The sequence below is a fragment of the Phalacrocorax carbo genome, chromosome 9 (genome assembly GCF_963921805.1).
Source record: "Phalacrocorax carbo chromosome 9, bPhaCar2.1, whole genome shotgun sequence".
Taxonomy (NCBI): domain Eukaryota; kingdom Metazoa; phylum Chordata; class Aves; order Suliformes; family Phalacrocoracidae; genus Phalacrocorax; species Phalacrocorax carbo.
Window position 1 is genome coordinate 18422637 of NC_087521.1, and position 121896 is coordinate 18544532.

General features: G+C 39.6%; 2 protein-coding genes across 4 annotated transcripts; one reads left to right on the top strand and one right to left on the bottom strand.

Annotated features, from left to right (window-relative positions):
* Positions 1 to 65233: 65233 nt before the first annotated feature.
* On the bottom strand, positions 65234 to 107144 carry GALC (galactosylceramidase). 2 transcript variants are annotated; one of them, XM_064460522.1, is made up of 17 exons: positions 106908 to 107144; positions 106289 to 106357; positions 104352 to 104415; positions 102207 to 102320; positions 100614 to 100753; positions 98312 to 98350; positions 86761 to 86891; positions 81178 to 81333; positions 78964 to 79088; positions 77626 to 77753; positions 77062 to 77151; positions 75629 to 75718; positions 75144 to 75288; positions 74495 to 74675; positions 71523 to 71686; positions 69732 to 69808; positions 65234 to 67951 (listed from the first exon to the last, which is right to left on the bottom strand). In XM_064460522.1, the coding sequence occupies exons 1-17, from the start codon at positions 107073 to 107075 to the stop codon at positions 67808 to 67810; spliced, it is 2025 nt and encodes a 674-aa protein (XP_064316592.1). In that variant the 5' UTR covers positions 107076 to 107144; the 3' UTR covers positions 65234 to 67807. The 2 variants fall into 2 exon arrangements, with proteins under 2 accessions (XP_064316592.1, XP_064316593.1); XM_064460523.1 differs by lacking the exon at positions 86761 to 86891 and adding an exon at positions 92004 to 92131 and having other exon boundaries at positions 106908 to 107143.
* A 3568-nt stretch (positions 107145 to 110712) lies between these two features.
* GPR65 (G protein-coupled receptor 65) lies at positions 110713 to 120133 on the top strand. Of its 2 annotated transcripts, none has more exons than XM_064460525.1 (3): positions 110713 to 110771; positions 112786 to 112881; positions 116826 to 120133. In XM_064460525.1, the coding sequence occupies exon 3, from the start codon at positions 116950 to 116952 to the stop codon at positions 117985 to 117987; it is 1038 nt and encodes a 345-aa protein (XP_064316595.1). In that variant the 5' UTR covers positions 110713 to 110771; positions 112786 to 112881; positions 116826 to 116949; the 3' UTR covers positions 117988 to 120133. The 2 variants fall into 2 exon arrangements, with proteins under 2 accessions (XP_064316595.1, XP_064316594.1); XM_064460524.1 differs by having other exon boundaries at positions 116829 to 120133.
* Positions 120134 to 121896: the final 1763 nt, after the last annotated feature.

Below are 121896 nucleotides of genomic sequence, written 5' to 3' on the forward strand. Positions count from 1 at the left end.
CAGGCAGTCATTGTTTCTGATTAAAATTGGCAGAGTGGCGAGAGTGATTAATCTAATTCTTTTAGAATTGTATTGGGAAATTAAGATGTTAATGGGGAAGATCAGAAAAAAATTGCTTCTACATTCTTTCAGAAATAAGGTACTATTGACTCATAGCTCATGTGCCAGGTCAGCCTCCCTCAATCTTTCCTATCCCACTAGGTACTTAATTATTCATTGGAATAGAGGAAAGGGAAATAAAAGTTCTGGAAACCAAAGATTAAGGTGACTAATGGAAACAATGTATCTCATTTTATCTCTTTTTGGGAAAGAATTGAGCTAGCCGAGATTTTAATAGATATTTTCCAGCTTCCAGTAACTTCTCTTTAACAGGCAGGGATTCTCTCCTAAGCCCTTCTAAACAGCACCTGCACATATTCCTGTGTGATTTGTCAGTCCTGCTCATAGGCACTTGGTTTCCCCTGTGCAATGAATTGGTATGCCAGACTTCTGAATCAAGGCTGAATATTCTGCCAGCTGATGCCATCCCAGGCTTGCATGCTAAAGTTATCTAAACCTAGGACTAGATGCAGGGAAGGGTTTAACTACTTAAAATCGAGAATCAAATACCCTCTGACAGAGACAGGAACTGAACCTGGCTTGTCCCCGTGATCCACGAGCACTATATCCTGAGCAGTTGGATTAAAGAGAGTCACCCTGTACTGAGACTTATGCCTAGTCAGGATCATGACCTTAGTCCCTGTACTCCCTCCTCCTAGGGGGTATAATGACTGTAGTTATTTGCAGGTTTAGACAGTTTCAGAGTGGAGGTTCTGCAGACTATCTTGTATTTGGGGAACTAAAATAACAGGAAGCAACATTGGGTGCTGCAGCCACCACTGTGCTTTAAATTCATTTATGAAGTTATAAAATGTGTTTTCATTGCTTTATTTCTGAAGCCCCATCCCACTTCTGCCAGGTAGTATTATCAACTCCATTTTACAGAAGCAGACCTCAGGTACGAAGAGGCCTAATGCTTTGCACCAGATCACACTGAGTGACCGGGAAAAGTTTGGAATTAATGTCAACTCTTCAGACTTTCTGTGTTCTGCATTAAGACTTTGCTCCTTACCAATACAAATGGGAGAAAAGGTAGGGGGCACTCTCATGCACATGAACTTTTGTATGTATTTTTTCACCACCAAGCCAACTGCTTGACATCTTATATGAGAGTTACCATGATTTGGAATGGGAAGGGGGGAACTTCAAAAGAAGATTCTCTACCCGCCTAACCTACTTATGGCCCCAAAAGCAACATTTCATCAGCATTGAAAGGTAGGAGTGACTGGATTTTTTCAATCATCCACACGTAAATTTTTATTTAAAAATCCTTCTTTCCTCTTAACTTCATTTTCCTCTGTGCTCATATCCTAGATATGATTTATAGAGTACCCAAACATTTCATCAAAGACTGAATGGGAAAGCAGGAGCTTTTCCATACAAACTGATTTGCTAGCAAAGGATAAATCAATGTGGCAGGCAGAAATACGGTGGAGATTATAACACAAATGGTAAATGTGGAAGGCCTCCCAAACGGGAGGGGCTGGGTGTTGTAGGGCAGAAATGAATGATTTATGCTGCAGAAAAGAGAAAATTTCCTTTGTGGTGACGTTACATTGCCTTTAAATGGAGTAGGAGGGTAGGGGAAGGAGGAAGAGAGAAGAAGGAAAAAAAAATAACTTATTTCTAAGACATACAGAATGCAAGGTGGTGCTTTTTGAACTACTTTGCCACTAAGATTTTATTCAGGAAAGCATTTTTCATGGGTCTGTATTCAGGGAGAGGAATAGTCTGGAGAATTCCCTAACTTATTTATGAATTGCTAATATGCATAAAATATGAAGGCCAGATGAAAAAAAATATATGTTAATGCAAGTTGGAATATTCACATAGTCAGACAGCTACTACTAGGCAATTAGATTAAGGAAGTCAAAGGTGCAATCCAATCCTAAATCCCCTTAAGAAAATATTCTTTGCTTAAGGCAGCCATGAGCAAGTTATTCTACATTTCCAAATAATTAGAAGTCTGCTCCAAATAATTACATTACTGCTGCTTACTGCTTAGCAATGGATTAGAGACTCCAAAATTCAGAATAGGTTGTGCCCTGCTTGCAGACCTCTGCACTACTGCAGATGGATCAGCTGTTGATTCAGGGGCATGATACCATCAAGTCTAGGTCACGCACTAAAGCCACAGGTTCTGGTGAAACTCTCACATTATGCCCAGGCTATCTGATGCTGCTTAATCTACAGCCATTGCAAGTTAATTACCCTGCTTTAATTTCATTATGTGCATGGAGTACTTAAAGAAAGTAAGGCAGTACCTCCAATACTGTCAACACAATTAAAACCATATTGTCAGCAAACACCTTTACTAGAGGGACAGTGACATTTTCAGTATTTAATTTAAATGTCTGAAGTAGCACCCTAACCTTCATACAGGCTGCACATAGGATAATCAGGGATGCTTCAGAAGGATATTCAGCTCACAGGGTAGAGAGCTCAAATGCCTAATTTGGGCATCTCCTTTAAATGCATAATCCACCTGTGTGTAATCACTACTCACAGGCTCTTTAATGCAAGCACTTTACAGGCACAATGCACAGTGAGGCGCATGAATTAGGAGGCAAATCTAATCAAATATTTTGCTTTACCACAGCAAACACAATTCACACAGGTTTATTCTGTAACAGTGGCTCTACTCAGCTGCACCAAAATTTCATTTAACTCTATATGCCACCACAATCAGATAATGGTAACAGATACCCAGAGAGTGCCTAGTGCATAACAAGCTGGTGAGAAGACAGTGGTAATCTCCTGACCTTCCATATAGGCCCCCAGGTCCACAGCGTATTATGTTGTTATGTTTTTACAGAGCAAGCTACTTCCTCTCACCAGCAGTATTCCCTTCTTTAACTCATTTCATGAGCATCTTGTGAAGTGCTGTAAAGGTGAGTGCAGCTCATCGCTCAGCAAAGGGGCTCTTAGGCAGGGCGTTGACTCTATTTGGTCTAAAAGAAAAGTTTTTTACAAGATGCTTGCCAACCCTGTGAAGTCTTAATTTTCTGAGTAGTTTTCTGACTGGGTAATAATCAGATCAAGGGAACCTCATCTGATTATTGGTTAAATATAGCCTCCTTTCTACCAAAATCATATGTTCTGTATTGAGACTATGTAGAGGTGATCCCATGATTTAAAATACATGCTCATTCATAAGAACTGTCCTATTATCACCCAGCTCACTGCATCAGGATCATCAAACAAGCATCAACATATGGCTTTCAACATTTAAAACCTCAGACTTCATTTGATTGCAAACTGAACTTAAAGTGTTCTCTGTGTCACTACCAAAGCTTCAAGTCAGTTGGTTCCCCCCAAAAAAATTTCTAAACAAAGATTCTGAAACCCCGAAAAGTACTGTTTACTCACCCCAGTAAACTTAACTGGGCAAGTCCTCAGCAGGTGCAAATAGGCACAAGCTTCACTGAAGCTGAATATTGTAAATTGATTTACAACAGTTAAAGAACTTAATCAATCTTGGACTTCACTAGTAAAAATATAATTCTTCTGAATTAAATTTGCATCTGCCTACTTTTGGGAGAACTCCTAGGATTATGTTCTTACAAAAAAATCTACTTTTAGTACAATCACAGCAAATCATCACTACAGTCTTTTGCTTTTATCAGTATCTTTTGAAATGCACTCACCATACCCATCTCAAAATGAATCATTCTTTTAATAAAAACTAACAAAGCTAGTCAAACAGATAAAATATTCATTCTAAGCTGGGGAATAAGACAAGAAAAACCAAAATCTTAAATTTCTTACCATAATGGTTCAGCAATTTTCTTCTGTGGCAAGTTAATAATTTTAGTTACCTTTGGGAAGAAATATGCCCTAGATCAAGTTCTACTGAAGTGCTGGGAAGAATACTATCAATATTTAGAGGAAGCAGTGAACAAGGATTCCTTGGTTCTCACCTTCACTGAAATAGTGGAACAGAGCCACACAACCTATTCAGGCCTCCGTTTCATTAGTTAAAAGGGGTATTTTACAGGGTTTCATGAGGCTTTATTAATCATAGGCAACTAGAGCTAATATGGACCAGATGGAGTGTGGGGTGGGGTGTCAACAAAGTATTTCCCTACTCAGAGGAGAAAATGGCCATATTACACTCTGATTCTTGGAGAAAACATGCACAAAAATGTGGTTTGTTTTTAGTATAATATGAAATAAGGATGAAAACATACACATTTTTAATTCTCTTGGTTTGCTTCAAAAAAAAAAATCTTTTCTTATGTTTCCATGTAATAAAATTATAGAACAGGAGTCAAGGTACACATATATTATTGCTAGTCTCTGACCGAGCTGATGATTAGAGGGTATCACTTACCGTCTCTGTTATGCTGCTGTAGGCCTTATAGAGAGTGGAGAGCTTCTGAATTTGTTTCTCAATCTGTTTTCTCCAGTCTCTTCATCGGTGATCTGAGAAACACAAAGGACCCCCACTGGAGGAGCTACAAAAAATCCATTCCTTTTACAACAGGCACCTTAAAAATTAACACATTACCCACTCCCCCCACTCACCACCACATACACAGACAGAGGGAAAAAGATCATATTAAATGTTAAGTTACTGATACTTACTAGGAAGAATCAACTAAAATGTGCTAGAAAATGAGTGCCAACAACTGGGGAAAAGAGATGTAATTCAAAGTTAGATTGCAAAGGAAAGAATGTATGGGAGAAGGGATGATTGAGTGCAGCAATAGAGAACTGAGACAATAACTAGAGGCTGTGTAGCTGGACACATTTAAAGCAAAAATAGAGTCATTCCCAATATGAACATAAAAGTGGGAGTGGAGGGTGTGAGAGTCCATTGCAGCAAATGTTCAATATAAATTGTATAATAAAAGCAAAGCATCTGGATTTTACAGTGCAAACATCAAACTGTAGAAGTCTGACTGGGGCAGTCCTGGATCTGAACACCAGTGTGCTTTTTCAAGAACCCTCTGTCTATATGATAATTATAAAGTCCAGAGAACATTATTTAAAGATATATGATCATAAGTGGGGAATAACTCCGATAAATATAGTCCTAGGTAAGTCCTCTCAGATTTTACACAAATAGCCCAATGAATATTGGGGCATGTTTCAAAAAGTTGCAGTTCATTATTGGAGGACACTAGGGTGAAATGAACAACTCATTATTTTCAGCAATTTCTAACTCTAACGGCAGGTTACGTTTTGATCAGTTTGAAACAGTCTTGCTAATTTGGAGCTTTTGTTGATTTCATGCATCTTTATTCTCTGAACACCTTGCATGAGTATTTGTTTACTGAAAAGGCAGCACAAGGCTTCCATACAATGCAGAGACATAATCCACACTGTACATTTCTATTTTTCTAGTGAATACATAAAACTTTCTAAAGGTAATTTCCAAGTCAAAAAGTTCAAACATGAATTTGATTTTTGCTTTCTTCAAGTATTTGTAAGAAAAAAGATCATTCTGAGAAATGCCTCCCACTAAAATTAGAGTATTTATGGAGTATAAATTCCCAGGTGGTATGAACAGAGTTGCACCATGTTTAATAAAAATCAAAACAATTAAAAGACCCACAGAAAATAAGCAGAATGATTTGTTTCCCTCTTTCAGATGTCCATGCAAGTGGACCTGGTCCTTGAAAAATGTAGAGTTCTACGTCACATACAAGCTTCTCAGAATTCCATCATTCATTCCATGTTCCTTCACCTTCTCTTTCACTAGCTTTCTCCTTGAACATTTTTTCACTTTATTTTTTCTCCTTACTACATGGTGATGGAAAAATTTCCTTTCCTTTCCTATGCCTCCTTCCACTTAGGAAAATTCCACGAACATTTCAGAGGGATCATCCCTCACAATGAAAGCCCTAGGAGCTCAAATCACCTCAAAACTTTATTACTGAAGATTTCATTATTGTCTATAAGCATCTTTGCTATCACATGATAGTCCCTGACTAGAGACGTAACCAAGCTGGAAAATTCCTGCTACAAAATGGTCATGCAACAAAACTAATCAAGCACTGGAACAGCACCAAGGGAGGTGGTAGATTCTCTAGACCAGAATATTTAAATCAAGGTCAAATAGCTGTACCTCAGCCAGTCTGTGATCCCAATGTGAGAGTTAATTGGTGGCATTCTGCTGCCTACAATATCCAGGAGGTAAGGTTAGCTGTACATGGTAGGTTCTTACAGGCTTAAAGTGTGAAAGTTTTCATTCTAATGAAGCTTCTCATCATACTCTACAAATAGGCTACCACACATGATATGAGTAATATGGGAAATAATATTTTATTTTGTTCTTTGTTACAGTATCTTTTGCTTTTAGAATCTTACAACATCAGAATCTTCTGAATTGCAGCCCATTGCATGTGCTACATGGCATCATGAGTCTGATCTAGAGGCCACTGAAGTGAGTGGTGTTCGCTCATTAACTGAGAGGGTATATGACTACAGCCTTACGACGGCTGAGGCAGCAGAACTTCGGATTTCTTATGTACAGTCTTTATAAGAGTTTTCTGAAGACTATGTATTTGTGTGTGCATACACAAATGCATGTACCAGAGTGGACTCCCAAAGTGGGATGGTATCATGGCATCTCTATCTTAGTTTTGACTGACTAGCTTAAGGGTAGATGCAGAGGGGTGTCTCCCGAAAGATGGGTGTTGCATTAATAGTAGGAGTCTGAGGAGTGGCTGGGGAGAGACCCTACCGTTGAGTCACGAGGTTCAGACAGGACCCCCTTGCTTTCTAAACTCCTCCTCCGAGAGGAGTCTAGGTGTGGCTAAGCCCAGTCTTAGTCTCAGGCTTGGTCAATGGTTTATTTACTAAGGGTTGTAGAAGTAACTACTCATTAGCGTATTTGTTGTTAGTAACAAATTTGGCAGATGCCCAGGCTGGTCACGTTCAATGAGAACGATCATGGCTAGATTAATGTATAGTACAATTTATTAAAGCAGAAGATATCCAGGTTCTTTAGATTACCGGTGATAGAATTGCTGGTTACAAGACACACATAAATGCCAAAGATGAGTACGCTGCTAGGCTACAAGTATACTAAACAAATATGAAGCAACTCTAATATGAAGCAAAACAACTCCAATACGTTAGGGATTTAAAGTGACTCTACAGAGGTTTCCAATCTTACCCAAAGGCGTCCCAGTGGGGGGGAAGAGGGGCTCAGCCTGTTGACTGGGCCCAGAAGTCAGAGTGGTATGCGATGGTATCTTCCCCAACACCCTCTTTCTCTTCACACATTTTATACTATTTTTTGTCTTTCAGGTGGAGCTTGAGTGACTGTAGTCATACATACCTTTATTATGATCGGTGTAAAAATTCCTCGCTTTACTTTTGAAAGCATAGACTAGAAGAAATTCAAAGCACATGCCCAGTGAGGGGTGGTTGCACCTCAGAGGCAGGTAACTTTTGGGACAGAGGTGTGTTTTGGTATTATAATGATATTATAATGAGCAAAGTTCACCAAAACGACAGCATTTTGGCCCAGGGTAGCAAATATGCAGGGCACCAGCTCCATGGTACCTCGAGTTCCCCATTTATCGCAGAGCCTGGCCGCGATGCCTCCACGCTGCTGCACCCTCCCGACAACTCCTCTTAGAGTCAGAGCGCCAAGTTTTCCTGGCATTGCCGACATCTCTGGTTACTAGGGAACTTCATGGAATGGATTCCTCACATAGCAGCTGCACTTCGCCCTGACAGCTTCTTCAGTGCGGTACCTTTTCTAAAAACATAAGTTTAATTTCTAAGTCACCTCCAGTGATTATTCCACAATGGGTCATTTTGAAGGCTGGATTCTTTTACAGGTGGACCAGAGTATCTGGATGAAGGATGCCAAAGCATACAGGAAAGTATCTTGAATAAGACTGAATGAGAATAAGATTAATATGCCTGATAACCTGTCCAGTTTGTTATCAGGGAACCCTGATCCTAACGGTTCCAAAATCTAGATGCATGTTATAATTCTTCATGAAGAAAAAGCAAGCAGTATGTCTTTTGCCCTTCTGAGCTATTGTAACAGGTTTTCTGAGTGTTACATTATCAACCTATCAATAACTAGTCAACACTAACTCCAGCAGAAATGTGCTAGAGAAAGATATGATCATGTCTGCCACTACAAATTTCCATTTTGAGGCATAGCTGATTATTGTAGAGTTAATAATGAAAAAGAGTATCAGGAGTATTTCCTTCTATCTTTTTTTTGCCTTCCATTAACAGGCAGTTTGGGATCATCAGGTGCTCAGATAAGCAAAAACCACATCAAAAAAAAACAAGTGTAAAAAAAATGTACCATTTTCACTGTCACCATCGCCATCAGCCTGCAGCTATTATAAATGAGTAATTTATAAGTGTGTAATTTACAGAATGTGTATGGAAGCGCATTTAATGCTGATACAAAGACAGCCTGGATGTGTAATGAGGTTTTTATAGCATATTGTGCTATGTTTAATGTAGGCATGTAGGTATAGCTTCCTCAGCAATCACTAAGGGTTGGTTGAGGATGTTTTCTTTCTTTTGATTGTAAGTCTGAAAAATGTGCATTTAAATAGGGCCTAGGTAAATTTACATAATTATTTCAAATCTGTCAATGTCTATTCTTTGGACAAGATCATTCTGTAATGTATGGAGGCTACATTAGTTATGAGAGGTTTTTTTAAACTGTCACAATGCTACCAAGATAAGAAAACTAATCCTGTGCTTAATGCATGGCTGGATCCTTCTGGAAAATTAGAGGCATCCTAGGGAGAAAGGTCTACTTACCATAAAATATATTTTCAGTATATTTCTTCCCTTTTTTAATTTTATTTTTTAAGCACATTTGCATGAAAACAGGATCTCCAGGTAAGGAAGCCCTTTCTCTCTGCATTCCTCACCACCACCACCACTCTGGTATTTTAACATCCTCTTGTGGTGACCAGGGTCCAAATCTTGTCAACACTTACACATATTCTTAATCTTTCAAACAGACCCACTGATTTCCTTGAAGCAATCTGCTATAGTACAGTGCAGCACATGCATATGTATTTGCAAGACCAGGGCCCAGATGATCATTTCCAGATGAGTGTGTGCTGTAAAGAGAGTGGTGGAACCAGCACTCCTGGAAGAAGGAAACTTCAAGGAACTGAATTCAGCCCAAGGTTATACCACCCAACTGTTTCTTTGCCTGGAAGAGCTAGAGCACAGGACCATTTTTGCCAGTGGATCTCAGAAGAAGCTAACACTACACAGCCTTAGAGGGAACCTAAGAGAGACAAGAGCAGTGGTCTCACATGCAGATCCTGAAGTGATTTCTTCCTTGGGTTGCTGCTAACCAAGATGGCAAAGCCAAGATGATTTATGTCTCTGTGCTATGAGCTGGCTCCAGTCTTTATCAAAGGGCCTTTTTTTAGCTGTATCCACAGGTTGAATTTTGGTACAATGTTCTTGCCCTCAGAGAAAGACCACTGCAGTTATTGGATCAAAACTCAGGTTTTCTGGTGCTCTTTTTTCATGATCACAGTACTGGAGAATAACGTAAGTGTAAAAAATGTTAATGATGTACATTAAAGATTTTAAGTCTGTTTCCTCTTCATTCAGAAGTTACTTTCCCTAAGGAAATCACACCTGTTTACGTTTTTCTCAAAATAAGGAGGTGGCCAGTTGTTTTCACATGCCTCTGAGCAAAAATTCTAGATATGGGGTGCATAGTCCCATGTGCTGGTGTATCTTAGCTTGGTAGTTGAAAGTCCCAGTATAGTGGCAGAAGACATCCCATCTAGGGTGGTCACAATCAGTAAGGAAGTGTTTCCCAGGTTACCAAAACCAACAGAATTTTAAGGGAAAAATAAAGGAAGAAAAAACGGGCTTACTTTGCTGGCAGGAAAAGGTGAAATTTGAAGAGGAGATAGGTGTGTTCCTCTGAGGGGTAGTTCCCATTTGCAGTTTTATCACCAGAAGGAGTAGCCATTTTTGGCCTTTGAACAAATACACAAATACTTCTGAGAGCCAGATTTTGCTCCAGGTCAGGTATAGACCTGGAGAGAATAACACAAATTTGACAGTTTCATTGCATTGCAGTGCACACAAAGCTCCAGTGCACCTTCTGATTCCCAGTCTTACCATTCAGCATCAACAGAATTCAAAACCTCAAAGTAAAATTCAGCCTACATCACTGACTTTCAACCATTTCTGGGTTTAGTTAGGGTTTTTATATAGAGTTTCCATCTCGACTCATAAGTCAGGCCATCATTTCCCAACTAAACTTTGCCCAAAGGTCCCAGAAGCTCACTGAATCTTTAAATAGACCCTGACCTGTCGTTCAGGTTTCCCATGCAATATGGAATCAGGTGAATTTTCTTTGTGCTGCTTGCTATTTTACTGAGGATCCTTCTCACAGCACTTCCTGCATGCACGTGCCTTCCTCATTTTGCTGTAGTTTGCACCATTCTAGATAAATGTCAATACATACTGAGATTATTTTATGAAAAATTAGAAACTGTCATCTTCCTTCACGCCTTTGTTTATAACTGGTGGGTAACATACAGTCTGGTTTCACACACAGTTCATTGCTGACCATTGCAAACACAACTTGCAGGAGGAACCTGTAAAATAAAGAGAAGCAAAAGTATGAAAAAGAATAGATTTTGATTGGAAACCAAGTAAACATGACATGTAATTTATCAAAAGTCTAAATACAAGCAATGCCAACATATCTTTTCCTCTAGAATGATATATTTTACTCGAGGGATATTTTAGATTTTTCTCTTTGTGCCAAGGTAAGTTTAATATCTCTCTAATCTACAACACATGCGTCTTATGACATTACTCATTATTTGCATCACCAGTAAAACAGCTCATTAATCAAACATGCCACCAAAACCTCCAACAGTATAAACTGAAAAATGTGCTTTTTTATATTTTAAGTGGAATTATTTGCTTGAAACACTCTCTTTTGGTACAATAACCATCTGTAAATTTTAACACTGGTCAAACATACTGACAATTATTCTAAGTCTTGGTTTAATTGAAGTCTTCACTAAAACAAAAAAATGCTCTGTGAATATATTTATTTTCAAAGTATCTGATGTGGTTTTGTTTACTTTTTCATCAGAGTAACCGTAAGTTTAGAAAAGGATCATTGTGCAGTAACTAATATCTGTTCCTTGTGTAATAATTTGATATTTTAGTCAAGCTTGGTCAGTCTGTAGCAAGGTCTTTAGAAATTAAAACCAAATTTGTGTACAAATAGATAATTTTCTTTTTAAAATCTTATGTACTATAATGAAGCATTTGTGTGAAGCAGGAAAATATATGCATTATTCAGAATTCTCAATTCAGCCTTTGATTTGTAATAGTGTTTGAAAACAGGCACAAAAATATTTCAGATACAGAATCTATCAGCATTTGAGCATAAAACATGTCAGTTTAAACAATAGAAATAACTTTTCTCTTAAACAAGGGATGTGATTTCTGTTTTATTACTGTTATATAAAATGGATACTTCATAATTTTGCATACATTTACATTAATCTGTCTGGCAAATGTCAGTGCCCAGATAAACATGGGTTTTGTTGGTCTCCATTCAGAAAATAAAACTTATCTCTCTATGTAGCAGATTTTATCTGCAGTATTCAAATAGTTTTTTGATTCATCAAAAAACACTTAGGCATAGGGTTGGCTTTTGGCACATTTGTTAAGTCCTGTTTAAAACAATGAGAAAGGGAGGCTATGAACAAGCATTTTCTTACTGGGAATAGTTTGCCAAATCAAAGGTATAGTTATACTCATCATATGTATTAGTTGTCAGACATAAAAGTATATCCGAAGGTACATAGCTAATAAGTATGGGAGAGGAGATTTGTGTGTAAGAATAAGTCCGTGAATAGCCATTCACACTGTCGACTCTGTTCAATATTTTCATCTTCACAACTCACATGGTCTCTTTATTTTAGACTCCTGTCTGCAAAACAAGCACAATGATACTATTCCACTTCAGGTGATGTGAGGCTAAAACATTCATGAGGCACTTTCAGAACCTACAATGAAAGGGACTATAAAATCACAGCGTTACTGCTGTTTATTAGACAGCACATCCCATTAAAACTCCCCAACACTTTCCATTTAAATTACTGTTTTGAAAACAAAACGTTGCTCTCATTAAAGAAGGCCAAGCCAGTTTCAGCTAAAATGAGAACTGAGCTTAAATTTCTTCTAGTACTCACAGGGACTGCTAAAATCTCAGAAAAAGTTCAAGAACCTATTTTTACTGATTTCAGATGAATCAGATATAGCCAAACTGAGAGCTTCCTCTGGAAATGCTTACATATGTGCTCAGGTTCAGGAGGGTTTCCAGTGATATTAGTTACTTGTATAAATTTTGGCAAGTCCATAGCTGTTTTTAGACTCAGAGTCTAAGAAATCAGGTTTTGACCATTTCCCTGAACCATTGCTCTGAACCTGTTAATGATAACAAACTCCTGCTGACTTTAAAGGAAAGAACTTATTCCCAGTAGTGTTATTAATTATTTTCCTGCTGAAAAATACTTCAAAACTCCCTAGATAATTTAATTTCATAAGAATTAATAAAAAAATATAATATTTTCCAAAACATCAGAACAAAGAGGATGTAAGACAGAAAAAGTGTGAAATTTACACTAGGTGTCTGCCAAATGTAAATTTTCATTAGGTATCATGCTATCCAATTATTGTGAAATAATAGAATATACCCAAAGAGTGCTATATTTTTTACACCTGGGTTCTGATGACACACACAAGCTATTGGAGTAATATTGTCACCAGAAACCCTTGATAAAAAAATAGTTCTATTTAGTACAGTTGGGTGCTGTTCACTCTCTCTTTCTCACTCTCTCTTTTTATTTTAAATATAATGTAGAATGTCACATGAGAGTCACTAAATTATATAACTGCTCATGCAAACCTGTACAATACCTCTAATGGCCCCTCATAAATCTGGAGTGTTTTGCTATTTCTTCCCCTTCTCAAGTATCCAGATTTGGGTTCATTTCTTTTCAAATACTTGATTTAGTTATATAGATCTTTTTCTCCACTGCTGTCAGTCAAGTTACCATTGGGGTGAAGGTTCAGTACTGGTCACTGTGCATAGCAGGAAAGGAAAACCTGCAGACAATACTTGCCATCAGCAAGAGATAGAGTTGCTCTGCCTGCTTGACAAATGCTTCTTAAACCTAAACAAGGCAAAAAGGACCAAGCACAATGTTTCAGAGAACCAGTCTGTGGTAGCTTGGATTTAAAAAGAAAGTATGGGAGGCCAGCTGTCTCAAGTGAAAACAAAGTTTTGCTATTGTTTCTGAGTAACAATAAAACACATAATAAAATCCCCAGTATATAGAAAAAAATTAAATATTTCCCACAAGAGTTGATAGCACTTTTTTGTAAAATTAATTGGGGTTTTTCCCATCAGAAAATGCCAGTGTCTCAAAAACTTCCAGAAAAACATCAATTTCCATGAACTTTGACCAAAACACAAAGAAGGTTAGAATGAGTCAAGGGAAGGTAAAGGCTGCTAACAGCTCCTTTTTCTCATTGCAAAAATGAACCATGCCATCTCTGGTTTTTTTCAAAGCAACATTTTTCTTAGAATTTCTTCTCTTCTTACTGCTCAGGTCCCCCTTAGCCAGCAGAGGACATTCATTAAGAGCTTGCTTCACCTTACCCTTGAATGGCTGCTTCATGATAAGGATCAGTCAGAGACCTCCTGTGAGCACTAAGAGAAAAGCATGGTTTCACTTCTCTGAGCTATGCAGTTCAGCCTACCAAATGTTTTGCAGTAGGGACCTGTGCTGTTCTTCAGAGATTTCATGCACTCTGGCTCCTACAGATCCTAGCAGGTGACACTGGGGCTTTGCTGAAAGGATCCAGGGGTTAACGGTTGTTGCTTCAAAGGCAGATGAGTTACATAGTGGTATACAGCTGGGTCAGAGATTTTTGTCCTAGTGCCTCCAGGCCTCTGAACATGGCCTTCTGTTCAAAGTATCTGAATGAGGTGAGTTTGGTTTTTAGTGTAGGCTCTATTTAGTCATTCTATCGCTATTCATATAGATTGTCCCTGGTCTATCCCAGGGAGTGTTCCCTGTGGAAAAAATCATTAAGAATAAAACCTTACCCCTCTCTTCTCAACTTTTTCGCTCTCTTCTTTGTCTGTTTACCTGTAACCTTGCTCCTGATATTATCCGACTGTACTTAGACATCTTTTTTAAAAATCTCTCCAGATTCTGCCCCTGTCTTGATAGAGTGCACTTAAGTTTTCTTCCAAGATACCATCAGTGAAATATCTTAAATTCAGAAATTGCATCAGTAAAGGAGGAAAAAACATCTGTAGACAGATATCTCTCTCTAATTACTGCACCACAACCTACTGCTTCCTTCATGTATTCCCAGGAATTTCATGTTCAATAAACATGCTATTTTCTTCTTCCCTATCTGTTATGTTTTCAGAGGTATTAAAAACTTGTCATACAGTATCATACAACACTGTGAAACTATTGCAGCTAACTTCATGGGTTTAGTATTGAGAATTACAAGCATATAACATCAACAAGTGATGAAAACAAGCCATCCTATCCACCGTATTGCCACCTTATCAAGATTTCGAAGCACAAGTTGCTATATTTCACCATAATCTTGTAGAACTGTACAAAATAGACATGGAAGAGCATGAAGCCATCTGATCTACCCTCCTCACATCAAGATCAACCATATCTAAACCGTCCATCACCTTTTCTTTGAGCTCCTTGAACTCCAGTTGTACAGGTTTCAAGTCAACTGAAACACATTAATAAGAAAGTGCGAGTTCACTTTCCGGTTGTTTTTCCCCTTTCTCTCTCTTGTTGTTAAAGAAAATTCACAGCTGTTTGCCCTAAGTGCAGGGATATGATACCGGTTTTAGTACTCTTAGTCAGTTGTATTAAAGTAAGGTATTTTTCTACCACACTTCAGATGACTGGCTTAAAGAGGGTTGAAGTGGAGGTTAAGAAACTGCTTTCTTGAAGACAAAAGAAAGTTAATGCCTTGGGAAGCATCCTGTTTGGCTGAAAAACTTTGCTTATCCAAAGCAATTCTCCTTTCTGCTACCACCTAGAAGAGGGAAACCTGAATTTAAACTCTGCTGTTTGAGAAGTGTGTCAGTATTTTGACCGTATTCAAAACCTACCCATAAAATATCTTGATCTCACAACCTTGATCAACATTTGATCAACACCTATTCACCACATGAAGGCAGAATGAGACTGTCTCTCATCTTTCTGTACAAAAAAATTTACATGTAACCTTATACAATTGTACTCTTTCCCAGTTCATTTTGGGCTCTATTCCAAAACTGTCCTTTGATAGTGGCATTTTTGGGGAAGGAAAGAGGGGAAGTTTAGTAATGTGCTCCATGGAGTCCTTTCAATCTGAGACACTACTGCTCTTTGCTAGTGGCCTCTTACCACTATTCTGCTCTAATAAACTCTCCCAAAATCAACCAATCTGCACCTTCCTTCATCAAAATTCCCTTCTGTTCTCAGCATCACTCTGTGATATCCTTTGTTTTCAGCAATTATCATTTGTCTTCATTTTTTTATATTTATTTGTTCAAATTATTTGCTCTGTAAGGAGGGATAGATCCCACCCATATATAAGATAAATCTGTCCCTTCTCCTTCCAGTGTATCTTATTCTGCCACCCTCATCATCCTTCTATCCAGTAACAGTAGCTGCCTGGGACCTTACAGGGAAGGTCCCCAGTGGAAAAGAAAATAGTTACAGGGAGTCTGAACAGCCTGTTTATGCACATTTGTTAAATGAGATAGTCACACAGCATATAAAGCTGCTTATAAATGTCAGCCTAGTCTACCTTCTGGGACCAAGGAAGCATTTCTTCCTCAACGCTTGGTTTTCAGTTAATTTTTTTTTTCTTGCACACCTTCTTCCTATACCTGCCTCAGCCCCAAACCTTGCTTCACTTAAGGAGCTTCATAGCTGATGGTGGAAAAGAGGTAACAATGGCAGACTTACCAGAGACAAATCTGAGACAGCCCTAGGAAGCAAGCAAGGGAGTTAATTAAAAAAAAAAAAACAAAACACAAAACACCCTGAACTAAGAAATATCATTTCAGTCATTGGACAATACAGGTTTGGTGAGCTGCTGGCTGCAGCTCTGCTTTATGCCAAAATACATATATTTCTTTCCTTGTTTGTTAGCTCTGCCTCTGGTCTTTCTGTGCCAGTTCAAGACCCATTAAGGCCATATATTTTAACAATGATGATTTTTACAATGAAATATACAATGCATGAATTCATGGTGGCCAAAAACAAATGCACTCTCAAAATGCTAACACTTAAGGAAATAATCCAGAGGGGGTTTTTGCCATAATATTTATTATAGCAATACCATATATTCTGTTCGCAAAACCACTGCTGTGTCAGCATGTTCTGGAAAAAATAATAAAAGGAACTATAAATAAAATACATAAATTTAATTAAAGATTAAATCTTTAGGCAGAAACCCCTCCTTAAAGGGACTGCAAATATGGTTTTTGTTGTTTTATCTTTGTGATGTATCTTGTTTTTCTCTCCAATTTATATTTTATTAATCTTGCTGCTTATTTATAAACATAGTAATTATTCAGAAGATGAATGGATGGGTTTACAAAATCACTGGATACAAAGCTATTCATCTAATAAGTAATCCAATCCTTGCTCTAATAATTCTACAGAAATACACCACAGAGGTTGTCAGGTCAAAAAAGCGAATCGCCTTTATTTTTTGGATGCTGCTTTGTTTTTCCTGTTTTGAAAGCAAAATAACTTGTTATGCTTGGCATAGACAAATAGTAACATTTAATAAACAAAACAGAAACTTTTAAATATATATTATTGTTTTAATATAACAGCTCATTATTTCAAAATATTCCCCCTTTCCCTGGGCTGCCTTGTTTCAGCATCAGTTTGTGTTAACAGATAATTCCATTCCTTCCTGCAGGTTCCCATGAAAGGCCTGTATTTATGCTTAGGACAGAGACACATTGCTATATATGATCAAAGCTTTCATTCCAGATATCTTTAAAACCCATTGTAGATCTTTCAAATACATGACAGAAAACTTTTAGGATACTGTCATCCAATTTGAAATGTTTGCTTTTCAGAAGACAGCCTTCACTTCAGGCAGATGGACATAGGGGATGTTTGGTGTCTCTGAAGAGCATGCTCTAGGAATCCACAGTGGCTACAGATCAGGTTTCTTACCTAAAGCAGGTGATATGTATTGCACTCCAAAGATGTCTCTCTGGGCACTAAAGGCTGTAGAGGACACAGAAGGAATCAGGGGCTGAGATATTAGCCCTAATTTTCAGTTAAAAATAAAGGACAAAACAAAAAGATACGGTAGTTTATATTCTGAAACCAGTGTCAAAAAAGCAGTCAAGAGCAGCCTAAGAGAGAGGTGTATCAGGCTGCTGTGCTGCTTATCATCTTACCCACTGTACCTGGGAACATTGTGATAACAACAATGGCCATGTGCCTGGGCTGGCAGACAGTCAGGGCATCCCTGCTGCGTCTGTGCTGCTGTACTGGAGAGGCTGGAACTCAAGTGTGAACTTGAGTCAAAGGGACCGTGACCTGTGGATGAGTCCACATGGGAGCAGGACACCACAATGCTTCTCTGGCTGTGGGTAAGCCTATGCCAGAGCAGGTATATCTCAAAGTGTCTGTGGCCATGGTTATGTCTGTGCTGTGGCAGGTATACCTCTGAAGGGATTGTGGCCCAAGGATAAGTCCATGCTGGAGAAGGTACACCTCAAAGCATCTGTGGCTGTGGATAAGTCCATGCTGCAGCAGGTACACCTTGCAGCATCATTTTCTGTGTATGAGGTCATGCTGGAGCACCTCAAAGCGTGTGGCCATGGATAAGCCCACAACAGAGCAGGTACACACCTGGAGGGACTGCAGCCATCAATAAGCCATGTTGGAGCACGTTTACTTCTGAAGGGACTGTGGCTGTGGGTAAGGCCACGCTGGAGCAGGTATATCTCTGAAGACATTGTGGCCCATGGAGAAGGCCACACTGGAACAGGTGCAATTCAAATCAGCTGCGGCTGTGGGTAAATCTATGCCACAGCAGGTATACCTCTGGAGAGACTGTGGCTCCTAGATAAAGCTCTACTTGGAGCAGGTACACCCCTAAGGGACTGCAGTGTGTGGATAAGTCTAAGCCAGAACAGGGGCAAAAGGAAGAGTTCATTGCAGTGTTAAAGTAAATGGTCCAAAGGGTCCAGGATGGAGACTGAAATGGAAATACCTTTACATTGTTGTAAGCGAGGATTTGAGTTGCATACTATGGGAATTACTATAGCAAGAACTCGATGCTGCTAGCCAGGCTAGGAGAAAAGGGAGAAGTTCCTTGCAATGTTAAACCCTATAACGTGGCCCAAAGGGGCCAGGGGTGGACATTGTAATGGAAATACCTTTAAATTGTTGTAACCCATGGTTCGAATTGCATGTTATAGGAATTACTATAGCAGGAACCACATGAACCAATGGAGGGCAAGCCTTACAAGAAGCAGTGCACATGCAGCTGTGACCCAGCCTGAACTGGCTTTGGTGCCCAATAACTCCATGCAACACACCACCCCTCCTGTCCTCAGTGACCACCATAAGAGATGGAGCCCAACGTCATGGTCTAAATGAACTCAATGGACATTTTGTAGAAATTTGTGGACATTTTAAGGACATTTTATAGGGGTGGTCCATAGATTAGGATGAGAGGAAATGGCCTCAAGATGCATCAGGGGAGGTTTAGATTGGATATTAGGAAAAATTTCTTTACTGAAAGAGTGGTCAGGCATTGGAACAGGCTGCCCAGAGAGGTGGTGGAGTCACCATCCCTGGAGGTGTTCAAAAAATATGTAGATGTGGCACTTCAGGACATGTTTTAGGAGACAGGGTAGTGTTGGGTTGACAGTTGGACTTGATGATCTTAGAGGTCTTTTTCAACCTTAATTATTCTATGATTCTATGGTTCTATGGTTCTATGATTCTATGATTAAGCGAGTGATACCTATGTATTATATCAAAGGATGGGAAGTGGCAGAGGGAGGTTGATGAGGTTGCATTAGATAGTGTGGTACCTGAGCATGACATAAATGGTATGGAATAAGGGGTGGAGAATGTGCTGGGTTTGGCTGGGATAGAGATATGTTTTAGTTGCTGGCTGGGGTTAAACCACAACACTCTGCCATGCTGAAATGGCAAGGTTATAAAGTTATAAACATGCAATGATAGAGTATCATGAGATGCCTGTACCTATTAAAGAAATAGCACAGAAATCAATAGCATAGAGGAAGAGGATCCTGGGAATTCTACAAGTGGATACGGGAAACAGGTATCTGCAGGTATGCCAACATCCTCATGTCTGTTCTGTGACAGATTGTTGGAACAATGCTAAAGTGTTCCCTTTATTGCTTTTCCTCCTATGTCTATAATATAAACATCTCTCAGGAGACCTTGTACATGTTCCACTTAAATATTTGGGTTTGCATCTATTGGAAAATATGTTTCCCACCCACTTTCTTATGCTCTTGAAGTCACTTGGTTTTCAGAACTGAGTAACATAATACCTGTTCTTCAGAAGATATAAACTCTTACACCTCAAAGTCATTGACAGTAATCAAATTCACTGGCGTACACTGGCTATTAATTACCCAGGTAGAAAAAAATACAACATGATGCATCTGAAAAAGCAAGCTTAGTTGTGGTTTATGCCTTTCTGTAAAAGAAAAATGCACTTTAAAGACTGAAGCAATGAGAAACTCTCATGGCAATTCTGTGCAGTCAGAGAGCAATAGTTCTGTGAGTAATTAGGCAGAACTTAGTTCTTAATATTTCTAAAATGCATAATAATAAAAATACCTTCTATTTTATTACTCTAAAATTGGAAAAGCCAAACAAACTTTGCATTCAGGTGATGTGGTAAAACTCTTAAATTGTATAAACTCGATTAAAAAAATAATAAATTCAAATGTTTTGCTCAACCTGGCATTTTAAAGATTTACAGTAATTTAAAATTTCAAAGGGCCATTTTGACCCAAAGCATTTAACTTCTTCATTTAAAAAATAGGACAAGAAGAGGCCTGGACCATTACAGAATTGGGTTTTTTTGGTGAGGATGGTAAATTCACAACAATGCCAGTTCCTCAAGAGCAGTTTCAGTAAAGCTAATAACTGACATTTTTCCAAAAATAAAAATTATTCTCAGTTAGCCATATTCCAGTTGTGCTTTCCTATAAGAAGCATATAAACAACCCTGAAACTCTGCCATGCACACCAAAAGAACCACACAAAGGTAATATGGGCCAATGAAGCACCTTAAGTATGACTGACTGAAAAGGAGAAAAGAGATTGGACCAGTAGAGGCCAGCCTGGTGAACAAGCACACAAATTAGATTGACTGTTAAATCCACAAAGCAGGCACCATCTGGGTTTTTTAATTCTATATTATTCTGCTGCTATGCCAAGCTTATTTATTTAAAACATTCATGTAGCTCCCCCACCTTCATGTGAACAGTTTTCAAAAAAGATCCTTACTACTGAACTATAGTAAGAATGGGAAAACCTAAGTGAAAATGTCAACCACAAGAGAGTAGTAAATATGCTTGTACCTAAAAGACTGCTATTAATTTTAATAAGATTTTCTCATGTGGAACATTTACAGGATTCAGTCCAATGGCTAAAGTGTAACATGTACCACTGTTGGTAATAATACTAAATGTGTTCTCTAATGTTGTTGTACTATAAAGTAATTAGAGCTGCATTTGATGTGGAAGTGATAGCTCTGGAGTATACTTACTTTATCCAAAGTGTGTTCAAGTCTAGCTGGCCAATTTGGCAGGTGTGGCTATCCACATCAGCTACTGGAGCTGTAGGAAGCATCCAGGATTTTGGACCCATGCAATACCTCTGCCTGAATGATACATTTAGAGTTGGGTGAACTCGGAATAAGGATGGAAATGTTACATCTGGATCACTTCAGCCATACTCCTTGTTATCTCTAATTCTTCTTTTCTGTGAACCAATATAATTTCAGACCAATTGCTTGAAGGAGAAGAATGATGAAAGAGGTTCCACATTGTTCATTGGAAAGTTGGAGAACTAACAGATTGTTCTCTTGGTGCTTTGAAATGCAGCAAACCACTAAAAGCAAAGTATTACCTGTCTGCCCTTGTCTTCTGACCCTTCAAAAAAAATAACACATAAGTGATAACCAGACAGAAAGATCCAGATCTCCTTTTGTGTAGAGGCCAAAATAGCTTCAAGGATCTACTTCAGCAGAAAGAGATTGTGTTATTACCCACGTCTGACTACCCTTTTACTTGGTAAAACCAGAGCTAAATCGTATTGCCAGATGTTGTCTAAGCGATTAAGGATCTTCTGTCAGGCCCAGAGGCATGAATTTGAATACATCTAAGTTTTCTAGTAAGTAAAACTTCTGATTCTTCTATGCATTTTCTATTTTTTTCCGTGTGACAAAATGAGCATCTTGTGAGAAGTTCATACTTACTTAACATACTTAACAGAGCATCCAGACAGGTCAAGAAACAGGTAGCTCGCAGTCTTAGGAAGCAAGGGGACTGTGCAAAGTTTGAACGCCAAGGAGGCAGAGTCCTATTAACTTCTTTTTAACTCTTCCTATTAGGAACAGAGTGAGCCGGTGGCATTGACCACTTCTAAAATCCCGGTTTTACAACCAAAACTTTGCAGAGAGTTATGCTGGATATTAGACATAGAAATAATATATTCCTGTATGCATAATGAACTTTGTTTTCTAATATTATTTGACCTGCAATGTCTGCTCACTAACATGAAGGGTTAAATGGGAAGTTATTTTTTTCACCACAGTCTGTTTAAATGTTTGAACAGGCTTAACTCACCTCTTCACTTGGTTGCACTTTCATAGCCCTTTCCCATCCACCTGTCAGCTCTCTGAAAGGTCCCTCTCAGATTGGCCAACATGAGCACAATCAAATCATATGGGGGAAAAATTAAAAACAAAAAGCTGAACAAAATAAAAGACCTTTCCATCATGCAATTGTGATTTAAATTTGTATGTATCCAAATATTTCCTTTGGTAAAGCTTTTCACAGTCCCCTGTGCAAGGCAGCAATCAGCTGTTAACAGGAGATAAATTAAAGAATGGAAAATTATAACACAAATTCCACCTGCATATTGGCTTTAACACAAACATCAATCATTTTCCAAGGTAATTAGTATTGTGCTGGCCTGCAGGGACCAGGTGAATGAAAAGGGTAAAATTTAATGCTGTATGCAACATGCATAAACACATGCACATCCACACACATGCGCGTACCCACAGCAAAGAGTTTTTTCACTGCTAAAGAACTTGCTTTAAAAGCTCCCTGTGAATGTGATGAATGTGACAAATCTCTTGAGACAAATTTAAAAACTAAAGAGCCATATACAGATCAAATTTATACAGAGGCAAACCCAGAATAACACCACTAATGTCCACACCATTTCTCAAAGCTCACACAGAAGTAAATGAAATCTGAATATGGCTTAAAGTCCTTGCCAAGTTCTCAGGCAACAATACTTTCTTGATTAAGCAACAGGCTATGAAGAACAAGGAGCTATTGTCCAAGCAGCTGGCAGCAGACTGATTAATAACAGTACTAGCAGACATCTGAGACATGCTAAAAGTTATTGAATTCATTAACTAAATTCTGCTGCAACTTGAAATCTCTAGGAGCCTTGCCGCTGATCACTGTTTAGGCCAACCTGTCATTATTTCCCATATAAAATAGGCGATAAAGCAGCAGCACCTAAAAAACATGGAAAACCAAAATTGGACAGAACCTTAGGAAACACACAAGCTGTGAAACCGCTTCATTTTAGAAGCTGAGGGTGGATAACAACTCTGATAGAAATCAGAGTGAACAGACCTATGCTACAGTTCATCAGATACCCTTAACCTAAATACACTGTTAACTAATATAGTAATACACTCATAACTGATGGGGTTTAGATTTGCAAAATATTTTTGTTTGCTTTCAGCACAAACACATGCACACAAAAGTCAGATGAACAACTCTATGATCCCACAGTCACATTAGGAGGTTCTAGTATCCTTTCTGAGTCCATGCACAAAGGAAAAATAAAACAACTTTCACTGTTGTAATTAAGCTTAAAACATTGGAAAAGGATATGCAAGCCATCTTTTGATACCACGTAAATGATTAAGAGGATGTCAGATAAATATTTTTAAGCATTCCTATGGTTTTCAGAGAATCACGGAATCACAGAATGGTGGGGGTTGAAAGGGACCTCAGAGATCATCCCATCCAGACTCCTTGCTTGAGCAGGGGGCACAGGAACGCATCTAGGCAGATTTTGAACATTTCCAGAGAAGGAGACTCCACAGTCTCCCTGGGCAGCCTGTTCCAGTGCTTTGTCACCCTCACAGGAAAGACGTTTTTCCTCATATTCAGGTATAACTTCCTGTGTTCCAGTTTGTGCCCACTGCCCCTTGTCCTGTCGCTGGGCACCACTGAAGAGAAAATAGAGCTTTGACCTGGATCACAGGCATGAATTGGCAGACTGATGGTCTCAAGACAAGAAGCTAGTGGAAAGGGATAAAACTACACAAGGATTTTGAAGCCTGGAATGGAGAAACATCACTGGGGAATGTGCAATACCAGGGTGGAGAAGGAGAGACAAGAACTGGGTGAGGAGGTAGGAAAAAAAGACAAGAGGGAAAGGCTAAGCAAGAGCCTGGTTATATAAACATCAGGGAGAATGTGAGTTATGATCACACACGTTGCTGTTCTTCCAGTATTTCCTCATGTGGAAGCCAACAGCTTTGTAATTTAAGTATCCTTTTAACCCTCTTGGAGGTCTAGTGAAAAAGAAATTCTGCACAAATGAGGTCAGCTGTGCCCTCCTTCCAGGGCTCAGACTGTTACCAGTTTATTCTTTCCCCCATGATGTGGATGACCCAGAAGAAACGACACCTACCCAAGAGCAGAAACAGTGTCTAGTCTTCACCCTTGGGCTTGGTCATCTTGCAAAAATACTGATGATAAATTCAGAGATTCTAAGAGGCATCAGACACAGAAGTATATCTATTCAGAGGCAGTATTTCTCACTTAAAAATCAGGCACAGGTGATAAGAAGACTGTGCAGAGAGTTTTTGTTTGTATTCTTCTCTTTTGCTTTCATGTTTCTGTTCTTGAAGAAATCTTTGGAAAACAGCAATTTATTCAGAGCCTGTCACACAACTGACAGTCTGCTGCTGCTATCAGGAGATACATCTTATTACTGTTAAGCTGGTTTGACAGACACTTGTAAAGTTTCTCTGCTTTATGTCTCAGCTCCAGGAGACATCCTTACACAAACAGAGCATTCTATCTATTCCACTTGAGGCTAACAGATTATTATTATATCTGTTTCTTATCCCAAACCATCAATACTTGGCAGTCTGTCTAGAGCTGCACTGCTTACATTTCTTTCTCCTGTTTGCTAGATGAGCCTTACCCTGTTATTAACTTCATTTTCCTGCACATAAAGCTGACTGGTGAGGTTCTTTGGGACATTGCTGTCAAAAAGATTTTTCAATAGAAAATACTGTTTCTGCAAAATTGAATTTTTTTGCTGGGAAAATGGAATTTTTTTGCTGGGAAAATGGAATGAGTATCCAGCACTCAACCTACCTCAAGGGCCAGGGTAACTCATGGGATATGTCACTCCAGAAATATGTATCTGTATCCTAGCTCAAGGGTCAGCCATCACTATGTGGTGCCCTGTGATAGGAGGCATTTGGGTGGGAGACAGCAAGCAGGCAAATACATGAAAACAAGAAAGACCAAGGGATGTGCAGAGTATATCTCTATGGGACTCTGCTGCATCCTCTGAACATGCAGCTTGACATGAAACCTTCATTAAGGTGAGTTTTCAGCACTTTTTAACAGATGGTTTTGTGATGAAGGAAAGGAATCTGTGATCTGACTTCAAGCTATTTGACCGTATTTAAATAGTGACAATATTGTGCCACTAAGCTATGATATATCCAAGCTGCAATAGCTCAAACTGTGTACTATGCAAGCATTGTCTTCTGGCTTTAAATCAAAGCATGGCTTTGTCTTGCTTAGTTATCCTTTGTAAAGCAAAAAACATTCACTAGTTAGATTTTTTTAACATGCTTTATGATTAAACTGAATCCTAACACTTTTTCTGCAGGGCAGAAATTATGACTTTGTATGTCTGACTTGAGTCTAAGACATATTATGATCCTGATGGTCTCACCCTCCAGGACTCTTTAAGAACTTGTCCTGTCTTCTGTGCTTCAGAGGGTCAAACGGGGTCAAGGACAACCCAGGCAAAACCCTTCACTGCAGCCTCACCTCTGTTGAATCCCCTGACAGCACTGAAAGTCACAGCAAGAAAGAGAATTACAGTCAACCTCCAGGATGTCAGTGCTCTTTTGTAATCAAGTCCTTTATTTCCACTGGTATAGCAGTGCCCAAGGAGCCTCAGTCCATCTGCATGGAGACAGGCAAACAAGAGCCCACCTACAAAGCCAGCCAAGCCCCATGAGAATGGCATGTTATTTTGTCCACAGCAGATAATCAAAGGAGATAATCCTACTTATTCCCCTCTCCTTATTTAGACTGAGAGCTTTGCATAGCAGGGAGGTATTTTGTTCATGTTGCATAAGTACAGGGTGTATTTAAGTCACTTGTCCTGTGTGTTACACCATTCCTTTCCTCCTCTAAGCTTTCATCCCTAAAGGAGGTCCTGTCAAGCTCAGGGACAAAATGCTATGTCAAGGAAGTTTGAGCAGCTGTTTCTCTTTTCTTTTCATGGGCTGTTGCTGTATTTAACTCACAGGCACTTTTTAAATAAATGATCAAAAAAATTGCAGTTATGTTTCCAAAGAATTAAAGAAAGCAATAAGTGGCTTTGGGGCTGTTATTCATCTGCTTCTGGTAAGGCATGGAAACTTATCTGATGGTGTCCTTGAGGGTATTTTCTAAGAGTGAGACACCAGAATATTCTCCTGACAGCGTCAGAGGAAGGGAAAAGAGAACAGAAACATGGCTGGAACTGCATGGCAGAACTATAGATCAAAATAGCTTCCTCAACATTACAGTATCTTGATTCTTCTCTTGGCTTGCCCTGCATGCCCAAGCAGCCAGTCACATGCAACTTCTAGTTTTAGAAGGTGCATGGCACTAGCAAAGCAATCATAGTTTTACCAAAGTCAGGTTTACTGAGGGCAGCTGCCCCTACACCCTACCACTACACCGACAGACAGACACACACCGACTCTCTCTCTCTTATGCTCCCAATGCTTCACATGAGGTAGTGACCACATGCACTATTGCGCCCAGCCTAGGCTAAACATAACAACTAAAGTGACTGCCAGAAGAAACAGCATTAACACTGAGGGAGAAGTTACCCAAAGCCACAATACCCAGATTGCAAATGCTGCTGAATCTACATTTTCCCAAAATGTAGGGTTTGCAGCAGTAGAAAGGATGAGAAAGGCTTGGTTACAGTATTGTGGTACACCCATTGCTCCCCGGCTACTACGCTTACACCAAACATAAGCCATTTTTTGCCTTTTGAACCTGAATTCAGCATTTCTCTTGGTATTACTATTGCCTTTCATGTAGTGGGTTTTTTTCTACAGGACTGTATCTATCTCATTCATTTTTCAAAAATAAATTCTAGGCATGAATAAGATCTCTGTGGGGTGTAAGAAGACTTGTCAAACTTGTGCCAGAAGCTGAGAGTGCTGTCAGGCAAGGACTGCTAGAAGAGATGTTATCTGATCTCCTTCCTAAGGCTGTTGAAATCAAGCCTGGTCTGGCAGCGTCCTTCTCTGCCCTGCCACAGATTTCCCACTCCACCCTATGAGAGATGATGAGGTATATTAGCCAACAGCTGGTCACTTGCAGTGGTCTCACCTCCTGTCCTTGAAAAAACAGGCCTTGAGTTTCTCATATCCCCCCACACATATTAACAGGTACTTTGATCACAATCTCTCTGTACCTTCACTCCACTCCACACATTCTCCTTCACTGTGAACTACTCCATCTGTGAAAAGGGGATAACAATAAGCCTTCTCATTAAAGAATTATTTAGAAATAAATTAATGATCATCTATGAAAAGGATGGTCAATCTAAAGATGGGTTGCATTAAAAAAATAAACATGAAAAATTAGTTATTCCATTGCTTAGAGAAGGACTTGAAGGAGTTTCAGGATTATGCGGAAAATGACACATACTGCTACATGACAAAGAAGAAGAAAATAAAACACTGAAAAGTACTCAACATCACCCTGCGGACTGAACGAGGCAGAGTTCCCACAGGAAAAAAGATAGATTTTCATACATTCAAAAACCATACTGTACTGCTCTTACACACAAAGGTGGCATCTGGAGTGTCCTGTTTCTGACTGTGTGATTTTAAATCAGTAGTTTTATATGGAAACTCTCTATAGCTTGCCAAAAATCAAAAGAGGGATACTGTTTCTAAAAATATTAAGAGTTTAAACATGGAGGGAAGAACATTGTTCATCATGCTACAAAATGCAACAGGACCTGGAGTTTGTGAAGAAGATGAGCCTAAGGAAAAGCTCACAAACAGCTTCACAAAAAAATCAATCTTACTTTTTCTTGCAATGATAATCCTTCAGCACATACCATACCTGAGACTTAACCCATTATCCGCATTTCAGCACTAGGATACTTTACATTGAATTCAGAAGCCCTGAAAGCAGTGTAATAAACAGAAACTGAGCAGAAGGTATTTTAGGTGAAGAAAACTTCCTGCCAACAAGATCTACCAAGACAGAAATCCTTAAAATTCTAGTGCTCCTTTGCTGAGGTTCTTGCACGAGAGTCACCCAGTCCTTATTCCACAGATCCATCATTGCCCTGTAATTTAAAAGCAAGTGAAAATCAGCACTAATCAGATCAGTATGTGCTAGTAAAAGACAAGCACAGTAAGACAATATATTTTAAATCCATTTAGTGGAGCAGACCTTCAGGATGAGCTTTCTGCTCACTTCCACAGAATATTGTGCCGACAAGAACCTTAACAATACAACTTGCAGCTAAATTATATGACAAGGATTTTGAAATAGAGTCACCAGAAATATCACTTAAACATACTTCAAACTAGTTAATTATGGACATGATGCCCTGACTATAATATTCCCTCAGATGGTCATTGTCATTCGTGGGCTGCTGTGACATTCTTTGATGTAATTTTCATGCACAGTTATCTTCTAATTCACCAATTTATAGAGTGACACACCTCTTCTATGAGAGATGGGGAGGAAGAAGAAGAAAATCCTCTCCTTCTTCAGTCATTTCATCACTATAGTTATCCATGGAAGCATGCCTTGCTTGGAAAGTTTCTGGGAAGTGAGGAAGGTGGATTTGTCTCCACACAGATTCTTTGCAGAGCTACAACATCCTAACTCCTTCTGTTTCACTTACTAAAAGGGTCCACATCAGTGTCTGAAGAGCAATCACTTCTGATTAGACTTAGAAAGCATAAATCTACTTCTCACCTTCACTCCTGTAAACTATACCAACCCTGAAGGCAAAGGGCTTTTGCCTGTGACAAAGTAGTCATTAAAATTGATAAGAGAATTAGGTCATAAATCTGGAAGTCAGCTAATCAATACACATATCAGGTGTCTTGGAATATCCAAATGGGTGGAAACAACAAATTGATGTTTCAAAATTAAAATCTATATTGTCATGACATTACAAGTCAGATTTACAGGAGAAAAAAACAGCAAGAAGGATGGAAGGGCCTTATACATATATGTGCTGGTTCTGGCTGTGATAGAGTTAATTTTCTTCACAGTAGCTGGCATGGGGCTATGTTTTGGGTTTGTGATGAAAACAGTGTTGATAATATAGGGATGTTTTCATTACTGCTGAGCAGTGCTGACACAGAGTCAAGGTCTTTTCTGCCTCTCACCCCACCCCACCAGCAAGGAGGCTGGGGAGGCACAAGAAGCTGGGAGGGGACACAGCCGGGACAGCTGACCCCAACTGACCAAAGGGATATTCCATACCATATGACATCATGCTTAGCATACAAAGCTGGGGGAAGAAGAAGGAAAGGGGGATGTTCCAAGTTATGTTGTTTTTTCTTCCCAAGTACCTGTTAATGCATGATGGAGCCCTGCTTTCTTGAAAATATCTGAACATGTGCCTGCCAATGAGTTTGCTTTCCTTGCATCTGTGGCTTTTGCTTTCCCTACTAAACTGTCTTTATCTCAACCTACGATTTTCTCACTTTCACTCTTCTGATTCTCTCCCCCATCCCACCAGGGAGGGGGAGTGAGCAGCTGTGCGGGGCTTAGTTACCGGCTGGGGCTAAACCACTTGCATTTATTTGTGAGCGTGGTCCTCAAAGCCCAAGTTTATTTTGTGAGGAAATGAAGAAGAAAGAATTTAAACAATTGGTAGGAGAGTTGTCTGTGTATCATACTCCAGAAGTAAAAAGCAGAAGGAAATATTTCCTTCTCCTTCCCAACTTGACACATATAATAGAGTCTTTTAATGCAGCTCCGTATGTGCGGCTGTGTGTAATAGAGTGAAGCTCAGTCACTGAGATGGGAACCACTGCAGATCACAACTAAAGTGGATGGCATGTCAAGATCTTAAATGTCAGAGAGAAGCCAGCAGTCAGTCATCAAAAATGACTAAAAAATTCATTGATTGAATTGCATCTTACCCAGTAAGGCTTTGTATGAATGAGGTGGGATCTTTTTAATTTAAAAAAAAAATCTCTTCCCAAAGCAATCTGACTATCGCTATCTCAGTTGGACTTGGATAACATGGTGGTATAAATACAGACACCTTCAGACCTGGTTCAACAGTTGGTCAACTGTCCTACCAAAAATATTACTACACACAGGGAGACACAAGCATTAACCCTTAATGGGTTTGCGTAGGCAGACTACAGCATCCAAATCACACTAAATTCACAGGTATGCTGACAGAAATCTGTTCTAGAAAGAAGGTTTAGTTTTTAGTAAGACCTTCAACATTTTTTGACCCACCATGCTTGGTGCATTCATATATGTATATTTCTAAGCTCTGGAACTAAGTGTTTATAGCAATTTCAGCTCTGGGAGTCCAGAAAAGGGAGACTAGGGTGGGTTGGCAACAATGTGTGGTCAAACCGAGTTCACGTACACATGTTGCATGCATCAACCCAAGAGGCCTTCTACCGCTGGCTGTATCAGTCCTGACCCCATCAAACCATGCTGTTGGTAACAGAGCTTCTTCAGCTGTGATGCTGAAATAGCTTATCAAATAATGCACCAGCATCTCCATTACTTAGTTGGTTTAAATTAAGATTATCTGTATGAATGGAAAGAAAAAGCACACTGTGGTTTAAGTGCAGGTATCAGTCTTAAGATAGTGTCATGGTTCAGCCTCACTTGGCAACTAAACACCACGCAGTCACTCACTCACTCTCCCCACCCCTGTGGGATGGAGAAGAGAATCGGAAGAGCAAAGGCAAAAAAAAAAACCCAAACATGTGGGTTGAGATAAGAACAGTTTAATAATGAAAATAGAATAATAATTATAATAATGATTATTATTATAGCAATAATAATAATGATAATATAAGAAAAAGGAAAGGGAAAAAGGGAAAAAAACAGAAACACAAACAATACAACCGCTCACCACCCGCCAACCGACGCTGCCGGTCCCCGAGCCGCAATTGCTGCTTCCCTCTCCCCGGCCAGCTCCTCAGAATGCAAGAGTTCTGACTGGGCAGGGCCAGCTCGCCTGGCAGATCCCCTAGTGTTGACTAACCACGTGGCTTTTGCTACATGTGTATCCCAGTGTTTAAATGTTCCACACACACCCCCATTGATCTCAGTGTAGTCTTCAATAGTCCATTGTATGTTTCAATTTTCCCAGAGGCTGGTGCGTGACAGGGGATGTGATACACCCACTCAATGCCATGCTCTTTGGCCCAGGTGTCTATGAGGTTGTTTCAGAAATGAGTCCCGTTGTCTGACTCAATTCTCTCTGGGGTGCCGTGTCGCCACAGGACTTGTTTCTCAAGACCCAGGATAGTGTTCCGGGCAGTGGCGTGGGGGACAGGATATGTTTCCAGCCAGCCAGTCATTGTTTCTACCATTGTAAGCACATGGCGCTTGCCTTGGCGGGTCTGTGGGAGTGTGATATAGTCAATTTGCAAGGCCTCCCCATATTTATATTTCAGCCATCGTCCCCCATACCACAGAGGCTTTACACGCTTCACTTGCTTGATTGCAGCGCATGTGTCACATTCGTGGATAGCCTGTGCAATAACATCCATGGTCAAGTCCACCCCTCGATCACAAGCCCACCTGTATGTTGCATCTCTCCTTTGATGGCCTGAGGTGCCATGGGCTCACCGAGCTAGAAATAGTTCACCCTTATGTTGCCAGTCCAGATCCACCTCAGCCACTTCAATCTTGGCAGCCTGATCCACCTGCTGGTTGTTCTAATGTTCTTCAGTGGCCCGACTCTTGGGGACATGAGCATCCACATGACGTACCTTTACAACCAGGTTCTCTACCTGGGCAGCAATATCTTGCCACAGTGTGGCAGCCCAGATGGGTTTGCCTCTGTGCTGCCAGTTGCTTTGCTTCCACTGCTGCAGCCAGCCCCACAGGGCATTTGCCACCATCCAGGAGTCAGTATAGAGATAGAGCACTGGCCACTTTTCCCATTCAGCAATGTCTAAGGCCAGCTGGATGGCCTTTGCCTCTGCAAACTGGCTCGATTCACCTTCTCCTTCAGCAGTTTCTGGGACTTGCTGTATAGGACTCCATACAGCAGCCTTCCATCTCCAGTGCTTTCCCACAAAGCGACAGGACCCATCAGTGAACAGGGCGTATTTCTTCTCATTTTCTGGCAGTTTGCTATACAGTGGGGCTCCTTCAGCACATGTCACCTCCTCCTCTGGTGATAAACCAAAATCTTTGCCTTTTGGCCAGTCCATAATCACTTCCAAGATTCCTGGGCGACTGGGCTTTCCTATTCGAGCCCACTGGGTGATCAGTGCAACCCATTTACTCCATGTAGCATCAGTTGCATGGTGTGTAGAGGGGACCCTCCCTTTGAACATCCAGCCCAGCACTGGCAGTCGGGGTGCCAGGAGCAGCTGTGCCTCAGTACCAACCACTTCTGAAGCAGCTCAAACCCCTTCATATGCCACCAATATCTCTTTTTCAGTTGGAGGATAGCGGGCTTCGGACCCTCTGTATCCCCGACTCTAAAACCCTAGGGGTCAACCTCAGGTCTCTCCTGGCACTTTCTGCCAGAGGCTCCAGGTAGGGTCATTCTCCCCAGCTGTGGTGCAGAGCACATTCTTTACATCTTGTCCTGAATGGACTGGCCCAAGGGCCACTGCATGAACTATCTCCTGTTTAATTTGTCCAAAGGCTTGTCATTGCTCAGGGCCCCATTTGAAATCATTCTTCTTCCGGGTCACTTGATAGAGGGGGCTTACGATCAGACCCACAATGCCCAAGAAAGCTTGTGTTTCCTTTTTGCTAGTTGGTGGAGACATGGCTGCTATTTTGTTGATCACATCCATTGGAATCTGATGACGACCATCTTGCCATTTGACTCCTAAGAACAGGATCTCTTGTGTGGGTCCCTTAATTTTACTTTGGTTTATGGCAAAACCAGCTTTCAGAAGGATTTGGACAATTTTCTTCCCTTTCTCAAAAGCTTCTTCTGTTGTATTGCCCCACACCATGATGTCATCAATGTATTGTAGGTGTTCGGGAGCTTCTCCCTGTTCCAGTACAGTCTGAATCAGTCCATGGCAAATGGTAGGACTGTGTTTCCACCCCTGGGGCAGTTGATTCCAGGTGTACTGGATGCCCCTCCAAGTAAAAGCAAACTGTGGCCTGCACTCTGCTGCCAAAGGGATGGAGAAAAACACATTAGCAATATCAGTTGTGGCATACCACTTGGCTGCCTTGGACTCCAGCTCATATTGAAGTTCTAGCATGTCTGGCACAGCTGAGTGACTTCATTCAGGCCACGATAGTCTACTGTTAGCCTCCACTCTCCATTAGACTTCCGCACTGGCCATATGGGACTGTTAAAGGGTGAGTGGGTCTTACTGATGACTCCTTGGCTCTCCAGTCGGTGAATGAGCTCATGGATGGGAATCAGGGAGTCTTGGTTGGTGCGATATTGCTGCCAGTGCACTGTTGTGGTGGCGATCAGCACTTTTGTTCTTTGACCCTCAGCAACCCACAACAGAAGGGTCCTTTGAGAGGCCAGGCAAGGTAGACAACTGTTTAATTCACTCCATCTCCAAGGCAGCTACACCAAAAGCCCACTTGTACCCTGAAATACCCTCTCCTGAGACAGTCTATGCCAAGGATGCACGGAGCCTCGGGGCCAGTCACGATGGGGTGCTTTTGCCACTCATTCCTGGTTAGGCTCACTTCGGCCTCCAATACAGTTAGCTCTTGGGATCCCCCTGTCACTCCAGCAATGCTGATGGGTTCTGCCCCTGTACAGCTTGATGGCATTAGGGTGCACTGTGCGCCGGTGTCCACTAGAGCTTTATACTCGTGTGGGTCAGATGTGCCAGGCCATCGGATCCACACAGTCCAGTAAACCCGGTTATCCCTTTCCTCCACCTGGCTGGAGGCAGGGCCCCTCTATTCCTGATCATAGTATTTGCTACTCACTTCTTGTAAATACGAATCACAAGTGTCTCTGTTAAGAGCAGAAAGAAAATCAGCGCTTCTGCTCCTCTGTTTGGGGAATTTCTTACTGGAAACTGGAGCAGCAGCTTTCCTGGAGGAAAACCCCCGGATGATTGTTTTTCCTTGCAGCTCACATACACGTGCCTCTAGGGTTGAGTTAGGTTTTCCATCCCACTTCTTCATGTCCTCTCTGTGGGCACGCAGGTAAAACCATAGGGTGCCCTGTCATGTATATCCTTTCTCTCACACCTGACAGGAGTGCCACCTCCAAAGGCTGAGGGCTTGTTTCCCTTTTCCAACTGCTTTGTCAATGTCCCCTTCCCCAGAAAGGGACCCCAGTTGTTTGGCTTCCTTCCCCTCTAATTCCAGGCTACTGGCCCTGTTTTCCCAGCATCGGAGCACCCAGGTGACAATGTGCTCACCTGAATGATGGCTGAAATCTTTTCACATATCTCGCAACTCACTCAAGGACAGGGATCGGGTAGTTTCTTGTAGAAGTTCTTCCTCTTCCTCCTCCTCCTCCTCTCCTCGTTATGACTCTGCTTCTTCATCATCTCTTTCTAAACAAGTTTACTTTCTCTTCCAAGATTTCTTCATGTGTATAGGGGCGACTGATATTGGCACGGGTTGGTCCTTTGATTCAGCTGCAACGCCTGTCACCGGGGTTGGAGTAGCTGCAGTGTCTGTCATGAGGGTTTGAGTGACCGCTGTGATTGTCGCTTTCCTTGTCTTTGTCTTTTTAGATCCAGAGGCCTTCTCTTCCCCTTGGCGGTACTGGATAGTGTTAAACAGGGCCTGATAGGCATGGGCCAGGCCCCAGGACATTGCAGTGATTTGTATCTCTCTGGAATTACCAGGGTGACAACATACTTCCTCCAAATATTCTAATTTTACAGGATTCTGTACTTGTTCAGGGGTGAAGTCCCACAACACTGGGGGTGCCCACCGTCTTAGTCATTTGCCCATACTATCCCACATACCCTGCCACACATAGCTATTGAGCCTTGGGGCAGATCTCTGGATGATATTCTTAAATTGCTTATTAACCTTAGACAGAACTGAAACCATCTGCCAAAGCAATACCAGCAGATGTATCTTAACTACCCAAGGATGTTCAAAATACTGAAAAGTTGTTGTAATAAAGGAGGCATTATAGAAGAGGGTAGCTAAGGTGCCATTCTGTATTTCCTCCATAATAAACCTCTCAGAGGAGGAGGTATAATTGCTAATTGTCTCCATGAGGTGGTAGCTGAAGTACAGTAGCGGCTTCCATGCAAGACCCAAATAGCTGATAACGATCAAGGCCAGTGTTTTAATAAAAAATCTCCTAGGCAAAACATCTCTAGTCACTGCAGAGCACAGCAAACTACAAAAACCAACAGCAATTTTTAACGTGTCCTTCACAATCAGCATGGTGTAGACTGGACAAACTAATATTGAGAACAGATGAATCAATGCTGTGCCCCGCAACTGTTATTGTCTCAAATCCTTCATGCCACATGTTGGGCACCAAAAAGGACTGTTGTGGTTCAGCCTCAGTCAGCCACTAAACACTGCGCTGCCGATCGCTCATTCCACCCACGCCACCCCTGTGGGATGGGAGAGAGAATCAGAAGAGCAAAAGCAAAAAAAAGAATAAAAACTTATGGGTTGACATAAGAGCAGTTTAATAATTAAAATAAATTAATAATGATAATAATAATTATTATAGCAATAAAAATAATGATAATATAATAGGAAAAGGGAAAAAGAGGAAAACCAGAAACACAAACAATACAACCACTTACCACCCACCGACCGACGCTGCCCGTCCCTGAGCTGCGATTGCTGCCTCCCTCCCCTGGCCAGCCCCTCCCAGGTAACATACTGGGCATGACGTTACATGATATGGAATATCCCTTTGGTCAGTTTGAACCCGCTCTCTCAGCTGTGCCCCCTCCCCTCCCGGCTTCTTGTGCACCCGGCAGAGCATGGGGAGCTGGAAAAGTCCTTGAGTCTAGTACAAGCACTGCCCAGCAACAACTAAAACATCGGTGTGTTACCAACATTGTTTTCATGCTAAGTCCGAAGCACAGCACTATGCCAGCTGCAGTGAAGAAAATTAACTCTATCCCAGCTAAAGCCATGACAGATAGAAATGACTAGCTAAAATTTGATGGCCTGCAATAGGTTAGATTAGATTATCATAATTAACCCTTCTGGCCTTAAAAATCTATTAATTTTTAATTTAAAAAAAAAGAATTTAAATCAAACTCTGTTTTGTCTTTTTTATGCTGCTGCATTAAGATGGATTATCAGGACCTGTTATGTAAAATATTTCAACAAAATCTTGCAGAATAACTTTTGAAGAGAATTTTATGTCTGTGGACAGGCCTAGCAATACCCTTCATTTTTAAAATTTTATTCACCTTCTAAAATCTCTCTCTCTACAGACTTAAGCCTCAAAATTCATAACTCAATACTCCTAATATTGCATTATATACTTGAAAGTGTAAATGAAAAACTAAGCTGCTATGTGAAATTTCCCAGACCACAGCTCCTATGAGATGCTTGCATCTCACTGGGCAATGTATATTATTTGTTCCTACCTGAAGATATCATAAGCAGAGAAGGGGCACTTCCTTGACTCTGAAGCCATGCAATTCTCTCACACTGTCCGTGGATTTGCTAAATGAGACAAAGTTCCCAAAATCTCTTATCTGTGAAGTCAAACAACACCATATTTTTTAAAGTAACACAAGGGCTACGTTCTGTGTCAGAGCGGAATAATAAGGCCAAAGAATTTGCAGGAGCAGTTTGTAGAGGATAGTGGAAATACCTCTTAGCATTTTGCCCTTTTCTCCACCCATCTTTCTCTATGCACAGTTGCGTCAAATTCAATTTTTTGCACTTCCTGTCCTGTCATCATTTTTCTATATCATCTGAAACTCAGATTTCCCCTCTGCTTTTTCTCATGATAACCAATCCAGGTTGAAAGAGGAAAGTGATAAATTCTGCTGTTCTGTCAGACTTTTAAACCCACAGTACTTAAGCAAATACTAAATTGGTTGACCACAGAATGGACAAAAATCCATTAATGTGTGCATAGTCCTTCTGGAAATAAGGCTTAATCTAACCTGCTTTTTAGCAACTCCAGTAGCAACCCCAATGGCAGCCATGATGATATCCACTCTGTAGTGAAAGAGCATTAACAGCATTTTATATTTATATTTTCTGCTGCAGCACCGGCATTTTTAATTTAATTTCAATTCTCATTACATAAGGTCTGATTGAAAGTAACAAACCTAAAAAGGAATGTGATCTCATTTAATTGTAGTGCTTGGTTACACTTCATTTTTAAAGGTTGCTTTCACTTTATTTTATATAACTGGTATTTTTTTTTATGACAAATAGTAACGGGGTTCATTTAAAATCCTACTCAGCAACTTGATATGCCTCACTACCAGAAAGTGCAAACAGTGAAGGAATTATGGGCTTCATTTATCTTTCCCTTTTTATCAGCCGTGTGTTACATTCAGAAACTCACTTATTCTGAGTGCTGTTGGCTCAACTTCTTTTGGAGCTGGCATATGTTACACTGCGATGATTGATCATTGTGTATTGCTGCAGTGCTATGACAAGGGGATGAATAGAGAATGAAGAAGTGTTTCTGGGAAAGGAAGGCCAAAATATACCCAGTTTAAGACTAATTACAATAGTGCTTATCACTGAAGACTTATGAAATACAGACCAAGAGCATAATGACAAGCAGCCTGGTTGTTACAGATCACACAGTACTGTCATTAACAAAAAAGACATAAACCTCAACATCCATATGAGGTGGGTAAAATTATCTTTCATTCATTTTGTAGACAATTAAAGACACAGAGATTAAATAACTCAAGTAAGGTGATGTAGCAAGTCAATGGCAGTGTCAGGAATACAACACACTCTATGCCAAGTGCTCTTGTCACTGAGACACTGGCCTAGGAATGGGCTCCAACCTGATCAGAATTAAGACATCCCATAGATTCTGCTTACAGGCAGGGTTCTGAGTGGCTTGGCATGTGCATTCCACTGCAAGAGGTGGTTCACATCAATCCCTGGCCCTGCTCCACAGCTAATGCAGGGGCCACGACCACTTCTTTCCTCTCGTTTCATTCTCCAACTTGACAGTTCTCTCTTCAGGGATTATTAAATATGATTGTACTATATATTTCAAAAGGCAAAAAGCTCATGGCTTTTTTCAGTAGGAGGGCATTGCACAGTCAAACAACAAAGATAGGATTTCTGCGTGTTACTTCTTCAACACAACTCTACTGTTATACAGCCAGTCAATGTCACTCAGCATTCCTATCTTGTAAGGCAGAATCATGTAAAAAAGAAGACTTAGTATTAGTGACCTACTAGTGGAAAAGGACAAGGATGGGCAGCAAATAGATTTAAAAACCTATATCCAATCATTTGTGAGAAGTGAGATGTAAAAATATGAGCAATAACGGATAACTGAACAGATGGGTTATTATCTCCACTGAAACACAGCATTTCCTCAGGTGAAGGGCTTTACTGGTTGACCAAGACTGGCACTTTGCTCTCAACATTGGCCATTACTAAGTCCTCAATTTAAAAAAAAAAAAAAAAAACAAAAAAACAAACAACAGGCATGATATACATAGCCATTGAGAATTCTCTTTGACATGTGATGATCGGTCATATTTTTGAGTCAAGGAAGGCACACTCTCTTGAAATTTTTCCAGTGCATTTTGGTTTGAAAACACAATCCTTCAAACAAAGATAATTTTAAGCCCAGGTTCAGATTAAAGTAATCAGCAGACTCAGAAGTCAATGCAAACAGGAGATTTTGATGTAATAAAAGCATCAAAATCTAAGCAGAGCAGATACAGAGAAAGTCTTTGAAGGTGTTGGTCCTAAACTAGTAATCCTGAAGGAAGAAATTTACCCATTGTCCCCATATATCTGCAGCATGAGTCTTCTGGAAGGATCCTCTGAAAGAAAGATATTTGCAGTCAGCTTCAGTTTTCCCTCTTGCCAGCTTAGATGAGAGAAACACAAAGTCAGGCTGTGGGAAATGGAGGCCAGGAAACAAAAATTGTTTTGATTAAAAAAAAACAATACCAAAATGGAGGAAGTCTTTTCTAAAGGTTATCTCGGTCCCAGAAACAGACTGATCCAGCTGGATGTATTTACCCTGAGATTTTTCAAGAGTTTGGATGTGGATTGAAATTTTGTGCCATGGTTCGATTTGATTTCTAACCTGACCAAGCAGTAATTTCGATCATTTCATATTTCTCCACATTGCAAAACCTTCAGTAATAATATTTGAACCAATTTTGTCCCCTTAATGATGTTTACACTGTAACAGTGTCCCAGGGCCAAACCTATCACTTCCCACTGCCTTATTAAGGGTGGAGGGGAGCGTGGGCGATGTTTCATCAAGACATCTTGTGTAACATAACAATTTTTTTCTATTAGTGTACACAGAAAGAGTCAGGTTGTGGAACTGTTAAATTGGATTTTAAATGCTTTGACAGATGTTACATTTTAAATGGGATTAACCTCTCTCTTCAACCTCCAAAGTCTGAACAAATTATTAAATATATCCTATGATGGTATCAAGAACGAACAGTTAGAATCCACCAGGTGAAAACTTCAGTGCCATAGCCTTAAGCAATGCACAGCTAGACAGGGAGCAGAGAAGAAAAATGGCATGGATAATTATGAAATATATTAATAGACTCAGCCGGAAACAGAATCTCCATGCTCCATTAAGAAGATGCAAAGGCACGTGGCAGCAAGCTCTGATGCACCAGGTATATTATGGAAAAACCAGAAGAGTGGTATTTCTTCAAGAGCAGAAGCCCCAGGGAAGAAATCATCCTCTTCTTTCATAAGCTTGTGTCAGAGTCCCAGACAGTCTGCTGGGAAATTTATCTTTCTACCCATCTAAATTTTCTCTCTTGCGGCAGCAGAATGAAACTCTGTGGAGGCAGCTTGTATTTAAGATTGATCAGAAAACAATACTTCTCTGTCAAACAGCCAAGGTTTTGAAAGAAGTTTTCATTGCACATCAAGAGAAGCTGTGGATTTTTTAATTATTTTAGATTGGAGGGGAGAGGTTGTGTTTTACGTTTTCTTGTTGCTGTTTCTTTGATGGAAAACAGTGTACCACCCCAAAACATCCAGCTGTTCATGGGATAAGGCAGCTGCATGGATTTATGAGAACTTCAGGTTTTAGGCCAATGTCCTAAGCACCAAGCTACTGGCCACACTGACAAGGGTTGGTGGTTCACTGTTTCACTGAGGTCTAACCCAAATTCCACATCAGAAATCTTCTTGAGAAAATAATTTAGTCAAAATTCATATATTTCTATGAAGAACTTCAATTTTATACTGAGTTCTCTAACAAAAGATACTTTGCTGAAAACATCCTTCTCAGTCTTCTCATGGACCAAAAATATCTTTATTTTCAATAGCCACAAGATAAATCGCTGCCCTCATCAACATCAAGGTCTCTGCCATAGCCATTTCCAGACAAATCAGGACAAAGCAGGGCAAAGGCTATCGCTGCCTTCAAAATCCCACTCCATGCCTTTCTTTCTTTCTTCCTGCTGCTGCTAGAGACAAATGATTTAAAGAGCTGTATTACTTCAAAGCAGATTGAAATTCTCATCTTCTTAAAAACAACAAAACAAAATAACCTTGAAGGGAAATAAATCCAGAACATAACCTCTGCGTCACTGCCGCTAGCATCCTGTTTTCTTCCTTTGAGCTTCTCAAGCTTTGCCCTCTCTTCCCTCCTCCTGCCTGAAAAAGGTGCTGTTCATTTAACCTCACAAGAAGGGGTCTGTGTTTTTCTCTGTTTTAAAAAAAGACAAGCAGACAGGCACCAAAAAAACCCATAAAGCCAGTATTTCTGAAAGATCCAGGCAACAAAACACAGGGCCTTTCATAGCTAGCTTTGTTAGCAACAAGTTCTCCTCCTTACGAGAAGGGTGTAGGGTAAGCTCAGCAAACAAATGCCACAGGCACAAAACCACACACACTGCCTGGCCTCGCCACTGGCTGTCTGAAGATCAAGAAGTGTCTGAGCCCTGCAGGCCTGACTGCAACCTCTACCAGGAGCCCATTAGGCAGAAAGCAGAGAAGGAAGGAGGACCTTCTGTGTCTGTGCAGAGAAGCGAAGAGTTAGAGAAGATACAGGGTTACCGTGGATGCAACAGACTGCAGGAATGGCAGGAGTCCTCTAAGCATGGGTGCATTTGTCACACCTACCTGCCTGCCTGCCATTGCCAGACCCCATCACTTCACATCTGCCCATATCCATAAACAAGTTATTCTCCAGCAACAGTAGCTCTTGGCTTAAGAGACAGCTTTGATGGGCGTGTGAAAATCAGATTAGAATTATCAATATACCGTACCTGAAGATCTAGGTCTCTGTGCATGCAAACTACACTTCCAGCCAAAAATGTGTTTCATATCTTTTTCTAGCACTCAGAAAATAAAATAACTTGTTACCAGTGAGATGATGCAGTTATTCCAGTAGCTCAAAGTGGTAGGAATGAAGCCATGCCTATGATCCACAGTGAGACAGTTACACAGGTTTTATAGAAACCAGGCAATATCAAATATTATCTGTTCAACAAAGGTAGTGAAAAATGAAAACGATTCTTTCACACTGTTTCAGGAATCTCTCATCAGAAATTCATCTGATGGTGTTCACATTCCTGTTGGCAGGCTATGACATGACAGGTGTTATGTGGAGTATACTCATATGAATGTCTGAAAAAAACAAATTCTTGACTTCAAAATTCATTTAATTGCAAAACTGAATTTGTTTCATGTTCAGGCTTCTCAGTAGTGTCTTCTGTGAAGAGTGTAGCATTAGCTATTAAAAAGCTAGGCTTTGAAGATATCTACAGTTGATATAGATACGGATGAAAGAAAATTTTCTAATGAAAGAACAAGTTCAGGTTATCTAATTTTGAAAAAATGGTATCATAGTGTAGGTGACTGACTATCCAATTTTAAGATTCAGTTCCAGTATGAGAATAAAAATTCCCAGTGAAGAGTCATAAGATATCCATGGGTAGATATTAGTTTTTACAAAAGATTTACCAAATCTTAATAGTCAAATTCATTTAAAGCAGCAGTGTTCCAGACAAAAAAATTGCAACAGGAAAAAAGTCTTCATTTGTAAAATAAATTGTTCATTGTGAATGGTTTCTCCAGATGAAATTTCCATTTTGAATAACTGATTTCATTATTTCTCGGTTTCCAATGTTCTTTTCTTCTCCCCCTGCAGAAAAGCTTTCTTCATTTTCACACAGGAAAATATATAAAGTCAAGACTGTTTATTACCTGACATGTACCAGTTTGAAAATAAAACAAAGGAATGTATTTTTAAAACAATAAATTTCCAGTATGTTTACCCCTTGTATAAACAAACAGAGCTGGAGTTTGCAAGAAATATTAAAGTTAATTTAAATTGCAAATCTGACCTTATTAAAATGACTTTTCAGAGAGCTATAAACAAACAGTGTGTGAGCTGGTAATGTAGCCAAAATAACAGAACAGATTCTCAACTAGCATTATAATTAAAGTAAAAAAATACTGTTTTCACAGTTCTAAAAATCTCAGGAAGGGAAGAGGAGTGGGGAAAATGTTTTAAGGAAAACTCAAGGTGGGGAAAAAAAGTGTTCCTGTTGGATGTCTTCTTTAAGAATTCTTGGGACATTTACTCTTTCAAACTCAAATTCTGATGAACAGCTTGAAAATGTTAATAAGCACTTACTAGTTTAATGTGTTTTGAATACTTTTCTCCTACAGCTACTACATTGCCTCTTAATGTTTGAAGAACAACCATTAAGATTTACTGCATTTTCTGTGAGAATAAAAATGGAGCAATTAAGACTGTGCTTGTATCTGCAATGGATGTGGAGAGCTAATAAATTTCAGAATTAAAAGCCAACAGATAAGCTGGGCTGGTTTCATGGTTTATAGAAAATCTATACCTGAAGGTCTATTTAAACCAGTGCTTTGTTAGCAAGCAAATTGTTTCCTTTTACTTAGAAAAATAATACAGGCTGCAGACGACCAGGGAAATTAGATGGAGCAGAGGCAAAAACTCAACAGGATACTTCTACCCCCCAAAAGTCTTACATGATTATGGCTTTTTGGTACAGCATGCATGGCTCTCAGTAAGTGTAAAGGAGTACCAGCACTCTGTGTGTAGGTGTTCTCTGATCACAAATGGATTTTTATTCATGCCCGTTTTTACTCATGTCCATGTCAGAATGGTTTGTGCATTTATTTCATTGAAGTTAGTTTAAAATACATTTATTTTAATGTAATAAAGTTAGTTACTTAACTATGTTGTCAAGGGTACATTCTCATCTGGACTCTGCATCCAAACAGAAAATGGCCAAGGACTATTTTACTGGTAGAAAAGGAGTAAACCAAATACTAACATGGACAGTGATCCTCTAAGGCTACTTCAGGCAGGGTTGTAGAGCAGAGGTTCTCTTTATTTGAATATCTATATGGGGATTGTTAGTATTTTGTAAGACTGGATTTGGTTGTCAGTTGGTTTCCCATTTTGGTGGAGCATTCAGGGAGGGAATAGCAGTGAACAGAGTCAAGGTGGTGTTTCTCATATGTAATGTTTCTTATGGCTTCACAAACACAAAACCTCCTCAGACTCTCCAGCAAGCAGAGGAAGATATTTCTCCAATGTCTAGAGCTGTGCCTGAAAAGCACCACCTAGCCTCTGATAAAAACTTCTTCAGTCCTTACTGTAGCAAAAGCAGCACAGCAATTCTTTTTGCAGGGCCTTTTTTCATGTCAGGGTGGTGCCTAGTGTGAGTATGTACAGCTACTCATCCACATCTCTGGGCTTTGAGGCAGTTTCTGGGTCTCCAGGGAGGAGGACTTGCATGAAACCTCCCTTTCACTGCCTCTGCTTGGGTTGAAAATATCAGAATCCCCTCCATTTGCAGCAGTTGGGTGCTTTCCACATCAGCACAAACTAAGTGCAAATACAAACCAAGAAAAGATGAAACAAGAAAGATAACCAAGCTATTATAAATCCTGAAAAAAGTTGTCAGACCTGGTGCAAATTCTGGATTAGGTTTTTGGTAGGTCTGTCTGTTTGCAAAGGAATTCCCAAAATTACTTTCTTTATGTGCTGCAGGAGTCTGAACAACAGTAAACAAAGTTTGCGTGGATCATTCTTTTCACAGGGTACTTATTTTGGCTAAAAGCATCCCAGCCTCAGTCATCCACTCTTTTTCCCACTGAACTAAAAAATGAACCATTTCCCTCCAAAACAAAGAGGCAAGACAGAGCAGGAAGGCAGACGTGCTAGAAATTATAAGGTTGAAAAGATATTATTTTATGTTAACTAAGTTGTTTCTTTTCCCAGAATCCTTCTGGGTTTAAGCTTCAAATCCCCCATTAGCTACGTGCAAAACCCGAAAACCTGGGTTTATAAGATTATATGGGTATGATGACCGTGTAGTTTCTTTCTCTAGGTCCTCTATACTGAACCTGAATCTACTTCGACTGAGAATTAATCCTGACATCTCAGTGTGAGGCTCCAGTTGAATTGCAAGCTGCAGAGCGCAGGCCTGTAGTCAGTACTACCCTGCAGTTCCTCTGGCCTGCTTTTCAGGCCCCTTTATCTATTCTCTCTTCTACCTCACCCATAAGTGCTCTATGAAGTGCTGGCCTAAAGACTATGGGCTATCAGGCTGCACCAAGCTTTTGGTTACTTCTGGCATAAAACCAACAGGGATCACAGTCTGACAAAATGCATCGTCGGTATAACAGTATAACAAGATCAAACAAAGTTACCAAGTGCTAACAGTGAATTCAAAAATTCAAGTACCCACCACATGACAAAGGAGCTAAGGCTCCTGCCTAGCTCCTTATGCTCTAAAGTCTGCCTGGGTCTTCCTTCTCATCTGGAAAAGTGCCTTCAGTTCCTTTTGGCATCTGAACAAATACAGCCTCCTTTTTAGATCAAGGATAAAGCAAAAGAAATGGTAATTTAGAACATACACACCCTTCCCCCCAACCCTTTCACTGAGAAAGGAGAGAGCAGCAGATGCACATCAGTGTCAGACGTGCAGGAATGTGAGCCATGTGGGGATAGATCCAGGGACAGGGATGGAGAGGAAATGTAATTGGATCTGAAGCCTCTGCCAAGGAAGTGCTACCTGCATCTGTATCATTATTATGAGAGAAATGCAGCCTAAGAGAGTATTTTCAATACTACAGAAGATGGAATGATTATTATGGAAGATCCTGTGTTTTAGGGGATGATATTACTAAAAGAAGCTACCACACATCTTTAGTTCCCTTTCATTCATACCTTTTTTTGCCATGTGTTACCAGATGAATGTGAAGTAGCCCAAGCAGGACCATTAAATACACATCCAACATTAATTCCACCTTTTTAAGTGGAAAAAAAAGAAAAGATTCAAAATCAGGACTGCAGGTATGGCACATGTGACTACATGAATCAACACATACTCTGTCACACCAAGAAGGTTCTCAGAGACTTAAACTGATATCAGTATTATCCAGGCAGGTCTGATTACAAGACTTGGAAGCTGTATGAAGTAGACATGCCTTAGTGGCGGCAATATTAATCTGCATTTACAATACACTGTAAACATGTTGAGGGCTGAGGGGAAAGGCCACCTTATTAGCTCAAATATCTGAATTCTAGTTCAGCTTCCTGATAAAGTTGATCTTATTCTAGGCTGGCTAATTTTTCACATGGGAAAAAGTAAGATAGACGTTCCTGGGCTGGTAACTTCCATTGATTGTTTCCATTTGTCAGTGTGAAAATCAGTCAAACAGCAACAAAAGATTTCCTTTTCACAGTTTTCCTGCAGCTGAAAAATTGCTCCTCCTTCCAAGCAGGATGTCCAGCAGATTAAAAAACAGTATAAAGTTTCCCTCAGTCACAGATAACATTTGTATTACTAGCAGATAGCCCAACTGCATTCTGACCTGTTACAGACCACGGAACGGGGGTACACACGTCACGATTAGGGTCATGTGAGTTAGGACATATGATGGTATTCAGTGAGGTCACGAAGAAGGAAAAAAGAAGATGCTGAAGCCAGGCTCTCAGAGGTAAGAGACTCCCAAATGGTGATTACATTTGCAGGGTCACATTTGGCCCTCTCATGTATCAGTCTCTTGCCTGATTCCCAGATCAAAGGTCCTTCCCCAGCTCTACCGCCAGGCTCCCTGCCCAAACTACACCAGATTTTTGCCCCATCTACATTTAGATCAGAGAGCTGCCCTACAGCACCACTGTCTGGAGAGTCACAGAGACTTCACAAGTGAAATCATGCTGCATAGCTCTGACTGGAGCACATTTTATGAGAATAGGAAATAGGTGACTAATCAGTCATTTGAAAGAAATACAAGGCAATGGAGAATGCTCAGAGAGATGCAGAATTTCAGCTTAAAACCATAAATACTTGTGCCCTGGGCATGGAAAATGAATTATTGCCTTCCTCTTTGCATCAGTCTTTTATACATATTAGAAGATCAAACAGCCACACATTCATTTTTTTCCTCACAACCCATGTTTCTCTAGGCTCTTGATTATTTCCATGCTCTTCCCTGCAATTACATCCACATATTTCTTTGCAAACATACAATTTACACTAATAGTCAGTAGATGGGATGACCAAACCCTCCAAACTGAAGAAAAAGAACAGCTCTCAAAAAAGACTGAATTTCCTACTTGGACTTCAAGTTTTAAGGAAGGCAATTGTTTCTACCATCCACAGGTATAACAATAAGTAGCAAACCTCTCTGGGCTTATTTCTAAAACTATTCTATACACTGATTCATCTGAAGTAGAGAGACATGGGAACTCTGAAAAGAAGGAAAAATGTGAAATATTTAACTTAGAGCAGAATAGAATAGAATAGAATAGAATAGAATAGAATAGAATAGAATAGAATAGAATAGAATAGAATAGAATAGAATAGAATAGAATAGAATAGAAATTTCAGTTGGAAAGGACCTACAAAGATCACCTTGTCCAAGTGCCTGACCACTTCAGGGCTGACCAAAAGTTAAAGCAAATTATCAAGGGCATTGTTCAAATGCCTCTTCAACACTGACAGGCTTGGGCCATTGACGACTTAAATTATGGGACCAACAGTACCCACAGTTTAGACGGATGATACAAGATCTGTCTGCAAGAAGAAATGGCCCCCTAAAACACATGATGTCTGAAAAGCCCAGTGTGTGGGATTACCGCTCTGGAAATAAGGGAGCCCATTGTCTGAACCCAAAGTGGAACAAGGCTGGCATACAGGTATCCTTGAAGATACATCTAAATCCTGTCTTCAACTTACAACATTGTTACCACCTCCCCTATTCAAAACCTTTCCCCAGAAGGCACTGACTTGCTCAGAGGCAAGATGAGTTAAACCAGCTTTGTGGTTTGCCCTGCGTACTAACCCTGCTTCTGAGATTAAAACACTGTGAGAACTTAACTATCAAAGCAGACATCTCTGCGCACCTCTAATGGCATGTGCTGTCTGTCCTACAAGCTTGTTTGTATTTGCAGAGATCTAGAGGAGTTAGGGAATTGCTGTGTTTCCTCCCCAGTGCTTCCCTCCCCTCCTTAGATTTAATAATAGTAATTCACTGTGAACACGGACAAGCACACAGGTTAGAAAGGCTCTGCATGTTAATCCCCGCAGAGAAGTGGTTTTTTGGCTGATATTATAAACTGAGCTATATGCTTTATTCTTATTAAGTTACAAATCATCTACCAACATATATTGTTCCTACTCTCCCACCTCCTTCATGCTGCCCCTACACCAGACTGATGGATACCAGAAGTGAAGGGGAAGACCAAAATCAGACTTCCAAAATGAACTCAGAATGTACACTGCATTGCTGCAAAGCACATTTTGCAAGGAGCACTGAAAGTAATTTCAAGCACAGGAAAAAAAAAAGAAAAATTCCTACATCATGGGAGTGAAATATCCATTGCCAGGATATGCCAAAAATGAGCTGAAGAATTGCACTCACAAGCAGCCACCTGCAACAGCTGACTGTTTCTCTGTTACTGCATTAGATAATTATGAGACCAGGTAAAGCATCAGGTGACACACGAAGGAGGCATTGCAACGATTACATTTCTTTGTTTTTTACTTCTTGGAGTTGTCTGAATTCAGTCAGTTATTATCCAGCAAATATAAGGTACAGTTAAAGACTAAAGGATAATATTCAGCTAGTCTATAGCCCACAATAGGTGAAAATATCAGCAGGAAGAAAACATACCTTGACCGTGAAACAGATTATCAGTTTTTAATAGAACTGGAAATACATTGAAGGTACAGTATATGTATGCTGCGTCGCAGGTAACATTTCATGCAGGTTGTTATGGAAACACATTGTCATTGTCATTGGGGTGGAAACTCTTAGAAAATTGAAGACATCACTTGCAAAAAGCAACAACAGTCATATCCTTACATCTCAAGAGGTGAGCCAGGTATGAACACCCCAAGACAACCCTTTGACACCAAAGAAAGGACGCTCACAGGTAAAAGAGAGAGAGGCACAGACTTGTATGGAGACTTGCTGTTGTCTGAGTTCCTCAGGTACCAGGACAAGAAGTCCTGATACCCTGTGAGTAGCAAAGCAAAATGTAACAGTTCAAGCATGGTTTGGGGTAAGAAAATTGCTGGAAGACTGATGGAGATTGGCTTAGACAAGTACTAAATATAAAGCAAATAGAGTTACTGTTCGATTAATAAAGCAATAGCTCAGGCCCTGGAATAAAGCCAAGCTGCCACATGCTCATTTTGTGGAGAAAAACTGACTTGGATAATAACCTCAGGTGGCTGGAGAGTTCAGTGAGTAGTAAGACGCTAGGACAGACTGACCTGAAGGGCTATCTAGAAATGAATCTACAGAGTCAGCTCAGTTTTGGTGGTCAGCGGAAGGGTGAGTAGGACTTGATGTTTCTCTTCACAAGGACTAAAAAAGAGGTTAGTACTAAGCACTGTTTTAATAGAGGGAGAGCCAACAGGTGAGGATTTGACATTTCTGAGTATAGAGCCAGGCAGAGAAGCTTCCTTTGGTAGAACCTGTGGGATTTCAGGCAATGAGAGCTAAACGTCTCACAAACCCATCAGGCAAATATTTGAAAGAATAATGACACAATAAATGTGGCATTTTATAGCCTCAGCTAATGAGTAGGCTTCAGCACCTACAGCTCTAACATAATTGAAAAGCAGAGCATTACTTAACCTATTTCTTCTCATCAGTGTAGGTGTTTCATCCTCAAGGCTCAGTTCAATCTCCTTCACTCAGTTATTCCACCAGTGATCTGCCAAGAGTATTTCCCCCTTTGCTAGGCTGGTGAATTCTGCCTTCTGTAAAAAAGCAGGACTATTAATTGGAATAATACTCTCTGGGATTATCTTGTTTTTTGTTTTGATGGGTAAGCGCTAGATCCCACTGCCTTTTTCCTCTCTCTTCTGTGGTGATATTAAACATATGCACTGCTTTTACAAGACCCAGCAGAAGTAAAAAATTGTTTTCATGCACGTTTTGCAATAGTTCTTTTTAGAATAAAAATAGAAAAATAGGTGGACTAGGCAGATTAAAGAAGAAGACAAAAGAACAAGGCATCAGTCTCATGCAATATAGTTGCTACAGCTTGATATGGACTGATTCTGAGGTGCTGTTCATCCCAAAACTCTTCCTGAGGACCTCTTGAGTTGTGGATGCTCAGCCTAGCCTTTTGATTAATCTTACAAATAGCTCATGAATCTAATTTGACCTAATTTTCCAATGCACTTAAGATTTCCCTATCACTCTGATATCACAGAGCAGCACAGAAGCTGCTGGATGCTCCATTCATGTAAAAGCAGGGTCAACAACACTCTTGAGAAAGTGTCTTGGAAGTCAAAATCCTGAAAACTAAGAAATCTTCATTAGAGAACCAGACCTACTTCTTCAATTAGGACTGTTTAAGCCCTGCTCAACCCTTCCTTAACCCTCCAAGAAATTCTTCAGCCAAAGCAGAAAACCTAATCTTAATGCTCCCAGCATTGACAGAGGTGGAAAAGAAATGTAGTGAAAATCCTTCTTTTTTTTTTTCCTGATAAAAACCTTCTGGGTTGTTTCTGCCTTCAGATAAAGATATGAAAAAGAGGAGAAATCTGATTCTCCAGGACACCCTTACAGTCCTGACTAAATAATAGGCACTAGGGTGTCAGTGACCCTCTCATAAGTTGGTTATCTGCTGACCTGCTTACAGCAAGTTGTGCCTGCATAGAACTGGTCCCACTACATGTTTACAGCTCTAAGCCCATTACAAAGGCAGAAGGGGTTTAGATGAAGGAAGAAAGGAATACATGTTTTCTGGGATTTATGTCTACAGGGGGGCGGTGGTTTAAAGAATCCTATGGTAAAGAGAAGTCAAACTCTAATCCTTTTATTTCTTGCCTCTGTAGCAGGAGTGGAAGGCTCCGCAGGCAGCAGAAATGCTTTCTTAGGAGAGGCAGGCAACAAAGCTGAGAGCCCTCAGCTGTATTTGTGCATCCCAGGCAGGGAGCTGGAGCACTCACGTAGGAGAGTCAAGGGAGTGACTAACAGATCTGCTGCTCTGGGATGGAAAGACCTAGTCCTCCTCTGCAGAAGCCTTGCTTGCAGCTGCTATGGCAACAGGATAAGAAAGATGCAGAAGAGGACATTACTTTTCTTCCTCCCATTCTAAGCCCAGCCCTGACTTAAAATTTCAGCTTGATTTTGAGCTTTTCATCTCATTTCACTTTCACTGCTAAAAGTAGTAATGATTATCCCAAGAGGAGGAGAATATTTCTTTGCCTCTCTGAGATACCATGGCCATTAACATGGGTATAACTTTTTAAGAAGCTACCAAAATGGAAGGCACTGTAGAAGTTCAAAGCAATATTATTATATGGCTTAGAAAATGATACAATATGCTGACAGAAATTATGCAGTATAGTGCTTAATAAACTTACAGCCAGCATAATAAAAATTCTGTCAGTAATAAACTCCTTTCCCAGTTGACTGCAGACCTATGTTGCCAAAAATTATCACCCCCTTGCAGATCCTATAGCACTCCACCTTCATACTCAGTAAAATGGTACCCCAATGATATTGGCAGCCATTTTATTTATTATCTACTGTAATGAAAAATACAAATAATTGACCTTAGAATTCTTGGGTTGAGTCCTAAAGAGTAATAAGACTTTATGCACACTTAGGTGGATATGTTTACATCCAAGTGAGTAAGCCATCAAGCTGTGGACCTACCTGAATCTAATATCTTAGAGGTAACCTTTATTCCCCTTTACAGTTCTCTTCCTTGCTGCCCCAGATGTTACTTATAACACTATTGTCTTATTACAGAATTTTCTGGGCAATCTGTTCTTATGTCCCTTTCTGGCCTGCAAAGCAACCAACACACATCCAGAAGCCTTAAAAATAATACAGAATGATAATAAAGCATTAGTGGTTGTTGTTCACTTCTAGCACTATGTCAGCTTTTCCTATTACTTTAATGAGTAGCCACGAATGGTGTATTTGTGCATATAAGTGATTATGGAGAATAAACATGCCACCACAAATGCCAATGCCCAGTAATGTCCATGGGACCACTTTGAAAGGCTTTTGATTTACTTCTTTTTAGGCATAAATGATCTGCTCATCGATTACCTGATCAAAACCAACATCTTGTCCACTCAGCTGTCAGCACTTTCCAAAAGAAGAACACAATTAGAGAATAATTTGTAAATAACAGAGTGAAAGCTGTTCACATAAACAGATCAATGGACAAATGCATAAAGAAAACAGGGCCTATTGACAGATTAGTCATAAAAAGAAGTTATTAGAATTCATTAAATAAGTATTACCAGTTTACCAGCTTTAACTATCACACCACAGCAGACACCAGATTTCAGAAGACATGCCCCAGTAATCTGAGCACAGCATTTTTTAAGTATTTGAATGCCCATGAACTACTGGTTTGAATACAGGCATCAGCACAACCTTCTGACCCTTTATGGGTGATAGGCCACATTTTGGGGTGTTTACTGAATGCAGATAAGACTCAGAAATCAGTCTTCCCTGCCAGGCTAATAAAAGTCACATATTAGCTTTTCATTAAAGGAAAAGAATTAGTTAATGATATCCTTGACCAGTCTTCTCAAGTCTGGCATGAGCATGTTATGCATGACTCCTATCTGTCTGTTCATTGCAAAGCCGTGGATAGTAGCTTTTTACTTTATGCATACCATATATTTCTGTTTCTGCACGGTCCCTTGCCTTCTCATACTGATCTGGAAATTTAGTGCAGACCATGAAAGCTACAGGTTCTGTCTTTTCATTTCATTTACCAGACTAGACCATAATTAGCTCCATTAATAGAGAAAGTGTTAGTTTGTCTTTCCCATGCAAACTGAAAGACAACCCATAAGCCAAATTTAGCTGAACTCTAAAATAAAGGCCACAGTCAAAACAAGGGGCACAGAGAAGTTGTGGGAAGGGAGGGGAGGAGGAGGGGGATAGGGAGGAAGAAGAGGGAAGTGGGAGAGGGGAGTCCCTAGGACCCCCTAACACCAGGAATGGGTTCTCTAGTCCCTGCAAATAATTTCCACTTCAAAGGCTGTTGAAGCTGTGTGATTTCCAGAGAGAACACAGCAGGGCATGACAATAGAGTGCTTGTCACATCCATGGGTGGGACATCTAGATTTAAGAGAAAGCTGTTGTCTGCACCATTTGATTCAAGCACAATGAGGTAGATGGTACTCATAACTAGCCAAAGCTGAGTGACAGAGTATGCCTGGTCAAACAGCTTCAGTGGGGAGCGCAATTCGTTACAGGGTACCAACTGGGCAGCTAGAAAGACACTATCACCAATGCTACACCCACAAATCTTTACCTGAATCCTACCGAAGGGCTTAAGCATCATCCTGATGAGATTATTCTCTTTGCATATGTTATGAGAGAGCACTCACAACTTGGAACAGATTCAGAGAAAAATTAGTATGTGAAATACACAAAGTTTAATACCAGACTGGTTCCTTCTTGCACTAAACATTTGCTTATGAATCCTTAAAAAAGCATTAAAAAAAGAGAGCTGAGCAAGTCATTTGGCAAAGAAAATGGTGAAGAGGGAAGTACTTTTTCAACACAATAACATCTCAAGAACAATACAGATCTATCACACTGTGGGAAACATTGAAATTCTTTTGATATATTTACAGTGCTGTTACCCTGTGTTATGTCTTCTAAGGATGTGATGACCAAATGCCACAAGGCCTTCTCAGAAACGTAGCATAGACCTAATAAATACATAAATAACCCAACATTTCTTTGACATTTATTGACTTCCCAGGGGCTCATGGCATACGAAAGGCAGCCTTCTGGAATTTTAAGCAGTGATGCCTTGTAGCTGAAAGGCAAAAGCCGTAAGGACTTTGTGTACCCATAGTCTGAGATGCAAAGTGAACACAAGAAGCCAAAGGTGGGAGGAGAGGAAGTAGCTACTGAGCACAGTCTGAAGCCAGAGATAATAGCAGTATCAGTCTCTCATCCGGAGACCCTATCAGTTAAACCTGATCTGTCAGAGTGAGCTGGGATTAGTGTTTAACATTCGTATTCTATAAAAGAAACTAGAATTTAGGGTTGAACACAGTTCAAGATGCCCTCTTATGCCACAGTGTCCCTTTGCAGAGATTTCCCCCTTTGTCCACTGCATTGGGATATGGATACTATTAGAACATTTCAGTGCATAACCAGAAAAATTAGCTCTTCCTCCTAACTACTTCCCCCGCTTCAAGCAGGTAATGGGAAACAAATTTTGTCAGTATTCTGGTACTTAGCCTTCCTACAAGAAGCTTCAAAATGTGGTTTATGAAGATACTTAGTTTGGACAAGAAGGAATGTGCTGAGGAGGATTTCATGAAGCAAAACTAGCATTACTGGTGATAGGTGGTCCAATGTTGTGAATATCTCAAAATTTGTGCTGTTAGGTTAAAATGTATTGTGGCTGTAAGCAACACTCTGAATTGCAAAACTATAAATGCAGTTAGTTTATATGTCTGTGTGCGTACATATCAGGAAAGAAGCAGAATGTAAAGACAATGGAATTGTTCAAACTCCAATTCAGCTATCGTGCTTGCAGAGCTTCATTTACTGCTTTTAATAGGTTGTCTTCTCTATGCTGGAGCTGTCTTAAGCATCATTAAATTACTAAAATTTGTTGCAAGCTAAGAATACACATATGTTTTTACAACAGCTCATCTTAAATACCATAACTCATCTGACAGCAATTGTAAACCACTGCAAGATGAGGCTGAGTCCAGAGTGAACCCTCATGTACTCCCCCAAAATAGCAAATAACCTCAACATTAGGGAAAAATGGATTGCCAGTTTAATTTTCAGGACTAAATCAGAGAGAACAAGGGTCTGAATCTTTTTATTCCAAATCTAGACCTACCAAACTGGCTGCCAGGCTGTGCATTGCTTTGAATTGTGAACTCTTCTTTCTTCTATCTGGAAAATCCTATCTGCTCTGGAATGGTAATATATCCTTTTAAAATCAGCATTAGGAATGGCTGCACAGGAAGCACCGAAGTCAAGCCTAAAGTAACTTGTTTCAATGTTTTCAACTGAATCCAAGACAAGGAGACATGCCAGATGGATCAAGTGAATTAAAGAAAGGACCATGTTGAAAAAGACTCTTCTGAAGTTCTTATGCTCCTCAAGCAACAAATACAGGAAAGTTATTAGACCTCTTATCTCACTTTTGCAATTTTTTTGTGAACATAATGGATCTAGTGTGGCCTCTCAATCTGAACTCCTCTAGAGTTAAAATCCTGATCTGGATGCAATCAATGGATGTTCAAAGAAAGAGGCCACTGAAGCTACCATTTCACCTTTTCTTATAATCACGATGAAAAATGTCACTGCCTTGATCTCCTTTCCTCTCCCATTCCAACCACGGGCACAGGTGACAGGTACCTTGTATTATGCTCATAAGAGTGCTGCAGCAATGAGATGGCTTTCAAAGTTGACCATTGGTGGGTCCTTCTCTGCTCTTGCAGAAGTAATTCTGCAACCACAAGGAATACATTGCTGTCCCTTTGCTACCCCACCAGGTACTTGTTAAACACCATCATTTATTTGTGAGAAGCTGATTCTGTTTCCCTTGGCCTCCTTATTTTTTCCAGAGATCTACCTTGACAAAAGCTAAGAAGAAATCAGAACCATGTTGTCATTGTTCTTTCCAAGTGGAATTTTTCCCCGGAGTTCTACAAGATTTTTTTCCCATATCAAAGACACCTTTTGCCACAGGATGGAAATTCCATTTTTCCAATACAGTTATAAAAAGGTGAATAAATGAAATATGAAAAAGAAGCCTTATCATTGTACTCATCCAAATGAAGTTAAATATTTAGGTATACTTTACATAACAAATGCCTCTTAGGTCTTGGCTACAATTCTCTGCCTGAAGCAGGTCCCAGTGTCCAGAGATAGGCTTAAGCCATTTTTGTATGCATAGCAACTGATATTTCATTTCGTTGTTGCACTGCCATTATCTGACTACAGTCCCAGTTTTAGTATTCCAGTTCTCCAGGATAAATTCCATTACATGATGCTGACTTCCTACAATGTGATCTATTATTTCCACAAGGGAAAAAAAAGGAATTTTAAAGGCAAGAGCTGTAATTCTTGTATTTGTTGTCTGAGTTACAATCATACTTTTTCAATTGTGATATAGAAATTTTTTTTAATAGATTTCAAGGCTAGAAGAATGGAATAATGTCACTGGCACACCATTTTACAGACAGGGAATCTCAGATACAAGAAACTCACATCAGTGGCAAAAGACTCTACAAAATCTTGACTCCAGGACTGGTGTCAAGACCAGATAATTCTTCAGTAATTTGCAAATATCCCAATTTCAGGCACATAAGAGTTTCTTTTCTCTGTTATTAGAACTCTACCAATGGGCTGACAACACTTCTGGTTTTGGCCTATCACTCTATCAGCAGTACTAAAAGCCACTAGAAGATAACAATTGTGGCATTCTGTCCCCTTGGTCTGAAGGTGAAGTCCTACCACCTAAACTTCCTCAATCATCTGAGTAGCCTTCCTGTGGTTTCACTAAGTGAGTTGTAAGGACAGGCTGCTCAAATGATGACTAACCAGCAACCTTCATGGAACTGATCTGTAGAAGGGCTAACTACCCGCAGCTCCAGCTGAAGGTCGCCAAGTTCTACTTCTTCACTTCCTCTGGGAGTTAGGTCCACTCCTCCACTTAAAACATCTTCTAAGTAGCAGAGGGTTGCTCCTCAGCCAGCTATTCCTAGGCACCCTGCCTTACACCTTTGGTCTAGAGACTGGCACAAGCCCTCTGTTTGAGGTGGCATTTTCTACATTACAGCTTTCAGGAGAAGACTGCTCTGCCGAGCATTATGTACAGCTCTCTGAGGCAGCAGATTATAGCCCAGCTCTGTTACTAGAACTTCTTATTAACTTTACTGCTCTGTGCTATGTATTATAGCACGAAGCAGCCCAAGTGCCCACCAGTGCTGCAGCACTGGGGCCAAACAGGTGGTTTGTTATTATGGACAGGGAAGCCAGAAACAGGAGCTCTTGGCAGCGACTGGCAAGCGCAGATTTACAACAGCAGCTCATCCAGGCTCTTCCTTCTCTCTTGGGAGCTAAGTGCTCTGTCTTAAATAAATTCACTCACTAAATAATCCACAAGGAACTTTTCAAAATGACTCACTAACAGTCTGCCAAGCTGCATCCCTGCGCTGACTACACAAAACACAGTTGTCCTGGTGTTATCTTGCTGGCTGAGACAGGGACATATAACTCCCCTGCTCCAAAGATACTTGTAAATAACCACTGTCCTCTACAGGCCATATGATATCTTGGGATCTCTCTTCCACTCTCCTGTATATCCTTCACTTATCCAAGCACATTCTTTGATAAGCAATTTGCCTTCAAAATACTATGGGTGAAAAGAAAAACCTATCAAGGTTTAATGATTAGATTTCAATCCCTTAGTACCTTATGGAAAGGTTTCTTCCTCACTTTTGCACAAGAAGTTAAAGTTATAGCAAGGAAAGGCAAAATTAAAATCTGAAATGTTCCTGAAGATCACGTTCTGTCAGAACAAGCTACAAGGAAAAGAGCTGTGACCCAGACAGCATAGAGCACATAAGGACCTGTAAAGACGACCAGCAACACTCGGATGAATTTAATGAAGAAAATGGACAAAAAAATACACGGACAGTACTAAGGTTATAAACCAATAAGCAAAATTTCTGTAGTTCTTCAAAGAAGACATTCCCTCTCATTAGACAGAGAGACATGACACTCCCACAGAAAACATTATCTTCCTCCTCCACAGAAACTAATATGAAATGCTGGTGATAAGAGCCACTTAAGACAAATAAACACCAAGTTCTCTGCCTTGTTCCTTCTCCCCACCACATAAATGACATATCCACCCTTTAGACAAGCAAACCCCATGGATGCCTTACATAAATGCAGGACTAAAGAACAGTTCCCACTTCAGTTTCACATGTCCTCTGGGTATTGCTATAATCTCTCCCAAAATCAGAAACATTTCTCACTTTGTTTTCCAGGAGGCAAGGCACAGCAACACATTTTCATGGCAGGATCTTGTACCTTTGTTTTAAATTCCACAAAGTCTTTCTGCTTGCCAGTCCCTACACTCATCTGTGTAGACCTTTTCTGGGGCAACGCAAAGGACACAGGAAAAAAAACCAAACAAACAAACAAAAAAACCCCTGTGAATCCATAAGTAAGGATTTCCTTGTCCGAGGTGTTACCAGAGAGGCTGACCTGCGACAATCCATGCTTATGCCCAGCATTGAGTTGCCTGGCATTGGTGGTCTGCAAGGGACAGGGAAGGACATCACTTTAGAAGTCTGGGGCTTAATCCAGAGTGAAAGCAGATAGCTGGCTATTAACCTACTGCACATAAAGCTTTTGAAAACCTGGCATGAGGGAGTGAATTGCTTTCCCAGTAATCACTGCCCATTTACCTCTCCAATATTTCTGATTATGCTGTTCTGAGACACTTGATAATGGCCAAACCCATCCTCCCTTTCTTCTTTCACACTGTTGACCCCTTTGTTTTTATAAGTTTCTCAATCACCCTAAAGTCAGCCTGTTCCAGTTTCTAACATGACCTTTATGTCCTTCCTTCACCCATGTTTACAGGGCTGCTGCCTCTCCTTGCATCTAGACCTCTTTGAGCAAAGAACTGCCTTATTCAAGGGTAAGCTGGATGACAATTCCTCTACCAGTGCAACCATGCTACTTCTTTCTCACAAAGTGTTTCTGTCCCATGCAGCTGCCCAAGCTACCGATTTGATATTTTAAAACTAAAGCAGCAAATATGAACCCCACACCTCAGGGTGATGGGACATAACAATCTTGCAGCTGTACACTCTAAAAAGCTCTTCTATGCTTTTCTCATTCACTGTCACATCTAATCTGGGGTTTTGTGCTGTGATCACATCTGTGCATGTGCACAGCCCTCCTGTACGGTGTCGGTAGAGCACATAAGGCTGCATGCAGCAGTACACATGTTTGTAGGGAGACCTCCCACTATCAGGGCTGTGGCATGTAAAACGCTTTTAGGATACAGGCTGTAGCAGCACAATTATCAGTGAAGCGCAAACTCATTGTACACTAAAAATAATCATTGCAGATCCTTTCATAGCTTGAACACATGAGTTAAAGATTACCAAGACTCACACAAAAGCTATGCCACTGGAAGCAATTGGACATTTGGAGCTTTTTCTTGTTTTAATGACTCTGATCCAGACAAACCACTGTAGGTAATAGATGCATTACAAAGCATTTGGGTTTTTATAGGTTAATCTGCTTAAAGCAGATGAAAAATTATTAAAAGATGAATTAGTATTCCTTGTAAGGGAAGTCTTGGGTTTTGTGCACAGAAGGGCGTTCGTAGTCTCAACCTTATCTTTCTTCTCAAGTAAAGCTGCCTTCACTCCTTGTTTTCATGGCTCAGAGAGGCTGGCCCCAAACCCAGCAAGACAGCTATTTTCTTAGTCATACTTCCACTGCCATCTAGTGCCTCTGGCACAGACGACAAGGTCCTCTTTACGAACTTGTCACAAAAGATAAAAGTCCTAAGGTTGATGTCAAACCTCAATTTCTCATTCGGAAACCAATCTTTGTGATACCGCTATAGATTTTTTTCTGAGTACAGATCAGACTTGCTGTAATGAGGTTTGTTTTTTAGTTGGGGTTTTTTTTGGTAGCCTGAAGTATGAGCTGCCCTTCCTGACTGTCTGGGCTGAGTGGTGGTTTCAAACACCGTGTCAGTCACACTCAGTGAACTGGAATAGCATTGCTGTTTATCTGGGTTTTGGCTAGGACAAAGAGACTTTTCACAGGGAATTAGGTCACACTAAGCAATAATGTGAACTGTGTTCATTAGCTTCAGGAATACGACATTGAGAAAAGGTGACTGCAGATATAACAAGCGAACTTGGCCTTGTTTTCCTCTCGTACCGTTCTGCTGTTTTCCTAGGTACAACTTACATCATTTTTTTCAAGGAAAAAAGGGAGAGAGCCTGGGTATGAGCATTTCTGAGGGCATATTATGGACTCACGCTTTTTATAGATGCATTAACACAACTCCTCCTACCCTTGTTAAGTCACAATAAGTACACAGGGACGGGTACAACTCCAGGGAGACACTGTGTAAGCTTTACATCACTCCCCTATGTGTTTCTATACCAAGCAAGGCCATTTCCAACCTATCCTACTCATCTTCATTCTACTGGTTCCACTAGAAGGGCAGCTCCGTGAGCACAGCATATTGTCTTACCTTCTCCAGAAGTTTTCCTTGCAGGCAGTGGCAGCTGTTGGTGGTGTGCCTATGTTTCAGCTCACTGACTCCATCATTTTTGCCCTGTTTTTTCCCCTACTGTAAGACTGTTGGACAGAGAAACCACAGGACACCAACGTACTGCTGGTACATGGAGTCAAGGGAGTACCTTCCAAAACTCTGTGAAAAGACCCACACCCATAGTGTGACTATGATTACAGGTAAAGTATCATCACTGTCCTATGCACTGTAGGTGTCTGACATGAAGAATAAAAAAGGTGGCATGTTCAGTAGCAGATTCAAAGGAAAATAAAGTCACCACTCCCAGTCCCCCACCATCATTAACACGGAGCTGACAACTGCCAAGCAGAAGCGCATCCGCAGTGGCTTGCTTTCAGAGCACTGCCATTTTCCCACTTACACTTTTGATAGGAGGTGACACTGAGCTTTTAATCAGTGCTTTTCCCTGCTAATGCTTTTAGTCTTTGTAGGAACTTAAAGCAGCAGCTCTACTCCAGATCTACTAAGCAAGAGTGCTCAGTGCCACTATATGCCTGTGTTGCATCCATTTCCTGATGAGGAAACTGAGGCATGGAGTGAACCCAGGATACCGTGTTAGGAATAAATACCCTACTAGGACATCCAAGACTTGCTTAAATCTTCAAATTGCTCATATTCATTCCGGGTTGCATAGGCTCTTTGAATAACAGTTGACGTTTTCTATCCATTTTTGCACTCCAAATCTCCATCCACCACTCAGTTAAAGCTCTGGTAAGTGTAGTGAATTTAAATGTTATAAAAAATCCAGGACTATCCAAGACTGCACACTTAAAAACAGAACAGTACATTCTGAAACGTCAATATAGCTTCATAAGTAAATTCATTATATACTGCTTTCAGAGCACTGTCCCCAACAGAGATAAATATAAAGAATCTTTAGATGATCAGAAATGCATAGCATGCACCATGCACTTCTCTTTTATGTGCAGTAGAGGGCACTGGTAATATTTACATGGTACTGAGCTGCTTGCAGGATTAAAGAAGTGGGATATGGTCCACAGTCTTTTGAAACAAGCAGGGACAGAGGAAAAAAGACTTTTCAGTTAGGCAATGCAAGGCTAATACCTCACAGGGCAGAATATAATCATCGCCATGCTTATAATCAGCACATTACATTAGCAGAAGCTAGCAACTTTTTCAGAGAAACCACCTTCTGAAATGACCTAGTATGGATAATTTGAAGCAGAAGTCTTCAAAGGCATCTGAGGATGCAGTATATGTTCATCAGGGAGATTGCTATACACAGAATTGCTGTAATTGGGTCTCGATGTAATAGAAGCAAGCCAGCACCCTTTCTGCATCAGGCTTCTTGGGGGTGGGGGGAAAGTCAAATGTGAACATATTGGTGGTACAAGGAGGAATGATAAATAGAAACATGGTGCAAAAGGAAAGAAAAAAACCCCTTCAGACTATTAACACTCCAATACCTGACTGTATAAGAAAAGTGATCAAAAACCTGCCTGACTTCTAGGAGGTTGAGTTCTACAAAGAAGGTACAGAAGATTGGCATCTACCATTCCCATTTCACCATGTAACACACAAGAAAAACACTCACCTTCAATCCTTAATACTACCGTTGAGGATGTTACCCTGGTAGCCACCCTATATGGCACTGGGGAGTGTTGGGGGGGATAAAGGTAGGGAAGAAAAAATACGGGTAAGATGACTCGTGGCTTGGCAGCTAAAACACCAGACGAAAGTTTAGATGCCTACAGGGTGCTGCTGATGCCTTGCTGGTGCCACGTTGGACACCTTCAAGAGTCGCCTGGACAGGGTGCTGGGCCATCTTGTCTAGACTGTGCTCTTCCTAGAAAGGTTGGACTAGATGATCCCTGAGGTCCCTTCCAACCTGAGATTCTGTGATATAAACTGGAGAGAGGTGGCCAGCGGGCAGGGAGCACTGCTTAGGGACTGGCTGGGCATCTGTCAGCAGATGGTAAACAGTTGCATCACTTTTTTTTTCCTAGGTTTTGTTCTTCTCTTGTTTGTTGTTTTGTTTTTTTTTCTTTTCATTGCAATTTATTATTATTTTATTTCAATTATTAAATTGTTCTTATCTCAACACATGAGTTTTCTTATTTTGCCCTTCCAATCCTCTCTCCCATCCCACCAGGAGCGAACAGCCGTATGGTGCTTGGTTGCCAAATGGGGCTAAACCGTGACACCCTCCCACTCTTTTGTCTCAGCACTCAACTAAGGCAGGCCCCAAAAATGCACAACAGGAAAAAATTCTTATTTGACAAGGAGATGGGCTGAATGATGAACAGGCTATTCTCAGTCTCCTCCTTCTGGTACAGGCTGCTTCTGCTGTGTTGAACAAATTTCCTATAATGCTAAGAAAACATATTTTTTTGAATAAAATAACAGCTGAGCAGCAAAAAAAAAAAAAAAAAAAGGAAGTTGAACTATTAAGCAGCAATCTTAGAGTGAATAGGAAACAGGCAGCTTATGCCAGAGACATTGTGCATCCCAGTGAAGCTTTATAGATCTCTGCAGCAAGACATTAGCGTGCACGTCGGCTCAGCACAAAATCTGTCTAATCTCTTGCCAGCAAACTCTACCATTCATTGCTCCCAGTACAAGAGCAATCACATCAGAAGGGAAAACGGACATCCTTAATAGGATTTGCTGCTCGTCATCACCATGTGCTCTTTCAAATGACTCAGTTAACTCTGTATAATCAGTCTAAGAGGCTACAGAGCTGCTCCTGTGCAATCTCAGGTTGGCTGATGTACATGAAACTTCCCAAAAGCTGGGAAGCAGGGTAGCAGTAACAGAAGAACATCCTCCCTTTTCTTAGAGCTCTGTTGCTATGCTAGCAGAGAAGAAACAACCTGCCACCAGCAGCAGAAATGATTCACACATCACAGACTTGCCTTTCAGCCACATAACCTGTAGTCATGTTTTCTAACCTTCTCTAGTCCTGGTGTTCTTGGAAAATGGCAGTATCTATAATTAGATAAACAACATTTGCTTTTTAGCAACAACGAAGTCTTGTATTCTCTACAGGCATTTTAATTAAATTATTGTTCTTGGAAAAGAGCAAGGAAGATGACTGCATTTCCCAGCAAGATCTGAGCAAAGGAAGTGGAGTGTTCTTTGATTTTCCCTGTAGTATTTGGGTACACATGCACAGAGGGGGTTCTGGGGGGTCTGGGGGTTTTTTGTTTTTTGTTTGCTTGTTTTGTTGCTGTTATTGTTTTTTCATTTGTTTGGTTTTGGGGGTTTTTTGTTTATAGTAATTTTGCTGTTATCTTCTCTGTCTTAGACCATCAAGGGTACCCCGACTATGGCTGCGCAACATTACCCTAGTTTACTATGTTCTGTTTTCTCTTGCAAACCCTTGAGTTAGTACTGTACTGAGCCATCCTCTACTACAGAACTGTATTTTGAAACCCATCCATAGTACAGTGAAACCAAAATCACTGTTTTCCTGCTCTAAATGAAGTTTTAACTCTCAGTCAGGTACACTTGGAACCAACAGAAAAGGCATTTAAAATAAAAAAGTCAACACACTTTTGGGTTACTCTCATCTCCACTTTCCAGAGACATGTCCAGGTTTAACCTAGGGTGTACAAAAGTAAAGGACAGGTTTAATCCACTAGTTGCAAAGTTACTTGGAGCCCCCTGACAAAACTGATGTTTGGTTTCTGTATCCATTTCTAACTTTATCAAAATATAATTCCTTGAGGAGAAAAATACCGTTCTGCAGTTGTTTGCCTGCCAAGATACTTCTGTGTGGTTTTCATAGAGGCTAAGGCAGTGAAAGCTTGGCAACACTGCTGCAACACACAATTTCCACTGCTCAATTGCTAGTGGGTCTTTTGGGGTTTCTTAAAACACAAGTTCTAGAAACACCTTTATTGTTTCAGTGACACTTGAGCATAAATGAAAGGAACGTCTCTAGGGGCAAGAGGAACTTGCTCATGCTAACTTTACATGCATTGCCAATATGGGCAGGATGATTGCTAAGGTTCCAGCCACACACAAAAAGCATTTAAACATTACCTAAGCTATCTTTGTTAAGAAAATGGATAATCATTTGTGTTTTATTTCTGTTTCAGCAAGCTCTGATATTGACTGGCATGATATTTCTTCTCATCAAGTACCAAAGTATAATTCGCTCAAAACTTTAAAATAGCTACCTGATGATTCTGCTACAAACCTAGCAAGTCCTTTAAAATTGTGTGGTTTGCGTTTGGTTTTTTTCTTTTTTTTTTTTTTTTAAACAACCTTCCTGCCCCCCTCCCCCCAACTCCCAGCCCGTGCTAGGCTTGTAAGTACCTACAAGAGATTTAAAAAACAACAAACCACCCACCCACCCACAACATCAAAATGAGGATAAGGTCTCCAAGCACTGTCCCTCTCTGACCATGTTGCTGAAATTGTCAAAGACAGGAATAGTTATGGTGGCTATTTTTGTAATTTGCACACTCCTCCAGAAAATGAACTCTGGATAGAAACTTCAGGTAAGCCAATTAAAAATGATTAAGCGAAAACAACCAACCTGCTGCTACAATGCAAGAAAACTGATTCAGTAAGGAAAAAGCAAACCAGTACCACTCCAAATCAAACCCTGAACTAGAAATTTACTTTTGATACAGTGAAAGCACAAGGTGGCTGCAAAAGGAACCAGCCTCAGTAGCCTGAAGTAACAGAGTCTCCTGTAGTTTTAAAGCAAAGTAGTCCTGATGTTTTGCAGGAATTTGAAAATCCCAAGAACTGCTCATGGTGCCTAACCTCAAAGGTGAGGTGGCAGAGAAGGGGGAGAATTTATTTTGATGCAGTGTTTGTGAGGGTGGTAGCACATTCCTGGCTATTGGAAGACAGCATTTCCCAGGTAATTTGTATCTACTGGCATGACAGCCTGGAAAACATGACTAGCTCTGTAGAATTTCTCCCTGTCCCTCCAACCCCCCCTTTAAAGCAGAACCCTTAAGTCTTGGGGGGAGGGAAACATGTTCAAAGCTAGATTCAAAAGGACATTCAAAGTAAAGAAGCCTCATTTAGACTTTAAAAGTACACCTGTACAGCACTGTTTCCATACCTAGAAAGCACCCTAGCACCCAGCAGTTTTGCATGACTGGCCCTCAAATACAATTTAACTAAATGCAAAAAGAACCCAGAAAGAAGCAAAATGTTTACTCATAGAAAAAAAAATATTGTTTTATCAACAGCACAAGTCCTAATTCATATGGATTTTGAGATATTTGTTAATGAGGACTCTTTGGTTATTCAGAGTGTCAGAAAAACTCTTCCAACCCAATTAAGCTAATGCCAAGCATATTTATCAGGACTCACAACAGAAAAACTGTCAGCTTTCTTATTGGAGAAAACCAAGACCTGTTTACAGAAGCATTCTGCACAAATAATGGGTTTTTAAGTGTTTTATTTGTCCATTTGGAATGATTAGTATTTATAATCAACAACATAAATCCACCCCTCAGTGAAAGACCTGACAGCTTGTTATTGCCAAACATATTACAGCCTGCTGAAGGGTGAAGAATTACAGACTTATAAAGATGAATAACATTATGTCACCATTAAATCACTTATTCTGTTCATATCAGTTTAATCCTCTAACATTATAAATTAAGATTAGGAAAAAAAAACCAGGACTTCCAGTGATAAAATACATTGTGTTTAGTACACAAGTAACAGTACAGTTTATTACACTAGTGCATTAAAAGGTTAAAAAAAAAAAATGGACAGCTCCTTTGGATTAACTGCATCGTTGCTGATCTCGCTCTTACACAATGCTGCTTGCAGCCACATCAGCTACCAGGAGGTCTCTAAGAGGTATCCTACTAGGAAAAATACATCACAGCTAAAATAAGTTTACTCTGAGAACTACTTTTCCTATACTTATATTACTTTAATATGAGGACGTAAAATTAGATTCCTTCACATCTGGGAGTTACCTGTGACATCCCTTCTGAAGTCAAGCAAATAATGAACAGATTTGCATTCATACTTCAGCCATCAAATGCAACTGAAGTGGAAAAGTGGCTTTCATTTTCACCCAGTTAAGGAAATAGTTACTTAATCTTTGGGAGTCTTCTACAAGAATTTTAAAGTTTAGTGGTTTGGACCATTTTTCAAGGTTGCTAGCATGTATGAAACTTGCATGAATGAATGATTTATAACAAACCAATAGCAGTATCAGTATAATAGCCAAAAGATAAAACATTTTTAACTTATTAGAGATTGAATTTTGAGATCTCTTCTCCAAAAGCTAATTTGGAAAATAACCTTTATAAAATTTTTCCAGTAATGATTCGTATTACATTAACTCTGTTAGATGACAACTTTGGAGGCTGAAGTTAACACTGACTGGAATCAGCCTTCAAAATAAAGTGGATCAGAATAATAATCTGTATAAATCCAAGTATACTGCAAATCTGTTTCTCAGGACAGGACAGTGCCTGCTACAGACAGCCTCATACAGCTACTACTGCCCTATCAAGTCTTGTGGAACTGCTTGCCAATTAAATAGGATGTGAATGCGAAAAGTAGACGGACACAGGAGTCATGTTTCACTACAGCAATAGACATCATCTTCACTCAAATTGTTCAACAGCAAGCAAGAAAAATTCAGAAGCCAACTGAATTTGGAATGTATGTGATGAAAATCCAATCCAGTACATCCTTATATTCTCAATGAATCTGTTTTTCTGTAGCACAGTAACTTCAGGAAAAAAACAAAACCAAACACCCAAAACAAAACAATGACACAACAGCAGAACGGAATCCCTCCTTTCCCAAGGATCTGAAGTTCCCCTCTGAACTTTACTCTGTGAAGCCTAGGAAAAGTTTAAAAACAGACACTATTGTGTCAGTAACACAGCCTGGCACACTAAACAATTATGTCTGCATTCTCCTGCTGTCACTTATCTACTTACCTTATTAATAGATTGCAAGCTGTCAAGGGCAAAGGCTTTTTTTTTTTTAATTTTATACCAGAATTTGATGGTATCCATATCTCCTCTGTGCTACAGTAATATAATAAGCTAAATAACACTATTACGCTTTAATTATTTTCTGCTCTAAGCTTTAGATTCATCAAAAGTGAGAGATGGTTGCCCAAATTTCTAGGAACAAAGGGCCAGTTTTTCCACATGTGATCTGACACAAAAGTAAGCACTCTCCTTGTCAGCATCCATGATGCAGTTTTTATTCTTTGCACCATGCAAAAAAAACTCCACAAAGCTATCATTAACAAGCTGCAAGTTACGGTACCTTTTCATCCATTTCAACCCTTTCATTGGAAAGAGGAGGTAGTTTAGAAGTAAGGCACTGCCTGATCAGCCATAAGGCACATTTCCATTCCACTGAAAGTATGATCTATTTTTAAGGCTGGCAATGAAAGTTGGAAGAAGTAATCAAATGCATTTGGAGTGCTGTAATGTCTAGCCTCAGACTGTAGCAGCAAAACAGACAAAACATCTTTTTTTGTACTATAGAAAAGCTAGGTACTTCATCTAAATGAAGTTTGAGAATGACATACCTACAAAAGCCACTGGCTCATACGGCTTCCTGGCATTTAATTTTTTCTTTCAGAGTGAAAAAAATGGACACAATCATGTAAGTGTTAAAAATGCAGCTTGAGATGCCTCTGTCTTCTGTTAACTTCTAAAGTTACCTTAAAAGTGAGCTGGGAAGTTAAGATGTTGTTATTAGAAGAGATTTAAATCCATTATTTTGTTTTCATCATTACCTTGAACTAAAATTTATCCCCTAAAATCAAAGGGTAAAACACCCCATAGCAACCAGGGGATAAAGTTACAGTCATGTTGATACCTACTCAAGTAAACCTTTAATAAACAATGACAGAATTCAGATCTCTTGCCAACAGATCAGTCTCAGCATAGCGTTAAGTTGCCCTCAAAGTTTGAAAGCTATTATTCAAAGTAATAGAACTGCGTTCTCCAAATGCAGAAGCAACCTCAGCTAGCTTCAACGTGAAAGTTGTCAAACTGTGCAAACTCAAACGAGCGAGTTCCAATAGCAGCCCAGCCATTACTTGGTTCAGAAATGGTGACATTCTCCCAGAGCGGGTAACCATTTAACAGCCCTGAGGCAGAAGTCCCCTGTTAAAAAAAGAAAAAAGTTAGCTTTGTAAATCCAGCGACTGTTGACACTGAGCCTACTCACATGGGAGACAAGACAGAAAGATGTCAAGTCAACTTTCAACTCCATTTCACATATTTTCCATACAGACGCGCTTCTAAATATTGCATAGAATCCTCCACTGCCTATCAGCGCTGTGAAACAGATCTAATGCCTTTACAGTGAATATATAAAAGCCTCATCTTCCCCTAATTCACAGCTTTGCAAACTCAGTGCAGAATCTGAAAGGTAAACTGAATTTCCTCTTCCACTTGTGTCAGGCTCCCTCAAACAGCCCAGCTGTCTTACAGGGATATGATATAGCTGGCACTGATTCTGCAGAATTAGGCAAAAGTGAAAAGGAGAGAGATGTGTTTTAGTCATTAAACTGACAGGAAGAGGGACAGCAGAACTTTCAAGTATCATATGTTGCCATTAAAATTAAAAACAGTTTCAGGAAAAGTTACAGTTTATCTTGCCAGTGTTCCTCTAAGCGGTATTTAGAAAAAAAGTACATAAGTTTTCTCGTATTTCTTAATCTGAAAGACAATTAAAGACACATGTAAAAGCAAAGAATGCCTTTCAAGAAGGAGTCAGCATGAGAATTCTTTAAAGAGGGTTCTGCACTTCTGTCATATCTAAGGCATATTCGGTACAAAATACTTTAACAGCACAGATGGAAGTTTGTAGCATCATCATTTTTAAATTACCACCACTGTTTCGTGTTTTAAATGATTTGTGTTCATCTTCAGCACCCCATTCAGGTTAGCAAATGTCTTGGCCCATTTTACAGACGGCAATCACTGTTGTAATTGTGGGTGTATAAAAAGCCAAAAACTAAACTACATCCGTTTCAATGAATGCCTCAGGTACAAGCATCTCTCTGTCTCCCCATGTGAATGCACAACACACAAAAATCCACCTCTATCACTCACATTTTAGGATGAGGGAAAGACTCAGTGCATAATTTTAAAAGAGAGTTTGCTTCAGCAGAAGACCTCCCCAGCTAGGATTAAAGCTTCTCCACATTTCAGGCCACATTGCAGTTGCAAAGGTTATATCAGGCAAAGGGATTAGGCATTCAGCAAAGGACCTGAAAGCTTTTTAGTTACTTGCTCCAATGTCACACCCAGTAAGTGTACAGGTATATTTAGAGTAGAGCTTGGGACTACTTTCCTCACCAAGTGACTATGGCCAAAAGGGGTGGAGCAGGGGGGAAGGAAAAAATGTGGACAGGCTTCTCATTAACTGTAGCCCATTTTTACAGCAACATTATGCCCATGCTTTTTCAGTATAGGAAGGAAAGATGACAGCTCATCTGAGTTCCCCAGTCCTTAACCAGCTCCACATACAAGGTCTTAGCCTGCAAAGGGAACTGGTGGGAGCCAGATTTGTAAAACAGGCTAGTTTAGTAGTTTACTGACAGTCTTCAGAAAGTCAGTCAGGTCGTGATCTTTTTATTAAACAAAAGATTTGCCTCCCTAACCCTCCTATCTCCAGCTTTCAACTCATCTTTCCAGCTATTTTCTATGCCCTCTCCAGTTTCTCACGATCTCTTTAAAAATATGGGCAGCTGAACTCTGTACGGTATTTTAATATTAATTTAAAATAACAGAGATATTATTTATGTTTTAGATAGGGCAAACTAATGTAAGTACACAGTCAATAGTATGCCATAATATGTATGGCATAGGTTTTTCTAAACCATTTAGGACTGGAAGTTTCATAACTGGTTTTCTAGCTTTTTGCCTGTGTCCTTACCTGAATGTTGAGAGTAAGCGTGTGCCACGCATTATCCCGGACACCAGAAAGTCCTTTCATTAATATCTCTTCTCCGGCTGCAAAACACACTTAAGGTTAGCGAAGTGTTACTTCACCCCTTTGCTGAAACTGACAAATACCAAGCCAGCAAAAGCAAGATACCTATTTTTCAGAAGTGTTCAGGACTGACATCTGGCCAATTTCAACTGGAGCACAGAAGGCTTAACACACAAACCTAGACTTCACAATATCAGTGCATTCTGCTGTTTTGCCAGGGCTATTTTTCTACCAAAACCTCCAACGCTCTTGGGAATTTGGCCTGCGATAAGGGTTCCCTCTGTTAAGAGTATGGGTTCATGAAGTGTGACAGTAGTTATTGCTCTGTTTGTTGTATAGATCTCCTTGTGCATGTACTGGAACTTTTTTAAATGAGAGGGGTTTGAGTTCCCACATCGTGATGTTGCTTAGTTCTAGTCAAAATTTAAGCTAAGGAAAAATTGGGTGTGACTGACACCTGGATGGAAGATCTGAAAAAAATTCAGTAGACAGTTTTAGCTGCAAGTTAATTTAACATTCAGGCTCCCTTCTAGAAAAATAGAAAGATCACTGAAAACAGCTGTAGAGAAAAAAATTATCATATTGTGTAACAAGTGTCTCAGCCTGAAATAATGAGGTGGTTAATCAGAATCCTCTCCTTTCATCTACGAAAAATTATTTTTGACAGCTTGAGAAACTAATTGGGTAATGCTGTTATGTCTTATTAAAATAAAAACTGGAGTCGATCCTAAACATGAGTATGTTTTTATATACAGCTGAAACTTAAGCTGTTATGAAGTTAGACATTGCAAAGTTTTCCTAGGGAGCACTGGTATGTTAAGAGAAGCTAATGTAAAGCCTTCTTTATGCTACCCATCCATGGTAAAAAAAGGAAAGAAAACAAAAAAAAAAAAACCAAACCCCACACACAAAAAGAGTAGAAATGAGAAACTACAGCTACCAAATAAAAGACAAGACTTTTTAAGGTCCAGTACAGTGTGAAACGGGCCGTTATAGGCTGTCTTCATATCAGATATACTGCAGATTTAGAAGTTGTGTACGACCCGTCAGAAACTATTGAAAATTTTGATTTATACTCATGAAGTGATAGCAGAGGCATTTAAAAAACAAAACCTGCCACTATTTCAAAGCAAATTAAAAAGAACTTTTAGCTGTTTAAGTATTATGACATAGACTCATGTGCCTGTCAAGTGCTCTATAAACACACACACAGGAATGTTAGCACTACAAGTAGAACATGCTGTCACTCCACTGAGCTAGACTAACAGTAGAATGCATAATTTGTGGAAAGATAGGCCACTCATTATCATCACCTAAGCCAGATGTATGTACATTGACTTCCACTGCTCTAAAAGACAAATCCTGCTTGAAATGCAGTGGTCTTCTTTTTAGGTGTAGTATAAGAATACAGATCAAAGCTTTCTGTAATTAATATTATATCAGAGTATTATGAAAAGGAAAATAATTTACACTTGCTAGTCTAAAATAGGTTTTGTCGGGGGGGGGGGGGGGGGGGGGGGGGGGCATCCAGAAAGCTGAGACTGAGAAGTCAACTAGCCAGTAGCCTTCAGATATTCTCTTCACTTACAAAATGCAGCCATCATTAGAGCACAATAGGTTAAATTCATAGTGATGACAACTGAATTACAAAATCTGAGTGTTAGACATTTTTAGCAAGGCTATCAAAATGACACATCCATATGCCAGCATCCACTTCAGCAAAGAGCTGCTTACCTAGGTCACCAGTGACTCTGTAAGTGCCATCTGCAAAAACCCAGAAGAAAACTCCTTTGGTACGTCGAACATATATCCCACCATTGTCAACTCTTCCTGCAATAAACACACCCCCATCACGTTGTTTTTCTATGTAGATGTCACAAGTGACTGTCATGTTTACCCTATAAAAGAAGTTTAGAGTTTTAACATGGTTTGGAATGGTTTGGGGTTTCTTTTTTTAAGCAGGCCATAGGTAGAAGAGTATTCCCTATGTAGTACAGCAACTTTTTTGAGGAAAGATTTAGCAATCCTAATAGTGACCTACAGCTGCAACATGCACAGGACCTGTCTAGACTGGTTATTTCCCACCTGAGAGTCCATCGATTTTATTAGGAAAAGCAATTCTTCTCAGAAACCAGCAACATAATGAAGTGTATTGCCAGCAACTGTCAATTAATTATTAAAAAAAAAAAGATAAAAAACCACAAACAGAAGGTTTGCATCTCCACAGAAAGGCTGTCAGGTTTGTAAAATTAAGAAGTGCTTTTAGATAATTAAATCAAATCCAAGACTCAAGGTCATAGCACCACATGTGCTAAAATTTGATCTTCACATCTCTAGGATTTTTATTACAGGCCAAATCCTAAGTAATCCAGACCTCTTGCCCAAAAGCCAAAACAGACTTCTTAAAATGTTCACATAGTTTGAAATTATTTCATTTTCCTGAAGTGATACTTCAGCTCAACAGTAAAGCACCATGGTATAACATACAGTGACATCTGTGAAGGAAAATAAAGCAAAGGAATACCATAACAATTAAATGGCACCTAGAAAATTTGCAAAACTTCCCCCACCCCAAATCTGTGCTACAAGCCTCTTAACAATAAAAGCTGAAAGCATTCTTTACCTCTATTAACATACACTCAAATTAAAAATCTACATCCCATGTCTGAAATGACTTGCAGTACGGATACAGCCACAATTATTGCATTTTTATGATTGTAGCCACAATGCATATTTAGGAAGTTTCTAACGATCTATAACTATTTACAGAACATGAAAAGACTCCCTACAACATCAGCTCAGCTGATACCTAAATCATAAAGAATATTTATTTTAGCAACTCTTCTCCCCACCTCTTACATACTAGTAAGAACAACCTGAGATTTCACTCTAATGTAATACTATTAGAAGTATCAGATTCTTGGATATATACTCACTAGGCAAACAAGATTTCTTTCTTGCCTGCCTATGTATTAAACAAGAGATCCCCACAGCTTGCTTAAGCCATTATAAGGAGATTGGAAGCAATGTAAAATGAGTTAAATATTACTATTTTTGGGTTACACCTAGGTTCAATAAAACCAGAGCAAAACACTAACAAATTCAGGAGTAGAAACAAAAAGCTTTTTCAAACACAGGATTAAAAGCCAAACTAAAACCAACTAAATAATCCTGAAATTTAATCATAATAAATTGCCACTCACTGACAACTGAAGTCAAACATTGTTCCACAGAGAAATTCAATGCAAGATTGGTTCAGTATTTCAATAGCATGCATTAATGGTTGAAAACATCTACCTAGGACAAGATGAGCCTTAAACTGAGGATGAAGCAAAGAAATCAGAGGGCCCGAAATTGTAGATTATCATTATGAAACGTTACAGATCAGTAGAACTTGAATTATCAGCTGAATATTCAGGAAGCAAGCTTGGTTCTGAGAACAAGGTGACAATTCAGAAAGAAATAGAACCAGAATGAAATAATAGGAAGTTTTTAGGAATCTCAGTACGATAATTTAAGAATACATCCTGTGTAGCAGTTATAGGAATCACTGAATATGATCTACTTAATGAGGGAAAGTTGATTATAGGGGGAATACAAGACTTTGCTTAACAGAGAGCTGCAGAAGAAAATATCTGGTAACTGAAGAACAGCTTCCAGCTACAACATGGTGGTATTCTTCCAGGCTTCAGATCAAAGTGACTCAATCACTTGTCCAGGCCAAAAATTAGAAGCATGAAGAATGTTCTGAAAAGGCATTTGGGGGATCAGTGATCCAACCAAAGTGAAAAAAAAGCTGACAGAATGGCTATTTTAAAGAACATATCAAAAGAATTTAAGCTAGACTTCCTAATAGAATAAAAAGCTTTAAGCATAAAGTTTATTATTACTTATTATTACTAAACCAATTAAGTTAACAGGCTCTTTCCCAAATACTTTTTAATTCCAAATAAACATTATGATAAAACATGCTGCCTGTTTCCAAATTACTATCATTGCAACTCCTAGAAAGAATTGCCATCATAAGCATACTCTTATCAAACCAGTAAATCTCAGTTACGTTTACCCAGAAATACAACTGTTTTAAGTAGCAGTTGAATGAAACCTACACAATTCTAGGAACTGCTCAGAAGATGGCAGTCTGCCACAGATATAACTGAATTAGCTCCCAGACTATTTCATTGATACAAGATTGATCAAATCACTAACAACCAAGCAAGACAACTCAAAATTAAGTAATTTAAAGTGAATCAATTTTTTGTCCCATTTAAAAAAATGTATTGAAAGTCAGTGCACATTCTGAATTAGAATTTTGACTTGGTCTTTCTAGTACACCAACCCAGGTCCTTTATTCTGAAAACTCAGTTTGAACAAATACGCTCAGCAGGACATTAAGAAAAAAAAATTTCCAAGACAGTGCAGCAGTGGGCCAAGCAACCAAGAGATGTGGTACACTCTCCATCCTTGGATGTTTTTAAGACTCATTTAGACAAGTTGATCTCTTAAGCATTGGCAGTAGCTCTGAGCAAGCCTCAATGACTTTTGGAACTCTCTTTAAGTCATCATTTCTACATGTTTACAGAGAGTATGAATGCAAAAGACCTCTGTCCAAGCAAAATGAGGCTTGACACAGATTAACTGATCATAACTCATGCTGGTAAGAGGGACATTTCCCCAGCTGTCACTAGAAAAGCGTATTTACATACCACTGAAAATTTCCTATGAGACTGATGGTCTGGTCTGCATCAGAAGCCCAAGTGATGGGTCTCTGAACCACCACCTGGCGGAGTGTGAACACGTGATCTCCTGGGTCAGAAGCATTTACAAAGTATTCAAATACACCTGTCTGATCTGCAAAATTTGGGGCTTCACTGAAAGGTGGATTACCTGTTCAGAAAATAAAACACATGTCAAAACCAAAACATTATTTTTCTTTTGTGTACTCCTCTTTTCAGAGGTTTCCTCTGAAAACATTCTCCAGAATTTTGCCTTACTCTATCAAAGCAGTCTCCAAAACTGAAGTTTTGGAAGTTGCAAATACATCAAAGTGAATTACCTTCTTCCCTATCTTCCTTCCAAAAATTAGTTCACTATAGTTATGTGCTATTACCTTTTTCATCAAGAACTTTAAAATTGTTAGCAACCACCCAGTGAAGACATACAATTAAATACACCTCATTGCAAGCGAAGTATAGGGGTGTAAGTTGTTGGAGAGCAGGTATGAACAAGAAGTAAAACACACATTCAGACTACTTCATGTCGCAAACATTAGAGGATTCACATAATTGTTATTGCCTTTCTATATTAAGGTTGTATCTGTGTGTAAAGTTCTTGGATAAGAGAATTCTGACTTACGAATATTGAAATCATCTTTGTAATTTGAAGGAAAGGGCTGAGGTGGTGGGGGCTCTGGGCAACCACATTTCTGCCCTGTCTTCAGTGTGGTTAAAGTGTAGACTTCATCCACGTTTAGATCTAAAGAAAAACTTCCCTTCCACACCTGGAATTAAAGAAAGCTCAAGCTGCATTAAAAAAAACAAACAAACAAACAACTAAATCACAAAATATCCAAGTTCCTGAATCAAAAGGGATCCTCTGAAGTCCTGATGTAAGAAAAAAAATCCTGTCTTCTTGCCTCAACATTTCAGATCTCCAAGCCACTTTGAAAACTTTCCCCCAGACTCTTCATTATGTCCACGCAAGCTTGTATATAGCTACTAAAACTGTAGTCAAACAGAGCTAATAAAACATGCCCTAATTATGCTGGAACCTTGAGTTCCAGCAAAGGGGGAAGAAACACCTGAAATTGCAGAGACTGTAATTAAAACTGACTGACTTACCTTTACAGGATGGAGCTGCTGGAAAAGACTAGAGTTTCCAGATTCAAAACCAAGTCTAGAATGCCACACTTGAAGTGTTTCCACCATATACTACAATGAAACACAATATATCATTAAAGCGACAACAAAAAACCCAAAACAAACAAAAGACATCAAAAAAACCCCTTGAATCTTCACCTTGAGAAATATCAGTCCTCTAAGGGTCTCTAATTTCTGTTATTCTACAGCTGTTGGTCACATTAGAGGCCACCACTCTATTCCGCTAGCCATTACACATGGCTTACATTTTTATAGATTACACGTCAATAAGCCATTGCCCTAACATGCAGTAATGTTGCTTATAAAGACAGAAAGCTTTGCAATCACACATGCAACCTTTAGCTTCTCTATTACCAGCAATGGTACCCTTTGATACAAGCGCTCTGCCTAGGAGCAACCAGGCTAAAATAAGCTACTGCTGATTTTGCTTTAATGAGACCTTCAGTTTAGTTGCTCATTCTTTGATATTCATTTTTGAGCAAAGTACTTCACTTACAGATCTCTAAACTTCTGTAATACTATGGCATATCAGCCACATTACAGATTTTAATCATATCCAGCCTCTACAATTTTTTTTAGTTACTGAGATGAACAACAAAGCAAGCAACGTAGAGTTTGGTTTGCATAAGCCATCTGATACTTCCCCCAAAGGGAGCTGTATATCAGAAGTGATGCTCAGCTACTTTTCCTAAGCAAACCTTCTTATTACCAGAAGTATTGTCCAATATATCTTCTCCTAAATAAAAGGAAATTAATGTCACCAAAAATAAAATTCAAAATTAGTAAACATTTCCAGCTTCTGAGAAGCAATCATCCAAATCTGTTAACAAAGATTTGCTCCAGTTTACACTACGAAAGTATTGTTCACATTTCAGAGGAAAATTCAGTTTAGCAAGATTTAAAAAAAAAAAAACACCAAACCAAAAAACCACCATACAACTGAGAGATTCTCAGAATATCTTTTCACAGGATAGAACATCATAACCTACAATATGCAATCAGCTGCAGTTAATCCCCTGGAAAGGAGCTGACAACTAGAAAGGTCATGGCCATACTGGCTGGTCAAACTACGTCAGCATGTCAGAGCACACAGCCCTGGAATAAATCCTAAAGAAAAAAAATCCAACTGCATTTCTGTTCTGGGGAATTTCTTTTTCAATATACAGAAGATTAGGCTGGGAGATAGTAATTCCACGCACTCATTTATGACATTACATCTCATGGTAAAAGCAGAACTAGAATGCCTAAACTTCCCAGTTGTGTAAGAGCCTCTCGTGCTGGAGGTAAAGAACTCCGATAACTCTTGCTAACCTGTGATATTGTCTTGCATGTATTTGATTATGGATAGCAATTCATTTTGCAGGACTGACAAAATGTATTCAAGATCTACTTACAAATGACCCTTTGAGGTAGAAAGTTGCTCTCTGAGGTGTCACACTGAAATGAAGCAGTGGAGGCCTGATACATTGAGAGTGATTATGAGTCTGAAGGAAAAAAAAAAATGAAACAGAAGGAACATACATTACTGGAATGCATCACATGGCAATCTTAATGAAAAATGTAAGGTATAAATTGAAATTTAAAAAGCAACATGGGATCAATTTGCAACTATTTCACTGTTATCTTAATGATAACTGCAATCATACTAGCTTAATAATTTTATTTTGAATAGTGCTAAAAAAAAGGACGTGGTTTAGTTTCCTCCCAGAGTGTCATCAGATTAAAGCTAATTTCTGATACAAAGATGACATATACATCAGTCTCCAGAAAGATTCAACTAGCCATTCAAAGTTTACATAGAAAGAAGACCTCTAGTGGTCTCAATAACAAAGATACAAGCATCAGAGAACATATTCAGATTCATTCATTCAGAGAACATATTCAAATCAAAACAGGTTCTTCATTACAAGACATTTCGTTTATCTTTTCTCGTTCATTGGAATGGCTGATCCACATACCATAGTTTCAATGATGATGGTAAGGTTTCCTAAGCCATCTGTCAGAGCTACAAAACTGCCACCTCCTTCTAAGTGTCCATCTACTTGCAAGTATGACCAGCCTGGTTGAGTAAATTGGGTTGTGTGCGCTGAGACAAAACAGAAAAAAAAAAAAAAAAAATCAGGAAAAAAAGAATTAAGTCTTAATAAAAATAATATCATCTGTAGTCTGAATTAAGTTTCTCCCTCATACATGCTTACACAGTAAAAACTTCATTACGAGAAGAAAGTAATGGAACTTCCAAAATAAATTCTGCCTACACAAAAAGAAAGATTAAAGAATTATACTAAGGCACAATTAAAAACATCAGCTCTGTGGCAGACGAAACAGTTAAAATGATAGCGATTATTTAGACAGTAAGAAAAAACTATTACACCACTATGTAAGTCAATCATGTACATGTAATATGAATACCCATCACAGTTTAGATTTTCCAAAATCTCTCTTTTTTTTTTTTTCATAAGTAAACAGTTGAGCCAGGAAAAGGATAGATGGGCATCTCCATGATGAATAACAAAGTAAGTAAGGTTTTCAGCATATAAGAGTACCAAAGAAGAATATGGCCTAGATCATTAAAATCCTGAGCAACATGGAAACTGGAACAACCGCCCAGTTGTTCTGAACTGTTTATGTGACAGTTTGGCCATTTTTTTAATGTTTTACATACACAGGTAACTAGCAGAAGAATAAAAATGAAGGCGTTTACCTTGTTCTTCCTTTATGGCATTGAATAAGCTACTTGCTACTGTCCTTTACTGAACTAGGACAAGTACAGTAAAATATTACAGGACTATGGACACATGGATTCACTGGCTACTCTGCAGACACTATGTGAAGATACTCCCTTTTCACCATGCACAAGGAACTGCTGACTTACATAAACCAGGACAAGAGTACAGCGGTTCTTTGTTTCATTTTTCTCAAATTGTGAGGTATCAAATGTCTACCTAAGGATTAAAAAAGAAGAGGGAAAGGAACTAGGAAAGCACACTAACCTTTATGGGCACTTCAGAGCAAAATATTTTAATAGTAACAGCTACAAAAAAGGCAGTAGTTTATTCATTTCCACTGTACATAATGGTCAACTATTAATATTTCCCTTGCTATTAGCTCTTTTTGCTTTCTATTGAAATCAGGGTTTTTCCTTCTTTTTTAAAGTATTCAGAAAACTTTGCACAAAACAACTTTAATTCAGTACAAAAAATAATATACATAAAAAACACTAAACAAATAAGGCTTCAGAAAATACAGTTATGCTCTGTATTAGATCACCAAACTTTTAACCACAAACTTTTTACCTGTAATCCAGATAGGAGCTTCTACTTTGTAGTGGCCACTCCATGGCTCTTGCGCTGTCATTAATCCACATCGACCAAAGGGCAACTCTTCATAATAACTAGCCACCAAGTTCCACGCAATGGTTCTGGAAGAAAAACAGGTTTGTTTCCTCCATTCATATGCATATATTAGATTAATTTAGTACAATAATGTATTCTTCTTTTTCTCTCCAGCATACAATGAAAAGAATTTTAAGGTTAACAAAAAAAAAAATCTTTCCAGACAAAGGAAAAAAAAGACACAGGAGAGGAAAATAAAACAAATCCATTTCCAGTGTTGAGAACTTCTTACATAACTGTTGACACAGTCTCTGGCTATATCACCATAAATAGTTGTACATTAAAGGAAATGTGTACTGACGGTTAAAGACTATTTGTGGGTTTCTTTCCTGTTTTGAGGTGAAAGAATTACGTTGTCAAGGTTTATAGCTTTTTGTTGGGGTGTTGGTTTATTTTTTTGGTTGGTTGGTTGTTGCTGGTAGGTTGTTTTGGGGGTAGGGGTTTGGGGGAGTGGTTAAGTACCACAAAAAAAAAAAAAAAAAAAGGTATTTCCTTTATCCTTATAAATAATAAACAGAAAACTCTAACCAGCCATCCTCCAGGAGCTGTTGCTATTTCAAGAAGTTGTCAGGATACTGACAAGGTTAATTACTTCAGATCTTTTGATTGGTCTTCATTGGAAATCTTTTGCTAGAACTTTAAACTTAAGACAGTGTGCCATAAGTATGGAATTACAGCATAATAAAGCAGTTATGTAGAAAGCAAAAGCCGGCATGCTGTTCTGCTATTGCATATAGATGAGTGCAAAGGCCATTGCCATAGATTTGTCACACTATATTTGCATTTCAGAAGATATCCTGAAATCCTATGAAAAGGTGTTTATTTTATGAGCAACTCTTGAGTTGTAAACTCAGCTTGCTCATGTTAAAACCTCTCCTGTAGAGTTTCAGACTTAGAAAAGGAATGTAGGGAACTCAAGTTCAAAGCAAATGAGCTTAGCAGAAAGATAAGCTGCCTTTCATCAGGAAGGCTCTGTTTTCAATATAAAAGCCAAGGTAATTTCAATATTGGATATATGGACTTGGAAGTATTAAACAATAATTTTGAAATACTATACATAGGTCTGGCTGTCAGGTTGCTAAACAAATGGGGCATATATAATTACAAAGGGCTTGTCAAAAAGAACAATTGGAAAATAAAGACCCCAAAGTAAGATATTAAAGCACATGAGAGTCAAGAGGCAACCAGAATGAGTATTTCCTACATTAATTCCTGACCATCTGTTAGAAAATTTCAGCTTGCAGAGAAGGAGACAGAAGATTCATGGCAACCAGGTGACTCAATAAATTTCCCTTTACAAGTATCTATCTAAGTGCTCTGTGCTGTGCTCCATTTCAAGCATTTCAGACAAAAAGGTTTATCTTTATTGTTCCAAAATGAAGTTACATAAAAACTAAAACCTTTGAAAAATTTTGCTTACATCTTGATGCCTACATTTTCTTTAATCAGACTTTTATTTTTTTACTTCTTCACTTTCAGATTAGTAGCTGTTGCACTGGAAACATCAAATTATGTTTTCTGTTTTCTTCTAAAACTGCAAGTTATGTAATTTCCCAGTAAATAGAACAGCTTTCTTCCAGATTTCAGTTTGGAAAGAAAATGTGCAGGAAACAATTAGCATATCAAAAGACTACAGCATGTTTTAGAATGGACTCTGAGAAAGAAGTTGTTTGGAAAAACTAGGTAATTACACCCATACCTACTACTTTTAACTGAAGACAAACAACGTGATAAAGACCTTAATAAAAACACAGATAAATTAGATTTATTGTTATTTTCCTCCAATGTTTTTCATGTTCTTAGTCCTTCTTAAGAACATTCACTTTTTAAGAAATATTATCAGAGTCTCAAAAGCACCTAAACTCATGCATAAAACACTAGATACTGTAGAACAGTAACTCAATAATACTTTAGAACTTGTGGGACGTCTACCCCAGAAAGAGGTAAGGACACTAGACTTCATACCTTACTACACTTGAATTCAGACTGACATTGGAGAGAGTTTCAGTTTACCTACTATCTTACCATAGCAGTGTTACAGATGTGTTATATAGTACTTTAAACAATTCTTACATATGTAAGTTGTGAAAGCAAGCAACAGTGCACAACACTTACGAGGTCATGTTTCCATTCACATAGTTTTGGTTCAGGATTCGAGCCCAGCAGCCTGCGCCTACTTCATCATTGAAGGTACTGTAATCTTCTGAGGACCACAGTTTCTTCTTAGTTAATAAGGCATTTGGCACTGTTTTTGTTCCAGGATAGTGAGCCCTGCACAATATTTTAAGAAGAAAGAGCACTTAGCACAACAAGAAATATCAAAGCCTGGAAGTACATACTGCAGCAATGCTTCACCTCCTCCAAACTGAAAATTAATAACAAACTTGCTTTGGAATAATACTAATGGAATAGAATAAAATGGAACAAGAGGGTGCTATAATATTCCATTTCTTACTGTATTTGCATCAGTAGATTATTTCTTCTGATACATACCAGCAAATAAGTAAACATAGCCTTAAATATATCATGCAATTTCTAAACCTAACCTCTCGAGCTTAAAGCAAAGCCTTATCCTGAAATTGAGCTTGAAGATTTTCGTAACTGTAGCGTTCTAAATAGAGAAAATACATGCTACCTTGTACTATCTTAAACCATAAATAATTATAAAATCAACAGTAAGATACATTACTAGGCATTATTCTAAAAAACTTAACTGCATGAATGTCTTCGGACCTAAACATGAACTTGGCTAATTTTACACACCTTTTTAATAAACTCAGGTTTCAAAAAGGCATGCTAGCTGGACTTACAAAAATCACAGAGCTGTAAACTGAAAATAGTTGAGACATAACAAAAGCTGATTTTATTTCCAAGGTCTTCCTTAGTATGAGGGGAGATGCTTTCTCCCAAATGAAGACTGCTGACTGCACTCAATCACAACATTGATTCACTGTGCCAAATTAGTCTGACAAAAATAAAACCTGTCAAATTACTTGTAGAAAACAGGGTCTGGATTTTCCCCTCATTTAGCAGACTCACTGAACACACCAAATAGACACACTAAAATGAAACTGTCAGCACTGGGAAGGCAGGCGTAAATATTTCCTTTACTACTAGCCTGAAACTTGGTAAATCGATAAATTTGTGACAGGGAAAACTGATAAGAAATATCAGTTTTTCTAGGGTGACTATTGGGGGGTTTTTTTAATTATTTTTCCACCACTAGACAACAGGACATTTCCCAGTGTAGCAGTCTTACATTAACATTAGTGAAGCTATGTATGAAATAGATAGTACAGATTTTTAGCTATATCCTTCTCTGCTGTACAGACTACTGTATACTTCCCCTTTGCCTTGGAAATACGAGTACTGCCTTAATACCAAGCAAAGGTTTTTGTAATGGCATAAAGTGCGTAGCTTGCAAAGACAAGGCAAAGAAGGAATAATTTCTCTTTCTACGCTCCATATGCTGAAGAGCTGTTTCTTAAATATTAAGAGTCAACATCCACGCTGAATACAAGCTGTACTTTACAAAAAGAAAAGCAGGAAGAGGGGACGCAAGGGAGTGTTACAGAAAACTTTACATAAGATTACCCAGGAACAAGATTATAGAACTCTGATTTACTGCACTAAGACAGAGGGTCACCTTTAGTTGCATATGAGGGAAGAGAAATAATTCAAGACGTTAAAGACATGAAAGCTATGGAAATAAATTGGAAAAAAACAGGGATGGTAAACAGGATTAAAGTTACAGGGAGAACAAACAGGTCCTAGACGCAGACTCCTTCAGTGTATCTTCATTGGCAGCTTTGCCTCACTTAGAACCCACACACTTAGAACATCTTGTTTTGTCCCACTGGTATGTAATCAGGTAAAACAGTTTCATCACCAGTTGATAAATGAATAATTTTTCTCAGCTCTTCAATGCAATTTCTATTACTGTTAATTAACACAATTTTCACTGTATTTCCTTTTCACTTACACTGCTATTAACCAACAGGTTTCGTTTTACTTAAATTAGTATCTAAATTAGTCCTTAAAAAGTAGGACATGACTAAGGAGTGAGTAACTCCTATTCCATGTGATAACTAACTTTTTAAAAAAATAAGTATATCAATCTTTTTTTTAATAGCACTGTAGAGTATATACTTTAAAAAGACCCACCCAAACACATAAAATAAACATTTGCTATCAGATTACAGACAAGGCTTTCACACCCAGTATGTGCTGGACTTGTTGAACTCTATGTGATTTATATTTAAAGAAAACACTAGATCGTGCTACAGCCCTCTTTTAGGTATCTTGTGCCACTCTACAGCCTCAACAAATACCACAAGGTGTGTAGCAAAGAACAGGAGATTAGCTGTTTCCAGAACAGCATGCTCTGCTTCTTCAGTAGTAAAAACAATCTTTTTACTTCACTGGAAATGAAAACTCCTACAAAGGAGCAACTATACCTCAATTACTCTCAGAAAATAGTTGGTCCACTCAAGGACCACAACCACCTGGAGAGGCTCAAGTATCCTGATTAACAGTGCAGCAAAAACCAGACTCTAACACACATGCCCTTCCTGCTGCCTGAAAAATTGAGTGAGTTTATGCATCATCCTTATAGATGTGATGCTTCAGCAGAAGCAGTAGGATTTTGAATTCCCTGCTCAAAAGAGCAGTCAGACACACTATAACAGAAGACCATTGCAAAGCGAGAGGAAGAAAAGTGATGTATATCATGAAATGGGGGAAAGAATGGATCTTAGTGGAGAAAAGGTAACAAAAGGATTAGCAGGAACAGAATTACAACTGAAGTGATGCAGTGATAAGAGGTTTAAAGTTATGTAAGAATAATTTACCAACAGCTACTACGGTCAGTGTTTGCATTCTTTAAACCGCTGTCATTTACTTTACAAGTATTTTCATTGTTCCCTCCTTTCAACCTCTCTGGAACCAGCAGATGGTTAGTTCATCATCAGGGCATCTACCTACTAGAGTGGTAACAAAGTATTTTTAAAATATTAACTGTTATGAGATTAAGTGTGTTTTATACAGCAGATGATGAACCAATATAACACCAATGGGGGAAAAAAATCCACAGTTGCCTGTGTGGGGCAGCTAAACTAAATCAGATATATTAAGAGAATAACATTAAGTAAAGCTCTTCTATTTATGGATGGCAAATGCTGCTTTGCACAATTGCCCACAGTGACTTCATTTGGATAACTTAGCTAAAAACCATAAAATTTCGTGTTATTTTTTGCTTTGCATATAGCAATGACCCAGAAGGGAGGAAGGGGAAAAATCACAATAGGAATAGCAGGGGCTTCCACCATTTTTCTCTCATGCATCAGTACAAGGCTGTACAAATTAGAAAAAGATCAGCCTATATAGCACCATCACTACAATAAAACTTTGCAGAAAAGCACTACCTGTGAAAACCTCAAAATCTAGTGCTCAAAAACATCTCTAGAAAATAGAAACTGTCAGCTAACAACACTGTCCTTCCTACCTCTCATTCTGTATCAGCACACAGGCCTGGGACAGTTGGAATTCCCACTGCTACCATGTCATGACTCCGTCATCACGCAGTAATGTCATGACATCAGCTTGTTTTTCTTAGGTTGTTAACTTGGTCTAACAAATTTCTTTAAAAGGCTTGGTTTTCTGCAACACTACATTCAGCCAAATATGTGTTTAGAACAGATGTGTTTAAGAACACTAATCCTTCTAACCAAATGACATACTAAATTAATATTAGGTGAAAATGGAAGTTGTTACTCCTAAACTCACTGACACTTTCTACACATTTCCTATTTTCTTATAATTAACAGCAGGAAGAAGGGAGGGAAAATTTTCAACATGTAGAGTCAGAATAGTTTGGTCTCTAACTATATAGCATGCAAAAAATCTAATTGGTTTAACTGTGTTACAGAGAAGTAGCACATCTAAAGCACTCCTATGAGTGGCTGTGGAATTTGCAAGCCCATCCTTGAAAAACATTGTTTTCAAGACCTACAATATAATTTAATTGTGTTCAAATGAGTAATACTTGTTTATAATTCATTATACTTAATTTCACTGGTAAAATGGATGCAACCATAATAGCTCTGAAAAGCTGTTTGGAAATATCACTTTATAAAGAGCTTTAGTGACCTGGGTCATTCCTATGCAGATGAACATCTATTAATAGTAGTTTTACAATGTGCCTTCAAGGCTCCCTCTAATTTCTAGCCATTACAATATCTTGCAGATGAAGCCTGGATGCAAACAGTGCAAAACAAATCAAAAGCAGCAGCTTTAATCTCCTATCCAGTCTGTCTGATGCGACACCACACAGATCACAAATAACGTTACCAAGTCCAAATTGATTTTATGTACATTCATGTAAAGTCCAGGCTACCTGAAATACTTTTTATAGTTTCAAATAAAAAGGAAAGCCAACAATTTTCCTTTTAAAAGATACCATGATAAGATGTGCACCTGCAAATATCCAGTAGCCAACTAACTATCCATTACACAAGAGAGGGGTATTTCATCTCCCTACTGAGACTGAATCAGAGTGGTGACATAAAACTTATACACGCAAAGAGACTTAAGCAACTACAGCTTACTGAGATAGCGTAAAAACAGTTGAGCTTCAGGAACTGACTCTGGGTGCATACTTGTAGCTGCCAAAACACCAGAAAGGAAGCATGCTCACTACATTGCGATCATGGTAATTACAGTGGAGTTGCATCTGGTCAGAGTGAGTTCATAATTGCTTTCACTTGTTGGTCCACCCATGATCCAAGACTCCACTTATTAAAAAAAAAAAAAAACAACTATCAGGATACTTTCTGTTGTTCAGAATGGGGGGAGGGATTGATTTGGGAAGGAACACTGACTGCCCAACTGCATTTGGATGGAAAGCCATCATTTCTACACCCCCTGTGGATGAGACATATAAAAGATGAATGAAGAAGACTCAAGTTGAACCCAGGAACAGCCACATTCAAGCATGTGGTTGGGTCAGTCAAGTTTATGGAGCCTAATAATTAAGATTTAGAGCTACTATAAAAAGAGAAGTTAATAAGCAAGTCTTACACACATTTCCATTCAGCAGGCAAATCAGTAACCAATCTCAAATTTACTCTGCTACTTTTGCAAAACATTAGCATCATATGATGAAACCCAGAACCAGAAAAACAGGGCAGCTGGTTGCATGCTTTCCATACACAACCTTTCTATCAAAAGAAAATAGGAACTAAGAATCAAGTCATTATTTTAACTAAAAAGTATTATAGCCCCAATTCATTACTGGAGCATACCCATTTCTGTAACAGACCAGTGGAAGTCAGTAATTAAATGCTGCATACAAAGCTGTAAAGGTAAAGCACTTTTTGCATACCAAATACAAGAACCAAAAGAACCCTCAGAATAAACAGGGTTGTCCAAAAAGCCTTTAATTCCACAAAAGTGCAACCACAGCCAGTAGGAATATTCCCTGTGATAAGGAACTCATGATTCAATTAAAGGGTTGAGGCCATCACCAGGACAACAGCCTGTGTGATTTGAGATGGGTTAGTAAGACAGATTAGAGTATCATTTTCATTGCACATAAGAGTATAGAGAGGTAAAGCTTTGACTTGCTAGTTATAAATAAGCAAGATGAAGACAAGCTATGAACAAACCACCAAAGAAAGAAAAACAGAGAGAACCCCCTACCCAATCACATCGACCACTCCATGGAGCTCAGAGTCAAGCAGCAAGACAAAGGAAATGGGCTCCCACAGTCTATCGCTGGCTACGATCCTCACCTGCTGCAGACCATGCTTATCCAATGTGTATCTCAACAGCTTTGGGGGAAAAAAAGAAAAAGGACAGCAAAAAACAGAGATAAAGGACAAATAAAAAAGGGTTTTCAATTTGTCAAAAATTTATATTGGGAAAGGCAGCACTTTCTTCAGCACTATTTGAACATATTTCAGAAACACATCATGATCCAATTCTTGTTTTTACAACTTGTACAACAACGGTTACACCGAACAAAATGTAATAGATTGTCAAGCACAAAGTGCCTTCAAAGAAGGACACCTTCTTCTTCCTCCATCACACCAAACCCCAAAGTACATGACAAAAGGAAAAATTAAAAACATTTGGTTATTTTCTTACACACACAAAACTGCATATAAAGTTAACAACAAAACATACCACATTTCATGCAAGATACTCTATTTGCAGATCAGCTACTTAGATGTTATAATGCTAAGGGTTAGGCTACAAGGACTGCACACAGGGCAAGGACAACTAAATTATAAACCTTGTGAAAGCACAGTAAACATTTAATTAAGAAGAGTTGATTCCCCCTATTCTCCCTGCTAATCAACTATTTCAGTTTAACAGAGAAGCAACACAAATGAGATCACTCTTCCTAAACACAACCAACACAAGAAATGAGAAAAAACCCAGACACACACACCTGATTACTCAACTGCATTTTATTTCAAGTTTTAGAATTGCTACCACTTTACACATCCCTAGAGATATTAAGGCCTTGAAAGTCAATGAAACAAATGTAAAATGTCACATAAGACCAAGGATGTAGTTTCTTGAAGTCCAGAGGTCCCCTAAACAGCATTTGCTGTACCTGTAAATTCAGGTAATGTCAAATGCCTACCTACCTTCAAATCATTTTGTGTATTTCTAGCATATATAACCTTCTCTAACAGGTAACACTACCTGCAGGAAACCGTGCTGCAAGATTTTTTTTCTACAGATCAGAATCTGAACTAGCTTACGTGCAGTCTGACAGTAGTCTGAAACATCAAGATTTCCTGCCCGAAAGTCTTAAGAACTTTGTCTGAACACAATATTAGTATTACTTCTGCATTCTATTTTCCTGCTACATCTTGTATTAGAATAAGGTAGTATTTGGTCTGTAGACTTAACATACATACAAAGGCTAAAGTATTTAGCGATTAGGGGAAGTTTCTGATGACTAGAGAAAAACAGTTTTAATGCCTATCTTCAAGAAGGAGAATCTGAAGGCCCGTCACTCCAGCCTCAGACCCCGGGAAGGTTACAGAGCAAGTCTTCCTGCAAGCCACTTCCAAGCACAAAAAGGATAGGAGGATGACTGGGAACGGCAGCATGGATTTACCAAGGCAAATCATGCCTGACAAACACAAATGCTTTCTACCACAAGATGACCACCTGTGCAGGCAAGGCGAAATCAGTGGATGTCATATACCTTGACTTTAGCAGTCTCCCACCAAGGTGGATAGAGAAGTCCAGCCAGGGTGCAGATTGCTAGCAATGTCCCCATAGACTGATATTAGGGCCAATACCATTTGATGTCTTTATTAAAACTCAGGGACCTCACATTTTGCTTTGGTTGCACACATAGCTTTTGCTTTTCAACCAGGTGACCTCCAGAGGTACTGTGCAAACTAAGTTTGTCAATAATTCTAATTACAAATAACATCCCAGAAATAAGACATGAAAAACATACAAGGCTATTATACCAATAAAATCTATTTTTTTTTAACTGAGAAAAAACACTATGTCTTAAGATCAGTTACATAAATCCAAAATTAAGTTTCTAGCTTGTGCTTTGAACTGTGTAATACAAAAATCCTGTTTTAAATTATGGCAAAAGCAGCATGGCCCAAAATCATAAAATAAATCCAGAAGGCAGTATTTTCTATAATTAATCTTTATTTTTCCAAAACCTTAGCATAGTCTTAGAGAAGATAGTTCATCATTCTCTCTTACAGCAAATGCTTTCTACTTCAGAGAGAGCAAATAACAGTGAACTGAACTTGTTCTTTCCATCGAACCGAGAAAGCATTCCTGGATCCTAAGACTGATGATTCCTCTAAAGTTGCAACTATATTAACTATGAAAATCAACAGAACAAGAATCCCTTACATGAAAGCCATAGTCACTTACAAATAGTTCTTAAGTAAGTCACCCATTTTTGTTGTTCATTAAGACTTACCGTGATTTCTTAATTTTTTTAAGTGACAGATACTAGGACACAGGAAAAAAAGAGAAACTGAAATGGCAGCAATTGTTTCTGCTATTTGATCATTGTATTAGAAAATACTCATGCTACATCAACTAGAAGTAAAATAAGATTTTTTTGTCTGGTAAATAAAAACTGACGAAGGTAGGTTTTTTCTACCACCCAACATACAATTACTGTCCACTAATAATGACTTACAAGTCAAATATAACTTAAACAATTGAGAACCATGGAAAAACATTTACAATTTATGTACTTCTAAATAAACATCAGAAAAAGAAATATTGTGGAATACATGCAAGTCTAATTGCGTATTGGCATATAGGCCTTTAAGAAAGGACTTGCCAAATAGAGCTATGGGCTCTATAGGCTTTGTTAAACACAGCAAATAAAATCCATGCCTAACACAGAAGACATAGTACTGAACCATAATACATCCTGGGAAAAAAAGAAATATGAATATATACTATACAAACATGGAAATAACACCCATCAAAATAATATAGGAAAGCAATAGTGAAGACAGTCTTGCAAACAAAATAAGGAAACACACCGTAACACAGTTTAAGACTTGAGCTTCTTTTTTTCCATTTTCAAGCACTTTATGAATACTGGGTAAGTAATCTGATTTAGTAGCAGATAAAGACTTTTCTTCTTCTAACAAAATTCCTGTTTTCAATGGCAAGTGCTACAACTCATTGGTATGAAATGATGGCAAGAAATATGTTCAGGAAGACTGCTCCTTCAGCTAATGAAACTGAAACACACTGAATGGTAACAGCTTGATAGCCTTTGCCCTAGTGAGAATATATTAAGTTCTCTATCCTTCAAATCACAAGCCAGCAGACTGCAAATATGGAGGGGGAAAAAAAGACATAGAAACTTTACCTGAAATCTACTTTAGATATGATTCAGATTGCTAATGGTATTTTAGGCAGGGATAAAGCTCCACAAGGAGCAGGGATATCAAGGTAAAAATTACCTGATGTGAAAAAAAGAAAGGAAAGGAAAAAAGAAAATGAAAGGAAACACAAAGAAAGGGAAAGGTTAGTTACTCTTTGTCAATGGATGCCAAAGCAATAATTTCAATTTTCTTGATAATTTCTAAATAAAACAATATAAATTTAATCCCAGGTTTCCATTCCAAAATAGAAGAACTAAGAAGAAGTCACAGAGCAGGTTATACTTAAAAAAAGATTACAGAACAATGTACAGGAGAGGATTTCTGAGAAAATAATTTAAGACTATTTAAGAAAACAGACTGACTAGCAGATTTTGCAAACAACTAGACATGGTTATCTAAGAGACATACAGATACAGTGTACTTTTAGTGACTTCCTGAACCTGAACATTTGAAGGGCAGACGCCCAAATACTATTATCTTTTTCTAGGTCAGCAGAACTCTGTGCCATCAAGTCAGCATCGGCTGAGAAACATGCTGTTCTCATTTTGTACTAACCTGAATTTCTTGGTAGATAACAACACTACTTACTGCACAGGAAATATTCTCTTAACTTCATTTTTTGTGATGGGGTGGGGGGGAGTTGGGGAAAAATCTGTATAACATTCAATTAAAGCCTCTGACAAAAAGAACTTTCATCTTTAAAAGAACAACTAAAACATGCCCATGGTCCTAGAGGCTATAAACAAAAACAGGTACTCCTAGCCTCGATTCTGTCAAGCTCTTAAAGAAATTAAAACCATTCACACTCAGTGCATTCATTCTACAAGTTTCATTGGCATTGACATAGTAACTAAAACATTTCCTAATGCACTATAACTTACTGAGGTGCAAATCTTGCCTAACGTAAGAAAGTTATAAATTTTTAAACCGAATGTGTTACTGCTGGCATTATAATCAGTATTTTGCAGGCAGCCACTTCAGGTGATCAGTGTTTAGAAGGTCTATAAAGAAACTGCTTTCATATGTATTAAGTCCATTTAACTGACTTACTGTAACCTTTTAACCATGCATTAGTTTAAACAATTATAAGCACATCACACCCCTTTAAGTATAGATGAGGATAACGGTACACTAGTGACCACAAGCATGTTCTTATCACAGTAAGATTAAAAACAGAGGTAAGCAAGTTACCGAACGTAACACAAGTGAACGGTTTATACACGTATAGGTGATTTCCACTGGAAACATGCTATCATTTTTAAAAACGTATTTATAGTTTTTAGAAATCAGAAATTACCAAGAAAGCAAGAGTAGAAAAATAAGTATGAAGCTGGTTGACAGAAACAAGACAGTAAGAAAAGTGTATTATAGAGTAAGAGTGCAGGCAAACAATCAAGTTACCATTTGCTAGAATTACAGCAGTCGGCATTCCTAGCTGTTAGAATTGAGATGGTTGTATTACTTTAAAAACAAACTTTGGATGCTTGTTTTTACTTCTACTTTACTGTCTGTGTGTGCACTTCTAATAGTGTTATCAGATAAAAGCAACAAACAAACTCCTAGCTTTCAGACATGACCAGAAAAATCTCAAGCAAAGAACATGCAGCAGGGAATGCTGCAAGCATGGGAAGTCCCAGGGTGGTAAGTTCCAGTGTGAAAGTTCAAATTCACCTGAAACTAAAACTGTTGCAGACTAAGAATTCAATCCTAAGGTTTTTTTCTGACTTTGAAGATACACATGCAGGTTAGCTAGAAGTCTCCTGTCATTAGCTAGTGCTAAGATAAGAAGCTTACAACATGGCTCCTAATGGAACACTTGAAAGAAATGATGGAAGAGTGGTAAGGTTACCTTACACAGGTACTAAACTGAAAGAAGAGTGGGAGACAGGCATGGGTAATCTGTCACCACTGTACATGATGACAAAACTGGGAATGGCTGGGAAGTATAAAATATATGGCTTCTCAAAATGGAGATGAAGGCTTACAGAAATGAAGCAATAAGCAATGTGTAAAACTCCTCCCTTCTCCCACACTTACCCGACTACCTCAACAGCATCATTAAGATAGGGATCAACTATCATCTCCTTTGAAATGTTCCAATCTCCATCCGCAGCAATGATGCCAATGTTCCTGAGACCCAGTCTGTCCAAAGATTGTCGAAGTACCTTAGTAACAGATAACACCACTTCATCAGCCTTCATCAGCCAGGCAACATGAAAATTTAAGACTGAAAACAATTTTAGAACTGTAGGAGTCTTCTCTGGAAGCATTGGTCTTCAGACCAAGATGGATAAGAAAAGTTCTCAAATCTCAAAGGAGACCCATAATGACAACTAAGACAAAGTATTTTTAACACTGAAGGGAAATCTATGGCATCAGATAGCCATTACACAAAAATGGGCTTCTCATCACTTGGATTACTTTTGACACCCCGTGTGCATATGCGTACTCTACTCAGACACCCTCAACATACTGACTCATCTATTGCATGCATTTAATTCATTACATATGAGTAATGGATTTATCATAAAGTCGTCACATTCAATTGATCTAAAAAAAATGATAACTGGCTAGAATGTGGAAGTGGACACTCCTCCACATGTGATCAGAAGTGAAAGTTAACCTGATCCAAAAAAAAGTATATTAAGAAAACAGGGATTGAAGTCTTAAAACATAAATGACCTTGTAACCATGCGGTTCTCCACAAGAACAGAAATCTTTGCCAAACATCTGTCCTTTTCAAGTGAAGAGCACCTAAACATTCTTTTCACTGGCTGTTTTACTGACCAAAAATATCCTTGATGTTTTAAGTGTCTGATATTTAAGTTTACCCATTACTTGGCTCTTACATGTCTCACTAATTCTCAGGGACATAATGCATAAAATTGGAATTGAATATTTACAACCAAACTGAGGGCAGTCAACTTTGAGTTCAAACATGCCAGCAGAAGAGAATTCTACTCTGTTTTTTCCGGCTTCTCCTTACTATTTCCCTGCCAAAGATGATAAACCTCTCACATCTGCCCATGGAACTTCTTAGACAAAATATACCCAGGCAACACATACCCAGCTCTAACAGTTAAGAATGAACCAGGCTTATACAGGGCTGGTATTATACAAGCATGTTTTATCTGAACACTCAAAAAAATTAAAAAGTATTTTCAGCAGCTTCCACACACAGCTGCATCAGAAAAAGGACATCAGTCCACAGTCTAAAATACTTTTTTCAATCTAGGATATAAAAGAACGATGTATTCTGTGCTGTATGTATGCCTGCATAAGAAAGATTTTTCCAACCATTTGAAGATCAGTAGGTATGAATCCTTAAATAATTTCTTGTAATAGCCCTCCAATAATGTGAAGGAGAATAAGGAGCATTTCTCTTTTGACATGTCAAATAAGGACACAAAGTAAAGTCCAAGTGGTGGTGACAATGAAAGCTTAGATCTAAAGGACATAAAACTTATTAAGGAGAAGAAAAGTAGCAATGAAGTTCTGTTCAGCTGCTTGAAGCCTTTGAAGCATAAAGTTTACCACAAGAAAAATTCATAATGGTAGAAATACTTACAGTAAAGTAATTGTAATTTAAAGCTTTCTAGCTAGCTAGAAATTCTGAAAAACTGCCTAACCATGCAGACAGTTCAGAAGAACAAAATGACTAAAAAGGTTGCAGAACTTCCATGTTGAAAGATAAGTACCAAGGACACAGAACTGCAGACACCCAAACGCACTCCATAACAACATATGCAGAATGGTTCCCCCACACCTAGTATTCATGTTTATAGAAAGACACTCCTTAAATTTCAGGGTTAGTTTAAGATGACAGTGTTTAAAAATATAATTGGAAGAATAGGATCTTATTGAATAAGAACTTATAAGCAATACAAGCATCATTTCTTCTTTTCTTTTTTTCTACTTAATAAGAAGCATAACTAGTGCTAGAGTGGATGAAGTAACTAAAAATATTTTCTTACAAGTAGAAATCCAGCAAGATAACTAAGAGCTTATCTATGTCATGTATTTGTCAAACATCACAAAAAATGTTTGGTGTGCAACAGCATACTTCTGTAAATGGACCTTTTTTGAAATGGTGGACTGCAAATAGAACGATCATGCTGATTAGAGAATAGATGCTATGTGACACCGCAGAGTGAAAAGAATTAACAGTAAAACAGGTGTTAAAGCCTTATATCAATTAATATCCAGCAGATGGAAGGCTGACACTTTTCAGCAAGTATTTGGGTAATGTTAAAAGCAAATCTTAAACTAAACATTTAGATCTAGAAGCCAAAAGCTCAGTCCCAATTCAACAGCATTTAAAAAGCCAACAAGTAGAATGCTGCACCTACACTCGACAGTTTATTCTCCACATTCATACTCTCCACATTAGGAAGCCAAGACAAACATGAGAAAGCCTCCAGGTGACATCACACAGAAACATTCTATTATGCTCAGTCCTATTTTACAAAACATACAGAAAGCCAGAAAAATTGTTTTTAAAACAGAGCCAATCAGTGATACAGGGAAATAAAATGAGTGTTTTTATTTGTAGTAAGACCTGCCTTCTCTCTCTCTGATGATTCTTTTTAGAAAGGGTTCAGTCTCATAGGCATTCCAAGCAACTTAACATCTAGTCAGTGAAGGAATAAAAATTGCAGCTCAAAAAACCAAATTCTCACTATTTCTCTTCCATCTTACTTGCATTGTTTTATTCCAGCCTGCAAACGAGCATTTTCAATTCTGTTTGGGTTTGCTTCTATAACATATATACTGAACAACTAGAGATTTCAACTTGAATTCCCACACACACACCCATTCCCCCTCCTCCCCTACCAGCATAATTTACCTACAATTAGAATTATCCTTTAGGAGACTACTAGTATCCTTAGTGATTTCCCCATTAGCCTAAACGTGATTAGTGAACCACTTTTCCTTTTGAAAAAGAAAAACCTGGAAGCCACATACCCAAGGCTAAATATAACAGAAAACTAGTTCCTGAGAGTTTTTTTAAAATAAAGAAAGCACCTTATGAACCCATTTCCTAGATCTAAAAAAAGTTAGGGTATGGTTTGTGCTGAGCACACATTGGGATAGGATATTTTAAGACTATTCTAAGCACACCGAGTGAACAACTTTATACAGGGATTTCAATAGCTTCTCTAGCAAAATCTGAAGCATCTGCAAACCCAAAGGAGATCTGTTGCTTAACATGCCCAAAGAAACAAGACACCTTGACATAGATGGCAAGACTTCCTCACAGAATCACAGAACGGTAGGGGTTGGAATGGGCCTCTGGAAATCATCTCATCCAACCCCCCTAAATGAGCAGGTACCCCTAGAGCAGGGGGCACAGGAATGCATCCAGGAGGGTTTGGAACGTCTCCAGGAAAGGGACTCCACAGTCTCCCTGGGCAGCCTGTTCCACTGCTCTGGCACCCTCACAGGAAAGAAGTTCTTTCTCATGTTTAGCTGGAATTTCCTGTGCTCCAACTTGTGCCCATTGCCCCTTGTCCTGTCATTGAAAAGAGGGAAAGACTGAAAAGAGTCTAGTCCCATCGTCCTCACACCCACCCTTTAGATATTTATAAGTATTGATGAAATCCCCCCTCAGTCTTCTCTGGGCTGAACAAACCCAAGTCTCTCAGCCTTTCCTCATAAGAGAGATGCTCAAGCAGTCCCCTGATCATCTTGGTAGCTCTCTGCTGGACTTGCTGAGCAGTTCCACACCCTTCCTAAACAGCAGGGCCCACAGCTGGACACAGTACTCCAGATGTCGTCTCACTAGGGCAGAGCAGAGGAGAGGATAACCTCCCTCAACCTGCTGGCCACACTCCTCTTAACGCACCCCAGCATATTGTTGGCCTTCCTGGCCACAAGGGCCCATTGCTGACTCAGGGTCAACTTGCTGCCCACCAGCACTCCCAGGCCCTTTTCAACAGAGCCGCTTCCCAGTAGTTCAACCCCCAGCATGTACCAGTGCATGGGGTTGTTCCTCCCCAGATGCAGGACCTGACACTTGCTCTTGTTCAATTTCATCAGGTTCCCCTCGGCCCAGCTCTCCAGCCTGTCCAGGTCTCTTTGGATGGCAGCACAGTCTTCTGCTGTATCAGCCACTCCTCCCAGCTTGGTGTCATCAGCAAACCTGCTGAGGTTACACTCTGTCCCTTCGTCCAGGTCAATGGTGAAAATGTTGAACAGGACTGGACCCAGCACAGACCCCTGGGGAACACCACTACTGACAGGCCTCCATCCAGACTCTGCCCCATTGATCATGACCCTCTGAGCTCTGTTGATGAGCCAGTTCTCTGTCCACCTCACTCTCCACTCATCCAACCCACACTTCCATAGCTTGCCTGTGAGGACGCTATGGGAGACAGGGTCAAATGCCTTACTGAAGTCAAGGTAAACATCATCCACTCCTCTCCCTTTGTTGACCCAGACAGTCACGCCATCATAGAAGGCTATCAGGTTGGTCAAGCATGATCTTCCCTTGGTGAATCCATGTTGACCATTTCTGATAACTTTCTTTTCCTCTACATGCCCGGAGATGACCTCCAGGATGAACTGCTCCATCACCTTTCCGAGGATAGATGTGAGGCTGACTGGCCTATAGTTCCCCAGGCCCTCCTTCTTGACCTTTTTGAAGACTGCAACGACATTTGCTGTCCTCCAGTCCTCGGGCACCTCTTCTGTCCTCCACGACCTTTCTAAGATGATGGAGAGTGGCTCAGCAAGAACATCTGCCAGGTCCTTCAGCACTCACAGGTACATCCCATCGGGGCCCATGGATTTGTGAGGATCCAGTTTGCACAGGCGATCTCTGACCCAATCCTTCTCAACCGACGGGAAGCCTTTTTTTCTCCAGATTTGTCTTCCCTTCTCTGCGGGCTGAGATGCCCGAGGGCCAGCCTTAGCAGTAAAGACCGAGGCAAAGAAGGCATTCAGTAAATCTGCCTTCTCTGCGTCCTGCATCACCAGGGCCCCTTCCTTGTTCAGCCATGGGCCCACTGTATCCCGTCTTCCTTTTACTACTGATGTATTTAAAGAACCCCTTCTTGTTATCTTTCACATCCCTCGCCAGATTCTGTTACAAGTGGGTCTTGGCCTCCCTTGTCCCATCTCTGCATAACCTGACAACATTCCTAGATTCCTCCCAAGTGGCCAGTCCCTTTTTCCACATACTGTGAACCTCCCTCTTCCATTTGAGTTTCTCTAGAAGCTCTTTGATCATCCATGCAGGTCTCCTGCCCCCTCTGCCTGACTTCCTCCTCCTAGGCATGCACCGATCTTGAGCTCGGGGACAATGGTCCTTGAATACTGACCAGCTCTCTTGGACACCCCTCACTTCTACAGCCCTAGCAGCCCATGGGATTCCTCCAAGCAGGTCTCTGAAGAGGCCAAAGTTGGCTCTCTTGAAGTCCAAGGTTATAACCTGACTCATAGCCCTGCTTCTACCATGCAGGATCCTGAACTCCACCATCTCACGGTCACTGCAGCCAAGGCTACCCTCAACTCTCATATCCTCAACCAGCCTTTCCTTGTTTGTTAGGATAAGGTCAAGCAGCACATCTCCCCTCGTTGGCTCCTCCACCACTTGCATCAAAAAGTTGTCCTTGATGCTCTGCAGGAACCTTCTGGATCATGCATGGCAGGTATTGCTATTGCTTCTTAGCCTCAAAGTAGTAACAAGGAAATTAAAACAGCAGAAGCTTGTACTTAAGGTTCCACTTCAACATAACTAAACTAACAGATGTGTTGTCAAAGAAGGGTGGGGAGCAGCAGGGTCAGGCAGCAGTGAGAGATACTATTAATATGTCAAGGTTCGTTATGTGAAATATTGTGTTCCTCCACCTCTTTTAGAAGAGGAGGAGCTGAATCTTGCACAGCTAAAAACATAGAGCCTTTATGACATTTTCCATAAAATAAGAACCTGGAGTTTTATAGCAATAATTTAGTGGTATTATGGTATTATATCCACTGAACTTTGCTACAGAGTTTTAAGTAATTCTAGATCTTGGACTTATAACTATATCCAAGTCAGGACAAAGGTGATGAATTTGTATCATTTCAGTAGCATCAACTGGAGCTTCCATTAAAATGCAGAGGTCCTAAACATCCAGCATACACTGACACGCTTAAAGTTCAGAATAACAGTTTTGGACAGACACTCAAAAAAGATCTAGAAATCTGATCCTGTTAGCATTCCATGCCTGCCACTACAAGAAACAGAGTTCAGTAAGTGAAGCAGTTGCAGGATTAAGGTCCCTTTTCTAGGCAAATTCATTGTTTACACATGATAACAAAGACAAACATCTCTAAAGTGAAAAGTAAGAAAAAATACATACCTTAATATATTTGCTACTAAATGCCCTTTCATTCCATACCTATAAAGGAAAAGTGAAAAGCCATTTAGAAAAATCAGGATATGTCAATGCACAATTAAAGATTTTATTTATGTATATGTAAGATTATACAATCCATTAAGGAACTCCATGGTCTCAGTTTGCTAAAGTGCTCTGGTTGGCTTTGTTATGAGCTCTTCAGGGGAGTATTCTGTATGAAAGTTCAAAATAGCTCCTTGTTTATCTGTCTCAAAGGTCTGCTGATTGCCTTGCTGAAGAGAACTCTAGAGCTCCTTGAGCTCTACGATAGTAGCAATGTTGCACATGACATTATTACCAATGCGTCTACGGTTTGTTAGCAATCATTGAGACACACAGTCTGGCTTCAAGGTGTGGTCCTAACGAATAGGCCTTGTTGCCATACTCTGGCTCTCCTATGTCAGTGTAAGTTACATATCGAACAATTGCCTACGGTTTCAGGGGGTTATTCAATGACACTTACAGTTCTTTCTAATTTACACAGGACTATATCCATACTTGAACACAAGAGAGATCCAGCATAGTTGAAGTAAACAGACACAAAATTATCTCATTTCTGTTGCTCTAGATTTTCCATCTTCTATGAAAAGAGTGTTTAAGCTAAACACAGCTCAAAATTCAAAAGCAGAAATGCTGGTCTTCCTTTCTACCAAACACCCTGGCCAATAAAATGCCTAGTCAGAAACCTTCTTACTTTCTTTTTTTCTAACCACAACATGAACACTGTGACTCACATTCACTAGTAACAGCAAAAGTATCCCCCTGTAGGTGATTACCCAACTGCAAGAAAGTTTCTTACAGGTGGGATACGGGATACGCCCATTTGATTTTGGTATTTCTACATCTTTCCATAAGTGCTAATATGTGACTTCAGAAACGAGCCAATCAAAAAGTTACTTATTGAAAGGCTCATTTCATCATAAAGCAAATAATGATATATAACACATGCTATAAATGAAAAGAGCAGTAAAGGCTAACAATGTAGAAGCAGTACAGGATTAAAATTGTTTTGACAGTTTCTAAGCCTTCACAGAGATCGCTGCTTTCCTGTATTTCAGATTATACCCACAAAGAAATCAGACAATATGCAGCGTCACCGCATTGCCTGTAGAAGCGGAAATTCCCTTTACGTAGAAGTACAGAATTCAGAAGGCCAATCACTGAAGTAACATCACAGAAGCCAGACATTACTCAAATACATCAAGTACAGAACTTACCTTCTACTCTAAGAGCATAGCCAGGAGAAAGTTTAAACAGCAGTTGTCCTCCCTGCCCCCCCCAGTTGAATTGCTGAAGCATCACCATGTTACCCAAAGTGCAAGGCTGACGCAGCTAAAATAAGTCAGTAACATCAAGGGGGATGCATTCCAGAGGAGGTATACATCAGATATACCTTCCCACATTACAGCAGAAAGGTCACACTTCCTCTGGGATGGGAACCATAGTTTCAGAAGCTTTGATCTGGACTGGTGAAGTGATTTTCAGCTTTTCTGCAGTTAAATGACTGCCTCATATCAAAACACTTAGAAGTCCAAAATAAGTGTTTTAGTAAGTAAAGGACTGATTTTAGAGGAATCCTAACCACACATTTTCTTAATTGGAAGAAAAAATAAAAAGTTGAATCTCAGTCAAATAATGAACTTCAAAAGTGTTTTTTCCAGATTGTCTGCTTCTCTTTCTCATCTCCAAATTATGACATTTTTCTCCGACATTCATTCACTATTTCTATATATCGCACTGTAACACAATGCAGTACGTTATAACTACAGAAACACGTGCACCTTTATCTACTATATATAATGCAGGCAATCTGGAAGAAGTTCTAAAGGACTGCCATTCCGCAAAACGGCAAGCATATTTTATGACAAGAAGTCATGTTAGCTGACTTTCACAAACTCTATCTTAACTAATGCTTTTTGTTAGCTGGTTACTGCTGAAACCCAAGCAGCACAAGCAAGGCAAAAAATGACAAGCCCAAGGCTCAAACAGATTTCAGAATTCTCAGATACTCTGGAAACTTTGTTCAGAATTGGAAGGCGGGAGACTAGCCAGTTTACACTGGTTCTGCTTTAACGGCCATTATTGCAGAAAGACCATAAACTAACATAACTTCTGCCTTTCTCCTTGCAACAGAAAAAGCAAAAACTGCAATTACAAAACAATTTCTCTTCCCATCCCCCTCCTCCAGTAATGAACAAACAGAGACAAGACCAAGATCTTACGAATGAAAATAGATAAAAAATACAGGACATTTTGCTTTACTGACCCCAACATAATCAATGTCCAAATCATGATACTGTTTAGCTCCTAATATCCAAGAAACAATATAGTAAGCCGTGACATCTGGGTAGTCATAGGGCCAGTTTTCACCCTTCCCTATCCATGACGGAAACGTCCAAGGTAATCCTGGAAAGAGAGAAGAAAAACAAATGAATAAGATAACCGGTTGGTCTACATTACTCAGTAAGCTTCAACAGCAAGCTGTAATTTGATCTACCTAAAATGAAGGAGCAGATATGAACTTCAAATTCACATAGTTCCAGTGAAGACAATGAAACATAACTTATTTAACTGGAGAGTATGCTCTAATACAAATTCTGATCAAACATGTTCATAGATGCTTTTTTTTTTTAAGCTAGAAAACCTTCATTTCTAGAGAACAACTGACTACATACAATCTTTCAGTTGTGTGGTATTAGCTCTTACAGGTTTCAAATTCCAGAGATTTTAGGATAAAAGTTTACAAAGTTGTAGACAAAGGATAAATACTGAACACCAAAATTGTTAATTTCCTAAATAAGAATTTCAGAGGAAGAAGAAAGATTAGGATCATTAAAAAGTATTTCCAAGTCTCAGCTGTTTACTGTATTTTGTAGTAAATAAAAACAAATTAACCTAACCAGATCCTACTAAGTTTTCAACTGCCTTTGTATAAGACACCACAGGCTAATTCAAAGGCAAACCCTCTTTCCTTTGTTGAGAGCTTGATCTGAGGGAAGAGGGAGGTTATTAATAACCACTATTAGTCATAGATGGTAAGCTTACTGCTTGTTACAGTGCCTGTCTGACAGAACCTGACTAGCAAATCCTGCACCAAGTCATGCCTTGTGGCTGGATGTGGCAAAGCCTGATCCCTGGAAGAGGGGGAATAAGATACCTTGCAATTGATAGATTTCTTACCTTATTTCACTTAAAATACATTTTGTGAAGTGTTTCAGTTAAAATCTAGGGTTCCACATTTGTATTGTCACAGCACACACGCCACTCACGATCAAAACAAGGAGACAGGAAAGTCCTCTTACAACTCAACTACATATGTAAGACAAATCAGAAGACGAGAACCCACTATAGTGGGGAGAGGGTGATAGGCTTGTAATGAGAGCATATAATTGAATCTAGTGCATATAAGATTTACAGATCTTTATCTCGTGTAAGTTTACTTTACCCCTCCCAATATTTTTTTACTCTATTACTCAGGAATTCAGGTCTCACAATAAATCAACTATGTTCATTGCTGTGATACAGTCTAAGCATTAATGTTACTTGATACAAGCAAACGATTGGAAAGTCATTTCTTATCCTATGCTACTTGTTACATACATTCTTGTTATGCTACTTGTTACAGCAGCACATAAGAATAAGATAAGTAAGAATGTTGTGCTACTGTAACAAAGCAAAACACAGCAAATTTAAATGAAGCATCAAGGCAAGCTTACCAGATATTGAAGATTCTACTTTGCCTACTGCAACATCAAAACATCTACCCACTAAAATTAATATGCTAATTAAGGGTCAGATATGTAATTTAGGCGGGGGGGGGGGGGGAAGCATTTAAATCCTAAAGCTTGAAGCAATTTACCAATTAGTTTAATTTTGGGGTTCCTCTTTTTAGCTTCTTTCATCAGCCACCATTCATAGCCCCGGAAGTAGTTCTCGTCATTTTCATAGTGCATATGGGAGGGTTCAGTACCATCTAGGAAGGAAAGAGGCAGGCAGCTCACAATTATCTTCTGTGTCATAAGCTGTTACACATTATAAAGTCTTCTGTATTGCTCACTGCCATAGTATGCAAGCACATATCTCCAACATGGTTCACACGTTCTTTGGTATGTATTTCAAAGCAAAACGAGTAGTGGGAGAAACACGCAAGACTTGCCACCCTTCATTCTTCGCATATTAACTTAGCATAAATTTACTATTTTTTATTTTTAAGGGACTAAGCCTGCTTTTAACATCAGAACGTGATTAACTAATGGGCATTTTCTATCCCTAGCTATGATAATACTAAGTCTGTATTCATCATTACCTTGGTCGCAACAACTACTGGGAAAGTTACAGCATTACAATCAGGAGGAAAAACGAACAAACAGAAAAAAAGGTTGTAGAAGCAGGTTCTAGGTAAACCGAAAAGCAAACAAAAGAAGGTTATGGTTTGTTCCTTCTGTGCAAGGCAAGTCCAGGGAGAGAAAAGAAAAGAAAAGAGCTGCCATGAAGTTTTTCAGTGACAGGAAACAGATTTTTTTAATTTTACAGTAAAAGATCTAGTTTGTAATTTAAAAGGTGTTCTATGACTGCAGGAAGTTTTTGGAACTGAAGGCTATGCACTGAATTCCCTCAGGCAAAGGTAAACAAACTAGAAAGGTGCAAAACAATTAGTGTTGCATGGGAAGTCATTACACACAAAAGTCAATTACTAACTTGTGAATGCAACTGCAACAATTACTTATGCTAAACTATATGCTTAATTGTTCCAGAGATCTCTTCTGATGAGAGGTGGGCTTGGGGTTTGCCTTTTTTTTTTTTTTTTTTTTAAGAAAAAAAGCCTGCTGAAACAGCACATTTCATTAAAAAAAAGTCCTATTTTCTGATCTTATAACACTTGATTATTTGGAAGTTCTATTGTCAAAGACACAGAATAACAATCAGATTCCAAACTTAGACTCCTGATCACACCTCTGAGGTCAGAATAAGAGCTGCAGTCTAGTGTGTTAAAACATATGCATCTTATTGTTCTCCTTCTAAAATCTAGAAAGCCATCACACAAGTATAGAACATTCTCCTTAGCCAGCAGCAAGAACGTTTGAACAGAAGGTGTGCGCACGCATGAACAGAAGGTGTGTGCTCCTCTAACCAGCAATTTATCGACCAAATACCGACCTCTTAAACCCAGTATAATACTTTTCACCATGTTAATTTTTCTCAATGAAAATAAACCAAAGAATTAAAAATAATATCGAATTACACATAGACATGTACAAAATTTTAAATATATATATGTTATAATGCCACAAAGACAGATGCTATGCTTTCTATTTATTAACTGAGTCTGCTTTAACACTATTCTTGACATGGCTATGATTTACTTTGGTTGGGGGGAAGGGGGAGAGAAAAAAGAAAAAATATATGTATATGAACTGTCATCTAGTTACTGCTTCTCAGCTTTCAATCACAAGCAGGTACTAAAGTTTCTCCTCTAGTAAATATAATAAGCTAGGGAAATTACACCAAGATATTTTCATTTGCAATTGTAGTCAGGAAAAAAAAGGTAGTGCCTACTGTCAGACAACACCACTCCAGTGAAATGTAGCAGTTCATTAAACCAAAGAAACATAATTGCTTCTGACCAGCTGTCTTCGCATCTTCATGCTTTTAAGACATAAACTACCTAGCCCTACACAAGTTCTACAGTTTGCATTGCAAAACTGGTGTTTAAGAAATGCTCTGCAACTTAGAAAGTTATTAGAGCTTCCTTAATTTTGGAGAGGTAAAAAAGAACTCATTTGCTCTAGAGTGTAACCTATTAATCATGACAGTGAGAACTGTCTCCAGAACATTAGTGTAATTTCTCTTCTACAAGTTAGCAGACAAGGTTTATGTTTTTCTGCAACTTCAGTACAACTACAGAATGCATGTCCATGCTTCAGCTAAGGTGACACATGCAGGATATGTTACTTACAGCAACACTGCAATGAGAAGTTAAACCCTGTTCATGCAAAATCCATACCTGTTGATTGTCCATCACCTCCAATCTCTACTTTGAGCATATGTAAAGAAGCACCAAAATTTGGCTAGAAAAATAGACAGAAAAACAAACACAATCCTGCTGTTAAGAAGAATGCAATAAATAAGTATACATTTTTGAGGATGCTAAAAATTCAATACTTTTTTTAATACCCATTACAGATGCAATGAGAGATTATACTAAATTCTGCTTCAAAAGGAAATCAAGCAAGATAGGTAGCACGCTCATCTGTAGTCAGTTTCACTGACTCTTGCACCATTAAGGACACTTCTCCCCAGCTGTGCAGATTTTAAATTGGTTACGCTCAAGCAAATATTGAAGGTCTCTAAAAGTAGAACATGGGCTATATGAGAAATAGAACAGTATCTTTAACATTATTAGAATCCAAGTTCATTTTCTTTTAAAATCAAATTATTGAAGTTAATATTTCTGTAAATAATCTATTCTTTGGTGTAATGGATTACACTGCTTCTATGAGAGAGCATACATATGGGCCAGAAATAATCTGTTAATGACAGGCAGAAACACAAAAGAGAAAAGAAAACATCACACTGGAAAAGAAATGGCTGCCCGGTCCACTGTCCTCTCCCACTGGCATCTGACTGGTGGAGCAGAACATAAAATTCAAGCTCATACTAGTGATCTTGCTCCTAGTATGTTCTTCCAGCCCTTAATGGTTTAAGAGTTGTGTAATCCAGAATTTACAATTAATTATTATTTTAATAAACATCAATGAGCTGGCCTCCTCCATGTAATTACCCAAGTATAATTTTGGCATTCAAGAAAAAGTTTTAAGATGTGAGAATGCAGTTTGATTAAAAAAATAGGCTGCACAGACAATCGTTTGCTTGGCTTACAAGTTTTGGATATTTTGTTTTTAAATAAGAAGCAAGTATTCCTAATACACCATTTCTTTTCCTGACATTTCTGATTTTAAACTTCTAACACATTTGCTCTCCCATCCCCATTCTGAAAGTTGACTGACATTTAAAGACAAAGAGAATGAGGCAAGGTATACCCCTCCCAGGTATCTCATGACAGCCTAAGAGGTTTTCGTGAAAGAACATGTCAAAAATTCTTTGAAAAATCACGATCTCTCAGGTGGATTTTCTTTTCCCACATGACTATTGATTCCTTCAGAAAACTCATATTTGTAACACACAGGTTCGGCCTCCAAAAAATATCAGTGTTGATCCCCCGTCACACATTACGCCTTATTCTACTCTTTAAAACCAATTCTTTAAACTACACAGTAGACTTTACCCCTCCAGTCATCTGGATTACACTACTTGAAAGTGACATGACATCCTCTTCCCGCAGAGTAATTTACAGTGCCAAAAGCAAAATAAATTATTACTGTCCAGTGCAGTAATCTTACCATATATTAAGTTGGGTAACTCCACAGGTTACACTTGCTAACTAGAGCAGTTTACAAACCAGTAACTTTCACACACCTTCTACAGACTAGTTTGGAACAGATATGCTATTGAAAAGATTCAGTCTGCACAGTCATTTCCACATTATGTGAAACTACCTGTACTCAAAAAAAACCAACAACCCAAAATCGTCTCAAAGACCCACTTCCTGCATTTCAGCCACAAAAATGATTTAATCCTCATTAAGCCTGCATAGATGATCAAAATATGTTGAAAACATTTTTTTAAAAGCATACTGTGAGAACACAAAAGGAATTTCCATAATAATTTGAAGAAATAGGCTCCTAAAAAACATGCTGGTTACCAAAAACAACAGCTAAAATTTAAGGTTCTGATAAAAATCAACATTAAAGTAGATTCTTTACAAGATGGAATTTTGTCTAATTTCAAGTAGTATTGAATATACTATAGGAGCTCCAACATCACACAGTAAGAAACTCTGCATGAAATTAGACATTAGTGTAGCAGTGAAACCCACTTTACCTTGAAGAGATAATCTAAAATCTGGGAGCGATAAGGTTCTTGGTAGTTCACCAGGAGTCTAGATGTGGCCTAAAATAGAAGACAAGAAAACATGAAAACCTAACTTTCAGATATATAAGTACATCCCAGATTGTCAGTCTAGGGCTTTCACATAGATAATAAACCTGCAAAAAATAATTATAGCACCAGGAACTCAGCTAAGCCCTTACAAAAAGTCTTTTCTAACCCTTCAATTGCGCATATCTGGTTTCACAGGCTGCACTGCCTGGCACTCCGGTTATCTGCCAGGTATTGCAAAGAGCCCAAAGACTCCAGCCCCCCTCGCCGCCGGGACCACTGCCCGCCCAGCGCCCCCAGGACGGCCCCTCAGAGACCCACTCACGCCTCCGCACCCCCCACACAGCTCCCCTCAGAGCCCCTCCCTCCCCCGGCCCTTACGGACCCCCTCAGCGACACCCCCCGGCCCAGGCCCCACCGGAGCCCCAAGCCCTGCACCGAAGCCACCCAACACGCCCACCGAGGGAATCCCTCGCCTAAGCGTCCCTTGCAGCCGCCGCTCCGAGGATGGCATTAGCACAGCAGCCCCGGAGAAGCCCCCGCGCCCGCCGGCGCCGCTCACCCCGCCGCCGCTGACAGCCCCGATCCCGTCAAACTGCCTGCCCAGCCCACCGGCATCGTCGAGCACGTATGTGGCCGTCCGGAGCGCAGCAGCACCGACGGCGGGGGGCCCCGGGCCCCAGCAACAGCCAAGGAGGAGCCAGCCCCACAGCCGAGCCGCACACCCCATCCCGCCCGCTCCGCTCCGCTGGGCACCGCCGTCCCTACAGCAACTCGCCGCTACCTGGCTCCGTCTGTCACGTGACCCCACAATCGGCCAATCACCTAGTGGGGCGGGGCTTGAGCCCCCTTCGCCGCCTTTTTGCTGAAGGGAAAGGCGAGAGGGGAAGGCTTTCAGCCCGTACGGGCAACCCCCGCCCCTCCCTCCGGTTGAAGCTAGTGGTTGCCATTTTGAGAAAGGGCAAGGCAAGTTCCAGCTGGTGGGACGCGTACCGCCATGCTGTAATTGGGCACTGAATGGCGAGTGAAGCTATTGTGGAGCCACCTTGGGCGTGGGAAAGCTGACTGGCTGTGAGGCGCGGCGGGGTGCCGGCGTCACGGCTGGACAGGATTTCTCTGGGAACACTCAGCGGTTTGCGTTTAGTGCAGCCAGACTCTGAGAGCTAGCCCAGAAAGACCCTTTTTTTCGGGGTCTCCGGCAAGGCACGACAGCTTTCCTGGGAAAGAAATTGTTTCCCAGTGGATCTGTCGTTTGCAGGCCCACCCCCCGCACCCAGCAGCCGTTTCCCGGCTTCGCCCCACCCTCAGGCTGCCGCCAAATCCCTCGTAAAGTCGGCTAAAGTCGGCACCGTGGAGGAGGAAACACCGGCACGCCGTGAGAACGACCTTTGCTTCGTGGCTGGGAGCGGCCCGGGGCACAGGCCAGGCCCGGAGCGGCCCTGCCCCGGGGAGGTGCTGGCCCCGGTGCGATCCGCACGGAGTGACCCCAAAGTGGGCTTTGTCCTGCGCCAGCAGCGTCGCTGAACAAGCTTTTTGTTTTACAGCCTCCGCGGGGCACACTGCAGGGCAGCTGCGTGCAAATACGACCAGGCGGGGTGGTGCTGTGTCGTATGCGAGGGGGTTCCGTGAGCATAGCCAGGCTGTGCCCTCAGAGCCCGGCGCAAGCAAGCATTCGGGCCAGAGGAACAGCCACCGGAAGCCCGGCGGTCAGCTTGACGGTCCTACGGAAGCCCTTCGGGGGCGCCTCCGCTGGGCGCGGCGTCTCGCCGCCGCGACGCTCCGCGTGCCTAAAGGCGACCGCGGCGGCGGGAGGCGCGGTGGCTGACGTCACGCGGGCAGTGCGTTGAGGCTGCGGGAAAGCCCTGGTTTTGCGCGTTTTATGTCCGCAAAGAATGCTGTTACTCGAGCTACTGCCTCTCTTGTCCATGTCACCGAGGGATCTAATGTCTCAGTGATGACATTACCTGACTGTCGTTTCCTGTTTATTTCTTTTTTAATAACAATACCAAACACTCACAAAACATTTTGCACTTTACAGCAATATCAAGCATTAACTAATGAATCTGCTCACACCCAAATGAGCTATACGATGTCATCATTACATGCAGAAGGACAGAGTGACTTCCTCAAGGCTGCAGTGAGTCAGTGGCGGAGGTAGAATTACGTTCATGGTCCTAATTCACATTCATTCCAGCAGACTGTACAGCTTTGCACACCTGAAAGGTTTGCAAAACCATCATGAATTATTAATTGGATAATTTTGATAATTTATTAAATTAATGTTCAATTTATTCCAGGTAGAAGGAGTCAGCTGTGGAATTCAGTCTTTTATTCACTCACAAGAGCCTAAAAGTGTCAGCTTTCAAAACTCAAATTTCCATCCTATGATGTGCTGAGTGCCTCCCCTTTCAGTTGGTATAGAAAAACATTAGAATCTGTTTTGGTTGAAAGAAGATATTTTGGTGAGAGTCTGGGGACTTTTATTCTGCATTAGGAATCTCGACCTTGCTTTTTACCTGTTTTTTTCTTTACACCTTTGCCCATGACCTGAGGACATGAGCTCTGGACCCTTTGTAAGGGCAAATATAAAAAATAAAGTTACTGAGGACTTATTCATTGTTTCTTTTGTAAAGAAAATAATTTTCCACTGTTAATGCTTTTCTATTTCAGTTCTTTCTTGATAGTACTTTAATCTCAGCCAACCCAAAGAGCACCTGTTGTTCTAGGATGACTGATTTGAAACACCGTGTATGTCCAGATCCCCCCAAAAAACTGGAAAACTGTGCTGCTTGCATCAGAAATTAAATTGTTCCGAATGAACACAGTCAAGGGTTGCTTTTTGCATATAGCTTTACTTCTGGAGTGTATAAAATGCATCATCTCCCCTCTTGCTTCCTTTGATCTTTTAGTCCCATTATCAATTGTTACAGTGAAGAACTGTAGAAGTGTATCAACTGTTTCTCTATTTCTAACGATAAGAACTGATTTTTCTTCAGTGAAGTATAGGAACCCTCAACAGAACAGCAGAACCAGCTCACCAGACATTGTTCTTAGTAGGTACCATATTAGGAAAAGGCAGGTGAAAAGTAATAAAACAGGTCTTTTGTCTAGTGACTTTTCTCTCAGTGAAGATAAAAGTTTGACTGAAATTTCTTTTAGAAATTAATCTAACCAAGTGACTGGAAAGCCTCCCTTTCACCAAACAGAAGGGGGGCTATGACACCAGTTCAGGAATGACCACAAGTATAGAATGATTTGATAATTTAGGCTTCATATAACAAGCCATCAATAGAAAAACTGGGGATGAAAATGTCATGCTCTGGCTGGAAAAAAGGAGAAACCAAATCTCTGCATCCAGTGGTTAAGTATTATAGAGCTGCCTGGTATTGTTTTCAAGGAAGTCTAGTATATCCTATTTTAAAGCTTTTAAATTTGCTCATCTGTTTCATTTCTCCTTAGCGTCTGAATCATCAGAGAGGCCAGTTTTTGTGTTAAAAACAGATGTACATTTAAAGTGAAATTGCACCCAGTTTCTTAGAAGCCGATTGAAACATTCCAAACAGAATTTAAGAAAAAAAAAGAGTGCACAATAAATTATTCTGATCACAGAGGGAAAAAAGAAACTGTGCTCATGTAACAATCTTCCACCTGTCAACTGAATTATCTGTTAAAAGAATCGCTCCTGTGAAAGCGCATCCAACCTCAGATTCAGTTTATAGAAAAATATATAAATATGCACCCTAACCTGTTGCAGTGCATAACATTCTGTTATTCTTTGTTAACTAGAACTGTTCACGAACTCCCATCAGTAAACAAACAGAAAAAAACAGTAATAAAAATTCTGAAAATAATTCATTCTTTTTGCACAAACTCCTAAAGTCATTGTGATATATTTTTATGGGCTCTTCTTGGGTGGATTCTTACTTGATCCTGTGATAAATTCATTGGGAAAGTCAAAAAAAGACCCTATGTTTCAAACATATACAAGTAAACACAAACAAATACATACACACTTCACAGTATTTTATTTCTGTGGAGTGGTTTCTCTGCAGAATGAATTGTGTCCTAGGGAAGAGGTTTATAATATCCTCCACTCATGGAATTAGGCAATATTTTCCATAAAGCTTTTATAAACTTAATAAAAGTATTCCTAGATTTACCAAGGTCGGTACCATCCTTTGTGCACACTTCTATGTAACTATGTTGCCTTTTTTCCCCATGGATAAGTTTAGATAAACAACATATTAAAAAAAAAAAAAAGGCAAAAAAAATTGAGAGACATGAGCTGTTGCCTCATTGGTGCATCCAAGAGCAGCTTCCTGTTGCATTATCTTGTGAAGCAGTTTTTCTTCTCAGAAGCAGACGTGGGTTACACTAGCGATGGTATCACAGTGAAACCGCTATGCTGGGACACATGGCTGCCTAGGTAAGTGTTCAAAATCCAAGAAGTCAGATACAGAACTTATGTTCTGGTACAGAGTTCCACGTGGCTCTCCCTTAAGGTGATGCTGACATACAACAAGAAGAAGGGACACAAAAGGGGCTGGAAAAGGTTGCTTTGGGAGAAGGAGTATTTCACTCCCAGCGCAAGTGAAACATGAGACAAACGGGTGAATGACAGCAAAAGATTGGATTAGGAAAGATATACCAGTGTGATTTATTGTTGTAATGGTATTGCCATGATCAAAATGCCTGTTGCTTAGGAGAGGGGGAGGAAGGATAGAGAAGAACAGTATTTAGGGGTGAATTTTCAGGATTCTGAGCTGTCCTGTCTTCACTGCAAAAAATGCCTCAGACCTCACAGGGGGTTCCAGTAGCTCTTCTGTTACTGTTCTTTAATATTTTATGGCAGGAACAAGGGACTCAGCGCTATTTATATGACTATACGCAGTGCTTAAAACTTAGCAGAAAAATAAGCTGTGCTAAAAGTAGTTTCTTAGAATACCAAGTATCATGTACATGAAAATATTTTGTACAGCATACTTCTGTATGCAAAAACAAGATGCACATAAGTATCTAGTAAAATAATACTTCCCTGTATGGCCTGCATTCTAAAAAACATGCCTTTTTTCTATTTGCTCCTGTTAACAGAATTTTTATGCTCTATAAAACAGTCTGTAAAGTATATCTCAAAGTTAAAAAGACTGAGGTTTTTTAGACCTGTTTGATTCTCTACAGAATCTCATGGAGACCTGTGAATGAAATTTAGCGTTGCATGAGGAAAAATGCTGTTCATTTTAAACAAAAATGTCCGTGTTATGGAAAGGCATATTTCAACCCTCGTAAACTGTGAAATTTTTGGAATCAAGTTTTGAGATCTGCTCATTAGGAATAAAGATCCAACTATGGAAGGTCCTTGTACTTGAGGAAATCAGCTTGGCACTATAAGTTATTTTGAGAACACAAAGCAATCTACTTTGTTGAAACTGCTTTGAGAGAAAAAAGAAATCAAGAAAACCATCTGTCCTTCCATCTTATGGCTGATATACAGTAGCACCAGTACAGCAGCTACTGTACTAGCTCACACAACATTGTTTTCTTCCCCTGAAACTTATCTAAAAAAGCAAAGTACTTGCAAAAACTTACCATATTATAATGAATATTACTTATAGCAACTTGCCCTTTTACGAACTTGAATTTGAAATAAAGGGTGAAACGTATCAGTGGCAGATGTTTCCAAAATTAAACTGGTGTTTATTAGCTAATGGAAGATAATTTTTTTTAATTACTGACTAAACTTTTCTGTTAATAGTACAAAATCCTTACAGTCTTCTTAATTTTCCCTAATTTCCCAGACCATATCAGAATTAATTTCTTGGAAAAATAAAAAATACTCTTCCATTCTTCCCTTAGAAAGTTGATGGATAAGAGTACGGAATATCATTTATTATTTGTGTTTATGAAAGTATAACTTTATACTCACTTTACTACTTTCAAAATGTCATAAATGGAGACACCGCATAAAGCTCTCTTTGAATCTGAAAAAGATACTGTAGGAATGTATCAATACAACTACAATATGTAGTGAGTGCTGTTCTCCAGAAATCTTCACATGGTTCCTTTACAGGCTTGTTTGCATAAATTACTTGAAGCGTAGCATGTGCTAGTCCGTTTCTCTACATTTTACATCTGACTGACTTTTCAGAGTTCTTGTACAGCAGGTTTTCTGTAGTGGAATGACAAAGAGACAGGGACAATGCTAATCATTGAATAATGGGACTAAAAGAAAAAAATCCTGTTGAGATTTTTTTTTCATTTGAAACACATCTTATACCAAAACCAGTGTATAAAATAAGTCATAAGTCTACAGAATTAGACACAGTGGGTTTGGACCATGGAAGTCAAACCATTAGACAAGATCATTAAACTGAAATTCCTCAAGAGTTTTTTAGAAAAAAGTTAATAATCAGTGGGAAAAATGATCAAACATTGTGTTTTAGGGTAGCTGTAAGGCAATACCATGCTTCTGGGCAAAACCAGCAGGGACCCTCAGTAGCTGAGAGAAAACCTGGGAACGCTTCAGATCATGCATTCAGGTAAGACAAATAATTTCACGTTATGTAGTTCTAATCATCAGAAAAACATAAGGAAGGGAAGTATGGTATGGACCACTTCCCCTGAGATAAGGCCCCAAGTAACTGTAATGAAATCTATTGTAATCAGGGCAAACCAGTTCTTTCAGCTTTTATGTTTCTGTGGAAGAAACTGCAGTGTGCATTCACAGGCTCTTTGACACACTTCAGTGTAGGTCATCGATACATGCCAGAATGACACACCTCTTGTTATTATTCTCTTTGAAAGCATGTCCTCGTGTAAGTAGCATCAATGTTTCATCAGAGCTGGGACATGGATTACCTGGGGAATTTTAGACAGCCTCTGGGGCTTTATTCATAGAAGCTATTGGTGATACTGGTCATAGAATCATTAAGGTTGGAAAAAACCTCTAGAATCATCAAGTCCAACTGTCAACCCAGCACTACCATGTCTCCTAAATCATGCCCTGAAGTGCCACGTCTACACATCTTTTAAATACCTCCAGGGATGGTGACTACACCACCTCTCTGGGCAGCCTGTTCCGATGCCTGACCACTCCCTCAGTAAAGAAATTTTTCCTAATATCCAACTAAAAAATAAAAGTAAATAAATAATATCCAATCTAAAAAATAAAAGGAAACCATGAGGTACAGTGACCTGTGAACATGAAGGACAGAAAATATTGCTGAGGTGGCAAATTTCATATGATCTCAACTCTCTTCTTTCAATCCCATCTTCTGTTTCCCAGCCTGCCATTAGCCAGTTATATATTAAGATACTAGTTCCTTAAGGCGGAGGGCAGAAGAGCGAAGCAGGGTCTTGCCCCAAAGAACATGCTGTTTATTCAGACAAGTGCAATGTAAGGACAAGTGTTTTACCTTATGATCAGTGAGATCGATAGAGCAAAACTTTTAGAAACGATGAGCTAAAAAGAGAAAGCTGAAGAAAAAAAAGGTGGGTGGCATGAATAAATCGGCATGTTGGTCTCTGAGTAGATATGAAAGAGCTGATAAAGGTAACAGTGAGAGGAGCTGTTGTGAGTAACATGGAGACAAGTCCAGAGCTTGGAAGGATGATGAGTCTAATATAATAAGTCTACTAACAATGGAGAAAGAGTTTGTGGGGGTGGGAGAAGGAATTCCAGTTTCTCAGTCACGTGAATAGTAAACACTGCCTCATACACTCACTACATTACAGACAGGCTTCTGAAAGGGCATGTTTCCCTGTTAGACATGAAGATGCTAAAATGTGATTAGAAGAGGTAGGTATTTTATCTTTTACTCATCTGGTCAGTGCATGTTTGCTTTGCTTGTGGCGAGAAGTATGTCAGCGAAACCCTGGTTTCCAATTTCTAGAGCTAGATTTTTAATTTTTGATACTTATCTATACTGGTAAGCTTACAATGCCCTATTTACTGTGTGGTTTTATGAAACCATGCTGAAAAGCAGACATCTTATATTTGTCTTAAATATAGACACTGCGGGTTTCTTGTTATCATATAAGTAAAGCTGCTCAATGGACTAAATTGGCAAGTCCTTCTCAAGAATTTTCCTTGTTTTTCAAGCCTAGGAATGAATTTTGCTCTAACTGTGAAAAGTTAGCCAGCCTTATCAAATAAAGCAGTGGCTGGTAAATTTAAATACGTTCTTTCTGACTAGTTTTGTCCTTGCGCCTTTTCTTTCTGAATATGCGTGAAAGGTAGCGGTTTTTTAAATGGAAAAGAGATCCATATAATAACCTCTCAACAGAGGCAATAAACCTACTTGGGTTCCTCTGATAAACCCACAAATCTACACACACACATGCATCAGACCCATAAAAGGCAGAATGAATTTGCCTATCACATGGGAAAATACCTGCACCCAAGCTGTCTTCACTTTGAGTTGTTTCCTGTGTGGAAACAGTTGTAGATGGTGCTATCTTGCAACCTACTCATTCTACAACCTCTTTACCTCCTCTGCTGGCAATCTAGGCTCAAACCACAGGTGAGTTATCACAGGCAGTCTCTGAAGCTGTTTGTATTTTGGCAGTAGAACTGGACCACAACAAATATTCCCGTATTTCCTGAACTTAAAATTAGATATTTGAAGAAGAGAACTACTGAGTGTCCTAGCTGTGATATAATCAGTGAGTGAGTACTAGCTGTCTCATAGCGGCGGTTGTACATCCTTTCTTATTTAAAGGTCAGCCCTTCTAAGTGCTTCTAAGGCTCATGCATGCAACTCCTCCAGTCCCACTGCTTTAGTCAATGCTGCTGTTTTACTGGTATTTTCATGTTGAACCTGTTGACACCCACAGCCTTGGTAGTGCCTAAGATAAGCTTAATTGCTAATGGTTTTATAAATTCATGCACAGCAACTGCAATTTTTAGAGGAAAGACATGTAAGCGAAAAATTGTGCTCAGAGAGTCTTCACTTCACATGAGTCTAAGTGACACCCTGGCAGATTCTCCTGTGCACGCAGGAACCCAATAGCCTGCCAGGTTTCACATGAGGGTTCCTGGTACGTGCAGTAATATTTGCTGGGGAACACATACAAAGGAGGGGAGTGGAAGCACAGAAGTGTGAGGATGCAACAAGAGAGTGATTCGCAATAGAGAGACATACCAGCCACACATTCTCCTCTTTGGAGCAGATCCCAAGATCTAGCGGTACATGAATCCCTGTCTTTCTATCTTTGTCTCTTTGTTGACTTGGGAGGAGGTTATTGGGCATAAGAAATCTGCCATATTCATATGGCCAAAACCCTATTCTGCTCACCAGAATAATAAAAAGTGCGCTTCTGTTATTTGTAGTGCACTTTCTGATCTGCTTTGACTCTCCCACAAGAGAGACCTGGGATTGCAGAACCCTACCCCTCTGGAAGTGTCTTAATTACTGTCGTGGTTCAGGCCCAGTCAGCAACTAAGCACCACCCAGCCACTCGCTCACTCCCCTCCGGTGGGATGGGAGAGCAAATCAGAAGAATAAAAGTGAGAAACCTGTGGGTTAGGATAAAGACAGTTTAACAGGTAAAGCAAAAGCCACACATGCAAGCAAAGCAAAGCAAAACAAAGAATTTATTCACTCCTTCCCATCGGCTGGCAGGTGTTCAGCCATCTCCAGGACAGCAGGGTTCCATCATGCATAATGGTTACTTGGGAAGACAAACACCATAACTCTGAACATCCCCCCTTCCTTCTTCTTCCCCCAGCTTTTATAGTGCTGAGCATGATGTCATATGATATGGAATTTCCCTTTGGCCAGCTTAGATCAGATGTTTTCATTGTTGCTAAGCAGTGCTTACACTAGTCAAGGACTTCTCTACCTTCCCACCTCTGCCAGGTGCACAAGAAGCCAGGAGGGGAGGGGGCACAGCTAAGACAGCTGATCCAAACGAGCCAAAGGGATATTCCATATCACATGATGTCATGCTCAATGTATTAACTGGGGAGAGTTGACATGGGAAGACAGCGAACGCAGCTCAGGGACTGTCAGCGTTGGTCAGTGGGTAGTGAGTGGTTGCATCTCTTGGTTTCCTGGGTTTCACCTCTCTTTCATTATTTTCCTTTTCATTATACTATCATTACTGTTATTACTATTACTATTTTAGTTTCATTATTAAACTGTTCTTATCTCAACCCATGAGTTTTCTTACTTGTGCTCTTCTGATTCTCTCCCCCATCCCACTGGGGTGGGGGGAGTGAGTAAGCAGCTGTGTGGTGCTTAGTTGCTGACTGGGACTAAACATGACAACATGCTTGTGCTGTAGAAGCTTGCATCTGACTGACTTTGACCACCTTAGACATTTGGATTCCTCTTCCTAGGCACTCCTAACTCCAGCAGTCTTTAAAATCTTTGATCTCCACAAACACAATTTCTTTATTCTAAAAAACACACCCACCAAGAAGCCCATAAAGAAAAGAAACAAAAATGTTGTTTTAGCTGACATTTTTCCTTTTTGGTAGCAGAAGGCTGGAATCTTACGATCCAGGTCCTGAAGATCTAACAGATGACCACCCATCACACTACAGAGGGGCTTTTATTGCATCCAGGCTGGAATTAGCCCAAAGATACTACTTGGAGTAGACAATGAACAACACTGCTAAGTGCCATGATGATCACACCCTGGATAAGTATTTGTTTCCATTTGTGTACAGTATTGTGATGATGATCAGTATTCCCATCAACTGCATATCCCTCTATGCATCTTGCATTCAGGTGAGGAAAAAGAATGAGTTAGCAGTCTACCTCTTCAGCTTATCCCTGGCTGACCTTTTGTACTCTCTGATTCTGCCTCTCTGGATTGATTATGCCTGGAATGGAGATAATTGGAGATTCTCTGCCTTGCTTTGTCAGATTTCTGCCTTCCTTATGTATATGAATTTCTACACCAGCACTGCGTTCCTTGCTTGCATCTCTCTTGACAGGTACCTGGCATTAGTTCATCCCTTGAAGCTCCAGTACTTGCGCACAAGAAGATTTTCATTGATTGTCAGCATAATTGTTTGGCTTCTGGAAAGCATCTTGAATTCAGTCATATTGGTGTACAAAGAAGTATTCAATGATCCTTGCAATATCACAAATCATACATTATGCTATGATAAATACCCCCTGGAATTGTGGCAGGCACGGATAAATTTACTCCGGATATGCTCAGGTTACCTGGTCCCTTTGATAATCATTGTGGTTTGCTACTATAAAATCTACCAAGTAGTGAGGCGTAATCAAGCTACAGTAGAAGAAGAAAAGAAAAAAGTGAGGAAACTCATTCTGAATATAACAGTTACTTTCATTGTTTGCTTCACTCCTTATCACGTAGTATTGCTTTTTCGCAGCATCAGAGAACCTTACACCACTGACCCACAGATTTTGCAGTTGATATATAAGGTTTACAGAATCACACAGGCCTTAACAAGTTTGAATTGCATTGCTGATCCCATTCTTTACTGCTTTGTGAGTGAAACTGCACGAACAGACATACTGAATTTGCTCAGGTGTTGCTTGTGCCAACAAAATAGTGAAGGAGACCAAGTGAAAGACCATGCTCTGTGCAGCTGTGCTACAAAGAGCAGTGCACTCATCACCTACAGAACTTCCTGTGAAATGGAGACTGTCAAAAATGCCTGACCAAGCACATTCAAAGCAAAATTGGATAACCTAAAGGGGAAAGAGGGAAAAATTCTTCCCCGGTCTGTACCTAGGAAATACCCCAAAAGTCACAGATACTAAGTGAAACCAGTAGCTGGAACTAATAAGAACTTGTTACAGCATCAATTAAATCAATGGAACATCAACACATATCTTTAAATCAGGCATGGTACATAAATCAATGTCAGCAAAGACAATCAACAAAACCACAGTCAAGAAAGATGACCATGACACGCTGACAAAAGTACTGAGGATCACCACAGAACTGCCTCCTGTCTCAGCTTTAGCTAGCCCGTCTGCTGGGCATACACGTACTCAGCTGGAGGAAGGCTGAAGTCCTCTTAACCTAGTCATTTGTTTTCCAGTTTTAGTAGAAACATAAATCTTAGCTGGGAAGGAGCCCCAAGAGGGATTTTTTTAAAATCAGTACTGTGATAGAAGTGAATAAAGCATGCACACACATGGAGATCATTCAAGTGATTGACAGTGAAGCAGACAGAGGGACAGTGGTAAATCCTCTCTCTAATTTCATGGTGTAATTTATGCTGCTATGATGTTTCATGGTTTCAGTAATGACTCGAGTTCTCCTTCACCATACCCCTGAGATTAGCCACTTAAAATTGTTTACCTCATGGGGATGGGTACTTACCTGCTCTTAAGCTTTTCAGCTTTTGTTTTCTTTGGGAAATACATGTTCTAATGTATAACCATATGTAATGGAGTTTCATTACAATATCAATATTGGATTTCAGATAGTTGGAGAATCATTATTTCAGGTGCCTATAAAGAACCAAATTCTAGCTACCGGTGGTTTAACTCAGATGAACTTTTTCCTGATATATGCAGGGAGGAAAGGGAAGGATTGAAGGGAGAGGTTTCATATCTCCACCTTTAGCCTTGCTTATTATGACTGAAATCTGGAGTGTGGTTACATTTACAGAGTCAATAGAGAAAGGTTTATATTCATTTACTTAACCTAGAGGCACCTGGAGGCCTCAGCTAGAGGTTCCAGGGTTCTCAGTCTGCCAGTTTTAAAGAAATCAAACAACAAACCAACAAGCAATACTGACAAACCAGAAAAGAACATGAATGTACCAACAAACAATAAGAATGGCAGCAAAAGAGCCCACATTTTGAAAGGGTTGAAGTTAGCACAAATCAAAAGTACAGCTGTTAATTCAGGGATCTGTTCCTGTGTAGGGCCCTGCAACAGCTGCGTGGTTCCCTGGTAGCAGGGGGCACTTGACCCTCTGAAAAGAGTTGAAACACCATGGAAAGTCTTTTGTGTCTCTTCTCACAACCTTTTTACTTTTGTTCAGTTGCCAGGAAGAGTGTTTGGTAATAGTGGTTGTCCAGTTTCATAGGGAGAAATTTTTTTTTTCCCCATCAAAAAAAAAAACCTTCTATGAAGTCTGTGTAGTGGAAAGATTTTGACCAGCACTTTTTCAGCAGACTTCTAGGTTTGACATTATACTTGGAGGATGAGCATACAGTGGTCACAAGCAATATGGAAATTGTTATGAGAAGATCCCTCTGCATGTAAATTACAAAATTCTCCATTACAAAGATCCACTTTCATTGTTTACATGAGTTCCTCTTTGTGTCTGTTTATACTTTCCATTAATTTCACATTCCGAGAGGGGAACTTGGGAGGCTAAGGAGGCTGGGCTTGTTCCGCCTGGAGAAGAGAAGGCTTTGGGGAACCTAATGGCAATTCCTGCAAAGAGGGTATTGAGAAGATGGAGCCAAGCTCTTCACAAGAGTGCACAGCAGGAGAACAAGAAATCATGTGCGTAACTTGGAGCAAGAAGGGTCAGAGTTGATATAAGGAAAAACTTTTGAACTATGAGGACTGCCAAGCAGTGGAGCAGGTTGCACCAAGATGTTCTGCATGCTCCGTCTTGACAGGTTTTCAAGACCCAACTGAACAAAGCCCTGAACAACCTGGTCTGGCCTCACAGCTGACCTTCATGTGAGCGGAAGGTTGGATTAGAGACTTCCTGAGGTCCCTTCTAACCAGAATTGTCCTGTGAACCTATGAACTATTCTGGCTGTTTCCTTTCTCTCTAAAAAGTATGTTCCTTTCCCTTATTTGTTTCCATTTGCTGGATTTTGCTTTGTTTTGATGGGGGTGGGGTGGAGGGGGGTGTCTGTAATACCTTCTTATATGTTGTGAAGGAAAAAGTATGCAAGCAGCAGTGCAAGTTACATCACCACAGATTTGTTCCTGTGCTGACCTATGTATTTTGCAACAGAATGTGAAATTTCCCTGCAGCACTGGAATAAAAGCAGAACTGAGCTTCACTGTAACTTCATGGAAGGAAGAAGTCAGTGGTTCATTTCTAGACCTTTCACATGCCAGAAATGTTGGAAAGTTGATTTTCCTGGGGTTTTTAAGTTATTTTGAATAAAGAAACATGAAAACTAAAACTAAGCAATGAAACTGGGTCAAATCTAACTTGTGCTTCAGGGAGTAGTGAGAGCTGGCTGCTGTGCAAGGGACAAGGAGCCAGGAGCTGAGGGTGCCAGCGAGGCAGGCTGGGCAGCATCCTCACTGAGAAGCCAAGCAGTCCCACGACACCCCAGCAAGGCACACAGAGCAGGTCCAGTGATGGTAACCAGCATTGGCCAACAGCTCTGTGATTACCAGACAAATCACTAGTAATGAGTCAGGTCTGAGGGCAAGCTGGGAAGCCAAGTCAGGAAGGCAAGGTCAGGATCAGCAAGGTACGAGGCTGGGCATGGCTGCACCATGTCAGCACTGGCCTCCACACAAGCAGCCAAACCCCAAGGAGGCAGAAGAGACCGCACACTCTGTTGGTAAACTTAGGGCCCTGACCCTATGCAAAGAGCTTAATTTCCACAAAATTTGGCCCTGAGATCTTACGCTTTTTAATATTCCACCAATGTTCATGAAAGCCATAGCTTGGACCAGCTTACATTGGTATGTGGTGTGAAAGTGAACATCTATGTTCTTTTTAACATTGCAGTGTTACAGGAGAGGTATTTTTCACTATGCAAAATTGACAGTGAAAAGTAAATGTTTTCATCCAGGCACCAATCCATGCTGTGTATTGTTATTGAATATTCAACTTAGAATTCCTGATGCTTCTGCAGACAAAAAACAAGCTCAAATTCACAGGAACTCTTATGAGAGCAAGGACATTCCTTACAGAAAAGTTTATAAAATCCAAATGTCTAATGGCAAGAAGAAATGCCTGCATTCAAATTCAAGTTTCCTCACAGACAGTGCCTAAAAGCATTAATGTATGGCCTCAGTGAGTCACTGCAGTTCCTATCTCACTTCCCAATCTATACAATAAGAATACCTAATTGAAGGGGCTGTGATGGTAATTTCGTTAATATTCACTGGGTATGAAATGTCAGTGCCAAATGATATTGTTGTCAGTGTAATAACAACAGAGGTGAATTTATGAGTCAATAATTCACTTAAAGCAGAATCTATCTGCCAAAATCCAGCAACGATATAGCTCAGCTTTGTAAGTTGGGAGCTTTTCAGCGAACTGTGGTGACCTAGCTGGTGGTCACTTCCTGTAATTTTTTTTTCCTGGGACCTTAGCCACAACCTGCATCGCCACATTCATGATGTAGCTACATATCAGCTTTGCTTTGTTAGTCATTGGGGTCACTCCTGACTCACATGCTCGTAGGCTACGATACTCTTGCCTAGCCTTTTTGAGTCTCTAATGCATCTAACTTCAGAGCCACTGAGAAAGATGAAGGAAAGTGTGAGTCTGAGTTATAAGATTAATATATTTCACTTCCTGTTTCCATTCACAGAGAATGATGCTACTAAAATAGTTCTGATTAGTCTAGTGACAATCTTCAGTGATGTCACTCTTAATTTAATGCCAGTAAAGAAGGAAC

Excerpts from the sequence above, each read along its gene's own strand:
- GPR65 (XM_064460525.1), top strand. The coding sequence starts at position 116,950 with ATGAACAACACTGCTAAGTGCCATGATGATCACACCCTGGATAAGTAT.
- GALC (XM_064460522.1), bottom strand. The coding sequence starts at position 107,075 with ATGGGGTGTGCGGCTCGGCTGTGGGGCTGGCTCCTCCTTGGCTGTTGC. Across the intron at positions 98,351-100,613 it reads TGGACATTGATTATGTTGGG|GTATGGAATGAAAGGGCATT; the intron begins GTCAGTAAAGCA and ends TTTCCTTTATAG. Across the intron at positions 75,719-77,061 it reads TCTACCTCAAAGGGTCATTT|TATATGGTGGAAACACTTCA; the intron begins GTAAGTAGATCT and ends GTTTCATTGTAG.